The 137,948-nt window shown below is 43.7% G+C and overlaps 1 protein-coding gene and 1 long non-coding RNA gene across 2 annotated transcripts in view; one reads left to right on the top strand and one right to left on the bottom strand.

The window, feature by feature from the left end:
- Positions 1-16,493: 16,493 nt before the first annotated feature.
- DUSP22 (dual specificity phosphatase 22) lies at positions 16,494-95,253 on the top strand. The gene is made up of 7 exons (XM_040431966.1): positions 16,494-16,684; positions 30,802-30,835; positions 36,189-36,271; positions 57,460-57,509; positions 61,054-61,128; positions 79,757-79,928; positions 93,310-95,253. The coding sequence occupies exons 1-7, from the start codon at positions 16,664-16,666 to the stop codon at positions 93,496-93,498; spliced, it is 624 nt and encodes a 207-aa protein (XP_040287900.1). The 5' UTR covers positions 16,494-16,663; the 3' UTR covers positions 93,499-95,253.
- A 35,953-nt stretch (positions 95,254-131,206) lies between these two features.
- LOC121001069 overlaps positions 131,207-137,948 on the bottom strand; it is a 13,572-nt gene continuing 6,830 nt past the window's right edge. The window contains exon 3 of the long non-coding RNA XR_005778965.1: positions 131,207-131,351. This is a non-coding gene — a long non-coding RNA (uncharacterized LOC121001069). The remainder of the gene's footprint in view (positions 131,352-137,948) is intronic.

The following is a 137,948-nucleotide window of genomic DNA, read 5'->3' as shown; positions in this document are numbered from 1 at the left end:
TTAAGAAAAATAAGTAAATAACCAAAACAGATTAAGCAAATCCTTACGTAAAACAAACAGAAATCGGAAGCTCTAAATCACTTTCTATGGTGAAGGCAGGAGCTTCTTCAAAAAATTCAAAAAAAAAAGTTTTTAGTTAAAAAAAAAGCGCCCTTTCCCCTCATCAACTCATTTACAATAAAAAAAGAAATAAATATAAAATAGACATAATAAGTATCACCGTATCCTTAAATCCATCAAAGATGGATTTTTATGCGACTGTCGGGCGACACATGTTTGTCACGACCGCTACCCCAGCAGCAGACGTGTCGCACCAGACGGAGGGGTAGGGGGACCCTTATCTACGGATGGGAATAGTATGGCCACCCCTGACTAACCCTAAGCTGGCACCTGTCTGCCCTGATACCCTAGACGGGGTGTGAACCCGTGCGGCGAGCAGGATGCCTAAACCCTCAGTCACCCTAAAGCCTAGAGTGGGGAAAGGCCGATGGGAGCACTAGTCACCATCACTCATGTCTAGGAGAACAGCAGGGGAAGACAGCAACAAACAAACTTATATCAGAGATAGACTTATCCAGTCACGAGCAGAGAAGGCGATCCCAATCACGACAGTCCACGCCAGACAAGAGCTCCACAGCAACACCATCAAACGATCTCCTTCAAAGGTCAGAATAGAACTGGAAGTAAGGACTATATCTGGCAATGACTGCAAGTGAAAGTGAAACTAATATAGTAGCTGGGAGTGGCAGACAGGACTCACCTGAGAAGGATGCCTACAAACTCCCAGTCAGGACAAAAAGGTTCACAAGGCAAAACCCAGATGACATACCCTGAACTACGGAGCAAACTCACAAGCTATCGCGAGTAGCAAGTCGCTGCGACCTTCTCCTCCCAGACCTGTCTGGATCAGTCACAGTCGTGACAGTACCCCCCCTTTCTACGAGGGGCCCCTGGACCCTCAAGACCAGGCCTCTCCGGATGGGAGCTATGAAAAGCCCGAATGAGTCTGTCCGCTTTTATCTCTGATGCTGGAACCCACATTCTCTCTTCGGAACCATAACCTTTCCATTGCACCAGGTACTGAAGAGAGCGGCAAACATATCGTGAATCAACAATCTTTTCTACCTGACACTCAAGACTGCCATCAACAACCACCGGTGGAGGCGGTAGTGGCAATGGTTCAGGAGGTTCTACATATCTCTTAAGCAGAGATCTGTGGAAGACATTATGGATCCTTAGAGTCTGAGGTAGCTCCAGACGAAAAGCCACCGGGTTAATGATCTTAATTACCCTATAAGGACCAATAAATCTCGGACCTAATTTCCACGAGGGAACCTTCAACTTGATATTTCTGGTAGACAACCACACCAAGTCATTCACCCCAAGGTCCGGAACCTTCAGAGCGCTTCCTATCAGCCGCACGTTTGTATCTACCACCAATTCTCTTCAAACTTTCTTGCACACTCTGCCACACTGAAGAAAGTGAAGACGCAAATCGTTCCTCCTCGGGAATCCCAGACGGCCCCCCCTCACTAAACGTACAAAACTGAGGATGGAAACCATACGCACCAAAAAATGGTGACTTATCGGTGGATTCTTGACGACGATTATTAATGGCAAACTCTGCTAACGGTAAATAAGATGACCATTCCTCCTGATTTTCGGAAACAAAGCATCTCCAATATGTCTCTAGGTTTTGATTGGTACGTTCAGTCTGACCGTTGGACTGTGGATGGAAAGATGAAGAAAACGACAGATGAACCCCTAAACGAGAACAAAAAGCTTTCCAAAACTTAGAAACGAATTGGGTACCACGATCCGAAACAATATCGGAAGGGACCCCGTGAAGCTTCACGATGTGGTCAATAAAAACCTGAGCCAGTGTGCTAGCATTAGGCAATGCGGCAAGAGCAATAAAGTGCACCATTTTACTGAATCTGTCAACAACTACAAGAATAACAGTCTTCCCCGCTGATACTGGTAGATCCGTAATGAAATCCATTGACAGGTGCGTCCAAGGCCTGTTGGGGATGACCAGAGGTAAAAGACGCCCTGCCGGACGAGTATGATCTACCTTAGAACGAGCACAGGTAGCACATGCAGACACAAAATTCAACACCTCCTGGCGCCATTTAGGCCACCAGAACCGACGAGACACTAACTCAGAGGTTGCCCTACTACCTGGGTGTCCTGCCAGTGTGGAGTTATGGTGTTCTTTTAGTATCTCCAGTCGTAAATTTTCTGGCACAAACAGTTTACCCGAGGGGCAGGAGGCCGGGGCGTCCCCCTGAGCTTCCAACACCCTCCCCTCCAAACCTGAGTGTAATGCAGAGACCACCACCCCCTTTTGCAAAATGGGCTCTGGTAACTCAACATCACCCCCTCCAGGAAAACTTCGAGACAATGCATCCGCCTTAGTATTTTTTGCCCCCGGGCGATAGGTTATTACAAAATTAAACCTAGTAAAAAATAACGACCACCGAGCCTGTCTAGGGGTGAGACGTTTAGCAGACTCCAGATATAATAAGTTTTTGTGATCAGTAATCACCGTGACGGGATGAACCGCCCCCTCCAAAAAATTACGCCACTCCTCAAAAGCCAACTTAATAGCCAAAAGTTCCCTGTTGCCAATATCATAGTTCCTTTCTGCAGTAGACAATTTCTTCGAAAAGAAAGCACACGGACGCCATTCACTAGGGGACGGGCCCTGAGATAGTACCGCTCCCACCCCCACCTCTGATGCGTCAACCTCTACAATAAAAGGAAGCGAGACATCTGGCTGTACGAGAATAGGGGCCGAGGTGAATCTCTCCTTCAGAGATGCAAAGGCAGTTTTGGCTGCATGTGACCATTTGGAAAAATCGGATCCCTTTCGGGTCATGGCCGTCAGTGGTTTGACCACCAAGGAATAGTTTTTTATAAACTTTCTATAAAAATTGGCAAACCCCAGGAAGCGTTGCAATGCCTTCAGGTTCTCAGGCAGATCCCAGTCTATAATCGCCCGGACTTTCTCTGGATCCATGCGGAAACCTGAATCTGACAACACATACCCCAGAAATGGCAGTTCTTTTACGGCGAACACACATTTTTCTAACTTAGCAAACAATTTGTTGGCCCTTAATATCTGCAGCACTTCTCTCACATGGATCTTATGTGTATCCAGATCTGGGGAATAGACCAGCATGTCATCAAGATATATCACAACAAATCTCCCGATAAGGTGACTAAAAATATCGTTGACAAAATGTTGGAATACCGCAGGCGCATTAGTAAGACCAAATGGCATGACCAGATTTTCATAATGCACTTCCGGAGTATTAAAAGCCGTCTTCCACTCATCCCCCTCTTTGATGCGAACCAGGTTATAGGCTCCTCTGAGATCCATTTTGGAGAACCATTTAGCACCAGCAACCTGATTAAAGAGGTCGGGAATGAGAGGAAGAGGATAGGGATCTCGGATAGTTATCCGGTTTAATTCCCGGAAATCCAGGCAAGGACGTAGGCCCCCATCTTTCTTCTTAACGAAAAAGAACCCTGCAGCCACAGGTGAAGAAGAGGGTCTGATGTGTCCCTTAGCCAAACTCTCCGAAATATAATCTTTCATAGCCTTCCTCTCCGGGCCGGAAAGATTGTATAACCGGGTTTTAGGTAGTTTGGCCCCAGGTAGTAGATTAATCGGGCAATCATATGGACGATGAGGTGGTAACCCCTGACAACCCTTCTCAGAGAACACATCCATAAAATCTGACAGAAAAGCAGGTAAAGATGTTACAGAGAGTGTAGAGCACCTACTACTCAAGCAGTTGTCCTTACAATGTTCACTCCACTCCACAATCTCCCCGGCCTGCCAATCCACCACTGGATTGGGAGTCACCAGCCAGGGAAGCCCCAATACCATAGGAGCCGGAAGACCGTCCAAGACATAACACGAGATATGCTCTTTATGGAGGTCCCCTACCTGCAGATGGATATTATGAATGATCTGAGTTAACTCTTTCTGAGTAAGAGGGGAGGAGTCGATGGCAAAAACAGGAATAGTTCTGCGTATCGGTTCTGGAGTAAAACCCAGAGCCTGAGCAAACCGTGAATCCACCAAGTTGACCCCCGCCCCACTGTCCAAAAAGACGGAACAGATCTCAGTCTTATTGCCCGCCTCAACGGTAGCGGACAACAAAAACTGAGACATGCGTTTGGAGGAAACGAATACGCCCAGACTGTTATCCTCCGCACAATCTGGGGACTCTAGTTTTCCCGGCGGCTCCTTTGTTTGTGGTCTCTTGGGTTCTGAGGGACAAACCTTTACAAAATGACCCCTCCCCCCACAACGAAAACAAACCTCTGACCTACAGCGGAACTTAGGAGGATTCGTCCGTCTAGTGGCGCCCCCTATTTGCATTGGTTCGACTGGATCATAACAAACCGATCCCTGCCCTATAGAGGCCTCCGTAAAATTTAATAGTCTCTCCCTGAGTCGTCTGTCGATTCTTATGGACAGAGACATAGCAGCCTCCAGAGACCCAGGGACCTCGTATACCGCCAGCGCGTCTTTTAATTTTTCAGACAACCCCTGGCAGAACTGACTCCTAAGGGCCGAGTCGTTCCATAACGTATCAGTAGCCCACCTACGGAATTCGGAACAATATAGTTCAGCAGACCGGTTCTCTTGCCGAAGTCTACGTAGCTTAGACTCAGCCAGTGAGACCCTGTCCGGGTCATCATATACGAGACCCAGGGCTTCAAAAAACTCCTCCACTGATCGTAAGGCCAGAGAGTCTGATGGTAGGGAGAAAGCCCAAGCCTGCGGATCTCCTTGCAGGAGAGAAATTACAATACCCACCCGTTGTTCCTCAACGCCAGAGGATCTAGGGCGTAACCTGAAGAACAATTTGCAAGCTTCTCTGAAGGTTACAAATTAATCTCTCCCTCCTGAGAACCTATCAGGTAAAGCCACTTTTGGCTCAGGAGTACCTTGGTTTCCCGTAGCAACGGTGGAACCCAAGGATGGCTGCTGCTGCTGCTGCACTGTTGTTTTTAATCCTGCTACTTCAAGGGATAATCCCTGTAATTGTTTCGCCAAAACCGTAACCGGATCCATAGTGGAACAGAAAAAATACAAAGCAAAACAGCAAGCAAAAAAAAAAAAAGAAATGTCACTTCTTTTTTTTTTTTTTTTTTTACAAGGCCAGATATACTGTCACAACCGCTACCCCAGCAGCAGTCGTGTCGCTCCAGACGGAGGGGTAGGGGGACCCTTATCTACGGATGGGAATAGTATGGCCACCCCTGACTAACCCTAAGCTGGCACCTGTCTGCCCTGATACCCTAGACGGGGTGTGAACCCGTGCGGCGAGCAGGATGCCTAAACCCTCAGTCACCCTAAAGCCTAGAGTGGGGAAAGGCCAATGGGAGCACTAGTCACCATCACTCATGTCTAGGAGAACAGCAGGGGAAGACAGCAACAAACAAACTTATATCAGAGATAGACTTATCCAGTCATGAGCAGAGAAGGCGATCCCAATCACGACAGTCCACGCCAGACAAGAGCTCCACAGCAACACCATCAAACGATCTCCTTCAAAGGTCATAATAGAACTGGAAGTAAGGACTATATCTGGCAATGACTGCAAGTAAGAGTGAAACTAATATAGTAGCTGGGAGTGGCAGACAGGACTCACCTGAGAAGGATGCCTACAAACTCCCAGTCAGGACAAAAAGGTTCACAAGGCAAAACCCAGATGACATACCCTGAACCACGGAGCAAACTCACAAGCTATCGCGAGTAGCAAGTCGCTGCGACCTTCTCCTCCCAGACCTGTCTGGATCAGTCACAGTCGTGACAATGTTGCAGTGTAGTTGTACACTATTTGTCATGCGATACATGTCGTCGTGTAGCTCTAGCCTAAAACTGAAAAGTAATTTTTTTTTTACATATTTGGTGTCACTGCATCTGTAATAAACTGTTCCATAAAAATATCACATTACCTATCCCATCAGGTGAGTGCTGTAAAAAAAAAACCTGTCAGGACAGCCTTTTTTTGTCACCAAAAAAATCATAATTTCAAGGATCAGTATATACTTAAAAATTGTACCAATCGAAATGGAAACTCATCCCGCAAAAAATAAGCCCTCACAGCTCCATTGAGAAAAAAACCAAAAATGCATCACTGTATGGCCGTCGAAAGAAACATGATGCTCGTAAACCAATACTTCAAAATCTGCACTGCAAAAGACAAAGGGTAGTCTTTCCCTACTGAACTTCCTGCAGCATACCAAACAGCAGTATATGTCCATATTTATGGCATTTCCGTACCTAGTAGAATCCGCCTAACAATTTAAAGGGCGTGGTGTGTCTCAGATGGCGCCATATATATTGGGCACTGAAATGCCTTATCTGTGAAAAACTTGCCATTTTCACTTTGCACAGTCCACTGCGCATTCATTTCTGCAAAATAAACGTGGCATTAAAGTGTTCACTACAGCCCTTAATAAATACCTGAGTTTCCGAAACAGGGTCACTTTTCGAGGGTTACATTTATTATTTCACCCCAGAGCCTGTAAAGTTGTCAGCACAAGTGGAATAAATCACCAAATTCGACCTCAAATGTGCATGGTGCTCTTTTATTCCTGAGCCCTCTCATATGTTTAAGCAAAAGACAAAGGGTACACATTGGGTGTTTAAACCAGGAAGCGCAGCATAATAATTAGAGGGCTAACTTTTCAAACTGGCACACAATGGGCTCAAGATATTGGGCACTGAAATGGCAAATATGTGTAAAAATGGCAATTTTCACATTGCACGATTTGTTTTGCAAAACACTTGTGGGGTCAAAATGCTCTCTAAACCCCTTGCCAAATTCCTTGGAGAGTGTAGCTTCCAAATGGGGTCATGTTTTGGGGGTTTCCACTGTAGGGATACCTCAGGGTATCTTCAAATGCGACAATGCGCCCAAAAACAATTTCCCAGTATCTTGGTCAAATGCCATAAGTATCTTGGTCAAATGCCAACTTTGTATAAAAAAATGGGAAAAGTTGTCTTTTGCCAAGATATTTCTCTCACCCAGCATGGGTATATGTAAAATGACACCCCAAAACACATTGCCCAACTTCTCCTGAGTACGGCAATACCACATATGTGACACTTTTTTGCAGCCTAGGTGGGCAAAGGGGCCCACATTCCAAAGAGCACCTTTAGGATTTCACCGGCCATTTTTTACAGATTTTGATTTCAAACTACTTACCACACATTAGGGCCCCTAGAATGCCAGGGCAGTATAACTACCCCACAAGTGACCTCATTTTGGAAAGAAGACATCCCAAGGTATTTCGTGATGGGCATAGTGAGTTCATGGAAGTTTTTATTTTTTGTCACAAGTTAGTGGAATATGAGACTTTGTAATAAAAAAAATAAAAAAAATAAATCATCATTTTCCGCTAACTTGTGACAAAAAATAAAAAATTCTAGGAACTCGCCATGCCCCTCACGGAATACCTTGGGGTGTCTTCTTTCCAAAATGGGGTCACTTGTGGGGTAGCTATACTGCCCTGGCATTTTAGGGGCCCAGATGCGTGAGAAGTAGTTTGAAATCAAAATCTGTAAAAAATGCCCTGTGAAATCCGAAAGGTGCTCTTTGAAATGTGGGCCCCTTTGTCCACCTAGGCTGCAAAAAAGTGTCACACATGTGGTATCGCCGTACTCAGGAGAAGTTAGGGGATTTGTTTTGGGGTGTCATTTTACATATACCCATGCTGGGTGAGAGAAATATCTCGGCAAAAGACAACTTTTCCCATTTTTTTTTTATACAAAGTTGGCATTTGACCAAGATATTTCTCTCACCCAGCATGGGTATATGTAAAATTACACCCCAAAACACATTCCCCAACTTCTCCTGAGTACGGCGATACCACATGTGTGACACTTTTTCTCAGCCTAGATGCACAAAGGTGCCCAAATTCCTTTTAGGAGGGCATTTTTAGACATTTGGATCCCAGACTTCTTCTCACGCTTCAGGGCCCCTGAAAAGCCAGGGCAGTATAAATACCCCACATGTGACCCCATTTTGGAAAGAAGACACCCCAAGGTATTCAATGAGGGGCATGGAGAGTTCATAGAAAAAAAAAAAATTTTGGCACAAGTTAGCGGAAATTGATTTTTGGGGTTTTTTTTTCTCACAAAGTCTCCCTTTCCGCTAACTTGAGACAAAAATTTCAATCTTTCATGGACTCAATATGCCCCTCAGCGAATACCTTGGGGTGTCTTCTTTCCAAAATTGTGTTATTTGTGGTGTGTTTGTACTGCCCTGGCATTTGAGGGTCTCCGCAATCATTACATGTATGGCCAGCATTAGGAGTTTCTGCTATTCTCCTTATATTGAGCATACGGGTAATGATATTTTTTTTTTTCGTTCAGCCTCTGGGCTGAAAAAAAAAATGAACGGCACAGATTTCTTCATTCGCATCGATCAATGTGGATGAAAAAATCTCTGCCAAAAAAAAAAAAAGGAGGGGAAAGGCGTCTGCCAGGACATAGGAGCTCCGCCCAACATCCATACCCACTTAGCTCGTATGCCCTGGCAAACCCGATTTCTCCATTCACATCAATCGATGTGGATGAATAAATCATTGCCGGGATTTTTTTATTTTTTTTATATATATACAAAGTGTTTGCCAAAGCATATGAACACCGCCGCCTCCTCAGCTCATATGCCTCGGCAAACGTATCTTTTACGGCAGAGGAGAAATCTCGTCTTGCAGCGCCGCATACACCGACTTTTGTGTAATCTGACAGCAGCGCAATACTTCTGTCAGAATGCACATCAGTGCTGCAGCTAGTCGATCGGTTGGTCCACCTGGAAGGTAAAAAAAAAAAAAAGAAAAAACCAGGCCGCAACGCAATAAGTTTTATTAACTTTATAATAACTTTTGAACGGAACATATAAACTTTATTTAACTTTTTGAACTGAACGTTAACTTTTTGCTTACTGGTGTTTTTTTTTGTTTTTTTTACCTTTTATAGGACAAACCTCTCCTTCCCCATGGGACAATGTGCAAAGCGCAAATCGCCCAAAGATGTGGCGAAGTACATTATGCACTTTATCCCAGGTGAAAGGAGAGGTTTGCAGCAGCTGTGAGTGAAAGGGCCCTAATAGCCCTGTGTGCCTGTCCTGTGAGATGCAATCCCTATGCTAAGTGTACCTGTGTGTGGTACTTCCGGAAACACTCTCCAAAGCATAGGGCAGGGTGGTCAGGGCAGTCAGGACTGAAATAGCGGGTGTCACGCCTTATTCCACTCCTGCTACAGACACGACATCTTTTTCGGGGTGACGGTTGGGTTGAGGTACCGGCAACGACACTGGGGAAATGTCGCTCGTGTAGACGGCTAACTACACTGGTGGATGGGGCCACGGAACCTCCTGGATACAGGAGGTTCTCGATGATCTCTTCCTGAAATTTGAGTAAGGATCGTGTTCTCCCAGCCTTACTGTAGAGAACAAAACTATTATATGCAGCCAATTGAATTAAATATACAGACACCTTCTTATACCAGCGTCTAGTGCGTCGGGAAACTAAATACGGAGACAACATCTGGTCATTGAAGTCCACCCCTCCCATGTGAAGGTTATAGTCGTGGACTGAGAGGGGCTTTTCAATGACACTGGTTGCTCGCTCAATTTGTATTGTCGTGTCTGCGTGAATGGAGGAGAGCATGTAAACGTCACGCTTGTCTCTCCATTTCACCGCGAGCAGTTCTTCGTTACACAAGGCAGCCCTCTCCCCCCCTTGCAAGACGGGTGGTAAGGAGCTGTTGGGGAAGCCCACGCGACTAGTTTGCGCGGTGCCACAGCAGCCAATCTGTTCTAGGAACAAATGCCTGAAGAGGGGCACACTTGTGTAGAAATTGTCCACATAAAGATGGTACCCCTTGCCAAATAAGGGTGACGCCAAGGCCTAGTTCACACGACCGTATGGCTTTTATTGTTTTTTGCGGTCCGTTTTTCACGGATCCGTTGTTCCGTTTTTGAGTTCCGTTGTGTTTCCTTTCCGTTTTTCCGTTCCGTTTTTCCGTATGCCATGTACAGTATACTGTAATTACATAGAAAAAATTGGGCTGGCCATAACATTTTCAATAGATGGTTCAGAAAAAACGGAACGGAAACGGAAGACATACGGATGCATTTCCGTATGTGTTCAGTTTTTTTTTTTACGGAACCATTGACTTGAATGGAGCCACGACCCGTGATTTACGGCGAAATATAGGACAAGCTCTATCTTTCAACGGAACGGAAAAACGGAAATACGGAAACGGAATGCATACGGAACACATTCCGTTTTTTTTGCGGAACCATTGAAATGAATGGTTCCGTATATACGGACCGTATACGGAACACAAAAAAACGGCCCGTACACTCGCAAAAAAAATGTTCGTGTGAACTAGGCCCACGTCCCAGACTGTCTTCCCACTGCTCCCCAGGTAGTCAGGGCTACCGACCGGCTCCAGGGTCTGATCTTTTCCCTCATAGATCCGAAATTTGTGGGTATAGCCTGTGGCCCTTTCACAGAGCTTATACAATTTGACCCCAAACTGGTAAAATGTATTAGGGACTCGTCTACGCAGATGTTTTGCTCAGGGGTATACAAATCTGCAAATTTCTGGTTGAAGTGGTCTATGAGGGGCCGAATTTTATGGAGCCGGTCAAAAGCTGGGTGGCCTCTGGGACGGGAGGTGGTGTTGTCGCTAAAGTGCAGGAAACGCAGGATGGCCTCAAATCATGCCCTGGACATAGCAGCAGAGAACATGGGCATGTGATGAATTGGGTTCGTGGACCAATATGACCGCAATTCATGCTTTTTGGTTAGACCCATGTTCAGGAGAAGGCCCAGAAATTTTTTTCATTCGGAAACTTGGACTGGTTTCCACCGGAAAGGCTGGGCATAAAAGCTTCCCGGGTTGGCGGATATAAATTGAGTGGCATACCGATTTCTTTCTGCCACGACTAAGTCCAAGAGCTTTGCAGTCAAGAACAGCTCAAAAAATCCCAGGGCCGAACCGATCTGAGCTGTCTCAACCCGAACTCCAGACTGGGCGGTGAAAGGGGGAACTACAGGTGCGGCTGAAGTTGGGGACTGCCAATCAGGATTTGCCAGCACCTCAGGGACTCTAGGGGGTCTACGGGCCTGTCTGTGCGGTGGCTGCGACGGGGTAACTATTGCACGTGCCACCGTACCAGCTTCAACTGCCCTTCTGGTGCTCGCCACTTCACCATGTTGTACGGCAGTGCTGGTACTAGGTCCAGGGAGGGCTGCGCTGCTGGTGTATGCCTCACCACGTGATCCGACAGCGCCAGCCCCACTCTGCTGCTCTTGAAGCGGATACTGCGCAACCTGTGGTCTAGCGACACGGGGCCGGGTACGCCTGGTGCTATCAGGGACCTCAACCTCCTCGTCCGAACTTTGGGTCAGACTGCCACTGCTTTCTACAGGTTCATATTCTGACCCACTAGATTCGTCAGATGAGGGTTCCCATTCCTCATCCGACTGGGTCAGAAGCCTGTAGGCCTCTTCAGAAGAATACCCCCTGTTTGACATTTGGGCTACTAAATTAAGGGGTATTCCCTGAGACTACCCAAGAAAAAAAGCAAGCCTGTCTTACAAATGGGAGGCTAGCGAAGTACCGGAGGCCGTTGCGATTGATAAAAAATATCAAAACAGATTTTTTTATCGCTGCAGCGCTTGGAAAGTGATTGTGCAGTGATCAAAAAAATATATATTTTTTGTCACTGTGGCGGGGCGGGCGTGGGTGAACGCACGTGTGGGCGACCGATCAGGCCTGATCGGGCAAACACTGCGTTTTGGGTGGAGGGCGAACTAAGGTGACACTAATACAATTATAGATCTGACTGTGATCAGTTTTGATCACTTACAGATACTATAAAAGTACAAATGCTGATTAGCGATACGCTAATCAGCGAATCAGTGACTGCGGTGCGGTGGGCTGGGCGCTAACTGACGCTAAACTACCTAACCAAGGGACCTAAACTATCCTAAAACTATCAGTCAATACCAGTGGAAAAAAAAGTGACAGTTTACACTGATCACTTTTTTCCTTTCACTAGGTGATTGACAGGGGCGATCAAGGGGTGATCAAGGGGTTAATTGGGGTGATGGGGGGTGATCTGGGGCTAAGTGTGGTGTTGGTGGGTACTCACAGTGATGTCTGCTCCTCTGCTGGAACCAACCGACGAAAAGGACCAGCAGAGGATCAGAGAAGCCATTTAACACATCATATTTACTAATATAATGTGTTATCTGGCTTCTAATTTGATTTTTTAAAAATCATCAGCTTGCCAGCGACGATCATTGGCTGGCAAGCTGATGACGTGACCCCCCTCTAACTTTTGCCGACCCGCAATGCGCATACGCGGGCCGGCTTTGAGCGAAATCTCCCGTCTCGCGAGATGACGCATATATGCGTGACTGTGCTCAGAGCTGCCGCCTCCGGAACGCGATCCTGCGTTAGGCGGTCCGGAGGCGGTTAAATTGATGATCTGCTTCCCTTTATTCTGTGATACAGCAGCTACGTCGCCTGTCGATATCCCCATTTGTCCCGGTCCCTGAGCTGTACCCCAGGTACTAAAAAATGTGGCATGAAGGTTTGAGTTGTTGTCCCTATTTGTCCCCCACTTGAAGTTTGTGGCAATTGCAAACATGGAGATGGTAATACAGGTGGTGACTGTCCATCTCCTCCACTGGGTCCTCCACTTTGAGTTGTTGGTACTGGGTTTAGACATTTCGTGTTATCAAATACTCCGTATCTATTTTTCCCCTGTGTCGGATTATATCTACCTTTCCCTCTGCGTTTATAACTTGATCTATATCCTGATTTATTTGTAGGGGGATTGCTCTCAGATTCTGATGCTTCTGACTCTGATATGTCAGTGTATTCACTACGGTTTCTTATATAATTGTTCCGCTGGTTTATTTGATTGTTCTTTGTATACACCTTTCCTGTCTCAAAGTCTTTTTTATCCCTATTATATTTCCGATGTTTCCTCTCTTTGACTTCACTTTGTAGGTATTCAATATTTTTTTGGAGCCTTCCCTCTAAACTAATAAAATCAGTATGGGATTGAAAAGTCTGGATATCATTAATTTCTTTTTCTAACTGTACTGCAATCTTATCAAGTGCCCTCTTCTCATATTCCAGCAAATATGCTTGCATGCGAAGAGAGTTCTCAGTAAGTAGTGTCTCCCACCCCCTCAGGAACTCGGGGTCGTCCTGATGGGAGTTGGGTGTAATGTGTATCCTTATACCTCTGTAGACAATATTCTGTTGCAAATATGTCTCGAGACTTGTCACTTCCCATATAGATCTGATGTATTGTTTATAGGTCTTATTGATCTCTTTAAACGCAAAGTTAATATCCAGCGTGTTTACTGGAAGATTTTCAGTTGAAAACACTTTGCTCGCCTCTAACAGAAATGCTTGTGTGGTAGGTTGATTCGATAGGAAACTTGCCATCCTCTCTCTTTTTTATTTCTTTTATTTGAGATTCTTATTTACTCACAGGTCACTCAATTGGGGTTTACCCCCACTAATTGCACTTTGTCTTTTTTCAACATTAACATATGTTGGGACACAATACTCCAATTATTTACAATAGGTCACTAGGACCAAAATTGTCCCTGGGTTTACATATGTTACTAATAAATTTAGTATAAAATATAACGTTTATTACTTGTCTCTAAAAACTTTCTACCTATAACTGACACTCTAAAATTATCAGCTCCGTCTGCAATATTATTATATATCGCTATTACCAGCTATGGTGCTATTAGCAGGGCTCACACTTATTCCTGCCTAGTATGCTCTTTATTAGTCATGCATTCCACTCGTGCCGTATGATAGCCGCACTGTTATCTCACAGTGCGCTCCTGCTGAGCAGGCTAGGATAGGAGTCCCCTGCTTGCACCTAATCACTCAGTACTGTTCTATAGTGACTATCATGCCGACGGTAGCTGGTTAAAATACACCAAGATCACACGCTGCCCCCCGACATGTTTCGCCAAAGCTGTTGGCGCCTTCAGGGGTTTGGGCAGTTTGCTCGTGAATGTGGCGGGACCAAAGTACTCACTTCACCCTTTGTAAATTTCTAGGTGGTGTAGTTTCAAACATGGGGTCACTTTTTGGGGGGTTTCCACTGTAGGGGTACTTCAGGATATCTTCAAATGCGACATGATGTCAAAAAAACGTTTCAGCAGAATCTGCCCTCCGGCATTACAATGACTGACACAAGACCAATGTTTCCTAAAATTGTGGAAACCTTACAAGAATTCTGACTTTTTTTTCCAATAGGTCAAGACAGTGGTCCCTGTAATGCCAAACCTAACAGAGACTGGTAGGGACACTGGGTGCCACCATCTTGGGCATGTTCACACAGCAATTCACTGCTCATGGATTCCTAAGCCATGTCCACACTTCCAAGAGTGGGAGTTAAGGTCACCATACACCTCAGCCAAACACTGTTGGATTAGTTGGTTTAGGTATTCCTCCTGGGCCTTTCTACACACTCTTGGTTCAGTTGAGCGTCCATGTCTTCTCAGTAGAAAAGGGGAATGCTGGGGGTGGCTGCAGGCTCGGAACGGCCCACAGGGGAACAGGTGAATCCCCTGGTGGGCCACTGAGAAGGGTGGGCTCCTAGTCTCCCACCACTTGCACAAGTGAGCAGACTGACTGCACTAAAGGGGCACTGTAATTGATCATCTTGGATATGTGGCTGTTGCCTGACGCCTTGTGAACAGGTAGTATTTGCACGTAGCTGCCCCCATATAGTGGGCCCCCAGAATGAATTTTACTGGTGGGCACGAAGTCCCCCAGACCGACCCTGTTAAAATTGGCTAGTTCAGCCAACATTAAGGAAGGAATTTTTTCCCCTAAAATAAGGAAAATTGGCTTCCACCTCATGTTTTTTTTTTTTACTTCCTCTGGATAAACTTGCAGGATCAGGTTCGGGCTACACGGCGACTTCTTGTTGCAGAAAAGTCGCGCAACATTTTTATAATGATAGTCAATGGCGTCACACTGTGACATGCAGCGACTGCAACGCAACAGTTGCAAAAAAATCCATCCAAGTTGGATTTCTGTGTGACTATCATGTCGCAGTTGCAGCGTGTGACACCATTGACTATCATTACCAGAAAATGTTGCTCGACATTGGTGCAACATCAATGTCGCCCGACACATGGCGTCGTGTAGCCATAGCCTTACAAAATAAAAGCATGTTTTCTGTTTTTTTATTTCGGTGCTGGTCTTGCGTGGGAGCTTGTTTTCTGCAGAATGTATTGACACATCGCAGTGTAGCTGTACCATTTTTGTCGCATGACTCATTGCTACGCAACACATGTTGCCATGTAGCCCTAGCCTAACAGGCTGAACTGGATGGACAGTTGTCTATTTTCAGCTTTCGGTCTTAATAAGTCCCTGCGCTGGCAATGGATCCAGGTTCAGGCCACTTCATAACTTCGGCGTATCCACCGCCGCATCAGCCACCTGATGAATTTATAATAAGAAACATTTTCAGACCATTTTCTACACCTAAACCAGGCGTAAAAAATTATGAATGATACGGGCCTTCCGGCCCACCCCCTTCCCACACCACGACCACTCTTTTAGACCTGGCGCAAGCGGGGAGAAGTTGCAGATTGGGGTGCAAAGGATTTTTGCGCTGCAATCTGTACAAGAAATACGCCTAATTTAGGTGTATTTCTGTTTAATAAATGATCCTCTATGTAAAGTGTGTGGGTACGTTGCTCCTGCTCTGATAAGGAGACTGTGGCCATCACTGTTCTAGAGAAAGTATAAATCTGGGTATGTTCCAGTGGTATAAATGTACAACGGAAAATTCTGCCTCAGAATCCACACACAGAAACCGGAGGTCGACCCTCACATTTCTGCTTCAGTTTCGCTCCATTCAATGCGGACACCATACCCTTTTGGAGAAATTGTTCCTGGCACTTATAGAGTCACCATGTCAGGCACAATAGGATAATGGCCGTGTTATAGGGGCCACTGCTGTGTGTGGGTTTCTCTGTATGGGGGGTGGGCACTGTGAGGGCCGCTCAAAAAGAACTATGGCGGAGATTTATCAAAAAATGGTGTAAAGGCAAATTGACTTAGTTGCCCATAGCAACCAATCAGATCCCACTTTTCATTTTTCAGAGCTTCTTTGCAAAATGAAAGGTGGCTCCTGATTGGTTGCTATAGGCAACTTTCGTTTTCAGCAGTATTCGTTTGCGGTGGCCTATTTGGAAAATGTTGAAAGGTGTGTGAAACAACCAAAGTGTGACCATGGCCCAATAGTTTTTATTCCCTTCTTCCAAGGATTTTCGGTCATTTTTGTGTCAGGTAGACTCTGTGAATGGCCGCGGGTGAAGGTGCAGCCAGCGACCAGCAGATGTCAGTAACGAGCCTCAGCCAGAGGACTGGGAGTGAGCAGAGGAGGAGGCAGTGCAAGGAAGGCGGGCCCGGCACGAGCTGCTCCAGCTGTTACTGACTGATCACTGACAAGTCCCTGAGCCAGGGAAACCGCAGCAGTCCTGATCCCGGGAGCGCCGGGCACACGTGTTCTAGCCGCGGAAAGGCTGCGTGTAGTGCGCTCCGGTCACAGCCATGGGTAATGGAATGAACAAGGTACAGTACTGCATGGCTTCTATCTGCTTGCTTCTGTCTGTCCTACACAGCGCGTCCATGAGAAGGCGGCCCCACCCTGTGGGAGATGGACTGGCAGCATCTCGGTCATGTAAATAGAAGGGCAGCAGCCATGACGAGCAGAGGTGACTACCTAGCATGCGGGCACTTCCCTGTCGTGGGGTCCTCCCTGCTGGTGACCTCACTCAGGGGTGTGACTTGCATGGCTTCCTGGGACTAGAACTTCTTGGTGTTTCCTGTTGAGATCCAGGCCAGTGGACTGGTTGTCCCCTTACAAGCCTCAATGTCCTCAGTGACAGGTGACCCATGTCTTCATCCTTCCATGGAGCCTGTACTATAAAACATAATGGGAAATTACATGACTAGCAATTCCCCAATGAACACACAGTCCTCTACATTGGTAAATCCTACAGTGTGGACCCCCCCCAGTGATGAACTCCTCACCTACAGGGTATCGGGTTCCACCGGCATGAAATCACCGGGACCATCCCTACAAACTATTAGTCCTCATGGGCATGACTATGGTTTGGGTCAGATGCAGACCCATTCACTTCAATGGGTCGGCACAAGATGCGGACAGCACACGTCCGTTCCGCGGCCCTCCAGAAAACAGAACGTGTCCTTTTCTTGCCCGTATCAATACAAGGATAGGACCGCACTATTGAGGGCTGGACGATCCGTTCTGCAAAATGTGGAACGCACACTGCTGGTATCCGTAATTTGCGGACCATAAAACAACAAAGGTTGTGTGCATGAGCCCTTATACAGATATTACATAAAAAATATTTGGGTGTTAGGCATTGACCCAAGAATGCTACTCCATGGATGAAAATGTCTCCAGTTCTGCACCACATTCACACTTGCAGGCGTTCTTCTAGCTCTTCGGAAGTTCCTGGTAGGTTTTCTTTGGTGAAGTTGTGGTTATGAGGCTACTTTCACATCTGCGTTTTTGCTGGCTTCCGTCATGATAATACAACCGGTTGTATTATCTCTAAAATAGCCATGACGTCACTAAAACTATTGTAAGTCAATTGGGGACAGATCTGACAAGAAAACGACAAAAGCGCATGGGAACGCAATGAAACGGAATACATTCTGGTGCACTCCGTTCCCTTCAGTTCAGTTTTGTCCCCATTGACAATGAATGGGGACAAAACTGAAGTGTTTTCCTCCTCTATTGAGACCCTATGACGGATCTCAATAGCGGAAAGGGAAAGCGCAGATTTGAAAGTAGCCTGACTCTGGCACGCGGCCCCTATAACGGTAAATTCAGATGTGGCGAAACAACACCATGGAACATCCTGCAGATTGCAGTGAATCCGGCGTTCATGTGTGGACTTTCCGGTAGGTTGTGCTGCGGTACAGATTTTCCCCTATACTGCCGTGAACATTGATGACTCTGTGCAGAATTTTTCAGCTACTGTACGTGCAGATGGGGTTATGAAAACTGCACCCACATGTATTGCACGCTAAGGGTCCATTCACACGTCCGCAAATGGGTTTGCATCTGTTCCGCAATATCGGGAACCGGGTGCAGACCTATTCATTCTCTATGGGGCCGGAAGAGATGCGGAGAGCACACCTGAACTTCCGGGCCACGGTTCCGCAAAAAAATAGAACATGTCCTATTCTTGTCCGCAATTGCAGACAAGAATAGGCAGTTCTATGGGGGGTGCCGGCTGGGTGTATTGCGGATCCGCTACGGACGTGTGAATGGACCCTAAGGCCGTGACTCAAAATCCCAAACTGCAACAAAACCGCATGTATAACAAGCGGTTTTTGCTGCAGAAAAGCCAGCAGATTCCCCCTCTCCAATTGCAAGGGAGAAGTCCACTGGATAAATTGACTTGCTGAGGATTTCAAATCCGCAATACCGCAACTTTTCTGCTGCAATTTTTTACTCAGCAGGTGGATGAGAATTTAGAAATGCTCATCTACTTTGCTGGTACTGTACAGCGCCAATCAGTCACGCCCGATCCCAGCCTGAACAAAGCCTCAAATTCCGCCGCACCTTAAAGGGGTTATCCCATGAATAATGTAAGAAATAAAAATCACATACTGTACTGCATGACAATCTCTTTCTAACAAACCTAGTACCAGCCCTGTACCTCACATTGATCCAGAGCTCTCCCCAATAGGTCTTCTAGATTTATTTCAGGCTGGTAGCTCGGAGGGGGGGGGGGGGGTGCTGGTTTGAGAAATGTAGAATATTTTTTTCGTGGGACAATTTTGTTTACACACAGTTGCTAAACTTTTTCCACTAACATCAGAAAAAAAATCTGCCATAATCCGTTGGACACTGTTTGTTAGGCAGCGTGTGTGCCCCGTGCTTGTATTGTGGGCGGAAAACAGCGGGCCCGCAGTATATGGGCATCGGCCGTGTGCACTCCGTACCACGGATGCAGACCCATTGACTTGAATGAGCCTGCAGTCCTCAAGAATACGGTGAAGAGCGGAGGCACGGATCGGAAGCCCATGGCAACACTACGAAGCGCTTCCTCAAGGTTTCTCTCGGTGCCTCCGCACCGCAAAAAAATAGAACATGTTCTATTTTTTGTGAGGTGCAGAACATATCTTGCAGATCGTGGCCCTATTCACGTGAATGGTACCCGTGCATTGCGGACTGCTGTTTGCGGTCTGCAGCATGGACACGGGGCACACATGCTTGTGTGCATGAACCCTTAGGCTGCATTCACACGACCGTGTTTTGGACCGGCAACAATGGGCACCAGCCATGTGCACACCACGGTGCAGATCCATTGACTTCCACGGGTATGCGATCTACAAGAGGCAGTGAAATATGGGCAGGTTCTGTGTTTTGTGGCGCAGAGGCACGGACCTGGAAGCCATTGAAGACAGTGGGTTGACACCATGATGCGGGGTGAGCATGGCCAGTGCCCATGGTTTGTGGTCTTCTACTGGGGTCACTTTTTTCAGCAGTATAGTATCTAGGGCATTGGGGAGCACAATGGGCACAGTATTGGGAGTGACAGCAGGATGGGGAGGTTGACGCGTCTGTGTATCAAACTCTGTAGAGACAAAATGTGGCTGAAAGAATTTGTCATGGTGGTCTGGGTCAAATGGAGGAGAAGAGGAAAGAGAAGGTCTACATGACAGAAGATGTTACTGGATGTAAGAGGTATGTGGTGCTGTATTCTCCTATATGTAGTGCTGACTTTTCAGTTTAGGAGCCAATGGCTCCTGGTTATTTTTTTTAGTCTGGAGCACTATGCCCTATCTTGGTGTACAATCAGCGCTGAATCCCATTGAAATTAATAGGAAGCAGAAAAAAGTCCAGGTGTTTTTGGTACAGATGTGCTTCAAAAACCTCAAGCTGAAAATTCAGCTTTGTATTGAGCCCATTGGTTAAAAAGCATGTAAAAAAAGCACGAAAAACCCTTTTCTTGCACTGAAAAGACATGTGGATTCCACGCTGATTTTTTTAAAGCGTGTTTTTCAAAATCAGTCGTGTGAACTGGCCCTAAGCTCTCTAGTGTTTAAAGATATGCCAACTTTATCAAACGCTGTAAATTTGGTGCAAGGTAAGGCAAGGCAGACTCAAGAAAAACTGACTTAAAAAGTTCCTCATGTGATAAATCCCCTGTCAAGAGCCCTAAAGTACAGAGGATGTAGTCACAGGAAGTGGATTTTAACCCACGGTACCTCAGACTCCCTGTAGACATTGCAGTTACCAAAAATACCTGCACGACTAAGTGGCAAGCAAGTTCCTGATGTATCTATTAGGACAAAAGCTAAAAAACGCTGTTGCTGTGTGTGTAAAAAATGAAAAAAAAAATGTTACACTCAGTCAGTGAACACCTTACCTGGTCTTATGCATGGCACATTGCATGTCGCATATGACATTCCCCCATCTTCCAGACCAGCCTCAAGTCAGTGGACTTTCTTTGCTTTTGAAAGGACAGATGGCCTGTGTCCTCACAGCATTTTAAAGGGAACCTGTCACCGGGATTTTGTTCATAGAGCTGAGGACATGGGTTGCTAGATCGCCGTTAGCACATCCGCAATACCCAGTCCCCATAGCTCTGTGTGCTTTTATTGTGTAAAAAAAAACAATTTGATACAGGACTCATCTCAGGGTAATTTGCATATGTATCAAATAGTTTTTTTTTTACACAATAAAAGCACACAGAGCTATGGGGACTGGGTATGGCGGATGTGCTAGCGGCCATCTAGCAACCCATGTCCTCAGCTCTATACACAAAATCCCGGTGACAGGTTCCCTTTAGAGGGGTTCACTGGGCTTCAGCCCCTGTGGAGGAAAGATTATTTCCTCTGTACTTGCCTTCCGTTGCACCCCTGATGCCGCATGTCCGCTGTGATTGGACTGGCTGCTGACTCTTCCACTTGGGTCCCGACCAGATGTATTCCCGAGTTTTTCTGTTCAGCTGCATCTGGACGGGACCCAAGAGAAGAGCCTACAGCCAGTCTGAGCGAAGCTGCACAGGGGGTGCTACAGAGGCATACGTACATGGAAAATCTTTCCTCCACAGGGTCTGAAGAACACCCCGGGGAACCCTTTAGGCCTCTTTCACACGAGGGTGGCGGATTGGCTCCGGATGCGTTCAGTGACACTCGCACCATTTTGCAAGCAAGTTTAGTCAGTTTTGTCTGCGATTGCGTTCAGTTTTTTCCGCGCGGGCGCAATGCGTTTTGAAGCGTTTTTTACGCACATGATAAAAAAACGGAAGGTTTACAAACAACATCTCCTAGCAACCATCAGTGAAAAATGCATTGCATCCGCATTTGCTTGCGGATGCAATGCGTTTTTCACTGAAGCCCCATTCACTTCTATGGGGCCAGGGCTGCATGAAAAAAAAACGCAGAATATAGAACATGCTGCGTTTTTCTCGCAACGCAGAACAGTTGCGTGAAAAAAAAATGCTCATGTACACAGACCCATTGAAATGAATGGGTCAGGATTCAGTGCGGGTGCTGTGTGTTCCCGTCACGCTTTGCACCCGCGCGGAAAACTCGCTCATGTGAACGGGGCCTTAAGATCTCGCTGCTTTTAATGTTTCAGTGGTCAGAAGTGTAGGTTAAAGCTCCTAGCCAAAATGCCAAATCGTTAACGCCCCCCCCCCCCCCCCCCCCAATATACCATTTAATAACTAACACTGGTGTTTTCTTAATGTGTCAGAAGGTCTTTTGGACCTCCACAGTCCTGGGAGCAACTGCTTCTTCTGCACTCTCTATAGCTAGCCCCTTCTTCGAGTGCATCACGTGCTACAATTGCTTGGTGTCCAGGTAACTTGAGTTAGTAATAATTGGTATCATGGTATTATAAGCATGGCATTAGTGGAGAGTTGGCACATCTCTGCAGCATGTATCATCAACCACTTGTGGTTATCGTATCCTCAACATTGACCTGCATGCTCGACGCAAAGGCAGAGTTGGTGAATGAAGCTTTTCTGCTTGGCATGGGTAAGCTGCTCCAGCTTTGTCTTCCCTAAGGAGTTTGATAGTACATTCCTTTTTCAACAGCTTGATGTCCTTACGCTCACTTGTAGCACCATGTGCTGCTTTAGCTTTTGTTGAAATACAATACTCTGCATACCCGGCCAAGCATGTTGAAAGCTGAGCTGCCCAACAGCTGAAGTACTGCCTGTAAGGGTACTTTCACACCAGCGTATTTGTTTTCCGGTATTGAGTTCCGTCACAGGGGCTCAATACTGGAAAAAAAACTGATGAGTTTTATCCTAATGCATTCTGAATGGAGATCATTTCGTTCAGGATGCATCAGTTCAGTCCCTCTTTTATGTTTTTTGGGCGGAGAAAATACCGCAGCATGCTGCAGTTTTCTCTCCGGCCAAAAATCCCGAACACATGCCGGATTCTGCCCCAAGTGTTCCGGCAAAACGATGTCAGACCCCCACTGATCAGACACTGATGACCTATCCAGGTTGTAAGGCATGCACTTGCCTAATAGAGGTGTTTATGTCTGTAGGGTAGTCCTTGTCATCTCTAGCCAGAGCTATTACAAAGGGAATTTCTGTCTCTAAAGAGCCCACAATGCCCTGGTCACTGCAGCTGGTTACCCTGTGGTCGGCTACATGTTATGGGACCCTTCGAATACATAAAGTGGGCAACACCTTTAAGTGTGTAAAAATAACTGCTTTCACATTGAAAATTATTCTGTACATTGGTTCCTTTAACAGTAAGCATAGTACCTTACCTGACTGTGGTGGCATTAAAACCCTAAGGCCTCTTTCCCACGGGCGCGATTTCTGCGCGGGTGCAATGCATGAGGAGAGGCGTGAGGCCCACTGAATCTGGACCCAATTAATTTCTATGGGGCTGTGCACATGAGCGGTGATATTCACGCATCACTTGTGCGTTGCGGGAAAATTGCAGCATTCTCTATTTTGTGCGTTTTTCACGCAACGCAGGCCCCATAGAAGTCAATGGGGCTGCATGAAAATCGCATCCGGAATGCAAGTGCTGATGCGGTGCGATTTTCACGCATGGTTGCTAGAAGATGATCGGGACCCGATCATTATTATTTTCCCTTATAACATGGTTATAAGGGAAAATAATACCATTCTTAATACAGAATGCATAGTAAAACAGCGCTGGGAGGGGTAAAAAAATAAAAAATAATATAGGTGAGTTAAATTATTATTATAATTTTTTTTTTTTAACCCCTCCAGCCCTATTGTACTATGCATTCTGTATTAAGAATGGTATTATTTTCCCTTTTATAACCATTATAATCTACACAACACCTAACCCAAACCCGAAATTCTGTGAAGAAGTTCGGGTGTGGGTACCAAACATGTTGATTTTTCCAAAAAATCGCCTATTTTCCCGCGACGCACCCGCATCTTATCCGGCCCAAATCCATGACGCCCGTGTGAAAGAGGCCTAACATATTTACTGTGCTTGAAAGACATGTAATACATGTGAAGGAAAGGCTGATCTTGGCACCACTAGGTCTACTCTGGAGCACATGTTAGTGGCACCCCATACAGAATGAAGGATCGTACAGATATGTGTAAACTGACTAGTCTAGAATACACAGATGACAAACTAAGGCCTCATTCACACGTCGGTGTTTCACGGATGTGTGCTGTGCAAGCTCTATTTTGTCCGTGTTCCCGGATCCCCGACGCCCATTATAGTCTATGGGTCCCTGAAAAACACGGATCATTAAGAAGAGATGCTTTTAAAATTATTTTTCAGCTATTCAGTGTCGGTGAAACACGGATGCAACACGGACAGCAAAAAACAGACCCACGGACCCAACACAGATCTGTCACGGGAGAAAACACGGATTAAACATGGTCCGTGTTACCACTGATCCAAAACTGACACTTCCATTATTTTCGTTGTTTTGCTCCTGACAGAACAGAACACCGGAAACCTACAATGGTGGTGTTAACCTAAGAAAGAAAGGGAAAAATATGAAGATTTAAAGCAGTTATTGTTAATACAAGAGAGAAAGGTGTGGAGGTGGGGGGATCGGCGCAATGTACTGTGTTGTAATATGCTCCTGCATTGTTACATAGGGAATGCAAGTAGGTACTAAAAGACAGGCTAGGAGAGGTGACGGGTCCTATTTAAAGAGGGAAATTAGATAGACGTTGGGGCAGATTAATCCATTTATGCCAGTTTCTATGTAGCCCTGCACAGATTTTCTAACACAAATGTACACAGTCGAGTCACATTATTATGACCACTTCATACACCGTCAGTGTGTAGCTCATGAAGGAAGTCGTGTGTGGTGAGCTGGCATGATGGGTATATAAGGTATGGGATAGGTGTCTGCACACACATCCCTTGCTGGTGCCACGGGTAAAAGGGGCGATTTATCAGAGATGGGGGGAAAAAAGGGATGATTATTGGTCTTTGGGCCAAGATTGGCGGTATTTCTTAAACTGCGCAGTTTGTGAACTGTTCACGTGCTGCTGTGGTGCGAAAAATGGCACCATTGTGAAAAAGTGACGTGGAAACTGCGGAACACCATGTGCAATTGACGTGAGAATTGGCTGGAAGAACATGACGTAGACTACCAAGTACTGCCCTGGATCCCTAATTCACCAGACTTGAACCCAGTTGAGCATCTGTGGGACCACCTCAATTGCTGTGTTCCCTCTATGGATCCTCACTCACGCCCCCTCCAGCAGCTGTGGGTTGCTCTGCAGTCAAAGTGGCTCCAGATACCTGTGAAAACCTACCAGGACCTTATTGAGTCACTCCCAGCCCCTCTAGCTGCTGTCTGTGCTGCACATGGCGGTTACTCTGGAAATTAGCTGGTCATTTAATGTGACTTGACTGTATACGTGCCAATTGCATATTTATATTAAAAGTAATATAAACTGAGCATAGGAAGAAGCCTTTTCCTTTTAAAAGATCACTGAGCTTTCCAAAAACTATTGATATGTCATAGCGACATATCAAAGGTTTTGATTAGAGGGGTCTGAGTGTCGAGACCCCCACTGATCGCTAGAACGAGTAGAGCAAAGCACTCATATAGTGCTCTCTCCCACCACTGTAGTAATTGGAATGGAGAAGGGCTTACAGACTTCTACTGACCATGTCCCTTGCCGTGAGGAGATAGAATTTGTTACATAAGCGCTTCTCTCTCCTCGTTCTAGTGGTCGGTGGGGGTCTCGGCGCTCTGACTCCAACTGTCACAACTACAGTTACGCGGTTTTGTAGGTTAGAGTTGACTATTTTTACTAGCGTACATTTTTGTTGTCATACTATAGAGTAAGTGATGAGGACACTTGGGGGCTATTTTTATATTCTGGTAGTCACTTAAAAATAGAACTGAGCTCCACCTTTAGTGCTCCAGTTTTCTCTAAATGTGAAGTGACATTAGGTTAAAACACATTCCTAGCATGGGTCTCTGGAGCAGCTATGTACAGACTGAAAGGAACGCCCCAGTGATTTTATTTTATTATTATTATTATTATTATTTTTTCCTACATAGTGCAACATAAGCTATTATTAAATGGGTTACCCCAATATTTAAAGGGGTTATCTGAGACTGGAAATGCCCCCCCTATGCCCGGGCCCCTCACACTGATTCCACTTACCTGGCTCCCCACTCCCTGCGCCCCTCCTGGTCCCCATGTGGCGGCCACTGCTTCTCCCCGTGCGCAGATGAAAACATCTGGGCAGCCAATGGCGGACAGGGACGAGCCTCCATAGCCTCACCTGCCATTATAGAGAGTCTCTTCCCCATCACCGCCCCCTTTCCCCCCCCCCCCCACATTGAATGTTTTCATCTGTGCACGGGAAGAAGCAGTGGCGGCCGTGCGGGGACCAGGAGCAGTGCTGGGAGCCAGGTAAGTAGAATCGTGTGAGGAGCGTTTGGGGCGGCATTTCCAGCCTTGGATAATCCCTGTAAAGGGGTTATATAAACTATAAAACATGCCCCTCATATAGATTATACTTACACTGGTCCCCACATGGCCGCCGCTGCATCTCCCCATCCGGTGATGAGGGGGGCCCATCAGTACTTCAGTCCCAGAGAACCCCCAGAAATGCGTTTTAATGACTGATCTGTCAGATAAGCTGTCTGGACATTTTTTTTTACGCTGAACATAACAGAGCAGCCAGCAATGTATGTGAAAACATGAAGGTGAAGAATTTTTAATGAAGACCTATTGGGAAAAAAAATGTTTTGACACCAATATATTTACAATGTAAGAGGAAAATGCATTTCAAGGATGTCCATAGCCAATAAAGTCATCACTGCCTGTGTGTCTGGTCTGGAGTGCGGTGAAGCTTGTGACACAGGGTCCACAGACTGTAGTGCAGGACCTTGTAGATGTGTCTCCTCTGACAGTTGTGTGGTGGCGACACACCTTGCTAACACTACACCGACACCCTGTGCATACAGGACAGAAACGTGAGAAATACCTGCTCAGCAAAGTGAGGTGTCGCAGTAAATAGTTAAACCCCATGAGATGATTTCATACTTCTGGTTGATGCTGCCTAGTCACTATGATGTGTAGTTCTGAAAATAGTCTTCTCGGTGTCACCGCGCAGTTAATCACATATGCCGTCTGGCATATTTAAAAGCATTCCTCCCTTGTATGTTGATCTGGTTGTGAGGATACTAAATCGTTGCTACGGCTAGAGGAAGCCTTCGGCCATGGTGGATGCCCATTTATTTATAATCGGAGACACAAAGAAACATTTAGCATTTTTCTCGCAGTGCAGGATTTGCCTGCTACGGCATCACAAGTTTATGCAAAAGAATTTTAAGCTTTTTGGAAAATTATTTCGCATTTTGTGACCAAAGAAAGTACAGTAAAACGACATGAAATGCATCCACTGCTACTGGTAATAAAGGCTTATTTAATATTGGGATAATAAAATGCGTAAGGTCTTCATGCACACGACCGTATTTTGCATCCGAGTCAGAACCGCATTTTTTGCAGATGGCACATGGATCCATTAATTTCTATGGGTCTGCAAAAAAAGGTAATCAGTGTTCTTTCCGCATCCATATGTCCGTTCTGCAAATTATAGAACATGCCCTGTTTACATTGTGGAGGAGAATAGACCTTTCTATTGATGGTAGTGAATGCACATGGAAGGTATCTATATTTTGTGGATCAGTGGTTTTCGGATCAAAATACAGATACGGTTGTGCGCATGAGGCCTCAGAAAGCAACATGTAACACGGTGATGAGGCTTAAGCGAATCGAGCTTCAGATCATAGGTCCAAAGTCGATTTGTTCAAAAACCGTTGTGGTTAACCCCTTCAGGACCCTGCCATTTTTCACCTTAAGGACCAGGCCAGAAAATTTGACGTGTCACTTTATGTGGTAATAACTTTGGAACGCTTTTACTTATCCAAACCATTCTGGGTTTGTGCTCTCGTGACACATTGTACTTCATGATGGTGGTAAATTTCAGTCAAAACGTTAGAAGGCTTAGAAGTTTAGAAGCAAGTCTTGAAATTTTTTAAAAAATTTCCCAAACCCACTTTTTAAGGACCAGTTCAGGTCTGAAGTCACTTTGGGTAGGCTTGCATGATAGAAACCACCCAAAAATGGGTGGTTCCCTATTTTAGAAACTACACCCCTCAAGGTATTCAGGCAGTGCGGGGATCCGATAGGGAAGCGGAGGGCTCCTGTACCCTCCGCAAACCCAGTGCATGCTGCGGTCAGCTTTGAATGCAGCATATAAGGGGTTAATACGCCGGCATCAGTGTTTTTCACCGATGCCGGCATATGCAGCAAGGGTCTGGCTGTCAGTGACTGCCGGACCCCTGCCGCTGATCGGGCTGGCGCAGCACCTGCACCCGCCCGATCTCCCCGCCGTACATGTACGGCACTGGTCCTTAAAACACGTCCACCAGCGCCGTACATGTATGGCGCGGGTCCTTAAGGGGTTTATGCTGTTTCCATACAGCATTAAAATGTATTGGCTCTGTGGAGCCAAACTTCATCTCGCCTGAAGTTTTGTGAAACTTCGGTGAATGACTCCAGTATTCCTTTCTGCGTATTTAAAAACAATTTAAATTAAAAAAAAAGTCTGTCTAGAAAGTGTCACAAATTGGTGCAGCTGTTGGTGTACGGTAGTCTTCAAGTCATGCCACAGATATTCAGCTGGATGGATAGGCTTTAACTGCGGTAAGCTATTACAAGACATTTAACCCTTTCATGACACAGCGATTTTCAGTTTTTGTGTTTTCGTTTTTCGTTCCCTGCCTTCCCAGAGCCATAACTTTTTTTTATTTTATTTTTTTTTATTATTTTTCCTTTCACATAGCTTTATGAGGGCTTGTTTTTTGCTGGACAAGTTGTACTTTCTAATGCCACCATTTAACATTTAATATTGTAGAGGATGTAGTGGGAAGCGGAAAGAAATTTGAAATGTGGTGGAATCGAAAAAAAAAAAAAGCTATTCCGCCATGGTTTTACATATTTTTTTTTTTTTTTTTTTTTTTTTAGGGCGTTCACTATGCAGTAAAACTGACTTGTGCTCTTCATTCTTCAAGTCAGTACGGTTACGACGATACTACATATGTATGGTTTCTTGCGTTTTAAAAAAATATATAAACTGTTGAAAAATTTTATAATTTTTTTTTCATTGCCATATTCTGACCCCCATAACATTTTTATAGTTGTCTTTTTGTGGAACGATCTGTAGTCTTGAAGTAGTTTTGATTAATACCATTTTGGGGTGTGCATGACATTTTGCTCACTTTTTATGCAATTTTCTTGGGAGATAAAGTGATTAAAAAATGGCGAATTGGACATTTTTTTTTTCCCGTTGCACCATTCACCATATGGGATAACTTTTTTATATTTTATTACAGGTGTTTTTGCACATGACGATGCCCATGATGTTATTTTTTTATTGTTTATTTTTATTTTGGAGAAAGGAGGTTGATTTGAATTTGAACTATTTTTGTTAGGTACCCAAGTGGACATCAGATTGCAACTTGTACAGAATAATGGAATTTGCTCCATTACTCTCTAAAGATATCGTTATATCCTAGTTCAGTGCTGCCACCTGCTGGCCTGAACTGGACTATACTAATTATGTAAGCCTAGTACAGACTCTGGCTCATTATTATAACCGGGCGCTTTCCCTGATCTCCGCTGGGGGAAAGTGCGCCTGACCTGGGTTTTAGCCCTCTCAGATGCTGTGATCACATTTAACCACGGCATCTAAGAGGTTAACGTTAGGTGTGGGTGTCTGCTGTATGAGCGCGCGCCATCTTTAAATACACAGCATCCACCGTACATGTACAGTGGATGTCAGGAAGGGGTTAAATCACTCCAGCGTAGTTTTACAGCATGTTTTGGGTCATTGTCCTGCTGGAAGGTGAATCTTCGTCCCAGTCTCAGGTTTCTGGCAGATTGAAGCAGCTTTTCCTGAAGAATTGGCCAGTATTTTCTTCCGTCAATCATTCCTTTCTGTTGTTTTTTTTATTTCATTCCGCTGTAAGGGTACTTTCACACTTGCGTTTTTCCTTTCCGGCACTGAGTCCCGTCAAAGGGGCTCAATGCCGGAAAAGAACTGATCAGTTTCATCCCCATGCATTCTGAATGGAGAGAAATCCATTCAGGATGTCTTTAGTTCAGACACTAAACGCCGTTTTAGACGGAGGAAATACCGCAGCATGCTGCGGTATTATCTCCGTCCAAAATGCCTGATCAGTTGCCAGAATGCCGGATCCGGCATTAATTTACATTGACGTGTATTAGTGCCAGATCCGGCATTAGGAAACGCCTGAAGGACGGATAAATCCTTCCGGTCTGCGCATGTAAAAAAAATACAAGATGGATCCGTTCTTGCAATGCATATGTGAGACGGATCCGTCTCTCAAATGCTTTCAGTCACATCCAGATCGGCAGATCCGGCAGGCAGTTCCGACGACAATTGTGAAAGTAGCCTAACAATGTGGACTTTTTTGTCAGGTCCGTTACATAAAATCTTAAAGAGAATCCATTTCAGTCCCAGGTTGCAATGCAACAAAACAGGAAAAACACCACGGGGTAGAATACTATGGCTACTACTACTACTACTGTCTGACCTTTCCAGACATGCCTTTCTCTTTGTTTCTGTTTTAGATCTTTAAAGTGACTTTCCTGGAGTCATTCTGTTTGTGTGATTTCATATACATGTGAAAGTATTGCCCTGGTTTTCAGGTATCAGACTGGCAGGGAACGGTGACTCGACAAACATAAACCTCTTAATTTTCAGTTTGGTTACTCGCAGACTAGCCCGTACTTGGCTATGCCCACGCAGATATGATTGTGGATTTGAAAGCGCAGAGGGTTAAACTTGTCCCACGATTAAATATCACTCTTTGCTTTGTTAGATCATGGAGAATATAACCGTTTTCTAACTGGAATCCCTTACAACAATGCTCCTGTATATACCGTAGACACGCTATGATGCCCCCTTACCTGCTTTTGGGTCTTCAGATACAGCTTCTTCCCATCTCTACTGAAGATCTGAGGAGGATAGCGTGATCTAACAGAAATATAATATCTAATTGTGGGGTAACCCCTTTATATTCGTGCAGCCTCGTCTTTTATATGTTGCCATGTAGTATTTGCTTTGTATCCTGGATTAATGTGCTTTTTTTTTTTTATTTTTTACAGATTCTTCCTGGGTTATTCATTGGTAATTTTAAAGGTATGTTCACATGTTACTACTTTTATGTATGTAGTGTTTACCAGTTGTTAAATATTGTCGATTCTTTTTTCCAGCCTGTTTATATGTAGCATTATAGACTCTCACACAGTGGGTTGTCTCAGATGGAGTACACCAGGAAAGCCTGTGGCTGCCCACACTTATTCAATAGCTGTCAGTCTAACGATTGTTTGGCCGGCAGCTATCTCACCCTCCTCTCTCCAGACTTCTCCATGTGCATACAGCTCGGCCAAACATGTCTGTGTATGCTATAGGGAGAGTGAAGAAAGCTACTGACAGGCCATTCTGGAGAACAAAAGGATCGTACAAACATATTGATTTTTGCCCAATCCTTGTCTCCCTTGACACTATCTGTCAGGGGAGCTCCCCATACAAATGAGTGTGTCTACCGTTCTCAATGGGTTCGTCCAAGAAAAGTATAATGCGTATGACCAGCCTGTACGGTTTAATGAGAACCAGTTGAGTTATTGACCCAGGAACCCACCGCTGCAAGGCACCAGCGCTAACCACTGAGCTATACTATAGAGTTTTAATTAAACTCTTTGTGTAACCAGTGATATCTTGTTGCATAGAAATGTGGACTAAAACTTTGGCAGACCTACCGTACCTCCACTGACTTCTACATGACCAAAGTGCCCCTCATTAAAGCCTCATTCACACGTCCATGTTTTGGTCAGTGATTGTGAGCCAAAACCAGGATTGGAGCCTCCACAAACATGAAGTATAAGGGAAAGATCTGCACCTGTTCTGTGTTTAGAGCCGTGCCTGGTTTTGGCTCAAAATCACTGATGGAAATCACTAATCAAACATTGTCTGTGTGAATGAGGCTCATTTAACCTTCAAACCAAACTTCAAGTATCCAATTTTTCTTTAAAGGGTGACTGAGCTTTCACAAAACTCTTGATAGGAGCATATCAAAGGTTCCGTTTTTTGGAGCGGGTTTAAGTGCTGAGACCTCCACCAATCACTGGAACAAAGTGAGAGAAACGCTTTTGTAGCGAATGCTCTCTCCTCGCTGCAGGAAAGGAAATGAGACGGACAAAGTAGAAAGTCCATCGGCCTGCCTTGCTTTAATCTCCTGCAGCAAGCAGAGAACATAGAAATGAATAAAGCAGTGGGCCAAGGACCCCCATTCTCAGGATTGCTGGAGGTCCCGGTGGTTGGACCCTCCCCCTCCACTTCTTGTGGTTGAATCACTTTAATTTGAGCACTGCTATTAGTAATGCATTGGTGAAGGAGCAGCAGAGGCCATCAACAATCTATAGACTGCTGTTTTTGGCAGTCTAACTATGGAGCTTACTATTATAAAGTGGTTTGTAGGTTATTGACCTGATACAATAAAGAATCATGGAATTTCCCGTGTCCATTTCTAAAAAATACTGTATATTAGAGAATACTATAATTTGTTAATAATGTCGATCTCTCGATGTATACTTTCAAAGTACCGTAAATATGTGCTGGCCCATGTCTGAATGTTTTTGGTCTGGCATATATTCCTTTTGACTGTTTTGTTTTTTAATACGGTAAATCTAATATATTTCCTTCTTTCTTCCTACCATTCAGAACTGGGCAGCTAGAATAGCTATAAATATCAGACTGCGCCATACGTGAAGACAGCCCAGGATGTAGTAATACTTGGCAAACCTGTTCCTCATGTAGCTCTTACACCAGGCGTGGAGTATAATTTTAGTCATAAATTCAGTCAGTGTTAATTCCACCTATCATCATGAGCCTCAAAAAGCCTGTCCGTGTAACTGGAAGATTCATCTTCCCATATACATTTTGTACTGGCATAAGTCGCATCTCATTAGGTGTTTTGTGAGGCTCCTGGCTCTATAACTAGCCTTTTGTATTCAGCGTATTTTCTTTCAGCCTGCTCTGTGTGCTATTAGAAGCTATGTTGTTAATCTCCCTAATGCATAACATGTACGACCCTGGGCACTGACATTACTGCTCTAAAAATAATAATGCTGGTAGTAGGGCTTTCTCTGCTTGGTTTAGTAAAACATAAGTTACTATTATATATTTAATTACATAGAAATATTATTTGAAATTAAATTTGAAATTATTTGTATGATTGTTTGATCTACAGCTATTTCATCCCGCTCCACCTTGTACATATACTCTCACTTGCTAAGGCGATATGGGAATAAGCTGCTACCGACTAGCATCACTTCTTTTCTTCTGAACAGGGAATTTATAGTGTTAAAATGTAACATTATTATTGCTACATCAGATTACCATATTTTTCACTTTATAAGACACACCTGATTATAAGACGCACCTAGGTTTTAGAGGAGGAAATAAGAAATAAATATTTTTCATCAGGCCCCCAAAATCAGATACCCAATCTTCATTAGACCTCAGTTCAGATCCTGCAATATTCATCAGACCCCCAGTTTTTATCAGACCTCAGATAAGACCCCCCCCCCTTCCCGTCAGAACCCCACTGTTTATTAGACCTCAGATCAGACCTTTAATCTGTCTCAGACCCCCAGTCTGTATCAGACCTCAGGTCAGACCCCCCAATCTTTATTAAACCTCAAATAAGACCCCTTCAATCAGACCCGTAATCTGTATCAGACCACCCCAATCAGACGCCCACTCTTTATTAGACCTCAGATGAGACCAACCATCCACTCAGACCTCCAATCTATATCAGACCTCAGATCAGGCCCCCAGTCTTCATCAGACCTCACATCACATATAAAATAAATGAACTTTCCTCTCCTGCTCTGGATGGAGCGCTCTTCCTGCATTCACTGCTGCCTGTTCTTCTGCCTGCATCATGCCGCACTATGACCTGATATTGCACAGTGTCAGGTCATAGTGCAGACCTAGATGCACTACATCCTGACACTATACGCAGTCAAGACACAGTGCAGCATGGTGCCGGAAAGAAGACCAGGGAGTAGTGAGTACAGCCAGCACTGTGTTAGTCTTATACTCGTGGCTCCCCATACCACCTGCAAATGCAATGCAAAAATATGGTATTGTTCACTCAGTGTAAAGACTACATGTGCCGAATAGAAACGAGCTTTATGCAAACGTTAAGCCAGTGTAGCAGATATACAGTATACTGCAGGCTGGAACTCCAAATTAGTACAAGTAATGCAATGAATGCAGAGTCACACAATTTTTAAGATGGATTAAAGGGGTTTTCCTATTTTTATTTTTTTATTTTTTTTTAAATCGACACTGCTCCCTCCTCTCCCCAGACTGCAGGCAGTGATGTATTATTGTGGCTGCCTAGGACATCCTGTGCACCACTGCAGTTTAAAATAACCCTTCGGTTGAAAAAAAAACATTAACTGGGGAACAAACAGAACTATTACATGGTGCTCTCCTTTCCATCTTTTTAGCTGTAGATTAGGGATGAGCAAATTGATTTGTACAAATAGATTTGTTTATCTTGTGAGGGAGCGTCCCCATATCTGTAGATGCCTAGTCTCCCTCTGCCGGGCAGATTAACATGGCCACACATCTCCTGTGGCCTTGATAATTCCGCACATGCGCTGTTACATGCGAGTATCAGCGCACGCTCAGATGTTATGCCTACGAATTTGCATCAGTGAACTTGCATGCACTAGTAAACGAATTTTAGCAAAGTGCATACAGTCGCTGATTCCTTTGCGTAGACATATCTTCTGCACATGCACGAGATTAAGGCCGTGCAACATGTGTGGCCATGTTAATCTGCTGGCACAGTGAGGAATCGTCTATAGAAGGATAGTCCGTCAGATGGAGAATATGTTCATGTGCGTACAAATCGATTTGATCATGCCTACTGTAGATCCATGAATTCCTGAGCTCTAAAATGGCTGCATCTCTTCTCAGACTGCCTGATGCATACTGTGCAAGATACTTTTGCTGCCCTTGGATTGGCCAGCCCTGCTTATGTGAACAGAGCTGGCTAATCCAAGAGCAGGACTCGACAAGTAGGGAATGTCTTGGGCTACCGATGTACAGTTTGCATCAGGTAGTCAGAAAAGCAGTCCGGCCATCTTGGATGGCAGAAGAGAAGCCTGGGAATTAAAGAGTCTGCAATTAAAAAGATGTAAATGAGGTCAGATTGTATGAGTTCTGTTTGTTCCCCAATTAATGTCATTTTTTTTCTTGAATCAGAGGGATGTTTTATCCAGTAATTGGCTGCATTAGTGTATGGGACAATACCGCTATAGCCTGGGGAGAGGAAGGACGGGCACTGCTGGATCGGAATAGTCTTAAAAAGGTGAGTAGAAGTGCTTTCATTATTTTATCAGGGCCCATGCAGTTTGCATTAATTAAAAAAAATGTGGACTAAACTGATAGAGGGTCTTGGTTATGAGGACAGGCTAAAATAATTAAATTTATTTAGATTTGAGATGAACCTATACAGATATATAAATGGGCCAAAAATAAAATATGGTGAAAAGCTGTTCCATGTAAAATCCACTCAAAAGACAAGGGTAGCACTGGAGATAAAAAAGTTCAGTTTACAGAGGTGACAAGGCTTCTTTACCATAAGAGCTGTGAATCTGAAATAGACTTCCTCAGGACGTGGACACAGTAGGAACAGTGAGTAGTTTTAAAAAGGGCTTAGATTAATTCTTAAAATTAAACAATATTAATGTTTATGAAAATGTAGAAGTATGGGTCTCACTCCCTTTTCCTTAATTCCAATCCCTTGGTTGAACTTGATGGACTTAGCCTTTTTTCAACCATACTAACTATGTAATGACTATCCCGTTAAAGGAAAAACATGTGTTTGGCCGGAATTGGTTAAACAGCTCGACTCACTGGCTAAGGTGGGTCTCAGTGATTGGCTGAGTGGTCACATTTCCTGTGTCAGGAGGGACCAGGAAGTAGAGACTGCTAAAGTAACAGGAGTAGCAGGGAATCGGTGAAAAAGAATTTAAAAATTTTCTTAATTTTTTTTTTATTTTTATCACATCTCACCTTTAACAAAAAAAGTTTGCTCAACAGCACCTTTTAAGAATAATGGTTATGGCTTTGTGATGCAGTGGATAGCACATTGGACTCCTAATTCAAATAACAATGGTTATGTTAATGTATGAATGTTTGCTTCCAATTTTTTCAATATAGGAATGCCATTCACAAAATGACTGTTAGCAAACTTCTCAATTTCCTGTATAATAAATCTAGGTCAGTGTGCTGTCTTATTATTTAATCGTAGGTAACCCTTTTTGCAAAGCTCCACTTGGTTAACTAGGTAACTTCTCTAATCGGAGTTGTAATTTTAAAATATCCTTATTTAATTTTTTTTGTCCCGGAGCGATGATTCAGATTTTTTTTTTTTCTGTTTTACTGAAGCCCCTCTGTCCCTCCTTTTCAGATGCTCGAGATATTGAACAGCTACAGAAGAATAACATTACTCAGATTCTGTCTATACATGACAGTGCCAGACCAATGTTAGAGGTAAGCAGAACTGCCTTTCTTTTTATTATTCTTGTATTATCTTTTCACCCGTCCGTGTCTGTAACTTTGAATTTACCAGCAACATTAGGATACTTAAATGATCACTAACCGGTCTACAAACTTTACACAAATCCATAATAAAGGTGAATTTAAGAAATGTAATCACAAAAAAAATGCTTCTTTCTCCCTCTAGCAGCTAATTTATTTTACTCCTTCCCTTCTCCTTAGACATCTACAGGCAGCTAGAATCTAGTCCTTTAGTGAGCTTGACAGTCTCTTATCTCTCAAGATGGATTAGCAAAGAATAATGGTTTAGGAGGAGGAGATGAAGAGCTGATTTTTTTTTTATAACTCCCAGTGCATCGGGAACTACACAAATAGCATGGTACAGCAAGTTAGGCTACTTCTATAACTCAAGAATTATGAAACAGCATAGCTCCTGTTCACTTCTAAGAGAGTTATGGAAACCGCATTGCACGGCACATTCAACTGTTACTGTAATATGACCCCTCAGAAGGTCACAGTTTTAGGTGCAAATATTTTCTAACTTTTTTTGACTTTTTATGCAGCACTGGATATTTTTAGAAAGTGTGTGTAGAAAATAGTTAGCTGTTTTGATTAGGCGCATTCCAGATTTGTCAACTTCAACTTTTCAAAAAGTTGTAAAAAAAGGGAGCAATGTTACTCCAGTAGACGGGTTGCACACATAAAAACTATGTAACCTCTCTAGACAAAAGTGTTATTTTTAAAGATACGTCAAATTTATAAAACACTGTGCAACATTTGATAAATTGGAGCAAATAACGGCAACGTAGACTCAAAGCAAAACTGAATTCAGAAATTCCCCTCATGATTTATTTCCCCCGTAGAGTGTATATAAAGACATAAATGTATGAAAGCAAGAAACACAAGATGAGTACACAATAAATTATATCTGGATGTAAATCAATGCAATAGTGTATGGCCGATTACTCATTTTTCTGGCCAGCTTAAGAAGTGTATGTTGTGTGAAGTGGGCCTTGTTAAAAATGGCAAATTTGTCATGTATTTGTGTGTAAGATATACTGTATACAGTATTTGTTAGGCCAGTGATTTTTCCTTTTGTGTTAGTTGGAAACCTATTATTTTACTGTCCATGTGAAGTCCTAATTTACTGTATCCATAAAACTTGGTATACCATTTTTGATGATTGCACATGCAATGTGTGTCTTCAGGAAAATAATTTTGCGTTTTTCATCTCTCTAATGCACAAGGTTGGATGTAACGTGATTTTGTTTCTTGGCTGTCCTCCAAAAGGAATGCAAATTCAATGTTCTGATGTAAGGGGAATACAGCATCTGGTTAGTCAGTGGACCACAAAATCTACACGTGTACAGCATTACCAGAAATATCACAGATAAAAAGCACACTGCACAGGCAATTAAAGGGTCACTAGCGCTTCAAAAACTTTTGGCATGTTATAGAGACTTATCAAAAATTTAGATCGGTCAGGGTGTGAACACGGAGACCCCCACAATCTCTAGAACGAAGGGAGCCCTGTCTTATCTAGATAGACTGCACTAAAAATATTTTGCAAACGATTTTCCCTTTTGCAAATAATTACATGGCCTGATGGGAAGAAATTTTTTTGCTGAATAATTCCAACCCTATTTTTTTGGTTCGGCCGTTATATTGATTATTTGGAGGGGTAACGGGAAAAACATTTTTGCTTTCCTCACATATGTCAATTATAATAATATGAATCTGCAATTCACGGGCAATATCAGGAAGAATGATTTCTAACTTTCTAGATATCTAGATTTGTTTTCCCAATATGACAGTATTTCTACTACATCATACAGGAAAACGACTTCACTACTAACTTTTTCCTGTCTTCCTTGTCATGTCATAAATAATATCCCCTATGGGGAAATGACACAACTGCGGAGAAACTGCTTTACTATTGCCTCTTGCTAGGTGAGAAATGTGATATTAACAGGAAGCTAGTAAGGATAATATATTAATATTTGTTGCACAATCATAGCAACCAGTTCCCTAATGTTCGTAGTATTACAGGTTGTGGGGATTCGCTCTGGTAGACAGGACAAGCGGACGCAGTATAGAGGCAAAGACCAGTTTGTAACTCAAAAACCTCAGTGTTTTTTTTTCACACTTATGGCAACAAAACAGTACGACAGTCCATTTGCGATTTTGGTGTTCGTTCACACCTGGACAGTTCATACAGCAAAAACAGTCACCTTTTATTCTGGGTGTTAATCCACACACGGTCGGCATAGCTGAGGACAGAGCAGTCCTCCCGGATTCAGGCCTCAAGCCTGACACAAGGCTCAGATTCCACAGAGATTGGCGGAGCTCCAATGTCTGAGAGAGATCATCACCACCACCTGACACTGCTGGCTGTTTTTTATAGGCCTCTCAAAATCCGGCCTGGAAAGTGGGGAGTAGTCACCCACCTAGCACTTTGGCTACTTCCCAGTAAGAGCCGTCCTGGATCGGCTATTACAGCTATACTAAATAGCAAAGTGTCAAACAGCAACTGCTGCTGACACATGAAAATTGTGACACTCTGTGACACATACCTTCCGTCAAAGACGGTCCCTTCCTACAAGGTATATACAAGTACATTACAGTATTGATGCAAGATGATGTGATGTGATTTGGTCACATCTGGCACTAGAGTGGTGGCCAGATCCACTCTAGCTACTACATTACCTCATTAGTACAGGAGGACCAGGGAGCAGTGAATGCAGCGCTGCCCGAGCTCTGTACTCACCGCTTCCTAGTCTTTTCCTGAGGACGTCAGTGCTCTGTGACATTGGGTCACAGCACAGCGCGGCAGGAGTACCAGGAAGAGTGCTAGATGTCAGGAGTGGCAGCAGCGTTTGGAGCAGAAGAGGTAAGTTGATTTTATTTTTTATTTTTTTGTCTGCTCTGAGCATGGGGGTCTGATTGGGCGGCCTTATTAACATTAGGTGTCTTATTGGGGCACTGAGCTGAGGCCTAATGAAATATATATATTTTTTTATTTTCCTCCTCTAAAACCTAGGTGCATCTTATGGGCAGGTACATCTTATAGGGTGAAAGATACAGTATATTAATTGTGGATCAAAATTTTTATTATTCTGTTTCTAGCTAAAAGTTACTTAATTTGCTTCAGGATCCACGTATGGAGACTATCCAAATTCTCCTCTTTGTATGTAAAATAGTTTTGGATCCGTGCCATGATAGAGTCAAGAGGCTGCTACAAAGACAGAACGCGGAATGCGGTAACACCGTGTCCTTCCTCTCCTCTTCACAGGTACCGCCCAGTATTTCTTAACCCACGGGCGGCTTCATATCTTATATGCCCCACTTTTGGAAGAAAATTAACATGGCATAGATCCACCAAAAACTTTTCACCAAAGCACTTAATTTACTTACTTTAATGCCCAGGGTGGATTTTATGCACAAATAAACAAGAATCTTGTAAGTAAATTAAGTGCTTTGTTGAAAAGTTTTTGGTGGATCTATGCCATGTTAATTTTCTTCCAAAGGTGGGGCATATAAGATCTGAAGCCTCCCATGGGTTAAGAAATGCCAGAGTGGTACCTGTGAAAAAGACAGGAAGGACACTGTATTACTGCATTCCGGGGTATTCTGCGATCTGTATAGCAGCCTCTTCACTGTATCGTGGTGAGGATCCAAAACTATGTATTTCTGTATCTAGCAATATATACACTTTACATGAAATCAATATTACGCGGGGTTTACGTCTGGCCCTCTGTGGAAAAGATTAGGCAAATATTTGACTAATGTTAAAAATAAAAATGTAACTGTTTCTGCAGTGACTAAACACTTTAGACTGGGTGCTGACTCTCCTTGGAGACCAGTCCTGTATGGAGACTTACTGGAAGTACTCAATGGTATGGAGACTTATTGGTAATGCTCCATGGGAAACGAATATACAAACAGGTATCTCCCAAGAAATAGGACCATCTCGCCAGTGCCATCTGTTGACAATGGCTCCGCATGACTTAAGATCCAATTTTAAAACAAGCCATGGGATTTTAAAAGGGAATATAGCCAGGCCAGATATCCATCCGTAGATGTCTGTTTCGGGGTGCTTGACCCTCATTGGTATCTTTTGCATATCAGTTTCCCATGGAGCATTGCCAATAAGTCTCCTTACCATGGAGTACTTCCAGTAAGTCTCCATACAGGCTTGATATCTTTAAGGATATTTAGCACCCTGCCCAAACTGCTTCCAAGGCACCCCACTGGGCCAGTGAGAATTCTATTCTGTACTGATGAGGAGTGAGTACCCTGAAACAGTTGTCTAAGAATGGATATCTAGCCTTCTCAAATCCCAAGGCTTCTTGGAAAGTCGGATCTCGACTCCTAGGGAGCTACTTCCAATAGGTGTGGCTAGTGAGATGGTTCTCTTTCCTAAGGAGGTACCTCTTTGCATAAACACTTTATAGAAATCCATGGGGGAGATGTGTCCTCTTTCTCTGTTATGGAGATAGAATGTGTTCAGACCAGTCTGTGGAGGGGATCACCAAAAAAAAACTTTTTGGAAGAGAATCATATTAGATTTTTGTATTGGACTCCAGACAGCCTTATGAATTATCACCACAACCTTATTCATTGTTATTGATATTATGATTATCTGCTGTAAAACATGAGCAAATAAGTAGTCCAGATTACTAATTTGAATTTTTTTCTACTGCCTTCCGTTCCCCTGCTGCCAAGCATTAAAGGGGTTCTGAAGTCTGTAATATTAATGACCTATAGGCCACCAATATGTGATCGGTGGGAGTCAGACACCCGACACCCCTGCCGATCAGGAGGTTGCACCCATTAAAGGGAGGCTTCCATCTAGCAGTGTTCCTGGTGACGTCTCCGGCACTAGTGGGCGAGCTTTAGCGCTGCCCTATTCGTTGTACTAGAAGTCTCCGCCTAGCAGAGACCCGGTATGTCACCGGATCTAAAGCCCTTGCCCTGCGCCATTCAGTGCATGGCAAAGGAGCGCTTTGTAGCATGAAATGCTCTGATGATCATGTCAGAGGGGCTGCCTGGGTGAAGAAGGGGATATATCCAGGTTCAGCTCTGTACCCGGACAACCCCTTTAATTTAGAAGACACATGGTTCTGATCAGTTCATCTGCTGTTTTATCTTAACACCTTGTTTACTGGCCTATGAACTATACTTTTCTTACACTGTCAGGGCTTATGCTTTGAAAATGTTCATGAGTCATGTTAGCTGCGGCAGGCAGATGCAGAGTTATTATGGCATGATGGACATCCTCCAGACTTTCAGTGTTCCCTCATGCAACCACTGACAGATTTCACGCTGACAACATGTACACCGAAATTAAAATGTCCTTGAAAATGGGCTATTTCGGTCCCCAGTTGCCGGTAAAAGTCAAATAAGGGGCGGCAAATCTGAAAGGACAAGCCAGGTGGCAAATAGTTATTTGCATAAAGCAAAACAAATTAAACTTTCGGGTTAACTCTAGAGATAGATCTATTGTGGCATGTTTTCCTGGAAATCATTTGTGAAAACAGTTTTTTGGCTACGTAATATTTCAAATGAAAAGGATATGTTACATGTTAGAATTGGAGCGTTATAGATAAATAGCCACCTAATAATGATTATGATTTTAAGATCTGAAAACGGGGTCAATACAGTAACAAGCCTTCTCAAGAAAGCAAATGTTTTCTCAGATTCTCCTTTGTACAGAAGAGTAAGATAAATTACAGTATTTTTCTTTTTTTAAAGATTATATAATTTTCAAGTCTACTGTGCAAATATCCTGTGTGTAGTAAAAAAGCTGTTTGAGATTTTAAAATAATTGGCTATGAGCACAAAATGGTATAAAATAAAGAAATAACCGACCTGTTAGGCCTGTTTCTGGTATTAATTGTTTCCGGCAGGGGAACCGCTGTGTGCAGCAGTATTTGTTCAGCCGCCTCTCGGCATATTTGTTGTGCTATAGCCGGATCTCTGCTGGTCCCTATTATAGTGAATGGGGCCGGACGGATTTCTGGCAGCGCACGGCTGCACACAGCAGTTACGGGTCAAGCAGGCTACTCCCCTGCCGGAACCATTAGCACCAATGTGAAACAGGCCTTAATCCCCCTCCCCCGCTGCTCCAGTGCCAACTCAGCAGTATCCATCTGTCCCTACTGTCAATGGTCACATGCTATACTTCCAAGTATGGCTGCTGAGGCCAGTGATTGTCTGCAGAAGTCATGTGAATGATGTACATGACGTCATCTCTGCAGGACCAGCAGGGACCACTGGAGCAGGGGTGGTTTTAATTGCATGTGTATAGTAAACCTCTTTATTTTATATCATTTTCTGCTCTTAGCCAATGTTCCCCAAAACCCCCTTTTTAAAGGGCATGTGTCTGCATATTTGTATCTATGAAACTGGCTGACCTGTTGCATGTGCACTTGGCAGCTGAAGGCATCTTGTTGGTCCTGTTTTCATATGTGCCCCCAATGAATCAATGGGGGTGTTGCCGTTACATCTGGAGGTTTAACTCCCTCTGCAACTGTCGCTTCCTCTCCACTTTGGCAGTTCTAGGTGTGATCATGTCTTCATTGCCTGGCCCTGTCCATCAAAGTGCAGATGGTGCAGCAGTTGCAGAGAGAGCAGAGTCTCTAGGTTTAATGGCAACACCCCCGTTGCTCCTAGAGGCTGATTTGCGAATATTAAATCATCGTTTTTCTGAACAATGTGGGCACATATGAACATGGGATCAACACAGATGCCATTTAATACTACAATTAAAGCAAAGCAAAAAATTTGCTTCTATCAGGGTAAATGTGCTTGTGCTGCAGAATACATATATTACAGGTCCTGAAATAAAAGATTTATTTTCTTGATCCTTGTGTATGATTTAATTTGCGTTCATTTATGTTATTGGTTACCGCACCAACTATGCTTTCACCTTGCAGTGGGTGATCGATGGCACATTTACACCGGTCAGTTATTAGGAACGAGCGTTCATGCAAACCCTTTAACATTTTAGGTTATAACTACTTATGGAGTTAAGTTTGCCCATACACATGAAGTTAATCCAGCTGAACAACATCTGTGATTCCTGTCCCTTGGCTGAGAATGCATGTGTCGTGAATGGGAAAATAAACCAGTTTGCCAACATACATCGAACGCGTTAGGCCAGCTTTAATCCTATTTTTTCTTATGTTTTACTTGACAATGGTCTGATCTAACACTGCACTGTCAGGAATCTTTAAGATAGTTTGGGCCACCCATACGTGTTTTTACTGACGTAAACAAAGGGGGTTTTAGCTAAACGGCTGGCTTTAATCAATCATTACATGTACTTAAAATGGTGTATTAAAAACTATAACTTGTCCTGCAAAAAATAAGACCTCCTACAAGTACATTTATGAAAAAAAAAAAAAAGTTCTAGCTCTTGGAATGCAATTTTTAAAAAATGTGCTTGGTCACTAAGGGGTTCTTATAGGTCAGTGTCTTGTTCTCAATAAGTGTTCCAAAAATGATGCCTTAAAGAGCTTACCTCTCTTCAGCAAAGGGCATTTATCACATACAGAAAGTTAATACAAGGCACTTACTAGTGTATTGCGATTGTCCATATTGCCTCCTTTGCTTTTTCCTATTGTGTGCAAGCAGGACCACCGCGGTTGGATTTCAGGGTTGTTATAACCATGGAAACGAGCAGTGTACAATGTGATGGAAAAAATGAATCCAGCCAAGAAGGGAGGCAATATGGATAATCGCAATGCATTAGTAAGTGCCTTTATGTATTTAAATTAATATATAACTTTTATTTTGTCATATAAAATAAGTGAGACAGTTAGGTGTAGTAGAACCTGCACTATAAAAGATAGGGGCGCACTAGGTCTGTAGTAGCAAATGAAGCCCAGTATCCTAATCTATTGGGGGAATGCTGGGGAGGAGCCTACTAGTCAGGGCCTTAACTCTCCCTAGATGCTCGCCCTACTTGGCCTAATATACTGAATGTGGTTACCTCAGTGGCTGTAGTCGGGGCACTCGTCCTTATAAGGCAGGCCACTGCCACAAGAAGAGAACAGACGCACAGCCACTGCATCCGGTGCTCTGTCAACCAATATCCCTGACGAGCCGAGTCTACACTTGGTGAAACGCGCTGGATAAAGGTACAATCGACATTCATTAGGAAGGTAAGAGCATAGGGCTGTTTAGCACAGGCCCGAGGTTCCTGAGGCTGGGGGTCGTCCTTATAAGGACGAGTGCCCCGACTACAGCCACTGAGGTAACCACATTCAGTAGATTAGGCCAAGTAGGGCGAGCATCTAGGGAGAGTTAAGGCCCTGACTAGTAGACTCCTCCCCAGCATTCCCCCAATAGACTAGGATACTAGGCCTCATTTGCTACTACAGACCTAGTGCGCCCCCTATCTTCTATAGTGCAGGTTCTACTACACCTAACTGTCTCACTTATTTTATATGACAAAATAAAAGTTATATATTAATTTAAATACATAAAGGCATTCTCAGTTCCGTATATATTCTATGTTGAGACCACTGAGATTATAAAATAGGAGGTCCACCAATTTTAGATCCCTATTACAAACATATGATGCATTAGTAAGTGCTTGCTTGTATTAACGATCTCTACATGATCAATGCCATTTGCTGAAGTGACACAACCCCTTTAAGGAATCTAAGACAGAAATACTGTTAGGCAGAATGTTTCAATGCTTTGATGATGAATTTTAGTATAATGTCCTGTAGAACAGATATTTTAATGTGAATACACTGAAACATTTATCACCTGCAGTTTTACCTGCAGAACAAAATATACAGAGCCTATTATGAGTAGAATTTAAAAAAAAATGAATTACCAAATCTCGGAGGATAAAATATGCTTAAACCAACCCAATCAGAGTCTTGCTTCAATATGCTTAAACCAATGAGTATACTGTATACTGACCTATGTGCAGGAATTTCTGCGCGGTTCGGTTTCATGATATTATCATTGTGTGTTTAGCTATGTGTCTGGGACAAAAAGAAAGGACTTCTAAAAGATCTGAATAAAACAATGAATTGGATATTGCTGCGTAAGCAAGAAAATGATGTCAGGTGTTCTCAGGCTTTTCCATTTAATTGTACAGTGTTTTAAGATTAGACCCCAAATGTCTTGAAAGTACTGTTTTTTTAACAGCATTCATTTTTGTGTCTATACCAATAATGAAGAGAATTTTGGCAAATATATTTTGTAAGTGTATATAAACTATCAGTTTGCTCTGTACCATGCTGCTCAGAGGTTGTACAATGTGATAGGTTCCCTTTTAAGCTTTGCTTAGGTACATTTTATGTAGACATTTTCAACTAAACACTAGTTTTGATTGGAATTACTCTTAGGACACCAAGGCTCCCATAATGTACAAAAAATGTTTAAAAGGACAATTACTTCAAAAAATGTTAATCACATATTTGCAACCTATATATGAAAAACGGGGGGATGGTTTTTTGGATATTTTTTTTTATATATATATTTTTTTTAGTCACTTCATGTAATGTACTTCCTCTCCTGGCTCTTTAAAGGGATATTCCCATCATGTACAATGGGGGCATATCGCTAAGATGGTGGGACCCGCACCTACAAGGAGAACGGACCAGGGAGAGCTGTGGCAGGAGGACCCCGGGGTTCGTCCACCACTAAGCGCTGCTCTCCACTGCTCCCATACAAGTGAATGGGAGCGCACTGCGCACACGCGACCCCTGCTCCCATTCATTTCTATGGGGCAGACGGAAATGGCCGAGCCAGCGCTTAGCTATTTTCGGCGGCCCCATTGAAATGAATTGAGGGCGGCTGCGCATGCGCAGTGTGCCGTCCATTAATTTCCCTACTCCGTTCTCGTTGTAGATGCGGGTCCCAGAGGTGTAACCTGCACCTTTCCGACAATAGGGGCATATCCTAACGCTATGCCCCCATTGTATGCAGTGGCGTGCCTAGGGTGTTTGGCACCTGGGGCAGATCCTTTCTCACCCCCCAATACTTAAAAAAAATAAATTGTACCCCCTCAGTATTGCCCTCATTGTAAAACCTTCACAGTAGTTTTGTACAGATGTGTGCCCCCTCACAGTAGTTATACCCACATTGTGCCCCTTTCACAGTTGCAATGCCCTCTTTGTGCCCCCTTCACAGTAATAATTCCGATTGTGCCCCTTCACAGTAATAATGCCCACTTCACAGTAATAATCCCCATTGTGCCCCCTTCATAGTAATAATCCCCATTGTGCCCCCTTTACAGTAATAATGCCCTCTGTGCTCCCTTCATTGTAGTAATGCCCTCTGGCTCTGTGCCCTCTCCATAGTAGAAATGCCTATTGTGCACCCTTCACATTAGTAATGCCCCCTGTGCCCCCTCCATAGTAATAAAGCCCTCTGTGCCCGCTCTGTATAACAACAAAACACAGTAATTATTCACCTTGTCCTGTTCCTGAAGCTCACATACCTCCTTTTCCATGCAGGCACAGATCGCTCTGCAGCACTGTGTGGGCGGAGCTTTGCAGATTTTCGGGCTGCAGGCTCTGCCCACACAGGCTGTCAGCGCGATCTGTGTCTGCAGGCTGAATGGTTGAGCGGGAGAAGTCTTCCTTCTTAACCATTCTGTGCGCTGCCGGCCTGAAGGAGGGGAGGAGCGCTGGGAGCTGAGCAGTGAGTGACGGGACCGCAGCTCCCAGCGCTCCAGGTAGGAATGAGCGCTTCCATCACTCCCCCCCCGCCATATAATAATTCAATATTCTTCTTTATCTTAAGGCATATTAAAAGGTACAAAAACGTAGTCGACAAACATGAGAAAGCGTCAGTGATAGCAAGTCCATAAATGTAGACATTCACTATGGACAAAGATCACAGAGACAGAGTAGCGTGCAGGACGCAGTTGTTTTTCTCATTGTACTCATTTTGAGCTAAAAATACATTATTTTTTTATTTGGTCTTCATTAAAAAATGTCAGCCCCTTTCTCTGTACAGCCTCAAGATTCTCTAGTACCAGGGTCTGTGTTTATACTGTTTCCTGTTAGGCAACTCATCTTATGGCTCCTTAATTTCCTGACCTCATAAAAACTCATTATATTATAGCTCAGTTCTTATCTTGCTGATTATAGAAAAGTGTTTATGAGCTGTTAGTAGTTTAAAGATAAGGGATATGCATAGCTGGCAGATAATGGCTCAAAGTAAAAGTAGGGTGCATTTACATCAACAGATTATCTATCTGACAGATGTTCTGATCAATCATTGGTCCGATAGCTGTTTACACACAGATCTTTTGTTATACACACCAACTATTGGTCGGATTGGACAGAAATTGGTCAGATAATCTGGTGTAAATACACCTTTAGATGCACACAGCAGGGCAAATACTTAACGCTTTATGACAAAAGCTGCAGAAATGTTTTAATAAAGACCAAATGAAAAAAATAAGACCAAAATGAGTGAAATTCTATCCTAAAGAAGGTGTTCATAGCCTTTAACTTCTTTGTTTGGACAGCACAGCAAACGGTCTCGCTTAACTTTTTTCAGTCAGGCCATCACTGTGACCAGAGAGCGACCCATTAAAGCATTACACGTTACACTAAATGATGCACTGGTTATCCTTGGACATCTTTATCTAGGCCTATCAAGAGAACAATAGAGCTGTCTTACTGTCGTTCCAATTGTACATCTACTATTAATATGAGGATTACTCTTCAGATAACGATTCCCTCACAGCAGCAGTAAACTAACCACAGATCACATGCCTATATAGGATGTTTTATCATTTATATTGACTGCTGCAGAAGAACAATATTTAGTATTTATGGTAATTTGCAATGGCTCAGTGCTGCCAAAATGAAAAAGAAATGCAGCCAAAAATTCAACTAGAAATATTGAGTCAAAAAAATGTATCCCGTTCTGATAGAAGTGTCCCACGGGGTATATTTGCTATATCTGCACGCATACATTGTACAGACCTACCAGCCTTGATAGAAAATGAGCAGTGTGTGTATGCAAGGCCACCACTAGAAAGGGCCCATTTTATATCTGTATGTGACCTCATATATTTACTACACATAATAGATACGTGTAAGTGCGATAAATGAAAGGTGCTGATCAATCCAATTCCTAACCACCAAAACTAGATGAAATTGTTGCCTCTCCTGAAACCAAAAATCAGTTAAACCGATACAGTGAGAGCTTGAAACACATAACAAGTTGTAGGATTTCCAGATTGTCAAGACTTGAAACAAGCGAGAGTTAAATGTCTACAACAAAATCAGTTTTCTTCAAAGCATGAAGATGGTGAAGACAAATGGAGGCAGTGAAATAAATTACTTTCCTGTGCTACTATCAGGTGTTTTCACCTCCACTGCAAGTCATATTAAACTTAAGAAATGGGGTTTAGCTGGAGTAGCTGCCTGTGACAACAAGGTCATGAGCACCATGATTATTAACACATTTCTTGATTTGTTTTATTTTGGAAATGTTTAAAATACGATGAGGCAGATTTACTTTTGAAAATGTGCCAAAAACTGGCGTGGATACACTTTTTTTCTAAGCATTTTACGCCTCGTCCGACAAGGAGACTTTGCAGGAAAGAAGCCCGGTATTAAATGCCCCCCCGTGCACCAAAAATGCACCTAAATTTTGGCGCATTTTTGGAGTGAAGCCGTACCTACTGGGTGGCGTAAACTTAGAATAGACTTTTTCATTTTTGCGCATGGACACATTTTTTGGCACACGTTTTTGGACATGGATAGCATTGTAGCATAAATCTGGAGAAGAATTTACACCACTGCAAATTTATAAGGTTCATGTGCCAGAATAGTAAATTTGTCTAATGTTAATTGAGATTCATATTCTTAGACAGTACAAAGTGATACACTGTCAGTAGATCTGTCACATAGTGATTTGTGTAGTGTAATATTCCATGCTGAAATATTAAAGGGGTTGTCTGGGATTTTTAATATTGATGACCTATCCTTAGGATAGGTCATCAATATCAGATCGGCGGAGGTCCGACACACGGCACCCCCGCCGATCAGCCTTATGGGGAGACAGCGCGAGCAGTGCGCATGTGCTGTCTCCCTTCTGTCTTCCTGTTCGCTGCTGTATGTCTATGGCACAGCAGCAGTGGGCAGGAAGAGAGAAGGGAGCTGTCTCCCTGTACAGCTGATTGGCGGGGGTGATATTGATGACCTATCCAAAGGATAGGTCATCAATATTGAAAAGCCCGGTCAACCCCTTTAAATAAAAACTTGGGCAGCAGCTGTACATGTGATAATTACCATTTTACAGTTTACCCTGCTGCCTCCAGTGTCGCACTTCAGTCCTGCTCTGCTAACGTCCTCTTCCTGGCTGCAGCAGTGACATTCTATGCGCACAGGTCACCATACAGCCAGTCACTGGCCTCAGCAGTATATCTGTGATTGGCTGCAGCAGAGACATGGTGTGAGAGGAACATCAGCAGCAGGGAGGACCAGGATGCGACCATCAGAGAGAAGAGGTAAGTATCACTTATTTTTTTATTTTATTACTTTTATTGATATAACCCCGCCAACCCAACTTAAACTGCTGAGTTATAGACTTTTAGATTCCATATTAACAGGTTTATTTGTGTTATATAAACTACAAATAAAGTAACTAGGATATGTATTAACCTTCTGGTAGTTTAAATGCCCTTCACTTGTATTTATAGTCCCTGCCTGTAATTGTTAACCAGCTGCATTACATGTTGATGTACTTGGAACACGTGTAGGTCCTCTATATGTGACTTGGTTAGCACTTAGGGAATGTCCTGGCTGTCACATTGCTTGGTGTCCATTTCTAACATCAATGAAGTAATGGCTCTTGTTTATTCCTGCCTCCCTGTTTATTTGGTTACCATTAACGCAATGAGCTTTATCAGGTCTCCATTATCTTGCTTTATATGTCTTTCATATTGCTTCCTGTTGAAGTCATTCCTGATGACCCTCTATGCAACCTTACAGTTTGCTCTTCATAAAATGTGTTGTTTGCTAAGGTTTGAGTCCTTTTTTTTTTTATATCCATATAAATGTCTGTATGAATTCTCTATGGATTTTAAAATATCAAGTTTCTGTAAGCATGGCCTATGAAATACACACTATTGTACTCCACTTTAAGGGTCCATTCACACGTCCGTTTTTTCTTTCCTGATCTGTTCCGTTTTTTCTGGAACAGATCTGGATCAGATCTGGACCCATTCATTTTCAATGGGTCCTGGAAAAAAACGGACAGCACAATGTGTGCTGTCCGTTTCCGTTGTTCTGTTCCGCATGTCCGTTTAAATATAAAACATGTCCTATTCTTTTCCTGAAAAATCGGATCCTGGTACAATACAAAGTCAATGGATCCGCAAAAAACGGAAGACATACGGATGTCATTCCGTATGTCATCCGTTCTATACGGAATCCGTTCCTGGAAATTACATTTTAATTTTTTTATTATAGAAAAATACTGACGTGTGAATGTAGCCTAATACTATATTAGTATAAAAACATGTAAAAGGAATGAAACAGAACACTGAAAAGTCTTGCTTCTATTTTTTAAAGGAATTGAACAGTTGCCATAACCTAAAGGTATAGAGTTGGGTAGTTGTAAAGTATAAGAAGTCACCAAGGAGTTTCTTTAACATATAAAAACATACGGCTATAGGCCAAGTACATGTATACAGATCTTAAAACTAGGAGGCAATACCATAATTACTTACAATATGCACTTAAGCTTCTGCAGAACCTTATTTTGCAGCAGAGTAGGTTTTTTGTTTTGTCCAAAACTGATTTGATATGAAATAACCCTCATTCCCATTTGATTGTTAACGACTTGCTCGTTGCTTGATCGAATCCATTATCTACTTGTGTAAAGGGGCTTTACGAGCACAAAAAAGGGAACTTCCTGCAAAAGCGATCCATGACATAGATAAGCAGATCCATTCCAGTCTGTACAGTATAATCTTCAGATTCTGACCTCAAAAAGTGGTGATTACAGATTTTATTTACAGTCCAGCCCATGAAATTTTTACTTTGACATCTATGATACAGAAGATATTGAGACCCTTCAGCTTCACTATGGGTTGATTAAAGGGAGTCTGTCACCTCCATATGGCCATATACAGCGCTTACATGGCTCTGTAGCACACCTATACAGGATTGTCACGGTACCTTTGTTCTTTTCTTTCTTCTTGCACAAGCAGGAAAAACAAGGTTTAATTCATATGCAAATGAGCACTCGCAAGTGCCCAGGGGCGGCGTTCAGTGTGTAGGTGCCCAGGCTGCTCTGCCTTCTTTTCACTTTACTCCTCCCCCGTGTCTGCCTTTGCCCGCCCTCCAACCCTCCAAGTCTCATCGATGGGTCCGGCCAAGGGCAAGGGCATGCGCACTCGGTGAAGCGATGCAGTGCCCACAATGGGCATCACCGTGCGCATGCCCCAGCCTGGCGAAGCAGTGCATAGGCGTGGGATCTTGGCCGGACCTAGCGATGACGTAAAGGACTTGGAGGGCGGGCAAAGGAAGAGGCTGGGGAGGAGTACAGGGAAAAGAAGGCAGAGCAGCCTGGGCACCTACATACTGAACGCCGCCCCTGGGCACTTGCGAGTGCTAATTTGCATATGAACTAAACTTAGTTTTTTCATGCTTGTGCAAGTCTAAAGAAAAGAACAAAGGTACCGTTACAATCCTGTATAGGTGTGCTACAGAGCCATGTAAGCACTGTATATGGCCATATGGAGGTGACAGACTCCCTTTAAAGTCCACGGACCCCGATTTTAGTAATTTATTTATATTTTTTACATTCTTTTTCTCTGATGTTGCAGGATTCTGAAATTCTAGTGAATAAAACAAAAGGCTTGAACGATTTCAAATCATCTCTAGCCAATGGCTAACCAAATTAGACCTAACTGATATGTCTGTCCCTGTATGTATTTCTATTACAATGTGCCTAGTGAATGCCGTTGGCTATAAAGTTTAGACTGAGAAGCTGAAGGAAGTTATTTTTTTTTTTTTCTCAGAAGTTTATTTTTGATAGAAAGCGTTAATTTTTTTTTTTTCTAGACATATGAGATCTTAAAATTGAGACTGAGTATGTAAATTTCTCTTGGTTATGTAAATTGCGTGGGTTTCGTTGAAATCTGTAGCAAGCAATTGGCGTGCAATGCAAAATGCACCCTTCAATTTACTTTATCAATACTTTTGTTAATTCTTCAATATGATGTGGATGCAATGTGATACTGACTACTTAGCATTACTTTCTTCTTGACACTTAATGCTTTTCAAAATGCTCCCAGTCTTCCTTTTGCAGCAGCACAACACATGGCAGTGGCATATCTCTGGCTTTTGTGCAAGCAGTTCTTCCACTGGTAACCTCGGATTCTTGGGCCACAACACCTGTTTTTCATGTGAAACAAAAGCTCTCATTATAGCTCAGCATGTTTCACATCGACTACTTTTTCTCCTCTCGACATTTAACTTTCGAGTTTCATATGACACAGCTGCCTTACTTTTAAAGTAGTTTCCTATTTCTAAACTTGATATAAACTGGTTGTATTATACATGAGTTTCAAGGTCATCAAACATTGTTCTTGAAAAGTCACTTTGATGATTCGATTGATTTAAAAATAGAGCAATATTTAATGGCCTGCTCGGTAATGGTACGTTACGGCAGAAAGGTAGTTCTCGTGAGCTGATTCACTGTTACAACACAGTGATGGCACGGGCTCAGTAGCTGTATCTGCACCATCACTAATGGGTGCATGCATTATACAGCTGGCACCCCGCTGTATCCAAGTCCTCTTTCACACGTCCGTGATGAGTAGTGTTGAGCGAAGGGAAATGTCCGAATAGGATTTCGGAAAACTTGGATTCTAAACTCATTCGAATGTCCTCACGGTTCATGGTAACGAGTCTGTTTTTGTAAAATAGCAGCTGCCATGTTAGAAAGTGACAGTAAGTGTAGAGGAGACAAGCCCAGGAACGTGAAATCACACATAATGCCATGCAACCAGCCAATCCGCAGGTAGCCACCCCCCTGTGATGTCACAGCTAGGTAGAACCCTATAAAACCCTGATCCCTCGCGGTCTCCGCCATTTTCCTGTGAGCTGAGTATAGGGAGAGACGTGACAAAACTGTCATGCACTAGGGACAGTGTTGCTCACAGCGAACAAAAACAGACACCAGGACCAAACATGGAGCCTTCATAGACGAACCACTGATCATTTTGTCACAAATTACTAGAGATGAGCAAAGTTTTGAAAAATTTGATTCCGCTGCATCACCGAAGTTTGACATGAAGTTTGATTCGTTACGAATTAATTTATCACTAATCTCTATAAATTAGCTATACCCATGCCAATCGGCCTAAAAGTAAGTGGCCCGTAATACTGATGCACAGTAACTCTACAGCTATGACTCTTGGTGCACTGCACAGTTATGTATACGGCGATAAATTGAAGTTCAGAAGTCTCAGACGCTCTCCCTCCACTCTCCCTCTCCAATATTGTCCTACACTGTCTGTTGAGCGTTTGTGTCATCCGTAATTTACAGACACTGCTAGGCTGAAAATGAATTTCCAGAGCATACTGTATTCTGCAATGATCTGTGAAAACCACAGACCAAACAAAAATGGCATCCGTGTTTCCTCCATGGTTTTCAGACACCTATAATATAATGTGCATGAAGTATCTGTAATCATGGAAAAAAAAGAGGGCATGCTTTCGTCGCCACAGACCCAAGGTCAATGGAAAACCTTTTATGTGTGAATGCGCACATTAAAGTCAATGGGCCAGATTTATCATTTCTCTGACAGCTCACTCCACTTTAACATATGGCTAAAGTCAGTTTTAGCCAAGTCAGATTTATGATCGGCCCTTTAAGACTGTAATAAATGTGGTTTGACGGTAGCAGTTTATCCGTCAGTAAGCAGCTTTACAAAAGTCGCACGTTTTTATGAAAAAGTCGCATGTTCTATTAAAAAGTCTCATAAGATAAGCATGGTCCTCACTGGAGTGAAATTGCGACTTTTTAAATAGTCCCAATAGTAAATCTGTCTAGAGATTAATTTACATAAGAAAACACACCCACTTTCAGAAAACTGGCGAGCATAGTGCAGAGCAGAAAAAAGTCGCAAATTTGTGCGCAGTTTTAGCATTTGGGACTTTTTTTTGGGACTTTTTCACTCCATTATTCTGACCTGAGCTAATGATAAATCTGGCACAATGAGTACATGTTCTGTCCGTGTAGACCAGGAACAGCACGTATCCGTGATTCACTGACTTGTGAAAGAGGCCTCTCTCACCCTATCACTACCCCAAGTGATGCGATTGTGGGTTGCTGAGGAGCCTAAAAATGGCCCTGAGAACTGTTTTATATACAAATGCCTATTAGGATCTGCTAACAGTTTTAATGTAACTGACAGACTGCAGTACTTTTGCATTGCAGCATATGTTATATGGGTGACTGGGTAAAAAGGTACCAAAAGGGAAGGAAATTTATTTTTTGGTGGGGAGGGGGGGTTGAGCGATTTAAAAAAAATTGCCTTTCCTTGCAGCCAAACTTTTTTTTGTTGTTGTTTACAACCCATACAATAAATTTAAATAATTTAAAGAAATTCTAAATTGCTGTATTTTATATATTCCGCCTTCTAAAAAGTGCAATAAAAGGTGATCAAAAAGTCTGAAATACCCCAAAATGGCAGCAATGAAAACTACTTGTCCTCACACAACTCTGTCAAAAAAAATTCAAATTGTTCTTGGTCTTTGAATGTGGCGATACAAAAACAAATTATTTGAAAAATGTTATGATGGTGCAAAAGTGAAAAATACAAACCATATACATTTGGTATTGCCTTAATCAAACTGACAGTGAGTGCCATTAAAGCAAAATCTAAATAGTGGAAGAATTCCTTTTATTTTTTTTTTTTTTTTTATGCGGTCACCCCCCCGATACTCTCCAATTTAAAAATACAACTCATCCTGTAAAATCAAGCCATCATACTGATAAGTCAGTAGAAAAAAAAAAAATGTGTGTGGCATACAAAAACTAGAACAATCCTAGTGAGTGACTATAGAGTAAAACATTCTTTATGCATTGGTGGAATGTGGAAAACAGATTATAGAGAGTACAGGAGAGTATCAGATATGTCTATAATTTCAATACCACTGGTATCTCATGGAAAAAGGTGGATGAAAGGCCATGAAGGAAGTATTATTTTGCTGTAGGAGAGGTGAACACTGTCCACTTGGCGAAACATTGTTTTGTTTTTTTATAATGTTGTATCAGCAAAATTGTTATACTCTTTTGGGCAATGTAGTACATTTTCTCCAGGTAAAGTAAAAAAGTAAATAGACGTGTATTAACTCACCCTTTTGCAGCAGTACCTCTTGGATCGCCACAGTGCTCTAGAGCGGGTTTCTCAACTCCGGACCTCGGGACCCACCTACCGGTCAGGATTTGAGAATATCCCACAGAATGAATACCTGTGGTAAGTCCTGATGCATGGACACTAATTATATCACCTGCTCAATACTAAGGAAATCCTGAAAACATGACTGGTAGGTGGGTCCCGAGGACTGGAGTTGAGAAACCCTGCTCTAAAAGAACCCAGGCTTGGTTGTGTCTGTTCCGTCCACCCTTTTTATACTGTGAATCCTGGACAAATCTTCTGGCATTTGTGGTTAAAAACTCCAAATCTTTATTTGAAGTGCATACAAACATAATCCTGCAAGTGCCAGAAGATTTGTCCAGGATTCACATCATAAAAGTTTATTTTTTCCACCAGTTGAACTCCATCTCAATAATATGCCAATAAATATCCCTCAATAGTGTTGAGGGGTATGGAAATGTTTTATTTCTCTGTTATAACCATTTTTTTCCCCTGTATTGTGAACATTAAAAGCTCACTGTTTCATCTATTACTAGTAAGATTGACACTGTTAATTAAAATTGTTTAAAAATTAAAGGCTGGGTGTTTTGTGTGTTAAATAATATAGAAAAAGATCTCGCTCCCTGTGAAGTTCCTTCTGGTCTAGAGCTGTGGCTTCTGTCCCCACTTTTTCTCGTCCCCAATTGACTGAAAAGGATTCGGTCAGGTATACAAGTGAGACGCTGTTTTGGCATTTGTCACCGCTGAGGGCAAGGATTTACTACTTAAATCACTACAAAAGGTGCACTACAACAATATGCAAATGATAATATATAGCTAAACCCTCACGCTGGTGTTAAAATGAGATTTTAGCCAATATATTTTGGTCAAGAACATATCTGAGCCTGCGCACCCAGTCAAGGTATCTCAGTGTAGCGTGGGACCTAACGCTAACTTACCTGTAGTGTGTAAACACTGTCTTATAGGTGCCAAAGTCTGACTCACAGCCAAAGCTCCCAAAAACCTCCAAAGTAGGATCACAAATACAATGGGAAGAGGCTGCGAGCCCCACCTATAACAGGCTTATGTGACGCAGGCTACCAGGTGCACCAGAATGTTACCAAAGATGAAAACCGGCACATTCCATACATATAACAAAACCAAATCACTGAATAAAGTGGCCTAAATGGGAGAAAGTGCTTTAAAACCCCAAATACTGTAGCATATTTATAACCGGGGGAGCAAATCCTCCTCATGTGGTCTGTTGCGAACGGCAATCCCCATCAGAAATGCATACAATGGAGGATGTCGGCAATGGACCACATGTGCCACAACAGCAAGAATTTACTACTGCAGTCACATGAGTGGGAACAGCACATCGTCACTTCTGGTCTGGTGGGCACCAGAAACAGTAGGGACAGGTGCTACGGAACTGCATTGGCGGGACTTTCATAAGGGGAGTGACCTTTTTCATTTTTTAACTTCTCAAACTATATCCTCCCCCCACCGCCGCCTCTGCTTTGTTTACATTTTTGGTCAGACAATCCACTCAGGGAAATGTATCGAAATTTGGCCACGTTCTATACTTGTTAAAAATATGTACAATTTTCATATGTTTTCAAGTATTAAGGACAGTCATATTTAGGGTAACAGAAGCATATAATAATTTATTCATATTCATGTAAAACTCTGCTAAAATAGTTTATTCTGTAAAATAAAAGCATGCCAATACATTTATCATTGATTGTTGCTGAAGGAGCTCTGGATGTTTATGCAGAATCACTAGAAAGTCTCTGTCTTCTTGTCTCCTCAGGGCATGAAATATCTTTGCATTCCAGCATCTGATTCACCAAATCAAAATTTGTAAGTACTTTGACATTGTTCTGGAAGGATCTTGATTAAGTCACAATTCGAATATATAAAAAATTGTACAGAAGGCAAACAAGTGCTGTCCTGTTTTCTATAGCACTTTAAATTCACAGTTTTCACACATCGCAGATTTTTCAGCAGTGTACGGAGTACACACTCTGCATTGTGGCAATAGGGCAACAGCGTACGGTATACGAGCAAGAGCACACATCGCTGCTCCTGCCTGTGCTCCCTGAGCTTGGCGGAAGGCTGGGATTGCACACGTGTGCCATGCAACAATGGGCTATACCGGGATTAGATGAGCAGAGCAGGCTCCTGCCTGTGCCCGATCCAAGCTGTGATGATGTGGTAGATGAAATGGTGCCAGTAAAAAATACAACTTGTCCCGCAAAAGAAAAAAATTTAAAAGTGACTTCTGGAAGGTAGAAGGAAAATTCTAGGAAACCCCTTTTGAGGTCAAAGTGCTCACTACACACCTTGAAGGATTCCTTGAGGGGTGTAGTTTCCAAAATGGGGTCACTTTTTGGGGGTTTCCACTGTAGGGGCGCCCTCAGGGTGGCTTCATATGCAACACAGCTCCCAATTACCATTCCAGCTAAATCCGCTCTCCAAAAGCCATAGGATTCATTGTTTTATTCTAGGTTACTAAAATGTAGAATATTCCTCAAGATTGTAGCTTTATTCTTTAGCGTATTATTTGACACAGAAGATATCATAGTATCTTAATTATAACTGCAAAAAGAAAAATGCACATAAACTAAGGAAGAATAAAGTGCTTTTTTTAGTAGTGGAATCTACAAAATTATTCAATTAATCCTTGATGACTTTGTTTAGTGTGGGCAGATACTGAAAGTAAGTTTAACATACCTTCAAAAGGAGAAACTTAGAACTTTGAAAAAAAAACAAAAAACGTTAAAGGTAATATAAAGGGGAAGTCCCCGACGGTATGCAAAATGAACCCAACTAGAACTTGGTAATGTGTGACGCTAATCAAGAACATTTGTCCCTAGAGAAGAGGGAAACACGTCCTATTTATATTAGGATGTGCACGTATTTTCCCATATGGGCATGTGGTTTCTGTTGGGGGATGGAAAACCTTGTACTCCTTTGGAAACCAGTGATGTTAAGTGAGAACCCGCTGGACTGTTACAGTTTACCACGAAAATCTTAGTTGGTGTTGAGAATTTTTTCTGAACTTTAAAGGGAATATGTCACAGTGAAATTCACTGTTAAACCAGGCGCAATGCCTTGTATAGTTAGTTCGGATGAATGCAATGATACCTTTACTTAGCGATCTGGAGAAAAAGTACTTTTAATACATATACATGTGAAAGTAGCCTACAGCTCATATCTGTGTTTTCAATTCATGTTTTGAGATCCAGCAGAGGAGCTCAAAAACTGAAGTAAACTGATCAGTTTTAACCCCATTCATTGTCAGTGGGGACAAAAAATGATCAGGATGCATCAGTTCAGTTGTGTTTTGGGGCCGGACACAAGACTGCTGCAAGCAGTTTTATTGGTTTTCCAATGCCGTAAAACTGATCTGTTATGTGTCTACTTTGATTCTCTGGGGAAAAAAATTAAACTTTGGAGAAAATTTTTTTTTTTTCCTTTTTGCATTGCCATATTAAGACCCCCATAACTTTTTTTTCTATTTTTATGTGTACAGAGCTGTGTGAGGGCTCATTTTTTGTGGGACGATCTATAGTTTTCAAGGATACCATTTTGGAGTATGTTTGTTTTGTTTTTGTTTTTGGGTGGGGGGGTTAAGTGACAAAAAATGGCAAAATGACAAGGTTTGATTTTAATTTTTTTTTTTCCCATTACGCTATTCGATATGGGATAAATATTTTAATGGTTTGTTTTTTAATAGCATGGATGTTTTTGTATACAGCAATGCCTATGATGTTTATCTTTTGTAATTATTTATTTTAATTTTGAGAAAAGGGGTTGAGTTTTTTTTTTTTTTTCCTCCCCCACACACATTTTTAATTAGATTGCTTCATTCATAAACTCCAGTGCATTAGCATCGGCGTCTGAGAATCTCACTGTGTTCCTATGGAGCCATGCCACATCCATGGTCTTGCCAGAAACATAGCTGCAGCAGCCTTTGATCATTCAAGAGAACTGAGGCTGTCACACACAACATCTGGCTCCATGATCCCCGCTAGGGGGAGCCGTTGCACAGCCAGGAGCACGTGCACTCCTGGCTTTTGAGCTTCCAGATGCCGTGGGCACATTTGATCACAGCATCTGATGGGTTAAATGTGTGCGACCAACATTAAAACAGCAGGCACCCTGTGGCTATCGCGCCTGCTACGCTTACGAGCAGCACTGTCTTTACATATCTGACTGCTGATGTATATTTGTTAGGCGGTTGGGAACGGGTCAGTGCAAGCTGAACCCGCTGATTTAAATGGAATTGGTTAGCCATCTAACAATACTTTCGCACTTGCAGTAGGCTGCTCCAGCGGGGTAACAGCCTGCTGGATCCGTGCTAAAGCCAGCCCACCGTGCCGCCGGAGGTCCGCTCTGACCACATAAAATCCTAATAAAATATATTTACATTTGTGGGTGTAATGTGGAAAAGTTCAAGCGATGTATATCCTTTTTCGAAGGAACTGTATGAGAATGTGTGTGTATATAATTTTATATATATATATATATATATTGTGTGTGCTCAATGGGACTAGAAAAGATCTATATAGAAGGGTGTATAAAGTCACAATGTTCTAGCAACATAAAATACTGTAGTAATAGTGCAATGTACAATGACACAGAGGAACATGCAACAGCATGGTTGTTGTTAAAGAGGACCTGTCACCACTCCTGACAGGTCTGTTTTAATAACTACATGCATTCCCCATGTAATAACAATTCTGGAACATTTATTCTTATGACTGTATGTTTTGCCATTCCTGTATAATTTCTACTAGAAGTTCTTAATTAATTGGCAGCAGTCTTCAGTAAGGGTACAGAGGGTTGGTAACCAGTTGGAGGTGTGTCCCTGCACAGCCTGGCGATGGCAGCAATGACTGGATAGTTGGAGACTGTGCAAAGACACACCTCCAACTGGTTAGCACCCCTGTGTACCCTTACTGCAGACTGCTAGTAATTCATTAATAACTTCTAGTAGAAATAATAAAGGAATGGAACAACATAGAGCCATAAAAATAGATGCTCCAGAATTATTACATGGGGAATGAAAGTAGCTATTAAAACAGGCATGGCAGCAGATGTGACGGGTCCTCTTTAAGGACCACAGAAGTTAAGCATTGATTAACCATAAAGAAAGCTTTACAATCATACCAAACCTCATTTGGTGCCGTTTGACTCCTTTAAGCTCATTTGTTCCTTTGAAACCCCACTTGAGGAAAGTGTCCTTGTATCGGGCAAGCCTGGAATTCTAGTTTTGGTTTTCAGTGTTCATTTTTGTAAAGCATTAAATAAAAAGCCAAATGTATTAGTTAACATAGTATAACTTTCATGTCTTTGTGTAGCCCCTAGTAACATAAGTTTTTATTTGGATATTTTCTAGAATACAACATTTTAAAGAAAGCACAGCATTTATCCATGAGTGTCGGCTGAAAGGTGAAGGATGCCTTGTCCACTGGTATGTGACTTATCAAACCTTTAGGAACAACTTTAAACATAATGAGGGTCATTTATCAATGTGTTTATGCCACTTTTGTGGTGTTAAAAAGCTGCAAAACCATATTTGCACTATAATTTGCCACTTTTCTAACGTGGAGAGAAAGGGGTCGAGGTTTAGTGGAAGGGCGCAGAGACTATCAAGGCCCGCTGGATTTACTATAGCTTTTAACCACCTCAGCTCCCCTAGCTTAAAGAGGACCTTTCACCTTGAAAAACATTGTGAACTAAGTATGCTGCCATGTAGAGCGGCGCCCAGGGATCTCACTGCACTTACTATTACCCCTGGGCGCCCAGGGGTAATAGTGCTAGTAAGTGCAGTGAGATCCCTGGGCGCCGCTCTCCATGGCAGCATGCTTAGTTCACAATGTTTTTCAAGTGAAAGGTCCTCTTTAACCACTTCAGCCCCCAGTGCTTAAACACCCTGAAAGACCAGGCCACTTTTTACACTTCTGACCTACACTACTTTCACCGTTTATTGCTCGGTCATGCAACTTACCACCCAAATGAATTTTACCTCCTTTTCTTCTCACTAATAGAGCTTTCATTTGGTGGTATTTCATTGCTGCTGACATTTTTACTTTTTTTGTTATTAATCGAAATTTAACGATTTTTTTGCAAAAAAATGACATTTTTCACTTTCAGTTGTAAAATTTTGCAAAAAAAACGACATCCATATAGAAATTTTGCTCTAAATTTATAGTTCTACATGTCTTTGATAAAAAAAAAATGTTTGGGTAAAAAAAAAATGGTTTGGGTAAAAGTTATAGCGTTTACAAACTATGGTACAAAAATGTGAATTTCCGCTTTTTGAAGCAGCTCTGACTTTCTGAGCACCTGTCATGTTTCCTGAGGTTCTACAATGGCCAGACAGTACAAACACCCCACAAATGACCCCATTTCGGAAAGTACACACCCTAAGGTATTCGCTGATGGGCATAGTGAGTTCATAGAACTTTTTAATTTTTGTCACAAGTTAGCGGAAAATGATGATTTTTTTTTTTTTTTCTTACAAAGTCTCATATTCCACTAACTTGTGACAAAAAATAAAAACTTCTATGAACTCACTATGCCCATCACGAAATACCTTGGGGTCTCTTCTTTCCAAAATGGGGTCACTTGTGGGGTAGTTATACTGCCCTGGCATTCTAGGGGCCCAAATGTGTGGTAAGGAGTTTGAAATCAAATTCTGAAAAAAATGACCTGTCAAATCCGAAACGTGCTCTTTGGAATATGGGCCCCTTTGCCCACCTAGGCTGCAAAAAAGTGTCACACATCTGGTATCTCCGTACTCAGGAGAAGGTGGGGAATGTGTTTTGGGGTGTCATTTTATATATACCCATGCTGGGTGAGAGAAATATCTTGGCAAAAGACAACTTTTCCCATTTTTTTATACAAAGTTGGCATTTGACCAAGATATTTATCTCACCCAGCATGGGTATATATAAAATGACACCCCAAAACACATTCCCCACCTTCTCCTGAGTACGGAGATACCAGATGTGTGACACTTTTTTGCAGCCTAGGTGGGCAAAGGGGCCCATATTCCAAAGAGCACCTTTCGGATTTGACAGGTCATTTTTTTCAGAATTTGATTTCAAACTCCTTACCACACATTTGGGACCCTAGAATGCCAGGGCAGTATAACTACCCCACAAGTGACCCCATTTTGGAAAGAAGACACCCCAAGGTATTCCGTGAGGGGCATGGCGAGTTCCTAGAATTTTTTATTTTTTGTCACAAGTTAGTGGAAAATGATGATTTTTATTTTATTTTATTTTTTTCATACAAAGTCTCATATTCCACTAACTTGTGACAAAAAATAAAAACTTCCATGAACTCACTATGCCCATCAGCGAATACCTTGGGGTCTCTTCTTTCCAAAATGGGGTCACTTGTGGGGTAGTTATACTGCCCTGGCATTCTAGGGGCCCAAATGTGTGGTAAGGAGTTTGAAATCAAATTCAGTAAAAAATGACCTATGAAATCCAAAAGGTGCTCTTTGGAATGTGGGCCCCTTTGCCCACCTAGGCTGCAAAAAAGTGTCACACATCTGGTATCCCCGTACTCAGGAGAAGTTGAGGAATGTGTTTTGGGGTGTCTTTTTACATATACCCATGCTGGGTGAGATAAATATCTTGGTCAAATGCCAACTTTGTATAAAAAAATGGGAAAAGTTGTCTTTTGCCAAGATATTTCTCTCACCCAGCATGGGTATATGTAAAATGACACCCCAAAACACATTCCCCACCTTCTCCTGAGTACGGAGATACCAGATGTGTGACACTTTTTTGCAGCCTAGGTGGGCAAAGGGGCCCATATTCCAAAGAGCACCTTTCGGATTTCACTGGTCATTTTTTACAGAATTTGATTTCAAACTCCTTACCACACATTTGGGCCCCTAGAATGCCAGGGCAGTATAACTACCCCACAAGTGACCCCATTTTGGAAAGAAGAGACCCCAAGGTATTCGCTGATGGGCATAGTGAGTTCATGGAAGTTTTTATTTTTTGTCACAAGTTAGTGGAATATGAGACTTTGTATGAAAAAAAAAATAAAAAAAAAAATAATCATTTTCCACTAACTTGTGACAAAAAATAAAAAATTCTAGGAACTTGCCATGCCCCTCACGGAATACCTTGGGGTGTCTTCTTTCCAAAATGGGGTCACTTGTGGGGTAGTTATACTGCCCTGGCATTTTCCAGGGGCCCTAATGTCTGGTAAGTAGGTAAATGACCTGTGAAATCCGAAAGGTGCTCTTTGGAATGTGGGCCCCTTTGCCCACCTAGGCTGCAAAAAAGTGTCACACATCTGGTATCTCCGTACTCAGGAGAAGGTGGAGAATGTGTTTTGGGGTGTCATTTTACATATACCCATGCTGGGTGAGAGAAATATCTTGGCAAAAGACAACTTTTCCCATTTTTTTTATACAAAGTTGGCATTTGACCAAGATATTTATCTCACCCAGCATGGGTATATGTAAAATGACACCCCAAAACATATTCCCCAACTTCTGCTGAATACGGAGATACCACATGTGTGACACTTTTTTGCAGCCTAGGTGGGCAAAGGTGCCCAAATTCCTTTTAGGAGGGCATTTTTAGACATTTGGATACATAGTAACATAGTAACATAGTAACATAGTACATAAGGCCGAAAAAAGACATTTGTCCATCCAGTTCGGCCTGTCATCCTACAAGTTGATCCAGAGGAAGGCAAAAAAAACCCTGTGAGGTAGAAGCCAATTTTCCTCACTTTAGGGGAATAAAAAATTCCTTCCCGACTCCAATCAGGCAATCAGAATAACTCCCTGGATCAACGACCCCTCTCTAGTAGCTATAGCCTGTAATATTATTACACTCCAGAAATACATCCAGGCCCCTCTTGAATTCCTTTATTGTACTCACCATCACCACCTCCTCAGGCAGAGAGTTCCATAGTCTCACTGCTCTTACCGTAAAGAACCCTTTTCTATGTTTGTGTACAAACCTTCTTTCCTCCAAACGCAGAGGATGTCCCCTCGTCACAGTCACAGTCCTGGGGATAAATAGATGATGGGATAGATCTCTGTACTGCCCCCTGATATATTTATACATAGTAATTAGATCTCCCCTCAGTCGTCTTTTTTCTAACGTGAATAACCCTAATTTTGATAATCTTTCAGGGTACTGTAGTTGCCCCATTCCAGTTATTACTTTAGTTGCCCTCCTCTGGACCCTCTCCAGCTCTGCTATGTCTGCCTTGTTTACAGGAGCCCAGAACTGTACACAGTACTCCATGTGTGGTCTGACCAGTGATTTGTAAAGTAGTAGGAATATGTTCTCATCACGGGCATCTATGCCCCTTTTGATGCAACCCATTATCTTATTGGCCTTGGCAGCCGCTGCCTGACACTGTTTTTTGCAGCTTAGTTTGCTGTTTATTAAAATTCCTAGATCCTTTTCCATGTCAGTGTTACCGAGTGTTTTACCATTTAGTATGTACGGGTGACTTGCATTATTCCTTCCCATGTGCATAACTTTACATTTCTCAGTGTTAAACCTCATCTGCCACTTATCTGCCCAAGCCTCCAATCTATCCAGATCCCTCTGTAGTAGTATACTGTCCTCTTCAGTGTTAATTACTTTACACAGTTTAGTGTCATCTGCGAAAATTGATATTTTACTATGCAAGCCTTCTACAAGATCATTAATAAATATATTGAAGAGAATAGGGCCCAATACTGACCCCTGAGGTACTCCACTAGTGACAGTGACCCAATCTGAGTATGTACCATTAATAACCACCCTCTGCTTTCTATCATTGAGCCAGTTACTTACCCACTTACAGACGTTTTCTCCGAGTCCGAGCATTCTCATTTTATATACTAACCTTTTATGAGGTACAGTGTCAAATGCTTTGGAGAAGTCCAGATACACGACATCCATTGATTTGCCGCTGTCAAGTCTAGTACTTACCTCCTCATAGAAACTGATTAAATTAGTTTGACATGACCGATCCCTCACGAAGCCATGCTGATATGGCGTTATTTGCTTATTTCCCATAAGATGCTCTAACATAGCATCTCTCAGAAAACCTTCAAACAGTTTACCCACAACAGATGTTAAACTTACCGGCCTATAGTTTCCAGGCTCTGTTTTTGGACCCTTTTTGAATATTGGCACCACATTTGCCATGCGCCAATCCTGTGGGACATTCCCTGTTAGTACAGAGTCCGCAAATATCAGAAATAAGGGTCTGGCTATGACATTACTTAATTCCCTTAGGATACGGGGGTGTATGCCATCCGGTCCTGGCGATTTGTCTATTTTGATTTTTTTAAGTCGCTGTTGTACTTCTTCCTGGGTCAGACAGGACACTTTTAATGGCGAATTTATTTCAGCATTCAGCATTTCATCTGACAGTTTATTTTCCTCAGTGAATACATTGGAGAAAAAAATATTTAACAGCTTTGCTTTCTCCTCGTCGCTCTCTGCGACTCCCCCCTCATTACTCTTTAAAGGGCCGACACCTTCAGATTTATACTTTTTAACATTTATATAATTGAAGAACATTTTAGGGTTAGTTTTACTCTGTTTGGCAATTAATCTCTCGGTCTCTAGTTTGGCCGCTTTTATTTGTTTTTTACATGTTCTGTTTTTTTCCTTATAGTTTTTCAGTGCTTCCGTGCTACCCTCCTGTTTTAGGGTTTTATATGCTTTCTTTTTGTCATTTATTGCTTTCTTTACAGTTCTGTTTATCCACATTGGTTTCTTTTTGTTCCTTAACCTTTTATTCCCATACGGTATGTACCTCTCACAATGAGATTTTAGGATGTTTTTAAAGATATCCCATTTTTTGGCTGTATTTTTATTTTTGAGGACTTTGTCCCAGTTAGTTAGGCCTATGGCCTCTCTTAGTTGGCTAAATTTAGCTTTTTTGAAGTTTGGTATTTTTGTTTCTCCCTGTAGAAACGCTCTTTTGAATGATAATTGGAAGGTTATTACTTTATGGTCACTATTTCCCAGGTGTCCCCCAACCTGCACGTCTGTTGTTCTGTCAGGTCTATTGGTTAATATTAAGTCCAGTATGGCCGTCCCTCTAGTCGGGTCCTGAACCAGTTGGGAGAGATAATGGTCTTTGGTTATTGCCAAGAATCTGTTTCCTTTATGAGATATACAAGTTTCAGTTTCCCAGTCTATATCTGGGTAGTTGAAGTCCCCCATAATAACCACCTCATTATGATTTGCCGCCTTGTCTATCTCGTTTAGTAGTAGATTTTCTGTGGACTCTGGTATATTAGGTGGTTTATAGTACCAGATACCAGACTTCTTCTCACGCTTTGGGGCCCCTAAAATGCCAGGGCAGTATAAATACCCCACATGTGACCCCATTTTGGAAAGAAGACACCCCAAGGTATTCAATGAGGGGCATGGCGAGTTCATTGAAAAAAAAAATTTTGGCACAAGTTAGCGGAAATAGATTTTTTGGATTTTGTTCTCACAAAGTCTCCCTTTCCGCTAACTTGGGACAAAAATTTCAATCTTTCATGGACTCAATATGCCCCTCAGCGAATACCTTGGGGTGTCTTCTTTCCAAAATGGTGTTATTTGTGGGGTGTTTGTACTGCCCTGGCATTTGAGGGTCTCCGCAATCATTACATGTATGGCCAGCATTAGGAGTTTCTGCTATTCTCCTTATATTGAGCATACGGGTAATGAGATTTTTTTTTTCCGTTCAGCCTCTGGGCTGAAAGAAAAAAATGAACGGCACAGATTTCTTCATTCGCATCGATCAATGTGGATGAAAAAATCTCTGCCAAAAAAAGAAAAAGGAGGGGAAAGGCGTCTGCCAGGACATAGGAGCTCCGCCCAACATCCATACCCACTTCAGCTCGTATGCCCTGGCAAACCAGATTTCTCCATTCACATCAATCGATGTGGATAAATAAATCATTGCCGGGATTTTTTTTTTTTATATATATACAAAGTGTTTGCCAAAGTATATGAACACCGCCACCTCCTCAGCTCATATGCCTCGGCAAACGTATCTTTTACTGCAGAGGAGAAATCTCGTCTTGCAGCGCCGCATACACCGACTTGCGTGTAATCTGACAGCAGCGCAATGCTTCTGTCCGAATGCACATCAGTGCTGCAGCTAGTCGATCGGTTGGTCCACCTGAAAGGTAAAAAAAACAAAACAAAAAAGAAAAAACCAGGCCGCAAAGCAATAACTTTATTAACTGTTCAACAGAACATAGAAACTTTTTTTAAACTTTTTTAACTGAACATTTAACTTTTTTACTTACCGGTATTTTTTTTTTTGTTTATTTTTTTTTACCTTTTATAGAACAAACCTCTCCTTCCCCATGGGACAATGTGCAAAGCGCAAATCGCCCAAAGATGTGGCGAAGTACGTTATGCACTTTATCCCAGGTGAAAGGAGAGGTTTGCAGCAGCTGTGAGTGAATGGGCCCTAATAGCCCTGTGTGCCTGTCCTGGTGAGATGTGATCCCTATGCTAGGTGTACCTGTGTGTGGTACTTCCGGAAACACTCTCCATAGCATAGGGCAGGGTGGTCAGCACAGTCAGGACAGAAATAGCGGGTGTCACGCCTTATTCCACTCCTGCTACAGACACGACATCTTTTTCGGGGTGACGGTTGGGTTGAGGTACCAGGAACGACACTGGGGAAATGTCGCTCGTGTAGACGGCTAACTACACTGGTGGATGGGGCCACGGAACCTCCTGGGTAAAGGAGGTTCTCGATGATCTCTTCCTGGAATTTGAGGAAGGATCCTGTTTTCCCAGCCTTACTGTAGAGAACAAAACTATTGTAGAGCGCCAATTGAATTAAATATACAGACACCTTCTTATACCAGCGTCTGGTTCTGCGGGAAACTAAATACGGAGACAACATCTGGTCATTGAAGTCCACCCCTCCCATGAGCGCATTATAGTCGTGGACACAGAGGGGCTTTTCAATGACACGGGTTGCTCGCTCAATTTGGATTGTCGTGTCTGCGTGAATGGAGGAGAGCATGTAAACGTCACGCTTGTCTCTCCATTTCACCGCGAGCAGTTCTTCGTTACACAAGGCAGCCCTCTGCCCCCTTGCAAGACGGGTGGTTACAAGCCGTTGGGGGAAGCCCACTCGACTAGTTCGCGCGGTGCCACAGGCGCAAATCCGTTCTAGAAACAAATGCCTAAAGAGGGCCACACTTGTGTAGAAATTGTCCACATAAAGATGGTACCCCTTGCCGAATAAGGGTGACAGCAAGTCCCAGACTGTCTTCCCACTGCTCCCCAGGTAGTCAGGGCAACCGACCGGCTCCAGGGTCTGATCTTTTCCCTCATAGATCCGAAATTTGTGGGTATAGCCTGTGGCCCTTTCACAGAGCTTATACAATTTGACCCCATACCGGGCACGCTTGCTTGGGATGTATTGTTTGAAGCCAAGGCGCCCGGTAAAATGTATTAGGGACTCGTCTACGCAGATGTTTTGCTCAGGGGTATACAAATCTGCAAATTTCAGGTTGAAATGGTCTATGAGGGGCCGAATTTTGTGGAGCCGGTCAAAAGCAGGGTGGCCTCTGGGACGGGAGGTGGTATTGTCGCTAAAATGCAGAAAACGTAGGATGGTCTCAAATCGTGTCCTGGACATAGCAGCAGAGAACATGGGCATGTGATGAATTGGGTGCGTTGACCAATATGACCGCAATTCATGCTTTTTTGTCAGGCCCATGTTGAGGAGAAGGCCCAAAAAAATTTTAAGTTCGGAAACTTGGACTGGTTTCCACCGGAAAGGCTGGGCATAATAGCTTCCCGGGTTAGCGGTTATAAATTGTGTGGCATACTGGTTGGTCTCTGCCACGACTAAGTCCAAGAGCTCTGCAGTCAAGAACAGCTCAAAAAATCCCAGGGCCGAACCGATTTGAGCCGTCTCAACCCGAACTCCAGACTGGGCGGTGAAAGGGGGAACTACAGGTGCGGCTGAAGTTGGTGACTGCCAATCAGGATTTGCCAGCACCTCAGGGACTCTAGGGGCTCTACGGGCCTGTCTTTGCGGTGGCTGCGACGGGGTAACTATTGCACGTGCCACCGTACCAGCTTCAACTGCCCTTCTGGTGCTCGCTACTTCACCATGTTGTACGGCAGTGCTGGTACTAGGTCCAGGAAGGGCTGCGCTGCTGGTGTATGCCTCACCACGTGATCCGGCAGCGACAGCCCCACTCTGCTGCTCTTGAAGCGGATCCTGCGTAACCTGTGGTCTAGCGACATGGGGCCGGGTACGCCTGGTGCTGCCAGGGACCTCCACCTCCTCGTCCGAACTTTGGGTCAGAGAGCCACTGCTTTCCACAGGTTCATATTCTGACCCGCTAGATTCATCAGATGAGGGTTCCCACTCCTCATCCGACTGGGTCAGAATCCTGTAGGCCTCTTCAGAAGAATACCCCCTGTTTGACATTTTGGACTACTAAATTTAGGGGTATTCCCTGAGACTACCCAAGAAAAAAAGCAAACCTGTCTTACAAAGGGGAGGCTAGCGAAGTACCGGAGGCCGCTGCGGTTGATAAAAAATATCAAAACTGATTTTTTTATCGCCGCAGTGCGTGTAAAATGAATGTGCAGTGATCAAAAAATATATATTTTTTGTCACTGCGGTGGGGCGGGCGTGGGTGAACGCACGTGTGGGCGACCGATCAGGCCTGATCGGGCAAACACTGCGTTTTGGGTGGAGGGCGAGCTAAGGTGACACTAATACTATTATAGATCTGACCGTGATCAGTTTTGATCACTTACAGATACTATAAAAGTACAAATGCTGATTAGCGATACGCTAAACAGCGAATAAAAGTGACTGCGGTGCGGTGGGGTGGGCGCTAACTGACGCTAACTACCTAACCAAGGGGCCTAAACTATCCCTAAAACCTAACAGCCAATACCAGTGAAAAAAAAAAAGTGACAGTTTACACTGATCACTTTTTTTCCTTTCACTAGTGATTGACAGGGGCGATCAAAGGGGTGATCAAAGGGTTAATTGGGGTGCAGGTGGGTGATCTGGGGCTAAGGTGTAGTGTTGGTGTACTCACAGTTCAGTCTGCTCCTGTGCTGGATCCAACCGACGAAAAGGACCAGCACAGGAGCAGACAAGCCATATAACAGATCATATTTACTAATATGATCTGTTATATGACTTTGGATTGGATTTTTTGAAAATCGCCAGCCTGCCAGCCAATGATCGTTGCTGGCAGGCTGGTGACGAAATACTTCTTTTAATTTTGCCGGCCCGCGATGCGCATGCGCGGGCCGGCTTTGAGCGAAATCTCGCGTCTCGCGAGATGACGCGTATATGCGTGACTCTGCGCAGCGCTGCCACCTCCGGAACGCAATCCTGCGTTAGGCGGTCCGGAGGTGGTTAAACACCCTTAATGACCAGACCACTTTTTACAATTCTGCACTACACTACTTTCACGGTTTATTGCTCGGTCATACAACTTACCACCCAAATGAATTTTACCTCCTTTTCTTCTCAATAATAGAGCTTTCATTTGGTGGTATTTCATTGCTGCTGACATTTTTACTTTTTTTTTATATTAATCGAAATTGACCGAAATTTTTGCAAAAAAAATGACATTTTTCACTTTCTGTTGTAAAATTTTTCAAATATAACTACATTTCTATATACATTTTTCTCTAAATTTATTGTTCTACATGTCTTTGATAAAAAAAAAAAATACACCCCAAAACACATTTCCCTACTTCTCCTGAGTACGGCGATACCACATGTGTGACACTTTTTTGCAGCCTAGGTGCGCTAAGGGGCCCAAATTCCAATGAGTACCTTTTAGGAGGGCATTTTTAGGCATTTGGATTAGACATTTGTCCATCCAGTTCGCCCTTGCATCCTGCAAGTTGATCCAGAGGAAGGCAAAAAAAAAACTGTGAGGTAGAAGCCAATTTTCCTCACTTCAGGGGAATAAAAAATTCCTTCCCGACTCCAATCAGGCAATCAGAATAACTCCCTGGATCAACGACCCCTCTCTAGTAGCTATAGCCTGTAATATCATTACACTCCAGAAATACATCCAGGCCCCTCTTGAATTCCTTTATTGTACTCACCATCACCACCTCCTCAGGCAGAGAGTTCCATAGTCTCACTGGTCTTAGCGTAAAGAATCCTTTTCTATGTTTGTGTACAAACCTTCTTTCCTCCAGACGCAGAGGATGTCCCCTCGTCACAGTTACAGTCCTGGGGATAAATAGATGATGGGATAGATCTCTGTACTGACCCCTGATATACAGGTGAAACTCGAAAAATTCGAATATTGTGCAAAAGTCATTTTATTTCACTATCGTAAATTAAAAGGAATTGCATTAATGCAGCTTAAAATTAGAATTTTGTGAAAAGGTTCAATATTCTAGGCTCAAAGTGTCACACTGAGCAAAGGGTACCTCAAAATTGTGACTTTGGGGTTTCATAAGCTGTAAGCCGTAATCATCCAAATTATAACAAATAAAGGCTTGAAATATCTTGCTTTGCATGTAATGAGTCTCTCATATGTTAGTTTCACCTTTTAAGTTGCATTACTGAAATAAATGAAATTTGCACAATATTCAAATTTTTCGAGTTTCACCTGTATTTATACATAGTAATTATATCTCCCCTCAGTCTTTTTTTCTAACGTGAATAACCCTAATTTTGATAATCTTTCAGGGTACTGTAGTTGCCCCATTCCAGTTATTACTTTAGTTGCCCTCCTCTGGACCCTCTCCAGCTCTGCTATGTCTGCCTTGTTCACTGGAGCCCAGAACTGTACACAGTACTCCATGTGTGGTCTGACTAATGATTTGTAAAGTAGTAGGAATATGTTCTCATCACGGGCATCTATGCCCCTTTTTGATGCAACCCATTATCTTATTGGCCTTGGCAGCAGCTGCCTGACACTGTTTTTCCAGACTTCTTCTCACGCTTTAGGGCCCCTAAAATGCCAGGGCAGTATAAATACACAACATGTGACCCCATTTGGAAAGAAGACACCCCAAGGTATTCCGTGAGGGGCATGGCGAGTTCATAGAAGTTTTTTTTTTTTGGCACAAGTTAGCAGAAATTGTTTTTTGTTTTTTTCTCAAAGTCTCCCTTTCCGCTAACTTGTGACAAAAAGTTTAATCTTTCATGGACTCAATATGCCCCTCAGCGAATACCTTGGGGTGTCTACTTTCCGAAATGGGGTCATTTGTGGGGTATGTTTACTGTTCTGTCATTTTGGGCGGGGCTAAATTGTGAGCAACCCTGTAAAGCCTAAAGGTACTCGTTGGACTTTCGGCCCCTTTACGCACCTAGGCCGCAAAAAAGTGTCACACGTAGTATCACCGTACTCAGGAGAAGTAGGGCAATGTATTTTGGGGTGTATTTTTACATATACCCATGCTGGGTGAGAGAAATATCTCTGTAAATTGACAACTTTGTATAAAAAAAATGGGAAAAAATTTCTGTCACTGCGGTGGGGCGGACTGAACGCAAGTGTGCGCACAAGATCAGGCCTGATCGGGCGAACACTGCGTTTTTTGTAGAGCCTATAGAACATGTCCTATTCTTGTCCGCAATTGCGGACAAGAAAAGGCATTTTCTATATAGTTCTGGCAATGTGCGAATCTGCAAAAAGCGGAAAGCACATTGCCGGTGTCCGTGTTTTGCGGATCCGCGGTGTCCGTGTTTTGCGGATCTGCAAGACACATACGGACGTCTGAATGGAGCCTTACAGGGGGGTGATCAATGACAGGGGGGTGATCAGGGGTTAATAAGTGACGGGGGGGGGGGGGTGTAGTGTAGTGGTGTTTGGTGCTACTTACAGAGCTGCCTGTGTCCTCTGGTGGTCGATCCAAGCAAAAGGGACCACCAGAGGACCAGGTAGCAGGTATATCAGACGCTGTTAGCAAAACAGCGTCTAAAATACCTTTCAGGGGTTAAAAAAAATTGCATCTACAGCCTGCCAGCGAATGATCGCTGCTGGTGGGCTGTAGATCAGCTCGTTTTCCTTCCGATCCTGTGAACGCGCGCTCCTGTGTGCGCGTGTTCACAGGAAATCTTGCGTCTCGCGAGATGATGCGCCAATGCGTCCAAGAGGAACAAACCGACCGCCCACAGGACGCATCCCTGCGTTAGGCGGTCGGGAGGAGGTTAATATAGTATGTACTATAGCATAGTAGATATAGTATAGATTTGAATTTCTAGTGCGCAGAGGGTGAGATGTCTTAATAAATAACAGTATTTTTCGCCCTACAGGTGAAACTCGAGAATATTGTGCAAAAGTCATTTCATTTCAGTATCCTAAATTAAAAGGAATTGCATTAATGCAGCTTAAAATTAGAATTTTGTGAAAAGGTTCAATATTCTAGGCTCAAAGTGTCACACTTTAGTCAGCTAATTAATCCATATCCCCTGGGCAAAGGGTACCTGAGATTGTGAATTTGGGGTTTTCATAAGCTGTAAGCCATTATCATCCAAATTATAACAAATAAAGGCTTGAAATATCTCGCTTTGCATGTAATGAGTCTATCTCATATGTTAGTTTCACCTTTTAAGTTGCATTACTGAAATAAATGAAATTTGCACAATATTCTAATTTTTCGAGTTTCACCTGTATAAGACACACTAGCCCATAAGATGCACTTAGGTTCTAGAGGAGGACAATAAAAAATTTTTTTTTTCATAAGACCTCAGATCAGACCTCAGCTCAGACCACAATCTGAATGACAACCAATCAGACCTCAGATAAGAGCCCCATACCACTCATATCAGCATCCATTGCCTCATATCAGCGTCCATTGCCTCATATCAGCCCCTCCGATCAGCCCCCATTGTCTCAGATCAGCCCTCAGATCAGTTCCCATGACCTCAGATCAGCCCCCATTGCCTCATGCTTAAAAAAAATTAATAAAACACTTAGCTCTCCTTCTCCGGATGCCGCCGCTCCTTTCCTCCAGCGCGATCCTCTTCATTCTGCCGCTGGCTGTGCTGTGAACCTGAGCGCCCTCATGCTGTGCGCAGCCTCTACACAGACGACAGCTGAGGACCATAAAGCGGTGAGTATAGAGCCTTCACCGCTTCCCGGTCCTCCGGTACTAATGAGTGCTTCCATAGTGGGGAAAAAATGCATCTTATGGGGCGAAAAATGCAGTAAACACATCCTACTCCAGTGCACAGGGGATCAAGACTGGTGTATGGGAACGCTAGTCTTGATAAATTTCCACCAATATTAATTTTATTATATTACTCTAATAGAAGTCAACACACAATGTTTATTAATCCAACGTGTGCATAATGTACAAATAGAATCAAAGTTCAGGCTAATATTAAAAACCCTTTTTTAAGCGGCAGAGATATATGGCCAAAGGTTTTGAGAATGACACAAATTTTAGTGTTTTTTTTTTCCGATCTTTTTGCCAGCTGTTTCTATGATATACTGAAGTACAGTAATAAGCATTTCATAATTTTTTTTTATTATATTTTTTTTATTGACAAATACATCAAATTTATGCAAAAGTCTCAGTATTTCCAGTGTTGACCCATCTTTTTCAAGACTTATGCAATTCCCCCTGGCATGTTGGGTATCAGCTCCTGGGCCAAATCTTGACACATGTCAACCAGTTCTTGCATAATTATTGCTTGGAGTTTTATAATAATTTCTGTGTTTTGTTAGTTCACCTGCATTTTAAGGATTGGCTACAGGTTCTGAATCCCACATTCTGGGATTCAGACCTGGGGAGTTTCCTGGCCATGGACCCAAAATTTCAATGTTTTGTTCACGTAGCCACTCACTTTTTGCCTTGTGACCTAATGCTCCATCGTACTGGAAAAAGGATTTTTCATCACCAAATTGCTTCTGGATCGTTGCTCTTGGAGGATGTTTTAATATCATTCTTCATTCATGGCTGTTTTCTTAGGCAAAATTGAGATCACTCTATTGCATGAGAGGCAACCCCACACATGAATGGTCTCGGGATGCTTTTCTATCGGCATAACACATGACTTGTGGTGGCACTCACCTTTTCTTCTCTGGACAATAATTTTTCCACATGTCCCAAATTGTCTGAAGGGGGCATTATCAGAGAAAATAACTTTACCCCAGTCCTCTGCAGTCCAATCCCTGTACTTCCTGTAGAATGACAGTCTGTCCTTGATGTTTTTCTTGGAGAAGAGTGGCTTCTTTGGCCCTCTTCTTAACACCAGGCCATCCTCCGGAAGATTTTGTGAAAATCGCAGCATGTTCTATATTCTGCATTTTTCACGCATTCCTGGCCCCATAGAAGTAAATGGATCTGCGTGAAAAACGCATTGCATCCGCAAGCAAGTGCGGGTGCGATGCGTTTTTCACTGATGGTTGCTAGGAGATGATGTTTGTAAGCATTCAGTTTTTTATCACGCGCGTGAAAAACACATCAAAACGCTTTGCACCCGCGTGGAAAAAAATGAACGCAGTCGCAGACAAAACTGACTGAACTTGCTTGCAAAATGGTGTGAGTTTCCCTGAGCGCATCCGGACCTAATCCGTCACTCTCGTGTGAAAGGGGCCTTATAGTAACCAGTCTGCTCTTCTAATTCTGTCATCTTGACAGAGTGATATCAGCTGCCTTGTCCTCGTTAACACTTTCTCCTAAGGTGACAAGAAGATTATTGAAATTATGCTAGTACAGTAGGTCATTTTGTGGCAGGACAGAAATGCAGTGGAAATGTTTTTTTGTAAGTTTTGTAAGTTTCTTTTTGTTACAAGGAATGACTTTGCAAATAATTGCAATTAATCTGAACTGTCTTAATAACAATGTAAAGTTATTGCAAATTGCCATTATAAAAACTGAAGGTGCAACCTTTGTGAAAACCAGAATTTGTGATGGCCTAAGTCTAGTTTCACATCTCCATTTACCTGATCTGGCATGCTGTTTCAGCAGAGGAACCTTCTAGAGTTCACAGTCTCTGGCATAGCCAGATACTGCCTTTCACCAGCATCCCCATTGACTATAATGGGATCTGCTTGGGATCGGGCCAGGTTCCGGCATGAGTGCTGGATTTCGGCTTGACAAAAACCAGTGCATGCAGAGGTTTTTGTCTAGCCGAAACCTGGCACTTGTACCAGAAACTGTCAGGATCCCATTATAAGGGTAGGGTTTGGAGGTGAACATCAGTATCCAACTATGGCGGATACAGTGAGGTAAACAGAAACGTGAAACTAGCCTCACATGGTATACATAAATTGCTATGGAAAGTAAATATAACATGATACACAGAGAAAAAAGTACAAATACACTGGAATGTTGTCAGCCATATAAAGGCTATACACAATAATAAACCAGTGCTAAAATGGGCTGGTAGCACCAGTACAGTCAATACAGGATTAAAATAGCAGCATATAATGGTATTCACATATTGTACTGTCATCACATAATATATGCAAGAAAGACACGTTTCTACAGGAGACCCCTATCCCCCAGTAAAGTACAAATGTCGGTCATTACAAGAAAGCAAGCTGTAGCCTCATTGTCACATAGGAGATCACATATATTTAGACACGACATTTATAGAGGTGAAAAAGAGAGAACATCCTGTCTACAGTGGTATTAGGGAGGTTAAAACAGAATATAGAGCCCAGATGGATATGTCAGGCGAGCAGGTTGTCCGTGTACTGATATGCAGATCCTATCCCCATAAAGACTAATCAAACCAAGCTACAGTACATCGGCGAGACGGCACCAGTCGTAGACACTAGCAGTGTGTCTATGACCTCCTACCTAGACCATATGCATATGGAGTGCAAGTCAGGGGGTGTAGGAAGCATAAATAGGCAGGACTTACTGTTACGCAGCCTATGAGGCGGACTGTCACAATGAACTGCTTTGGATATTGCATGCCAGTCAGTGGTGCCACCAATCGCAGAGATGCAGCAAGCGTTCTCATAATTTCTGTAGTGTCCAGCCCATCTACTGTGGAGGGCAGTACATGCGCATTAGTGGCTGAAACATAAAAAAACTGGTTCTCAGACTTGAGACACCCAAAAAAAACTAAAATAATTTAAAAAAATTATACAAATTAGGTATCGCTGCGTCGGTAATAATCTCCTCTATAAAAATACCCCATGACCTAACCCCCCAGATTAACACGGTCAAAAAAAAAGGTGCAAAAAAAGAACTTTTTTTTGTCACCTTACATAACAAAAATTTTAATAGCAAGCGATCAAAAAGTCATATAGCCCCCAAAATAGTGCTAACAAAACAGTCCTCTCACCCCTGCAAAAAATTAGCCCCTTCATAAGATAATCGTCTAAAAAAAAAATGACTCTTAGACTTTAGATACAAAAACATTTTTTTTGTATCAAAAAGGATAATATAGTCTAAAACCTAAATAATTGTAAAAAAGTAGACTTATTAGGTATCGCCGCGTCCGTAAGAATCTCCTCTATAAAAATACCCCATGACCTAACCCCACAGATTAGCACGGTCAAAAAAAAACTGTGCCAAAACAGCTATTTTTGGCACTTTTCCATTTCAATCCGTTTTTTCCGGTAACAAAGCAAGGGTTAACAACCAAACAAAACTTAATATTTATTACCCTGATACTGCAGTTTACAGAAACGCCACATTTGTGGTCGTAAACTGCTGTATCACTAAAAGGCAGGGCGCAAAAGGAAAGGACCGACATGGTTTCTGGAAGGCCGATTTTGATGGCCTTTTTTATTGACACCATGTCCCTTTTGAAGCCCCCCTGATGCCCCCCTAGAGTAAAAACTCCCCATCTAAGAAACTACACCCCTCAAGGTATTCAAAACTGATTTTACAAACTTTATTAACCCTTTAGGTGTTCCTCAACAGTTAATGGCAAATGGAGATGAAATTTCAGAATTTCAATTTTTGGTAACCTTGCCTCACAAAAATGTAATATAGAGCAACCAAAAATCATATGTACCCTAAAAATAATCCCAACAAAACCGCCACCTTATCCCGTAGTTTCCAAAATGGGGTCACTTTTAGGGAGTTTCTACTCCAGGGGTGCATCAGGGGGGTTGAAACAGGACACGGTGTAAATAAACCGGTCCATAAAAATCAGCCCTCCAAAAACCAAAAGGCGCACCTTTCCCTCTACGCCCCGCTGTGTGGCCGTACAGTAGTGTACGGCCACATATGGGGTGTTTCTGTAAACGGCAATAAAGATAGTCTTGTTTGGCTGTTAACCCTTGCTTTGTTAGTGGAAAAAAATGGGTTACAATGGAAAATGTGGCAAAAAAAAGAAATTTTCAAATTTCATCCCCATTTGCCAATAACTCTTGTGCAACACCTAAAGGGTTAACAAAGTTTGTAAAATCAGTTTTGAATACCTTGAGGGGTATAGTTTCTAGAAAGGGGTTATTTTTGGGTGGTTTCTATTATATAAGACTCACAAAGTGACTTCAGACCTGAACTGGTCCCTAAAAATTGGTTTTTTGAAAATCTCTGAAAAATTTTAAGATTTGCTTCCAAACTTCTAAGCCTTGTAACATTCCCAAAATATAAAATATCATTCCCAAAATGATCCAAACATGAAGTAGACATATGGGGAATGTAAAGTAATAACTATGTTTGGAGGTATTACTATGTATTATAGAAGTAGAGAAATTGAAACTTGGAAATTAGAATTTTTTTTCAAATTTTTGGTAAATTTGGTATTTTTTTTATAAATAAAAATGAATATTTTTTACTTCATTTTACCAGTGTCATGAAGTACAATATGTGACGAAAAAACAATCTCAGAATGGCCTGGATAAGTCAAAGCGTTTTAAAGTTATCAGCACTTAAAGTGACACTGGTCAGATTTGCAAAAAATGGCCTGGTCCTTAAGGTGAAATAAGTCTGTGTCCTTAAGGAGTTGAACAGATTTTTTTTTAGTTCTAGTTTATATTTGGAAATTTTTAGAAACCGTTAACACTATATTAACATCTGTTAACATCAAGATCAGTTAACACTATATTAACATCAAGATCAGTAATTGCAAATAGATACCAGACTGAAATTCACTGTCCTTTAATCTCTGTGACAGCAATTTTTTTTTTTCACTCCCATGATTTTTTTTATTTTTTTTTCAAGTTTGGCAGGTGTGTCCAGAAGTGTTACTTTGGTAGTAGCCTATGTTATGACAATCACAGATTTGGGTTGGGAAGATGCGTTGGCTGCTGTTAGGGGAGCAAGAACGTGTGCCAACCCCAACATGGGTTTTCAGAAGCAACTTGAAGACTTTGGAAAACATGATGTCCATCACGTAAGTAAACGTAGCATGTACTTTATTAGTAAGACGTGCTTAGCACAAAGTGTAAATAACTTGAGAGAACACCTTTTTACCTTTTTTAATGCTTTTTGACATGCAAGATTAAATTATGTATTGTACAGGAAAGGCAAAATGCAAAAGAAGTCTGCAGGCAACTTCAGTAGTCAACTGTGGAAATCTATGTTTAAATGCTGACTCATTTCCATTAGGCACAAAAAATCCACTTTAGGACAAAAATAATTTGCTTCCCCTCCCTCACCATTAAATTCTGTCTAACTAAAGTATGTGTTTCTGTTAAGAATCAAGGGTTTAAGAAGGGCAGAATAATGAATAACTGTCTTCACTTATCCTGCATTACATTGTGTGTTCTAGTCCATTGTCACTAATCTGCAGTTTACTTTTTTCTTGACTGCTGTCTCTCAGATATCATTGGTAGTTCAGTCCGTCTTATCCTTTCTTTATTTCCACTAATGCTACATTACAAGTTGTGACTTAAAACCATTACAGGATAGTAAGTAATCTTTTTTGAAGATTAAACCTTATTCTTAAACCCATGGTTACTTACTATTACAGTATAGTTATTTTGTAGTATGCTTCTTGGAACACAACAATGCCTTCTTAAAACATGAGCGCTTTCATCACAAAAGCACTTGGTACTATCAGATTGTCCTAAAGGAATAGTTTGGTTTAAAAAAAATCACCTTTCTTTTGATTAGTCCCCTGATGACTGACTGATTGTGGGAGGTCCCAATGAATGTAGTCCTGCACTTGTGCTGCAGGTTAAAGGGCTCTCCAGAAAGGATTTGCAATGGCTGCCAGCAACCTGTCCTAGAATGCGAGTAGGACTGGTTGCCTCCACCTGCAGAGCAGGTGAAAAGGCGTGGCCTCATTATACAGGGTGGCCCATAAAAAAGTAGCCCGCCTCCAGCGATAGTATGACAAGATTTTTAATTTTTTTTCTTAATTACCCAAAAGTCACAAAAGATGCTGAAAGTTATCCCCATATAAGTCTATGCATCTTTGGGCACATCAGATTATCTTGGCTGATACTGCTTGCAGCTCATCAACAGTGATGAGCAGAAGAAAAAATGTCCTGCCTTTTCCAACAAGATGGGGAAACATGCCACACTGCAGGGAACTAATTGGCATGGGTTCATGAACTGGTTACGGAAGAGCGAACTGTGAGCAAGGGGTTGTGGCCCCCACCTTCCCCAAACTTGTACACATGCGATTTATATCTGTGCGAAAATTTAAAACAAAGTGTACACTAACAATCCACATCCCATGGATTAAGGATGGCCAAACAGCGGCTCTCCAGCTGTTGCAAAACTACAACTCCCAACATGTTCACACTGCCTACAGCTATCAGCCTACAGCAGGGCATGGTGGGAATTGTAGTTTTACAACAGCTGGAGAGCCGCAGATTTGCCATTCCTGCCCTGGATGAACTCAAGGTAGACATCACAAACACTATCTGCAGCATCGCTGCTGAAGAGCTGCAAGCCATATCAGCCAACATAATCCAACATGCCCAAAGATACACGAACGGGGACTGCTTTTGGCATCTTTTGTGACTTGCGGGTAATTTAAAAAAAACAATCCACTTGCTCATTTATCTTGTCATACTACTACTTTTTCATTGGCCGCCCTGTATATACTACTAGTAAGTCTGCTCTACAATAGAAGGTAATGATGCCATCCTACCTATGATATACCATAATGGCTGAGCATTCTTACAGGAGTGCTCACCAATGTGTAGTGATTACAAGTGCTGGAATTTAGTGTGTTGTGAGGTAATCAGTTCTGCTAGGACAGAGTGCTTACAGTCATTTAAAATCATTTCTGGAGAACGTCTTTAACACTTCTAGAACCACACACACACACACACACACACACACACACACACACACACACTGAACATCTTGAATAATGTAAGAGCAGATAGGACAGAATAATACTGTTTTGAATGAACACTGTTTAGGGCTGTGTGGCCGCAGAAAGTGTGTGTGTGTGGGGGGGGGGGTCAATTATGAGGACTATATCTTAAACTGTCATCAGGCTATAGTCATGATTTTAGTCTTGTTTTAAAACTGACAAGATCACAGCATTAGCCATAATACATGGCAGGTTAGAGCCATTAGAAATGGGTCCCATTGGAGCTGCAATACCTGAAGGTTTCACTATGGACCTGATTTGTATGTAGTTCAGCACTACTTGTATTGTTTAAAAGCTTAGATTGTCAGCTTTCCAACAAGATCAGGATCATACCTCTAGCTGATACACATCCTGAGATATGAAGGGCTAAAGCAGCCCTTCCCCCTTCAATTGCATGAGATGTCAGCTAGTCTGAAGTAGGAGATGGGGGACAGCTGCACACGAGTAACTTAGGATGTTTCTCCTGTATTACTGTACATATCCTCTGGAGGAGGGTTGCATGGACTTCTGTGCATGTTATCTCTCCCCTTCTCTATCTCCCAAAAGACAGCATACTTGCTTGATGTATGGTGTCTTTTTTCCTCGAAAATGAATGAAAAGATGAGTTCTTGCTCGTCTAATTACTCATTTGTGCCTAACTGAGCTATTCATTAATGCCATGACTCAGACCTTTACTAGTGTGAGGATCACATTGTCAAGTCACAATGAACATTTGAACCCCCAACCCCCCTCCCACACACACACACACACACACACACACACACACACACACACATCAATAAAGTTGCCATTTTACACTGTTCCCATTCTGTCCATACTGGATGTTCAGCCTAAAACATGCAAACTGCTTCTCTGATGCACACTGCTGTAATAGCGATAATGACTAGCACTAGCGGTGAATATCTAATATATTTCTGACACTCACCATAAACTATCATTTTCAATTTGTTTTACAAAATAAACAAGTACGACACACTGAACTCCTGCATATGGCAGCAAGGTTCAGAGGCAGTATTGATATAGGTGTAGGGTATTTTTTCTACCGCTATCCCCACCCCCCTTTTGTCTAGCAATAATCAAGGTCTCACACAGCTAAATTAAATAAAAAATAAAAAAAAGTTATGACGAATGGAATACAGGGGGGAAAATGGGTCTTTAGATGGTCACTTTTCTCACCATTTTGTAAAGAACAAAATAAGCGACAATAACAAACTCTGTAATATATCTTATCAGAAATTTCTAGATCCTATGTTATTAGCCGTTTACCATTTCCCACCCTCCTTCCCCTTGCTAAATGCTTTTCTCTTTGAAAGATGCTTTAAACCCAACCACAAGGTGTGCAGCTCACAGAAGGATCAGGTTACACATGTCAGTACAAGTCTGTGGAGAGGGGAGGGATGAGGAGGGAGCAGGAGCTGGGTGAAACACACACAGACAAACAGACTCTTGCATTTGAAGTTTATATCTGAGCCCAAGTGCTGTATTCACATCCACAAAGGTCAACACTTCCCTACAATGTCCTCCATGACGTTGGGACTGTTTATGACTAAGAGAAGGTTAGGAATCTGAATCTCCTCTGATTTCTGTCTGGTGGATGGCATCTAATCTCCACCCAACAAATCTGGGAGAACTGCAAACTAGATATTCAGCATTCAGAGGGGAAAACTGTCAAAAAATACCAAATACAAGTGATTTAACGGCCAGAAATAGTATTATTTCTCATGTCCCACAATGTACTATTGATTAATATAAAGCTTGTTGAAAGGTTAAGTACACTTTAAAGAGGACCGTCGCCTCTCCTGATGTCTCTGTTTTAGTGACTACTTGCATCGCTCATGTAATAGCAATTCTGGGGCATCTATTCTTAGGACTCTGTTATGCCATTCTTCTATGATTCCTGCTAACAGTTTATGGCTAAAAGTACAGCTGAGGATAACTGGCTGGGGGTCTGTCCCTGCACAGTCTGAAACTGGCCTATGGCACAGCCTAATAGGCAGTGGCTGACAACAGCCCTGTGTGCATAGGAACCGCCGCTGAGTAACAAAGCTCACTCACTTTGTTTTTGTTATCATGATCCCCTAATTTGGGTTTTCCAGGTTCAGGGTCGATTCTTGGTTATAAGCTGCTTTTTATTTATAGACTACTTATGAATGGAAAATAGGAGCATTGCCTTGCTCCAGTTCTCCTCTTTGTCACGCTGCATTGCACAGCGCAAGGATCTGTTTGTTTTGTGCTGGTGACGTACCGAGCTTCTCATCACTATGCTAAGCGGAGACTTCCGCCTAACAGTGAGCCCAATGACGTCACTGGCACAGATGGGTTGTCTCTAGCGCTGCCGGAGGCTGTTTTGGAGGCGGGTACTATGCAAAATTGTATATTTGTACCTATGATACTGGCTGACCTGTTGCATGTGTGCGTGACAGCTGAAGGCATCTGTGTTGGTCCCATGTTCTTATGTGCCCACATTGCACCCCTGAGGCACTCTTATTGGAACCATAAGGTTTCCTGGACCTTACCTGGTAGCCCATGTTGTAGAGAAAAACCCTAAACATAACCGCACTTTCAAGACCCTAAATACAAACTCTATTATGAAACCACATTTTATATAATACAAATTAGGTTCTTGGCAAATATATTTTGATCAAAAAATATCTGTGCCCACCCACTATGCCAAAATTACCTCAATGCAGACTGGAACCTACTTAATTTAATATCTATCTCTGTCATTGGGCATCTAAGTTCAGGAGAACAGACCTACTCTGTGTGCTGTTAGGTATCCAATGAGAGGAAGAACAAACTCAAATACTTGTATCACACTAATTAAAAGCACTTGTGGACTGGATGGGATTTATAGAAGTGCATTCAGACTTGGAGATCCACACCTCACACGAACATTTTTTTTTTTTTTGTACACACTTGGGCGTGCGGCAGTGCTAAAATTCAGCAAAAAGTGTGTGGGGGGGGGGGGAAGCAAATAAATATACATACAGTGGGGGAAATAATTATTTGACCCCTCACTGATTTTGTAAGTTTGTCCAATGACAAAGAAATGAAAAGTCTCAGAACAGTATCATTTCAATGGTAGGTTTATTGTAACAGTGGCAGATAGCACATCAAAAGGAAAATCGAAAAAATAACTTTAAATAAAAGATAGCAACTGATTTGCATTTCATTGAGTGAAATAAGTATTTGAACCCCTACCAACCATTAAGAGTTCTGGCTCCCACAGAGTGGTTAGACACTTCTACTCAATTAGTCACCCTCATTAAGGACACCTGTCTTAACTAGTCACCTGTATAAAAGACACCTGTCCACAGAATCAATCAATCAAGCAGACTCCAAACTCTCCAACATGGGAAAGACCAAAGAGCTGTCCAAGGATGTCAGAGACAAAATTGTAGACCTGCACAAGGCTGGAATGGGCTACAAAACCATTAGCAAGAAGCTGGGAGAGAAGGTGACAACTGTTGGTGCGATTGTTCGAAAATGGAAGGAGCACAAAATGAACATCAATCGACCTCGCTCTGGGGCTCCACGCAAGATCTCACCTTGTGGGGTGTCAATGGTTCTGAGAAAGGTGAAAAAGCATCCTAGAACTACACGGGAGGAGTTAGTTAATGACCTCAAATTAGCAGGGACCACAGTCACCAAGAAAACCATTGGAAACACATTACACCGCAATGGATTAAAATCCTGCAGGGCTCGCAAGGTCCCCCTGCTCAGGAAGGCACATGTGCAGGCCCGTCTGAAGTTTGCCAATGAACACCTGAATGATTCAGAGAGTGACTGGGAGAAGGTGCTGTGGTCTGATGAGACCAAAATAGAGCTCTTTGGCATTAACTCAACTCGCTGTGTTTGGAGGAAGAAAAATGCTGCCTATGACCCCCAAAACACCGTCCCCACCGTCAAGCATGGGGGTGGAAACATTTTGCTTTGGGGGTGTTTTTCTGCTAAGGGCACAGGACAACTTATTCGCATAAACGGGAAAATGGACGGAGCCATGTATCGTGAAATCCTGAGCGACAACCTCCTTCCCTCTGCCAGGAAACTGAAAATGGGTCGTGGATGGGTGTTCCAGCACGACAATGACCCAAAAGATACAGCAAAGGCAACAAAGGAGTGGCTCAAGAAGAAGCACATTAAGGTCATGGAGTGGCCTAGTCAGTCTCCGGACCTTAATCCAATCGAAAACCTATGGAGGGAGCTCAAGCTCAGAGTTGCACAGAGACAGCCTCGAAACCTTAGGGATTTAGAGATGATCTGCAAAGAGGAGTGGACCAACATTCCTCCTAAAATGTGCGCAAACTTGGTCATCAATTACAAGAAACGTTTGACCTCTGTGCTTACAAACAAGGGTTTTTCCACCAAGTATTAAGTCTTTTTTTGTTAGAGGGTTCAAATACTTATTTCACTCAATGAAATGCAAATCAGTTGCTATCTTTTATTTAAAGTTATTTTTTCGATTTTCCTTTTGATGTGCTATCTGCCACTGTTACAATAAACCTACCATTGAAATGATACTGTTCTGAGACTTTTCATTTCTTTGTCATTGGACAAACTTACAAAATCAGTGAGGGGTCAAATAATTATTTCCCCCACTGTATTTGGTATCATTGTAATCATACTGTCCCATAGAATAAAGTAAGTAATGTATTTTTCACCTTATAAGATGCATGTGCCGATAAGACGCATCAAGGTTTTAGAAGAGGAAAATGAGAAAAAAAAATGTTTCATCAGACATCAACTGAGATCCCTAATGTCAATCGGACCTCAGATCAGACCCCCAATGTTAATTAGAACTAGGATCCGACCCCCAGTGTTAATTAGACCTTAGCTCAGAGCCCCAATCAGATCTCAGATCACACTGCAGCTGCTGACAACAGCTGATCAGCGACAATTGCAGGATGTTGGACCCCCGAGCGATCTGATGTTCATTACTTAACCTAAGGATAGGTCATCAATATTTGAACCTGGACAACTGCTTTGACCTATTAAGGACACAGGGCGGTGATCGGAACAGAGTGCCTGCTGAAATCATTAAGCAGGCACTCTTTGACAATGCCGAGGGGGGTCCTGTTACCCCCCCCCTCCTTCCCGTATCGGCGATCGCAGCAAACCGCAGGTCAATTCAGTCAATGCTGCGTTTTTGGGTCTCCGGTGACCCGATAACCCGGAATAGGATGGTGATCGGTGGTGTGATAAAACACCACCAATCACCATCCTTAGATCCTGAGAGGTGGCGGTAACCTCACCTCTCAGGATTGCATCCTATTGGCTGGACAGGCGGGCGGGGGTTTACTTCCCCTAGCTCTGCTCTCCTCCTCCACACTGCTTCCGTGGAGGCAGGAGAGAGGAGCCCTCTGAGCCCAGCACCCCCACGTGAGCCACTATAGTGCCATCTGACACTCAAAGGTTCACAGGGACAGGTTTAGGGAAAGGTTAGATTAGGCAGGGAGACTGAGGGATAGTTTCTAGTGGGGGGAATTTTTTTTTTTTTTGGGCTTCACCCTCATCTGGTGTCTGGGGTCCACAGCACATTCAGCTGTGCGACCCTAGACCCCCCAGGGGTGCTGCAGCCTGCCCCCCCCCCCCCCCCCCCTACACACACACACACACATTTTTTGGGGCGCAAACCTTTTTATTTATTTTTTGTGTGCGTGCGCTGACTGTGGCCGGCACTCTTAGCGTCCGGCAACTGTTAGCGCATCGCCCACCCCACCGCTGATCAGAGAGTTTGAATAATTTTATTTTTAAAATTTTTGGGGCTTTCATTTTTTATTTTTTATTTTTTTTAGGTTTATAAGTGAACGTGAACACCTGTCCCCCCACACACACGCACACTAAATAAAGTTTTCCACACACGCACACACACACTCCCCTATGGCCCGCCAGACGTTCTCGGCCAAGGAGGCATACGCCCTGCTTGTCTCCGACTCCGAGAGCCCCAGTGAGGACTAGGATGTCCCCACTTTCCTCTTGTCATCCGCGTCCTCCTCATCTAGTGATGATGAGCCCCCAAGGCAGCGGAGACGCCGCCAGGTGGAGCCAGGGGACCCCCATGCCAGGGACCCTGTGACCCTTACTAGTATGAGCAGCCCTGGAGCTCGTACTAGTTTTCCGGCCCACCAGATAAGTCCACCTGAGCCCCCTACCGATGAACTTGTCTGGTGTACCCCAGAGGATTTTGAGCCAGTGATTCCTGAATTTGTTGGCCAACCAGAAATCCAGATTTACACAGTGGGCTTTACTGAATATGATTTTATTTTATTTTTTTCAGTGACCACTTTGTGAATCTGATAATGGAGCAAACAAACTTGTTCGCCCAACAGTTCATTGCTCAACACTCGGGCTCCTTTTTGGCTAGGTCCGGTGGCTGGACTCCGGTCAGTGCAGCTGTGATGAGGACGTTTTGGGGCCTCGTGCTGCACATGGGCCTAGTCAAAAAAAAACAGTGTCGGGCAGTACTGGAGTGGGGGACGTCCTCTACCAGACCCCACTACCGGGCGAGGTATGGCGTGAAGCTGTACAAACTTTGTGAGAGTACCTCAGGGTACACTTACAAGTTTTGTGTGTACGAGGGGCGATACTCCCGTATTCAACCCCCAGAATGTCCCCCCCCCCACTCTGGGTGTTAGCGGGAAACTTGTGTGGGACCTTATGCACCCACTGCTAGATAAGGGTTACCACCTGTACGTGGATAACTTTTATACTAGTTATCCCAGTCCCTCGCCGCCAGATCCACGTCCGCTTGTGGGACCGTGCGGAGAAATCAACGCGGCCTCCCTACCCACCCCCTCCAGGTACCTATCCCCAGGGGTAAGACCCGTGCCCTTACCAATGGAAACCTGTTGCTGGTCAGATATAAGGACAAGATGGATGTCCTTGTACTATCCACAATTCACGGTAACTGCATCACCCCGGTCTCTGTGCAAGGTATTGCGGCAACGGTCCTCAAGCCCGATTGTATCGTGGACTACAATCGGTATATGGGAGGAGTTGATCTCAATGATCAAGTCCTCAAGCCATATAACGCCATGCGCAAAACCCGGGCATGGTACAAAAAAGTTGTGGTCTGCTTGGTACAGGTTGCCTTGTACAACTCTTTTGTGCTGTCCCGGAGCGCTGGCAACACAGGGAAATTCCTGCAGTTCTATGAGGCAGTACTCAAGGCCCTGATCTTTTCTGACCTGGAAAGAGCAGGCCAGAGTACCTCGGGAGTCCCCCATACTGGAGAGAAGGGATGGTCCCAAAAAAAGTGCAGAGTGTGACACAGGAGGAGGATACAGAAGGACACCACCACTCATTGTGACACGTGCCCCGATCATCCGGGCCTCTGCATTGACGGTTGCTTCAGGGAGTACCACACTTCCATGGAGTACTAAATTTATAATCCCCTTCCGCAATTTTTATTCTATTTGGCCATAGACAATCGCCAAGAAAAAAAAAAAACTAATAAACTATGACTTTGGAGACACTAAAACAATTATTATATATATATTTTTTTTTTAAATATTATTTTGTAAAACTAAAATACATAAAAAAGTATACATATTAGGTATTGCCGCATCCGTAAGAACCTGAACTATAAAAATACCACATGACCTAACCCCTCAGATGAACACAGTTAAAAAAAAATATATATATTTAAAACGGTGTAAAAAAAGCAATTTTTTTGTCACCTTACATCACAAAAAGTGTAATAGCAAGCAATCAAAAAGTAATATGCACCCCAAAATAGTGCCAATAAAACCGTCCACTCACCCCGCAAAAAATGAGCCCCTACGTAAGACAATCGGCTAAAAACAGAAAAATTGAAATTCTGAAATGTCATCTGCATTTGCCAATAACTCTTGTGGAACACCTAAAGGGTTAACAAAGTTTGTAAAGTCAGTTTTGAATACCTTGAGAGGTGTAGTTTCTAAAATGGGGTAATTTTTGGGTGGTTTATATTATGTAAGCCTCACAAAGTGACTTCAGACCTGAACTGGTCCTTAAAAATTGGGTTTTGGAAAATTTCTGAAAAATTTCAAGATTTGCTTCTAAACTTCTAGGGCCCCTTTCACACGAGCGTGACGGATTAGGTCCGGGTGCGTTCAGTGAAACTCGCACTACTTTGCAAGCAAGTTTAGTCAGTTATGTCTGCGATTGCGTTCAGTTGTTCAGTTTTTTCCACGCGGGTGCAATGCGTTTTGATGCGTTTTTCACGCGTGTGATAAAAAACTGAAGGTTTACAAACAACATCTCTTAGCAACCATCAGTGAAAAACGCATTGCACCCGCACTTGCTTGCGGATGCAATGCGTTTTTCACGCAGCCCTATTCACTTCTATGGGGCCAGGGCTGCGTGAAAAACGCAGAATATAGAACATGCTGCGATTTTCACGCAACGCAGAACTGATGCGTGAAAAACAACGCTCATGTACACAGACCCATTGAAATGAATGGGTCAGGATTCAGTGCGGGTGCTATGCGTTAACGTCACGCATTGCACCCGCGCGGAAAACTCGCTCGTGTGAAAGGGGCCTTAGCCTTGTAACGTCCCCAAAAAATAAAATGGCATTCCCAAAATTATCCAAACATGAAGTAGACATATGGGGAATGTAAAGTAATAACTATTTTTGGAGGTATTACTATGTATTCTAGTAGTAGAGAAATTGAAACTTGGAAATTTGCAAATTTTTCCAAATTTTTGGTAAATTTAGTATTTTTTATTTTTTTTTTAATAAAAAAGATTTTTTTTTACTCCATTTTAACAGTGTCATGAAATACAATATGTGCCGAAAAAAGCGTTTTAAAGTTATTCACACATAAAGTGTCACTGGTCAGATTTGCAAAAAATGGCCTGGTCCTTAAGGTGAAAATGAGCCTGGTCCTTAAGGGGTTAAATATGTATTGCATTTAGTATAACCATGTTTTTATTAAAGATATTTTTAAGGATTACTTTACTGGTATCCCAGAAAGTCTCTTTAAAGGGCATATGTCGGCAGATTTGTACCTATGAAACTGGCTGACCTGTTGCATGTGCGCTTGGCAGCTGAAGGTATCTGTGTTGTTCCCACGTTCAGATGTGCCCACATTGCTGATAAAAATTTAGTTTTAATATATACAAATGGGCCTCTAGGAGCAAACGGGGGGCAGGCATTACTCATAAGAGCTCTGCATCTTCTGTGCTCTCTGCACTTTGATTGACAGGGTCTGGTCCTTCTAGGTCAGGAATACGCAACCTGCGGCCCTCCAGTTGTTGCAAAACTACAATTTCCTGCATGCTTGCATAGCCTACAGCTATTAGGGCATGCTGGAAGTTGTAGTTTTGCAACAGCTGGAGGGCCGCAGGTTGAGCATACCTGTTCTAGGTGTAATGTCAACATCCCTATTGCTCCTAGAGGGTCATTTACGTATATTAAAACTTAATTTTTCTTAGCAATGGGGGCACATATGAACATGGGACCAACACAGATGCCTTCAGCTGCCAAAGTGCACATGCAAAAGGTTAGCCTCTTTCATAGGCACAAATCTGCTGACAGATGCCTTTTAAGGGCTCATTCAGTTGACTTTATCCGTTTTTGCGGATCTGCAAAACACAGATACCAGTCGTGTGCATTCCGCATTTTTGTGGAATGGCGTGGCCAGCTGTCACGACTGGGAGTGGGGGAATCCCCTCCCATCGCGCAATGTCCTTTGCTACCAGGCCGTAATGCAAGGAAAAGGGAGCTGGTCACCTCCTAAAACTTCCCTCAACAGGCCCTAGTCTCCTAGCTGTATGAGCCCCCTTCAAAGGTAAGGGGACTCATACCCACGTGCCTAGAAGTCTAAGTATCCCTGCATTGCCCTACAGCTGGTGACAGGGCAGAGAACACCTGTTCATCCAAGACACGGATGACAGGCGTCTCTAGAGGCTCAGTAGCTGGCAGGGTGCAAGACCATAAACAGTACGCCAGGTAAATAGCACAGCAACACCACAAATGCTATCAACTCTTACCTGCCGCAGCCGAGATGGAAGGACGGCACCAACAACAACCCAGACCTCCCTGCGGTTACAAGAAGCATGGAGGTTCCAGGCTGGGAAGCACACAGTCTTGCATATTGCTTAAACCCCTCCAGTGCAACATACACACACCAAAAGTGACACGTCAAGCAGCCATGCTGGTAACAACACCACAAATACCAGACATGGCACACCACACTAGACGTACAACAAAACCAAAGAGGAAGGGTACAGGAAACAGACACAAATAATAACAATGACCACTAAGGGTGGCTCACACAGCATGACACATTCAGCCAGGGAGCAGAGCTCCAACACAGACTGACAACAAGCAAACTCAAACTGACCTCAGACTCCACCTCACCAACATATAAGGAGGCCTGAGGTCACACCCACCACACGCCAACAAGTTTAACCCCGTGCACACCAAAGCAGGGAAAACACCATTAAACGTTGCCGCAGGCAACTATATGAAGCCATGACCTTAACACAAGGTCGTGACACCAGCCCTATGATAGAAATGCCTATTCTAGGACATGTTCTTTTTTGGGGGGCCGCGGAATGGAAGTACGGATGTGGACACACCGTGTGCTGTCTGCATCCTTTGTGGCCCTATTGAAATGAATTGTGGAATGAATGCAGACCCAAATATACAGGGTGGGCCATTTATATGGATACACCCTAATAAAATGGAAATGGTTGGTGATATTAACTTCCTGTTTGTGGCACATTAGTATATGTGAGGGGGGAAACTTTTCAAGATGGGTGCCAGCTTCAGTGCATAAAGAGGGAAACACATCATCATGTAGCAATTTCGCATATCCAGTGACCCCCTTAGACTTTTATCTTTGGGGTCATCTGAAGGCAATTGTCTATGCTGTGAAGATACGAGATGTGCAGCAACTGAAACTACGGATACTGGAAGCCTGTGCTAGCATTTCTCCTGCGGTGTTGCTATCAGTGTGTGAAGAGTGGGAGAAGAGGGTTGCATTGACAATCCAACACAATGGGCAGCACATTGAACACATTTTATAAGTGGTCAGAAACTTGTAAATATCTCATGAAAGAATAAAGTTACGTTAAAACCAAGCACACCATTGTTGTTCTTGTGAAATTCCCAATAAGTTTGATGTGTCACATGACCCTCTTCCTATTGAAAAAACAAAACTTGGATTCAAAATGGCCGACTTCAAAATGGCCGCCACTCATCTTGAAAAGTTCCCCCCCCCCACATATACTAATGTGCCACAAACAGGAAGTTAATATCACCAACCATTCCCATTTTATTAAGGTGTATCCATATAAATGGCCCACCCTGTACAATCGTGTGAAATATAAAAAGCATTTAATTTTAATCATAATCTGTCTTCTTCTTTACTAAAAGACACAATTGGGACAGTGGTAATGCCTTGTTTAATTAAAATTTTTATTTTATTTTTTTACTTTAATTCTTTAGCTAAAAACTTGGTTGAAGGAGACGTATGGTGAAAGCCCTTTTCTTGATGCAGAAGAAGCCAAACAACTTGTTGCCAAACATAGGCAACAAGAAGAAGAATCGAGTGCTGGAAGTTCAGGAAGACAATGGAGCAGTCACTTGACCTCTCTCTCATCCATGGCATACAGCAATTACACTACAGAGACATAACTTTCTATCACAACACTTATATCTACTTTCTAATGTACTTCAACAGTCACTACAAATATATAAGCAAGCACCACATAGGTGCTTGCTATCCAAGCAAGAGCTTAGAGTTAAGAGGTCTTAAGATGTATGTTTCTGTCTGCAGTCTTGCAGAGATGAGCGGTGCATTACAAATTAAAGTGCAGACCTTGAATGAAGTTCTAGTTTGACACAGGAAAAGGTCTAATTCCACTATTGTGTTTTGTCATCTTGGCACTTTATTATATGTACAGCAAATCTTAAACGCAAGTCTCCTGAAAGCTTTGTTATAGGTAACAACTGTGTCATCACTTTTACTGTGCTTCTGGTTTAAATGTATATTTTAACATTTTCTACCTCAAGATAACAATTATTTGAAGGAAAACAAACACCCCTACTAGCCCTCCCCAACAAAATAAGTAACAGACTGTATTTCTCAGGTAGGGAATAACATAAGAAAGGGTTGAACCATTCAGTTCCAACACAAATATGTTGTGAACTCTGTGCCGAAAGAGACGCAGGTAACGGAAAAAAAACATTGCCTGCATAAAATATAAAATTATTTTTTAGCTTAAAGCTAAGTAATTTCTCAGAATAAATGTGAATACAATCCTGGTATTTTGCTGGATGCAAAAAGGCTTGTCATACTGTAATATGCAAAGTACATTTATTCCCACTTTTATATATACAGTGGTCCATTTGGTACCCGTTTGCAATATGGCAAAAGGATGATACAGATATAATTGTTGAAAACATTGATATATTGTGTCGCTCAAATTGATGAAGTATTCAGTTATACCTAAAATGAGTGATTAAAAGGACAGGAAGACTTTGCACTATGAATTAGGAAGACAAAGACACATTTGTAGACTTTACTATAGAACTCAATGTATTGAGGTTGAAAGTGGCAAGTATCTGTACATCAGCACTCTTCTCCTGGAAGTGGACATCAAACAATGTCTTCTTGTATGCGGTTAAAATAAAAAAAATAAAAAAATATATATACCGACATTTATCACGTCAATATAGTTTTAGTTTGGATGTGAGTCCCACGGTTATGCATTTAAAGAACTCCATGTGGGCCATGGTCAGTATGGGACTTGCTTAAGCAAAGTATTTTGTATACTGTGGTGCCATTAAAATGGACCAACATATTAATATTAACGTGTTCTGTTCCATACACTATTGTAATGTGGGCAAGACTTCCTTTCATGCAAAGTCATATCATCAAACTTGATGCCATTAAAAACTGCTTTTTAAATATATCAGATTATTCATGAAAGGCCTAGAATGCATTTTTAAAGCTAGACTTGGCAGAAGACTATCATACCTCTGCCGGGTTACTTACCATAGATTTTCCAATTCTACACAGGTTTGCCTATATCTTACTCCCTGATACATTGTAGTGTCAAGTGGCAAACTCACGGACCTCTTTTTTGGTAGGACTAGCGCTCTAGGATTCTTAAGGAACTGTCTCTTCTAATCTAAGTATAATGTTGAAGAACAAATGTTTGGAAATGAAAGCAAAAGGAACAACCGACAGAGATGCAACATTTAGGGGAGCATAGTGGATTATGAGGGTTACAAACTATGATTTGAGAAGGTAAATCCTTGACTATTGTGGACATTTTAATAATTCCTGTTGGGTTATCGGACAAAACCACTGTATTTACTGTATGATTATATATAAATTTTCCAATCCCTGTGTGTAAATATAAATTGAAATTTTGTTGTACTGTTTTTGGGGTGTTGATTTTTTTTTTTTAAATCAGTCAGAACCATATGGTGCAATGTATTTAATTGACTACAAATATTTTTTGAGCACATTTGCTAGTGAGTACTGTAAATGAACTGGAAAATATGGACATCCACCAACCCTGTGCATCCTTCCTTTCCAGGCTGTTGAACATATGCACTGCCTCTCCATTGTAAAAACTTGTAAAAGGAGTGTGTCTAGCCCTGAAAAAATATTGACAGCTCTCTACACATGCCACAAAGTTGGCAGGTATGATTGAGAACAGAGATTTCATGTAATTCAAGCTTAAAAGGGTTAGGTCATTAGTATCTTATTGGTGGGGGTCCAACACCTGAAACCAACCCCTCCTACCACTCCGATCAGCTGTTTGAGAAGGCACCAGTGCTCCTGGCCTTCTCCCTGCACCAAGCACAGCGCCATACATAGTTCTTGGTATCACAGCTCAGCCCCATTGACATCTATGAGGCTGAGCTGCGCCTAGGCCATGTGACCATGTCGTCACTTGGCCTAGGTGAAGTTGAGAGAAGGCCACGGAGCTACTGCAAGCTCCGCTGCCTCCTTAAACAGCTGTTCGGCAGGGGTTCCGGTTGTCAGACCCCCATCTATTAGATACTGATAATAGGTCATTAGCATTTAAGTCTCGGAAAACCTCTTTAAAGGAATTTCCAATAATTTTTATTTTATTTCCACCCAGACTGGAATATCTGTGGAAAAATCCATACTTATCTGTTCATTCTGGCTCCCTGGCAAGGAGCTGGAACGGAAATGTGGGGAGAAGGTGATAATGCATTTCTTCATAGATATTTCAGCTTGGTGTGACATTAAAAAGCTCAAAAAACCCTTCAACTCCATAATGACTGACCACTGTCTTTTGACTGTTGGCTGTGCAGGGCTTCAGTCTGCAGCAACATCTTTTGGCATTGTTGCAGTAGATGGTGCTAAACTGTAGTTAGGTCACTTTGTTTCCCAGTGACCCAGTCGTAGACTGGAAGAGTCTTCTGCAGTCAGCCCTGAGGAACTATAAAGGACCCAGGGTAGTCCATTCTATAGTGTTGCCCTAACAGCAGCCTGTGTTAAACTGCCACATAGCATACTGTATTAGATTAGCACATAGGAGTATGCTAGTAGCACCCCACCCCAAAAAAAAAAAAATTAGAAAAATGCATTTAATTATGCACACTTAAATGAAAATAAAATAACACATAATAGATATCCACACAACCATAATAACCAGATACTGTAATTATCCGGGTTATTTAGTGTGAAACATGATGGGAAAATATAATGACAAAAATTGCGTTTCTATATTTCTGTAGCAAAAAATATACGAATTACTCTGCATTTTATATTTACTCTGATGCAACATAAAAAAATCCTGCATGAAACAAGGCTTTAGATAGCTACATCAATGAAAAATAAAAAAGTTATGTTCCAAATGAAAGGGAAAAAACGTGTATCATACATCCACAGGTTATGCATTGATCTGTGGCTTCTCTGCAGAATTTACGTTACGTCTCAGCATAATTACTAGTATACAGCGCAATAATCCACCAACTGTACACAAGGCCATTTGTATACATTTAGATCAAAGTGCATAAGCCCATTCACCAAGTCAAGGTTGCCTCTTTCGATTGGGTCCTACTCTGGTTTGCCGCAGCACCATGTGGCAACCACTGCCGCCAAAACACAGCACCCACAGGCAGTGAGACCCAACAGCACCCCTGCTGTCAGATTGAGCCCCCTTGGCACTGCACCCCAACAACCCATAAGCACAGTACCAAAACTATAGCAGCAACTACGCAGTACTGCACCTTCTGAACTGATGTCTAGAACACACCTGTCCATGTGGTCTCAGACATAGGATATACCCCATTTATGAGTTTTGAATAAAAGTGGTTTATAATCTACAAAAGCTTTGGTTATTTAGACCTTTGATTGAGTGGTTTAATGGATGTTTGGAGCTAAATCCTTTAGATTTCTATATTGGGCTTCTCATTTTTATGTCCTTGAAGACAGTATATGGAGCATTTGTTATTGTAGTCATGAGCTAAGTTTTCTATTTTTCTCATGTAACAATTCGATTCATGCAAGGGTTCTCTTTCCTAAAGAGACTGGTTCTCCTCTGTATAAATACAACCAACAGCCCATGTTTGTCATTCTTACTTCATGAGAAAATAACTTCCACCAGTAGTTTTGGCCAACAGCCACTATGTTGAGTGCAATGAATAGTGTGTTCATTTGATAAGCTAAATTTACACTTGTTTTTGTAGCACAATTCAGAACCTAATAAGGATAGACATACCCTACATGCCATTCTGACAAACACATTTTTAGAGGAATGTGATGTCAATTGTAATAAGTGGTGCATGTCACAAAGAATCTTGTTATGAGTATGTAACCATGCTAGACCTCTCTTAAACTTCTATGAGCATGGACAGGTCATTCTGAAAGCCACTGAATCAACAGTCAGATATTTAGGAAATATAAGTGACTCTCATGCCTCAACTAACAAATGATTGTGAATTGAGAGCGTAGGTTTTTCTGTTGGAGTGATCTGGGAAATTGACATAATAGCCACAAAAGTGACTTACTAGTAGTTATATCATTGTCATTACTAAGAACTAAAGATGTCCAAATACCATCAATATGTGTCGGCCAAGCACACATTTGGCTGACAGCTATCTGTCTCTACTCTCCCATACACCTTTATACCCGGTACAGCCCAGCATGTTTGTTTTGTCAATGGTGAGAGAGGAGAAAACCATTGCTAGCCCCCTCTGGCAGTGGCTTATCCCCTGGGACAACTGAATTCTTTGTTCGCCCAATCGGGAGCTCCCCATACACACTAGGTTGTTACCCAAATCCTGCCGTTCTTGGTTGGGTAGGTCGACAATACACTATGGTGTATGTGGACCTTAAAGTGAATCTGTCAGCACCAATTTCACCTTTTAAATGGTGAACAATGCCTGGTAGGGCTGCTTTCCAATATTGTGCCCAAATTAGCTCCCAGATCCGATCATGTAATCTTGAGAAAAATGTCCTTTAATCCATCTACAAATTAGCTCTTTGCTGAGGGTTGGTTGGTGCTGCTCACTGCACCATAGCTCAGCCCTAGAGATGAGGGAATCGAAGTTGACGAAGTGGAATTCGATCCGAATTTCTGGAAAAATTTGTCCGGAAGTCTAATTTCCTCACGCTTCGTGGTAACGAATCATATTTTTCTTAAAATGGTTGCTGCATGTTAAAAAGGGGAAGTAAGAAGCCCAGGTGTTATGCAAGTGGGTGTGGACCCACTGTGTCACTGACTGGCTAGACTTTGGCCGTTAGGGTAGTTGCCAGGTGCCACTCCAGAGCAGTCCCCTAGTCAGTGGCAGCAGACCAGGGGGGTCAGGGATATCAGTGCAAGCACTGAGGAGAAGGATGTGGACAGAAATTCTGAAGTCGGCAGGCAGCGATTAAGCAATGTCTGTAAAGGAAGTCCAAGGTCAGAGGCAGGCGGCAAGCAAGCAAAATCTGTTAAATCCAAAAGCAGGGTTCTGTACAAAGAAAAGCAGAAACCCCCAAAACACCTTCACACTAGGAACCAGACAAGCTAGTGACCAAGATTGCTCAGGCGCCTTCCTGGGGCAGGAAGCGCCTTCAAATACTTCCTGCAATCCAGCCATAGGCTGGGGAGATAGAGGGTGTGTATTTGCTACCTCACAAGGGAGGAGAGGCAAGCCCTAACAAACAGTACAGGACTCGAACAGGAAGTAAGCTCTGGCATGGAGCACATATACAGCAGTTAAGCTACCTGCTGCCCGCGCTTGTCAGCACAGTGCATGGCAGCAGGAAGGAAAGAGGGAGCCCGGCGCCCGTGGGTAGAGGCAGCAGCATCAGCATGGACCGCTGAGCTAACAAGTAAACCCTCCACCACCCCTTTCAACCCCACTCCTCAGGCCTGGCCCTAGACAATAAATATTTCAAAAGAATAGGGGCATTGCTGTTCTCCCTTGGATTCCCTTGATTCCCTCTTTCCTCTGGGCCAAACCCCTTCCAATCCACAAGAAACTGAGTTTTATCTCTACTCTTCTTCATGCTCAGAATAGCTTTTACCTCATATACGTTTTCATCACCGACCGCAACAGGAGCTGAGACAGGTTTTTTGACAAAACCATTCAGGATGGCGGGTTTCAGCAGGGAGACGTGGAAGGAATTTGGTACCCGGAGAGAGGCCAGCAGCTTAAGCTTGTAAGAAACATCATTAATTGGCTCAAGGATCTCAAATAGACTGATGAAGCATGGACCCAATTTGTAAGAGGGTATTCCCTTACGTCCTCAACAGCAGCACAGATGGGGTTAACTGCCCCTGTGGACTGGTAGGACCGGCGGAATTTTAATGAGCCCAAGAACCAATAAACGATCTTCAGCTCCCAGAAAGGGAGGAGATCAGCCCACCGTGTGTTTTTTTCTGTCCTCTGGACAGGTGGACTGGCGTGTCACTCCCTCTCTGGGAGCTGAAGATTGCTTAGGGGTTCTTTTCCCCTCCTTAAGCTTAGCTCGCTTTATATGGATCTCAGTGCCTTTATTTTAGGCCTGATCATGGCGATTTCGGTCTGGGGTACCGTCGGGGAGGGGGGCGTCCCCTCCCCTCTTCTCTCATCATCTGTAGACGGTGCTCCGTCCCTCCGTTATCGCATGTGTGCGGCGCTATGGGCGCCGCCATTTTCCGGAAGTGACGTGCCCTAGGTGCGCTACGTCACTTCCGGTTTTCCGAAGCGTTGCGGTGATGTATAAAACTCACCTTTCTTTTAAACTGGCTCCCTAGAAGGACATCCTGGAATTAGGATTAGTCTGGGGAGACAATTTTCGTATAGGTAGAGCCAGTATAGGCTCTGGTTTTTCTACAAGAGAAAAAAAAAAAAAAGGGAGTGGTGCTGATCTCGTTTCAGGAACCCGCCCATTGGGCGGGGCTTCCTCCTTTTAAGCGCCCAGAGCCCATCAGTCAGTGCTCTGGTTGCGTTGCTTTCACAAGTTAGCTCCAGAGCTCTCCTGTGCTTTGTGATATTCCTGCAGTATTGCTTTGCTTGGGTTTTGTACTTCCTCTTCTTTCAGCTCTATTTCTTCTAGTGGTGGTGGGCCCCCTTAAGGTCTGGTTTTCTCCACCTCCTGATATTGTAGGTGTTATGACCTGTTTTGTTTCTTCCATTACAGACTATGGCTTCCCCTAAGGAGCAGGATCAGCGGAAGGCTGGGGCCAAGAGGAAGCATTTGGCATGTTACGAATGTAACACACCCCTAGATGACAGCTGTCCTTACTCCAGATGTGAGAGTTGTCGCACGGCATCCACGGAACCCACGATGCAGGAGATGTTCCAATGGACCAAGACATACGTGGATGATTCCATCAAGGGAGTAGTTCAGCTGCTTAATGAGAGGCTACCAGGTCCCTCTCAGACTCCCATGGAGGTGGTCGCACCGGTCAAAAGACCTACCCCCTGTTCAGTGGGGTCTTCTTCTTCTGAGGAAGAAGAATCTATGGCCCTAGTTTCAGCTGCCCGCAGACCACTCTGGCTGAAACCGTGGATCGCGGATAACGCATCCAAGTTTAACCTTTGTGGGCTCCCCTTCGAACCAGATAGGTTATTCGGGTCCGAATTGGACAAAATAATGGAGGGGCTCTCCGATAAAAAAAGGGAAGAGCCTCCCCCAGCAGCTCTTTCGGGGACGCCCCAGACAGGAAAAGAAGGGCGGAGGTCGTCCTGGGCAGCAGTCTAGGCGCAGAGATTGGGGGGGGCCGTCTCGTAAATATCCGAGACGCCCCCGCAAACCCACCAGGGAGGCAAAACCCTCCTGACTATGGGCCTCCTCGAGGCTCTTGGATAAGCCCTGCTTCCCCTGCAGTGTCTCCTCTAGATTTTCCCGTACCCCTCCCCCAGATTCCCGTGGGGGGCCGTCTTACCCATTTCAAAGACTCTTGGAGCCGGTTGATTGCAGACCCCTGGGTCCAGGACATAGTTTCCGCCGGGTACCGGGTAAATCTTATCTCTCTCCCCCCAGAGAGATTCATCGCCACACGAAACTTCGGGTCTGCCAAACAGGTGGTCCTAGAATCTTACATTCAGGACTATATTTCCAAGGGAGCCCTAGAGGAGGTACCGGCAGGGGAGAGGGGCCTAGGGATTTATTCACCAGTGTTCCCAAGAAGACAGGAGATCTCCGGATGATCATCGATTTGAGATTCCTCAATCGATTTATAAGGAAAACAAGGTTTCGCATGGAAACCATAAGGTCAGTCAGCCATATCCTCAATCCTGGGGACGTCATGGCTACTCTGGACCTCAAGGATGTGTACCTTCACATTCCGATCCATTCCGCTTCCCCGAAACTCCTCAGGATCGCGGTCCAGATTTCAGGGGTTTGCAGGCACTTTCAGTTCGCCGTGCTTCCCTTCGGAATCTCTTCTGCCCCCCTTATCTTCACCAAGGTGGTGGTTTCGGTGGTGGCAGCTTTGAGACTCCAAGGACTGACTATTTTTCCTTATCTGGGCGATTGGCTTTTCATAGCCTCTTCAGTTCCGATCCTCACCCACCATCTTCAGGTCGCAATCTCTTTTCTCTTCCGCCTAGGCTGGATTATCAACTGGCAGAAGTCGAATGTGAGCCCATCGACTTCAATCCATTACTTAGGATTCGTGGTCGACTCTGTGGAGATGTCCCTCCGGTTGACTCCAGAAAGGAGAGCGCGATTCAGGACCCGGCAAAGGTCCTTTATGTCCCTCGTCGAGTCTCTATCCGGACTCTCATGAAGATGCTGGGGCTCATGTCAGCGGCTGCGGATGCGGTCCCTTGGGCGCTATGGCACCTCCGTCCTCTTCAGTCGGAGGTCTTACACCTATGGAACGGCAGCCCTGCGGGGCTAGATTCCCTGTGCTCCCTGTCCGGTCAAACCCGAAATTCCCTCAGATGGTGGTTTCAGCTACCAGCAGGGAAGTCTATGACCCAACCAGCTTGGGTCATATTGACTACAGACGCGTCCCTTGTAGGCTGGGGCGCTCACCTGGACGGATCCCCAATTCAGGGATCTTGGTCTCCTCTGGAGCGGCATCTTTCCTCCAATCTTCGCGAGATGCAAGCTATCCGGCTAGCCCTCCTTCACTTTGCGCCTCAGATCCGGGGCAAAGCAGTGAAAGTCCAGTCAGACAATATGACTGCAGTTCTCTATATAAACAAACAGGGAGGCACAAGATCATTGCCCCTTCTGTCAGAGATCGGGGTAATTCTTCGGTGGGCAGAGCTGAACCTTTCCCATCTATCTGCCGTTCATATTCGAGGCTCCCTCAATATGATAGCGGACCGCTTAAGTCGAGGATTACCGACCATGGAGTGGTCTCTGCATCCGGAGATCTTCAGGCAGCTAGTTCACAGATGGGGTATGCCAGAAGTGGATCTCATGGCAACCAGGTTCAACGCCAAGGTGATTAGGTTCTGTTCCCTCTACAGGGAAGACAACCTCCTGGCGATAGATGCTCTGTCAATACCGTGGAGGTTCAGGCTGGCTTACATCTTCCCTCCCTTTTCCATGATACCGAGGGTATTGATGAAAATCCGTCAGGATCAGGCCTCGGTAATAGCCATCATACCATTTTGGCCCAGAAGATCCTGGTTTACCCAGCTCATTCAGATGAGTCGGGGACAATACTGGAGACTCCCCCCGGAGCAGACCCTGGTGTCGTGGGACACTCACCTCTGCCTAGATCTGCACAGGTTCAACCTGACAGCCTGGAGGTTGATCAGTCCCTTCCCAACATAGAAGGGCTTTCCGAGTCGGTCCTGAGAACTTTGTCGCATTCCCGAGCAGAGTCTACAAAGAAGGCCTACTCCAGGATCATGAGAATCTTCGAGGCTTGGTGTGATTCCAGACAGGTGGCGTCTGCAGATCCGCCCCTTCCTGCGATACTTCAATTTCTTCAGGATGGATTAGATAGAGGCCTATCTCCAGCTACCTTGAAGGTACAGGTTTATGCCATCTCGGCCTGTCTCAACAGGCCACATTCTCGGGACCCACTCATCAAACGCTTCCTGAAGGGAGCTGAAAGACTAAAGCCTACTATACTGAAACCTATCCCCCAGTGGGATCTTTCAGTAGTGCTCAGGGGGCTAGCATCTCCCCCCTTCGAGCCCTTGGAGGAGGTAAATTTTAAATTTTTGACTTTAAAGATGGTCTTTCTTCTGGCTATAGCTTCAGCCAAAAGAATTTCTGAATTGCAGGCTTTCTCCGCAATTCACCCGTACATTATTTTTCTACAGGATAGAGTACTCCTGAAGTTTTTACCTTACTTCAGGCCTAAGGTACCTACTTTCCAGAACATCAATCAGGTAATATCTTTACCAGTTTTGTTTACAGCCTCCTCCTCTGATACTCCAGCTAGAGACCCGCTGGATATTTCAAGATGCCTCCAGATCTATGTGGATAGATCTAGTGAGTTCAGGATAGATGAGAATCTTCTTATCCTGTTTGCCGGTAAGTCTAAAGGCCGTAAAGCGTCTAAAGCCACCATTAGTCGCTGGATCAAGGAGGCCATTATGGAAGCTTTCGTCTCCCAATCCTTAGATCCTCCTGAGTTTGTGAGGGCCCATTCTACTAGGGCGGTCTCCACCTCTGTTGCGGAGAGAAGACTCCTCCCCTTAGAGTTGATCTGTAAGGCGGCCTCCTGGAGCTCTGAGTCAACCTTCATCTCCCATTATAGGATAGATGCTAGGATGGCAGAGTTTTCGGCTTTTGGGCAGACTGTTCTTAGTTCTGCCAGGCATGAGGACCCTCCCTATGGGATTCTTCTTGCTATCTCCCCATCTGTGCTGCTGTTGAGGACGTAAGGGAATCGTTAATTTCTAACGATAATTTGTTTTCCCTTAGTCCTAACAGCAGCACACAAATATCCCACCCTAAATACATTATGCTTGTTAAAAACACGGTGGGCTGGGGGGTGATCTCCTCCCTTTCTGGGAGCTGAAGATCGTTTATTGGTTCTTGGGCTCAATAAAATTCCGCCGGTCCTACCAGTCCACAGGGGCAGTTAACCCCATCTGTGCTGCTGTTAGGACTAAGGGAAAACAAATTATCGTTAGAAATTAACGATTTTGAGCCTGATGTATTTGGAGGCAAGCCACACTTTATCACTAGGACAGAACTTAGGAGAATCTCTACGTCGTTTATCAGCAGCCTCCTTCAAGTGCACAGAAGCCTCTTTGAGAGCTCCCCTGGTCTCCTCCCAGATTTTAGAGAAATTCGCATCCGCAGCAGGGAAACCAGAAGTAGGAGACACCGGGAGTGGGATGTTAGGTTGTTGACCATAAACAACAGAAAAAATTGTGATTTCTTGGAAGACCCGCTGACATGATTATTGTATGAAAATTCAGCCCAGGGTAAAAGTTCAACCCAGTTATTTTGATGAATATTAGTGAAGTGGCACAAAAAGTTGGTAAGAATTTGGTTGACACGCTCCACTTGATCGTTGGACTACGGATGATACGCCGAAGAGAAGTCCAGGGATACATTCAGTAGCTTGCAGAGAGCTCTCCAGAATTTTGATGTGAACTGTACGCCTCAGACACAATACGGAGAGGGAATCCATGGAGGCGGAAAATGTGCTCGATAAATTTCTTGGCCAATTGGGGAGCAGAACGGACTCCAGGCAGAGGAACGAAATGCACCATTTTAGAGAAACGGTCTACCACTACCCAAATCACAGAAAAGCCAGAGGAAGTGGGCAGATCCATAATAAAGTCCATGGCCTTTTTGTTGCCAGGGAACAACAGGAAGAGGAAGCAGAAGGTCTGCTGGACATTGTTTGGAATTCTTATTTTGCGGACAAGCGGAGACAAATTCTTGGATGTCTTGTCGCATGGACGGCCACCAGTACCGCTGTGCGTTGAATCTGAAGGTCTTTCACTGACCGGCATGACCTACCACTTTAGATGAATGGCCCCATAGTAATGGCCCCACTGCTTTCTGAGAAACTCTGCAACAAAAGTCTTTCCAAATGGAATCTCGTAGAGCTTGACAGGGCAGACAGAGATTTTAGCGGGATCAATGGTATGTTAGGGCTCCTCCTCCTGGTCGGTAGAATCAAAGGATCTTGAAAGAGCATCTGCTTTGATATTCTTGTCTGCAGCATGAAAGTAAAGAACTAAATCCAAAACTGGCAAAGAACTGGGACCATCTAGCTTATAGAGGATTACGTCTTTGCACAGACTGCAAATAGGTGAGGTTCTTGTGGTCGGTATAGATTACCGCAGTTTGACCGTCTCCCTCCAGAAGGTACCGCCATTCCTCCAATGCCATCTTGATGGCCAACAACTCTCTGTCCCCAATCGAGTAGTTGCGCTCAGGAGTGGAGAAGGCCCTGGAGAAGTATCCACAGGTTGTCATCTTGCCCAAGGAAGACTTTTGTGAAAGCACTGCTCCAGCTCTAATAGACGATGCATTCACCTCCAGAAAAAATTGCTTACTGGCATCAGGATGATGGAGTACTGGAGCCATAGAAAAGGCCTGCTTCAAGGCTTAAAAGGCTGATTCATCCTCAGCTATCCAACTCTTGGGATTCGCCCCTTTGCGGGTCAAGGCTGAGGTGGGAGCTGTCAAAGAGGAGAAGTGTGGCACAAACTGGTGGTAGTAGTTGGCAAACCCCAGAAAACATTGAATTGCCTTTAGACCAGATGAGGCCACTTCAAAATCACGGACAGCTTCTTAGGATCCATCTGCAGGCCAGTATCCGATATTATGTACCCCAGAAATGGAAGTGAGGATTGTTAAAAAATACATTTTTCAAATTTGGCGTACAGATTATTCTTCCGAAGTATTTTTAGGACAAGGAGGACCAGTTTCCGGTGGGAGACCAAATCTGACCAGAACATATGAATAGAGTAAGTCTGTGAAGATATATTTAACAAATTCTTGAAATACTGCTGGGGCATTGCTTAGCCCGAAGGGCATCACCAGATACTCATAGTGACCATCATGGGTGTTGAAGGCGGTCTTCCAATCATCCCCTTGACAAATTCGGATCAACTTGTAGGCCCCACGCAGATCTAATTTGGAGAAGATCTTAGCTCCCCTGAAGTGGTCAAACAACTCGGGAATAAGGTGAGAGAGGGTATTTGTTCTTGACTGTGATTTTATTGAGACCCCTATAATCAAATCATGGCCGAAGAGAACAATCTTTTTTTCTTCACAAAGACGCCAGTGCCAGCCAGAGAAGATGATGTCTGGATAAAACCTTTATCAAGATTTTCTTTTAATATATTCATACATGGCTTGTGTCTCTGCTGGCGACGGGATAAATACGACCACGGGGAGGCGAGGAACCAGGTCAATAGGACAATCATAAGGCCTGTGTGAGGGTAACATCTCAGCATCCTTCTTATCGAAGACGTCCGCATAGGCGTGACATGCTGCAGGCATCTTGAAGATTTGGTGGTACTCAGGGTAACCAAGCAGGCTAAACAGGAGAAAAAAAAAAAAAAACTCAGGACTCTTCCCAGCTAATCACCTCTCTGGACAAGTTCATGGATAAGGAGCCATGGTAGTCGCAAAATGAGAGGATGAGACAGATTTGGAAGAATTAAGAACTAAATCTCTTCAGTATGGAGAGAGCTCCCACCTGCAGTTTCACAGGTTCAGTAGTAAATTGTATGGACTCTGATAGAGCCCTTCCATCGACAGATGACACCATCAATGGTCTCTGCAGGCGCCGAACTGGAATACAATATCAATCCACTATAGCTTGCTGCAGGAAGTTTCTTGCATGAAATCAGAATAGCCGTCTCGTGAATCAATTACTGTATCTCCAAAAGACAAAGGTGCCAGCAGTCAAGGGTAGAGAGGAATTATCTTCACCTAGGACAGGAACAGAGAAGATGTCCAGCACTGCCACAATAGAAGCAAAGCCCCCTTGTACGACGGTGATTACGTTCTTCCTCAGTCAGCCCGACTCGGTCACCCTGCATGGGTTCTGGTGCAGCAGCAGATGTGGAAGGCTAAGGCAATGAAGACCTCAGAAAATAAGACACTGGGCGATATGGTCTACTGGCACGTGTTACCTTCTTAGCACATTCCTGGAAGGGCAGATCAATCTGGCTGGCCAGGGAAATAAGGTCGTCCAGGGTGGAGAGGAAATCCCGACCGGCCAATTCATCCTTAATTTTCCTGGAAAGACCCTGCCAGAAGGTGGCCACTAAAGCCTCATTATTCCAGCCCATTCAGAGGCAAGGGTCTGGAATTGGACTGCATACTGGCCCACGGAATGACTACCTTGACGCAACCGCAGTATAGAAGACGCAGCTTGGCTTGGTCAGAAGCAAACTGATGCAGCAACAGTTCCAAGTGCAGAGTGCACTGATTAATGAACCCACTGCACTGTTTAGGGTCTCCGTCAAAGCGTTGCAGAGCTGACAGATGGGGGCTAGATCCTGGCACATAGGGAGTCGACGGAGCAGGTACCAGGTTAGTCATAGCAGTAGGAGCTGGTGGTGCAGGGTTGGTGGGCGTCAGGTCATTAAGACGCATGTTAACATTGCGCAGATAGGACAGAATCTGATCCTGACGTTCCCATTGCTGAGCCATCTCCCAGTACAATTCGCTGAGGCTCGGTTGTTTCTGATCAGTGGGGTCCGCAATCAAGTGAAGTCCAAGGTCAGAGGCAGGCGGCAAACTAGCAAAATCTGTTTAAATCCAAAAGCAGGGTCTGGTACACAGAAAAGCAGAAACAAAAACACCTTCACACTAGGAACTAGACAAGCTAGTGACCAAGATTGCTCAGGTGCCTTTAAATACTTCCTACAATCCAGCCATAGGCTGGTGAGATAGAGGGCATGTATTTGCTGCCTCACAAGGGAGGAGAGACATGACCATGCAAGCCCTAACAAACATCACAGGACTCAAGCAGGAAGTAAGCTCTGGCATGGAGCACAGATACGTCAGTTAAGCTACCTGCTGCCCGCGATTGTCAGAACGACGCATGGCAGCAGGAGGGAAAGAGAAGCCCGTGCCCGTGGGTAGGGGCAGCAGCGCCGACACTGACTGCTGGGCTAACACCAGAAACGAGGAAGCACCCATAATGCCATGCAGACAGCCAATCAGCAGATAGCCAGCTCCTGTGACGTCACAGCCCTATAAAAAGTTTTAGGGTCTTCTCGTTCTTTTATATATAATTAAATCTGTTAATCCTTGATTCTCAAATTGAGGTGAAATTGCTTCTTGATACTACAGATTTTGGGGTAATCACGTTTTATTATTCAGAATTGGGGTGCAATTGTGGCTTGCTACTACCGATTTTAGGGTACTCACATTTTGTTTGAAATTCCGGTCTAACACTACTGCTCTTTTGCCCTTACAGTTACAGTATATTATGCCCAACAGACAGGTGACAGGCCCTTCTAAGGGAATGGACAGTGGGCAAAATGTTGCTGGAGCTGGCAGAAGTAGCAGCAGAAGAAGAGGGGGGGGGATGGTAGCAGCAGTCGCAGCGACAGGCCAGAGCTGCCAGTGTAATCCAGCGGTCCTGTTTTGACCAGCAAGCCAGCTGTCATTGAATGGTTGACTCGGTTTTCTACCGCATCTCAAGTGACATCAGACCCCCCCCCCTTTTCCCCCCAATCAGTGCTTGTGTCAGACACCACACTTAGTTGGCATGTACCGGGAAAAGCTATTTGCCCCCACCTGTCTTGAACCTGCCTTTTTTTTTTATTGCTAGAGAAGTAATGTATGCCTACAGCTTGGCTCCACTTTTCAGCGAGCATGGGCTTCTACAGGACAAAAAAAAGGGGTTAGTCAGCACCTCCCAGTGCGCAGGTGCACGCCGCCATGGCAAAGACCTAGAGGAAAAAAAGGAGACAGTGCAGCAGCACTCTGCAAATCAGACAAAGTACAACAATGCTTACAAAAATTATGGTGCTAATACTACGCTTATTTATAAAAGCGAGATGCTTGGTCAATGCATTTTGTACAAAACCATCTAAGCCCGTATGCCAAACGTCAAGGCGATCTCTGTTACACGGGTCCTAACACTAAATACTACCTGTTATGCGCCATAATGACCGCCATAAAATTCAGGGAGTGTTGGACCCACATGCATGTTGGATCCACTCTGCCTTTTTCCATTTTTTGTGCCAAAATGGCCTCCATTATAAGGGATGCAGGTACCAACATGCATGCTGAGCCCACTCTATACCCTTCCTGGTGCTAGACAGCTTCCAATGAATGTAGTGAGAGCAGGCTACAGCTTTATACTGAAAGTAATTAAAATCAGCCTATGGGGCAGACAGGCTAATCAGGAGTGCACGACTCGCTGGAGTTCCACATCTCCAGCATTGTAAATCTGCAAAAAAAAGGGGTTAGTCAGCACCTCCCAGTGCGCAGGTGCACGCCGCCATGGCAAAGACCTAGAGGAAAAAAAGGAGACAGTGCAGCAGCACTCTGCAAATCAGACAAAGTACAACAATGCTTACAAAAATTATGGTGCTAATACTACGCTTATTTATAAAAGCGAGATGCTTGGTCAATGCATTTTGTACAAAACCATCTAAGCCCGTATGCCAAACGTCAAGGCGATCTCTGTTACACGGGTCCTAACACTAAATACTACCTGTTATGCGCCATAATGACCGCCATAAAATTCAGGGAGTGTTGGACCCACATGCATGTTGGATCCACTCTGCCTTTTTCCATTTTTTGTGCCTAAATGGCCTCCATTACAAGGGATGCAGGTACCAACATGCATGCTGAGCCCACTCTATACAAAAATTATGGTGCTAATACTACGCTTATTTATAAAAGCGAGATGCTTGGTCAGGTGCTGACTAACCCCTTTTTTTTTGCAGATTTACAATGCTGGAGATGTGGCACTCCAGCGAGTCGTGCACTCCTGATTAGCCTGTCTGCCCCATAGGCTGATTTTAATTACTTTCAGTATAAAGCTGTAGCCTGCTCTCACTACATTCATTGGAAGCTGTCTAGCACCAGGAAGGGTATAGAGTGGGCTCAGCATGCATGTTGGTACCTGCATCCCTTGTAATGGAGGCCCTTTTGGCACAAAAAATGGAAAAAGGCAGAGTGGATCCAACATGCATGTGGGTCCAACACTCCCTGAATTTTATGGCGGTCATTATGGCGCATAACAGGTAGTATTTAGTGTTAGGACCCGTGTAACAGAGATCGCCTTGACGTTTGGCATACGGGCTTAGATGGTTTTGTACAAAATGCATTGACCAAGCATCTCGCTTTTATAAATAAGCGTAGTATTAGCACCATAATTTTTGTAAGCATTGTTGTACTTTGTCTGATTTGCAGAGTGCTGCTGCACTGTCTCCTTTTTTTCCTCTTCTACAGGACAGTCAGCAGCTACTGCCAAGCCAAGATCTGAAGGAGAGATCCGCTGCTTCCTCCGGTACGTGGGCAAATAGCGACGATGAGAGGGAGCTGGTGTTGCGAGCAGTCAGGCACGTGGCCCTGAAACTGGTGACGGTCAGGCACGTGGAATTCGGGTGAAGAAGGGGCTTAATCATCATCAGGAGAAGAGGGTGGCAGCTTGCGTGTGAGGCAGCAGTTGAGCCAGGAGGGTGGTAGCATGGCCGTGAGTCAGCAGGGTGAGGTCTGGAGACAAACGTGCCCAGTGTAGACCGTCTGCTACGCAGGAGCCTACCTTTCCGGAAAGAACTAGCAGTGAACGGGGCCGCGGAGGCAGCAGGCAGTCAGCATGGAGTGGTGGGGGGAAAATGCCCTACTTAGTGGTGTGGGAATTTTTCATCAAGCCACCGGTGGACGTCAGCGTGGCCATTTGTAGAATCTGTGGTCAGAAGTTGAAGCGTGGCCATGGCCCAGTGTCAACACATGCAGTATCACCATAAAGTGGCCTCATGTAGTGGTATAGCCTGACGCAGAAACCACTACATCACCCAGTGGCCTGCACACCTTCCTTCTCCTGCAGTCAAGGCTCCACCACCTCAGCAGAAGGGAGCTGTGTTTCCTTCCCATCATTTACTGGTCCTGATGCTCCTCCTACTCCTCGTCACTCGTTTAATCAGCAATCGATCACAGAGTCGATTGCAAAAAGACAACAGTATGTGTGTACTCCTCCAACGGTGCAGAAGCCAAACGTGCTCCTGGCTAAGTTGCTGGTACTGCAGTCCCTCCATTTCCATGTGGTAGACTCTGCACCTATCAGAGAACTGATAGCTTGTGCCAAGCCAAGGTGGAGAGTCCCAAGCCGTCATTGCTTCTCCAAAAAGGTTGTACCAGCCCTGCATACGTATATTGAAAAGAAGGTGGGCTAGTCCTTGAGCCTGTTGGTGTCTGCTAAAGTTCACAGCAGTGCCAATGTGTGGAGCTATAGCTACGATTAAGGACAATATATGTCCTTTACAGACCACTGGGTAAATGTGGTTCCTGCCCAGCCACACCAGTCACTTGGCCAGGTGATGGCACTGCCGCCTTCGTATTCTCAAGCTGGGAATCCTGTGCCAATGTCCTTCTCTGCCTCCTCACCCTCCACCTTGTCCTCAGCCTCCACTGTGTAACTTTGACGTTAGCCAGTGGCAGCTCATGCGTGACACCTGCCATTTGCTCAGGACCTTTGAGGAGGCCACTTCATCTGTCAATTTCTAGGACGATGGGATGAATGACATCATTCTACTCCTTCAAGTCCTGGAGCAGATGCTGATAAATCTGGCTGGCCAGGGGACAGGAGATGTTGCGCCTACAGTCGTGGCCAAAAGTTTTGAGAATGACAAAAATATTAGTTTTCACAAAGTTTGCTGCTAAACTGCTTTTAGATCTTTGCTTCAGTTGTTTCTGTGATGTAGTGAAATATAATTACACGCACTTCATACGTTTCAAAGGCTTTTATCGACAATTACATGACATTTATGCAAAGAGTCAGTATTTGCAGTGTTGGCCCTTCTTTTACAGGACCTCTGCAATTCGACTGGGCATGCTCTCAATCAACTTCTGGGCCAATTCCTGACTGATAGCAACCCATTCTTTCATCACTTTTGGAGTTTGTCAGAATTAGTGGGTTTTTGTTTGTCCACCCGCCTCTTGAGGATTGACCACAAGTTCTCAATGGGATTAAGATCTGGGGAGTTTCCAGGCCATGGACCCAAAATGTCAACGTTTTGGTCCCCGAGCCACTTAGTTATCACTTTTGCCTTATGGCACGGTGCTCCATCGTGCTGGAAAATGCATTGTACTTCACCAAACTGTTGTTGAATTGTTGGAAGAAGTTGCTGTTGGAGGGTGTTTTGGTACCATTCTTTATTCGTGGCTGTGTTTTTGGGCAAAATTGTGAGTGAGCCCACTCCCTTGGATGAGAAGCAACCCCACACATGAATGATCTTAGGATGCTTTACTGTTGGCATGAGACAGGTCTGATGGTAGCGCTCACCTTTTCTTCTCCGGACAAGCCTTTTTCCAGATGCCCCAAACAATTGGAAAGAGGCTTCATCGGAGAATATGACTTTGCCCCAGTCCTCAGCAGTCCATTCACCATACTTTCTGCAGAAGATCAATCTGTCCCTGATGGGTTTTTTTGGAGAGAAGTGGCTTCTTTGCTGCCCTTCTTGACACCAGGCCATCTTCCAAAAGTCTTCGCCTCACTGTGCGTGCAGATGCGCTCACACCTGCCTGCTGCCATTCCTGAGCAAGCTCTGCACTGGTGGCACTCCGATCCCACAGCTAAATCCTCTTTAGGAGACGATCCTGGCGCTTGCTGGACTTTCTTGGACGCCCTGAAGCCTTCTTAACAAGAATTAAACCTCTTTCCTTGAAGTTCTTGATGATCCTATAAATTGTTGATTGAGGTGCAATCTTAGTAGCCACAATATCCTTGCCTGTGAAGCCATTTTTATGCAACGCAATGATGGCTGCACACGTTTCTTTGCAGGTCACCATGGTTAACAATAGAAGAACAATGATTTCAAGCATCACCCTCCTTTTAACATGTCAAGTCTGCCATTTTAACCCAATCAGCCTGACATAATGATCTCCAGCCTTGTGCTCGTCAAAATTCTTACCTGAGTTAACAAGACGATTACTGAAATGATCTCAGCAGGTCCTTTAATGACAGCAATGAAATGCAGTGGAAAGTTTTTTTTGGGATTAAGTTAATTTTCATGGCAAAGAAGGACTATGCAATTCATCTGATCACTCTTCATAACATTCTGGAGTATATGCAAATTGCTATTATACAAACTTAAGCAGCAACTTTTCCAATTTCCAATATTTATGTAATTCTCAAAACTTTTGGCCACGACTGTACATCTCATGCCCACCTGAGCCCTGTGGGGGCTGAAATGGAGGAGGAGGAAGACATTCACGCACAAGCAATGCATACGGAAATGGGTGTTTTTTCTGCAGAAGTGACAGAGGAGCAGGAGGTGGTAGAGGGCGATGAGGAAGACCAAGCAGATGACCCTAATACACCGTTGTAGTATGCAGTGGAGATGGAGGCAGGGAGTCCTTCTGAGTCCCTTGTGCAAATGGTCAGATGCATGCTGAGTTACTTAAGTAGAGACAGACATATTTTTCCATTCACCCATGACAGCACTGTAGAGAGAGTTGGATCTGCCCCCAAAGTTGGACAGGAAGCCTCTGAGCAATTAAAAAGGGAACACCCACTCCCTCCTTCAGTGTGGTTTCCTGTCCTCTGGACAGAGGAGCTGGAGGCATGCAGCCTCTGAGCTGTAAAACAAGGAACACCTTATGATGGATTGAACTTTGGTTATACGTTTGAATCTTTAATGGAGGGCTGCATCATGGTGTCAAGGCCTGGATGGCTGCCTCATGGCTTCAAGGCCTAGATGGCTGCCTCATTGCTTCAAGGCCTAGATGGCTGCCTCATGGCTTCAAGGCCTAGATGGCTGCCTCATGGCTTCAAGGCCTAGATGGCTGCCTCATGGCTTCAAGGCCTAGATGGCTGCCTCATGGCTTCAAGGCCTAGATGGCTGCCTCATGGCTTCAAGGCCTAGATGGCTGCCTCATGGCTTTAGGAATGACTTTAGGTCTTTTTGGATGAACATTTGCATCTATGGCCCTCTTGGCTGAATGCCTTTGCGTCTGGCTGGCTGACTGCCTTTTGAGTCCATGCCTGGCTGGTTAACTGCCTTTGTGTCCATGACTAACTGGCTGCTGTTTGGTCTATGCCTATCTGGCTGGCTGACTGACATTGAGTCCATGTCTGGCTGGCTAGCTGACTGCCTTTGAGCCTTTGCCTTGCTAAATGCCTATGAGCCGGGACCTGTCTGTCTGGCTGCCTTTGAGTCTGTGCCTTGCTGGCTGCCTGTGATCCAGGGCCTGTCTGGCTGGCTGCCTTTGAGCCTGGGTGGCCTGGGGGTAAAAACTGTCAGGCTTTGTGGTGGCATGACTAATGTAGCTGATTGCAACCATTGTTATGCTTGCTGGAATGACTTCTACTGTAGTTATGCATTGTAGCTGTCTGCTTCTTCTGCTGGGCTTGTGTGGCGCAGTTGTGTTTGGATGGCTGCCTACTTGTGCAGCCGTATCTGGATGGCTGGCGCCTTGTGCAGCCGTGTTTGTGTGGCGATAACTGTGTTGGGATGACTGTACTTGGGCTTTCAGTGGGTGTCTACATTATTTGCCGTGTCTGAGGTCTGGATGACGGTCTACTTTGGTGATTATACATACATGATGAACTAATTCTGTGGCTATGCCTGGTTTACCATTTAAAGTTTTTTTGTCTACAAAAAGCAGAGCGACCTACAAAACCCTATAGTGCTCCGGGTGGGGAGTGAGAAGATGGGCTGGACGATATTGTCTGGAAGGCCCACAGGAAGTATGGCATACCAGAAATGCACTAGAAGCCTCCTGGTTGGGACTGAAAATATGGGCCGGACTATATTGTTTGGTTGACCTACAAGAGGTATGGTGCACCAACAAAGCCCTATAAGGCTCCTGGTTGGGAGTAAGAACATGGGCTGGACTATATAGTCTGGATGGCCTACACGAGGTATGGCGCTCCAGCTAAACCCTATTAATACTTGCCGCCGATCTGGGCATCCCGGGAGGGTCGGCGGTTGTCTGCTGGAGTCCTTCGCGCAGTAGCCGTTTCCGGCGTTGTGGACCCTAGAAGGTCTGAAGGGTCCAGGGGGCTCTTTAGACCTCTTGCAGCAGATTCTTGGGCACCTCTGGAGGCAGGGCCGGACTAGGGATAAAAACCAGCCCTGGAAAAAGTTGCATACCAGCCCCACAGCATTGTGTCCTTATTTACTTGTTTATAAAAGGCGAAAGCATTCATTTTAAAACACGTGTGTAAACATGAATATGAATTTTGCCCCACAATAGCTCTTTTGTAGAAGCCCCATTGTTTATATTATGACAGTAGACCAGCTTTTCCCAAACGGGATGCGATAACGAAATGCGATGCAATATTTTAAGGGAATTGTGCTAGAGGTCTATTTGCAGTGTTATGGGGGATCTGTGGATGGCACTGTTATGGAGGGGATCTGTGGATGACACAGTTATGGAGGGGATCTGTGGATGACACAGTTATGGAGGGGATCTGTGGATGACACTGTTATGGAGGGGATCTGTGGATGACACTGTTATGGAGGGGATCTGTGGATGATGCACTGTTATGGAGGGGATCTGTGGATGATGCACTGTTATAGGGGATGTGTGCTATGACACATAGGGCCATGAGGGGGGCCTGCATAAGATGCTATATGTGTGAATGATACACATATAGCATATTATGCTGCCCCCCCCCCCCCACTCATGGCCCTATGTGTCACAGCATTACTTTATTAATGTACCCTCATGTGTCCTAAACCACACACATAACTGTCTTTGTATGCAAAGTCTTTCTTTACTGCTGAAACAATCGCTCTCCTATTGAAACTCCTATTGATATTGAAAATCACCAGCCTCTCTGTACTCAGCTTCCTACCTGACACACAGCCCTGAACAGCCGGATGACAGCTCTGCACAAGCAGCAGCTAGCAGGCTAAAGTACCTTCCGTGATGTCATGATCATGTGATCAGTCACATGTGTAGGAGGAGTCAGGCTTCAGGAAATGTCCGTGCTGGAGCCTGCTGTTGGGGGCGGGGCCGGGGGATGGGCTCCTCTCTCTGTCAGTCACTCTGTCTCTGTGTAATATACTGCACCAGCCAAGGAGCCTCCTCGCTGTCGGCACAGCCGGCCGTGCGGCAGTCAAGGCTACCGGCCTAACGGGAATTTTCCCGGTATCCCGGTAGGCCAGTCCGGCCCTGTCTGGAGGGATGGATGCCACTGTAGGGTTCTATCATAAAGTCTAATGTCCAGTTTTAAAAGTTCGAGGTTTAAAAGGTTTTGGGATGTTTCTTGATCCAACTTTTTTAGTTCGGACCTCTTGTTAGCCTTCAGTTCCCTCTACTTACTTTGGGGACTTCTTAGCATAGCATACAATGGGGTGTTTTTTTTTTTATTCTTCTGCTATTCGGTCTCTCTACGGTGCTGTCGTGGGTGAAAGGAAAAATGATAATTACACTTACCAGTAAGCAAGTGTACCCTCTAATTCCCTCCCAGGCACTTATGGTTGTTTATAATTGTTTCTGTCTTTCATAAAAAAAAAATGGAAGAGAAGAATTTTTAAGAATTGCATTTGTAGAGCTACTACTGATCTACTCTGGAATCAACACTGAAGGAGGAAATTGGTGTTCCCTTTGTAATTGCTCTCAGGCTTCCTGTCCAACTATGGGAGCGGATCCATCTCTCTCTATGGTGCTGTCATGAGTTCTGGAAAATCAAATTACCGGTGGTAAGTGTAATTACCATAGTTACCCAAAACGTGGAGAGACTGACCTTTTGTGAAGATGAATCAGGTGTGGCTCAGACAGGATTTCCACACGCCCATTGCCTGATGCATCAGACTAGATTCTGGGTGTCACACCAAAACTTTGTGAAAAGAGACCCATTTCTTCTGGCCACCTGCTTCACCCACTATTCTGATGCTGCCACCCACCTAATTCCACACACCTGCTGCCATGTTCTCCTACTGCCACCCACACAAAGGATCCTGACTTTGGAGCAGTCGTAAGGCCTGTATCACACTGTCCCTATTTTGCGTCAGGATATGCTCATGATTTGGAAGCCAAAAGCCTAAAAGGAATGAGTACAAAACACAGAAGACATGCAAACTTTCCAATCACGTGTCATCTCTGTTTTTGATTCACTCCTGGGTTGTTGTTTTTTGGTCTTTAGCAATACTGATGGATTACTGACCAAATTCTAACCGTGTGAAGGCGGATGCTCAAATGACAGGCTCCGTTTTTTTGTTCTTATGACGGATGAGAAGAAGGGCAATATAAACAGTGACGTCAACACAAACTGCTGACACCATCTCCACTCTGTCATGCGGCCACTACTTGTATCAGCGTGTAACAGAACAGGTTCCTTAGAAATCTATGTGGAATCAGCTGATGACACTGTAAAAAGAGTGCGCTCTTTCACTCTATAGTAGAATCTTTGGCCACTGCACGGTTCTTTATACCTGACGCTAACATTGACCTAATAGGTTAAAGAGGACCTTTCACTAGAATAGAAAATCTAAACTAAGTATACAGACATGGAGAGCGGCGCCCAGGGATCTCCCTGCACTTACTGTTATACCTGGGCGCAGCTCCGTTCTCCCGGTATAGCCTCCGGTATCTTCATATGTTCGGCTCTCCCATGCTGTAGCGCTGGCCAATCGCAGCGCTCAGCTCATAGCCTGAGAGAAAAAAAAACCCTCTCAGGCTATGAGCTTAGCGCTGCGATTGGCCAGCGCTACAGCCTGTGAGAAGGAGACACCGGCAGGCTCAACTGGGTGGAGCCGAACATATGAATATACCGGAGGCTATACCGGGAGAACGGAGCGGCGCCCAGGGATAATAGTAAATGCAGGGAGATCCCTGGGCGCCGCTCTCCATGTCTGTATACTTAGTTTAGATTTTCTATTCTAGTGAAAGGTCCTCTTTAAGTTCACACTTGAGTTATTTGGTCAGTTTTGGCCCCGTAACTGACTAAGTGAAGTATGAAGCGATTCTAAGAGTGACGTCTGTCAACTGCCTGTCATACAGACGCAAAGTAACTTTTTTCACTACCACAGCGGACTTCCTATGCATGTTTCTACAATACACAGTCTTCTACACCAATATACAGACTGTCTGCAGACGGGAAATACAATAGCTATTTTCTTTATGTGATTCGTCACAAATAAATTCGTATCGAACTGAATCTTTTTGGAAAATTCGGCGAACTATCCAAATTGAATTTTTTAAAAGTTCGCTCAGGCTACTTTCACACTTGCGTTCGGGGTTCCGCTTGTGAGTTCCGTTTGAAGGCTCTCACAAGCGGCCGCGAACGGATCCGTACAGCCCCAATGCATTCTGAGTGGATGCGGATCCGCTCAGAATGCATCAGTTTGGCACCTTTTGGCCTCCGTTCCGCTCAGCAGGCGGAAACCCTAACGCAGCTTGCAGCGTTTTCGTGTCCGCCTGGCCGTGCGGAGCCAAACGGATCCATCCAGACTTACAATGCAAGTCAATGGGGACGGATCCGTTTGACGTTGACACAATATGGTGCAATTTCAAACTGATCCGTCCCCCCTTGACTTTCAATGTAAAGTCAGGAGTCTCTATTAAAATACCATCGGATCAGAGTTTTCTCCAATCCGATGGTATATTTTAACTTGAAGCGTCCCCATCACCATGGGAACGCCTCTATGTTAGAATATACCATCGGATTTGAGTTAGATCGTGAAACTCAGATCCGACAGTATATTCTAACACAGAGGCGTTTCCATGGTGATGGGGACGCTTCAGGTTAGAATATACTAAAAGAACTGTGTACATGACTGCCCCCTGCTGCCTGGCAGATGGCCACCAATGATGGGGGATTCGGAACGTGATTTTAACTAGGGGGGGGAGATGTGAGGCCGCACTGGCCACCAATGATGGGGGATTCGGAACGTGATTTTAACTAGGGGGGGGGAGATGTGAGGCCGCACTGGCCACCAATGATGGGGTATTCGGAACGTGATTTTAACTAGGGGGGGGGGAGAGGTGAGGCCGCACTGGCCACCAATGAGTTAAAAACAGGGGGGGGAGGGAGGGTCTGCCCCCTGCTGCCTAGCAGCATCTGCCAGGCAGCAGGGGGCAGTCATGTACACAGTTCTTTTAGTATATTCTAACTTGAAGCGTCCCCATCACCATGGGAACGCCTCTGTGTTAGAATATACTGTCGGATGTGAGTTTTAACGAAGTGAAAAATCAGATCTGAAAAAAACGTATGCAAACGGATCCGTTCTGAACGGATGCAAGCGTTTGCATTATAGGAGCGGATCTGTCTGTACAGACACCAGACGGATCCGCTCCGAACGCAAGTGTGAAAGTAGCCTCATCTCTACTCAGCCATTTCCCTTCCCGGCGCCTCCCTCCCTTGCCTGATTGACTTTCGCCTGCATCATAAACCCTGGCAAATATACAAAAACTTTATGCTATGGTAAAATGCATTACTCACATAACAATATATACCTTAAAGGGGTTCTCTAGGCTTTTAATATTGATGACCTATCCTCTATTCTGCTATGTCTATGGCAAAGCAGCAGTGTTTAGGAAGAGAGACGGAAGACTGCACGTGCACACTGCGCACTCCTTCTTTTCATACAGCTGATCGGTGGGGGTTCCGGGTGTCGGACCCCCGCCGATCGGATATTGATGACCTATCCTGAGGATAGGTAATCAATATTAAAAGCCCGAAAAACCCCTTTAACCCTTAAGGCCTCTTTCAGACGGGCGTTGCGGGAAAATGTGCGGGTGCGTTACGGGAACACCCGTGATTTTTCCACGCGAGAGCAAAACATTGTAATGCGTTTTGCACATGTTTGGTACCCAAACCCGAACTTCTTCACAGAAGTTCGGGCTTGGGATCGGTGTTCTGTAGATTGAATTATTTTCCCTTATAACATGGTTATAAGGGAAAATAATAGCATTCTGAATACAGAATGCATAGTAAAACATCGCTGGAGGGGTTAAAAAAATAATAATAATAATTTAACTCACCTTAGTCCACTTGCGTAGCCCGGCATCTCCTTCTGTCTTCATCTGATCTCTGTGCAGCAACAGGACCTGTGGTGACGTCATTCCGGTCATCACATGATCCATCACCATGGTAAAAGATCAAGTGATGGATCATGTGATGACCGAAGTGACGTCACCACAGGTCCTATTGCTGCACAGAGATCAGATGAAGACAGAAGGAGATGCCGGGCTACGCGATCAAGTGGACTAAGGTTAATTTTTTAAATATTTTTTTTAACCCCTCCAGCGATGTTTTACTATGCATTCTGTATTCAGAATGCTATTATTTTCCCTTTATAACCATGTTATAAGGGAAAATAATAATGATCGGGTCTCCATCCCGATCGTCTCCTAGCAACCGTGCGTGAAAATCGCACCGCATCCGCACTTGCTTGCGGATGCTTGCGATTTTCACGCAACCCCATTCACTTCTATGGGGCCTGCGTTGTGTGAAAAACGCAGAATATAGAACATGCTGCGATTTTCACGCAACGCACAAGTGATGCGTGAAAATCACCGCTCATGTGAACAGCCCCATAGAAATGAATGGGTTGGTATTCAGTGCGGGTGCAATGCGTTCAACTCACGCATCGCATCCACGCGGAATACCCGCCCGTGTGAAAGGGGCCTTAATAAATCAGACCATAGAGATAGTGCCCTCCTCAATGTGCATTTCGGCTGGATAGCCTTGGTCTCAGGGCTATCCAGACAGGGACGGCCTTTGGGGTGTGCGAGCTGTGCGGCCGCCCAGGGCGCCATGGCAACAGGGGCGCCCGGCGGCCGACACAGCTCGCAGTCGGTCTCTTACAGAAGGTCAGCCCAAGATTGTGTGAGGCGGGCCTGGCGAGCTGAGCTGATGCAGCTGCCAGGTCAGGTTCCGGAGCGTGGAGGAGGAGCTTAGGGGCGCAGTCGCAGCGTCCAAGTACTGCGCCTTCACAGAGAGCCACGAAAGGATCCGCTCAATGTGTGACGGCGGGTGCTGGTGCTCTGCAGACAGGGAGGGAGCAGAAGACTTCAAATAGTGAGTACCTGTACTTATTATTATTTATTTATTTTACCAAATATCTTTCATTAAATGGGGGCAGGGGATTGGATAAGGGTGACACTGGGTATGATTAAGCGGCAGGGGACTGGCTTTGGTTGACACTGGCTATGATTAAGGAGGGCAGGGTCTAATTGAGGGGGCAGGGGACTGGGTAAGGGTGACACTGGGTATGATTAAGAAGGGCAGGGGACTGGATAAGGGTGACACTGGGCATGATTAAGGGGCAGGGGACTGGCTTACCCATAGCCAGTCTCCTGCCCCCCTTAATCATACCCAGTGTCACCTTTACCCAGTCCCCTGCCCCCCTTAATCATACCCAGTGTCACCTTTACCCAGTCCCCTACCCAGGGACTGGCTATGGGTGACACTGTGTATGATTAAGGGGGGCAGGGTCTAATTGAGGGGGCAGCGGACTGGGTAAGGGTGACACTGGGTATGATTAACCACCTCAGCTCCCCTAGCTTAAACCCCCTTAATGACCATACCACTTTTTACAATTCTGCACTACACTACTTGCACGGTTTATTGCTCGGTCATACAACTTACCACCCAAATAAATTTTACCTCCTTTTCTTCTCACTAATAGAGCTTTCTTTTGGTGGTATTTTATTGCTGCTGACATTTTTACTTTTTTTGTTATTAATCGAAATTGACCGAATTTTTTGCAAAAAAATGACTTTTACTTTCAGTTGTACAATTTTTCAAATAAAATAATATTTCTATATAAATTTTTCTCTAAATTTATTGTTCTACATGTCTTTGATAAAAAAAATGCAATAAGTGTATATTTATTGGTTTGCGCAAAAGTTATAGCGTTTACAAACTATGGTACAAAAATGTGAATTTCCGCATTTTGAAGCAGCTCTGACTTTCTGAGCACCTGTCATGTTTCCTGAGGTTCTACAATGTCCAGACAGTAGAAACACCCCACAAATGACCCCATTTCGGAAAGTAGACACCCTAAGGTATTCGCTGATGGGCATAGTGAGTTCATAGAAGTTTTTAAGTTTTTATTTTTTGTCACAAGTTAGCGGAAAATGATTTTTTTTTTTTCTTACAAAGTTTCATATTCCACTAACTTGTGACAAAAAATAAAAACTTCCATGAACTCACTATGCCCATCATGAAATACCTTGGGGTGTCTTCTTTCCAAAATGGGGTCACTTGTGGGGTATTTTTACTGCCCTGACATTTTAGGGGACCTAAAGCGTGAGTCTGGAATCCAAATGCCTAAAAAATGCCCTGTGAAATCCTAAATGTGCTCTTTAGAATTTGGGCCCCTTTGGGCACCTAGGCTGCAAAAAAGTGTCACACATGTCGTATCGCAGTACTGAGAAGAAGTTGGGCAATGTGTTTTGGGGTGTATTTTTACATATACCCATGCTGGGTGAGAGAAATATCTCTCTAAAAGTCAACTTTTCCCATTTTTTTTATACAAAGTTGTCATTTTAGAGAGATATTTCTCTCCCCCAGCATGGGTATATGTAAAAAGATACTCCAAAACACATTGCCCAACTTCTCCTGAGTACGGCGATACCACATGTGTGACACTTTTTTGCAGCCTAGTTGCGCAAAGGGGCCCAAATTCCAATGAGAATCTTTTAGGAGGGCATTTGGATTCCAGACTTCTTCTCACGCTTTAGGGCCCCTAAAATGCCAGGGCAGTATAAATACCCCACATGTGACCCCATTTTGGAAAGAAGACACCCCAAGGTAATCCGTGAGGGGCATGGCGAGTTCATCAAATATATATTTTTTGGCACAAGTTAGCGGAAATAGATTTTTTGTTTTTGTTTTTTCTCACAAAGTCTCCCTTTCCGCTAACTTGTGACAAAAAGTTCAATCTTTCATGGACTCAATATGCCCCTCAGCGAATACCTTGGGGTGTCTACTTTCCAAAATCGGGTCATTTGTGGGGTGTGTTTACTGTTCTGGCATTTTGGGTGGGGCTAAATTATGAGCAACCCTGTAAAGCCTAAAGGTACTCATTGGACTTTCGGCCCCTTTGTGCACCTAGGCTGCAAAAAAGTGTCACACATGTGGTATCGCCGTACTCAGGAGAAGTAGGGCAATGTGTTTTGGGGTGTATTTTTACATATACCCATGCTGGGTGAGAGAAATATCTCTGTAAAATGACAACTTTGTATAAAAAAATGGGAAAAGTTGTCTTTTACAGAGATATTTATCTCACACAGTATGGGTATATATATAAAAAAATACACCCCAAAACACATTGCCGTACGGCGATACCACATGTGTGACACTTTTTTGCAGCCTAGGTGCGCAAAGGGGCCCAAATTCCAATGAGAATCTATACGATTTCACAGGGCATTTTTTATGCATTTGGATTCCAAACTTCTTCTCACGCTTTAGGGCCCCTAAAATGCAAGAGCAGTATAAATACCCCACAAGTGACCCCATTTTGTAAAGAAGACACCCCAAGGTATTCCGTGAGGGGCATGGCGAGTTCCTAGAATTATTATTTTTTTTGGCACAAGTTAGCGGAAAATGATTTATTTTATTTATTTTTTATTTATTTTTTCTCTTACAAAGTCTCATATTCCACTAACTTGTGACAAAAAATAAAATTTTACATGAACTCGCCATGCCCCTCACAAAATACCTTGGGGTGTCTTCTTTCCAAAATGGGGTCACATGTGGGGTATTTATACTGCCCTGGCATTTTAGGGGCCCTAAAGCGTGAGAAGAAGTCTGGAATATAAATGTCTAAAAAATTTTACGCATTTGGATTCCGTGAGGGGTATGGTGAGTTCATGTGAGATTTTATTTTTTGTCACAAGTTATTGGAATATGAGACTTTGTAAGAAAAAAATTAAAACAAAAATAAATTTCCGCTAACTTGTGACAAAAAAAAATAAAAATCTTGAACTCGCCATGCCCCTCAAAAGTGATCTTTTTATAGCGCCGCAGCGATTTTACGGTGTTTTTGCAGTGATCAGAAAAAAAAAAATTCTGTCACTGCGGTGGGGCGGCCTGATCGGGCGAACACTGCATTTTTTGTAGAGCCTATAGAACATGTCCTATTCTTGTCCTCATTTTCTATATAGTTCTGGCAATGTGCGGATCCACAAAACACATACGGACGTCTGAATGGAGCCTTACAGGGGGGTGATCAATGACAGGGGGGTGATCAGGGAGTCTATATGGGGTGATCAGGGAGTCTATATGGGGTGATCAGGGGTTAATAAGGGGTTAATAAGTGACAGGGGGGTGGGGTGTAGTGTAGTTTGGTGCTACTTACAGAGCTGCCTGTGTCCTCTGGTGGTCGATCCAAGCCAAAGGGACCACCAGAGGACCAGGTAGCAGGTAATATTAGACACTGTTAACAAAACAGTGTCTAATATACCTTTTTGGGGTTAAAAAAATCGCATCTACAGCCTGCCAGCGAATGATCGCCGCTGGCAGGCTGTAGATCCACTAGTTTACCTCCGGTTCCTGTGAACGCGCACTCCTGTGTGCGCGCGTTCACAGTAAATCTCGCGTCTCGCGAGAGGACGCATCGGCGCGTCCAGGAGGAATAACAGGGCCGCCGCCAGGACGCAATCCTGCGTTCGGCGGTCCTGAGGTGGTTAAGAAGGGCAGGGGACTGGGCAAAGGTGACAGGGTATGATTAAGGGGGGCAGGAGACTGGCTATAAGTGACACTGGGTATGATTGTACTTGTTTGCACTTGCACTTAAATTATCTGTAATTAAAAAAAAAAGGTTTGTTGCAAAGATTGTTTTCCTCTTTGTGTATGTTTAGGTGAACTGGGGGAGGGGGAGGGTGCCACAAGATTAGCTCGCACAGGGCGCCTGAACACCTAAGGCCTGCCCTGTATCCAGACGAAATGTGTCAGGGCAGACACTGCAGCCATTTGCTGAAGTTGAACCTTGCAAACTTTATGTTCTGTTCACCCCCTGCATACACTCTTCACATAATACTGGTAATACTGAGAGGTCTCTTCTCCATTTTAGCCTTAGAACAGAAAATAGGGAGAATTACCATATCTGCTAAGAAGCAAACCTCTCTATTAACAGTATTTTATGTGCTGAATGTATACAGGGGATGGTCAGAACAGGAAGTGTGTAAGGTGCAGCTTCAGCCAGTACCTGTACTGCAGCAAGTGACAGCCATTTTTCTATTTCTTGTGAAATAATTAACAGCCTTGATATATTAAATGTCCAGAATAGATTTCTTCTTTCTAAAGGTACTTTCACACTTGAGGCAGAGGATTCCGTCAGGCAATCCGGAAGCAAACTGATGGCATTTGTCAGACGGATCCGGATCCGTCTGACAAATGCATTGAAATACCGGATCAGTCTCTCCAGTGTCATCCGGAAAAACGGATCCGGTATAATTATTATTTTTTTCATTTTTAAAGGTCTGCGCATGTGCAGACCGGAAAGCCGTCTCCGTTTTGCCGGAACACTTAGTGCCGGATCCGGCATTAATACACTTCAATGTAAATTAATGCCGGCAAGTGTTCAGCATGTTTGGCCAAAGAGAAAACTGCAGCATGCTCCGGTATTTTCTCTGTCCAAAAAACGTAAGAGGGACTGAACTGATGCATCCTGGACGGAATGCTCTCCATTCAGAATGCATTAGGATAAGACAGAACTCAATACCGGAAAACAAGAACGCTGGTGTGAAAGTACCCTTAATTTGAGCTTTTTTTTTTGGTGTGGGGGGGGGGGGGGAGGTTAATCAAGACCATTCTGCCATGCAGTTCTTGCATTTTCTTAAAATATTGTTTTAAATCATGTATTTCAGGCCTAGGATTCGAAATCTAATAGAGAAGAAAAACCCTTTGTGACTGTTGATGTATTTATATCCATCAACCAACGTGGCTACATTCTTGTCCTTACATGACTGCACGTACTGGATTACATCCTTTTGACAGATATGCAAATTTAATTGCTAAGTGAGTACATCATGCTGTCCTTGTGACACAGCAAATTTCCCATTTAATTTACAGATCGTTATGAACGATCAGTTTATCATAGATTTTTTTAAGAGTTAAAGTACAAATGCATTGAATTACTGAATGTAAGTGATGTGTAAAACCACATGTGCACAAATCGCATTAGCATCGATTAAAACATTGAAGACCAGATACTTTTTGTTTTTTCATCTTGTGCAAAAACAGAGTAATAGGAGGAAGACCTTTAACCCCTTAAGGACACAGCCTTTTTACACCTTAGGACCAGGCCATTTTTTGAAAATCTGACCAGAGTCCCTTTAAGTGCTGATAACTTTAAAACGCTTTGACTTATCCAGGCTGTTCTGAGATTGTTTTTTCGTCACATATTGTACTTCATGACACTGGTAAAATGAAGCCAAAAAAATTATTTTTTTTGCACCAAAAAATACCTAATTTAACAAAAAATTTGGAAAAATTTGCAAATTTCAAAGTTTCAGTTTCTCTACTTCTGTAATACATAGTAATACCCCAAAAAATTGTGATGACTTTACATTTCCCATATGTCTACTTCTTGTTAGAATTGATTTGGGAATGATATTTTATTTTTTGGGGATGTTATAAGGCTTAGAAGTTTAGAAGCAAATCTTGAAATTTTTCAGAAATTTACAAAAACTCAATTTTTAGGGACCAGTTCAGGTCTCAAGTCACTTTGCGAGGCTTACATTATAGAAACCACCCAAATGACCCCATCTAAGAAACTACACCCCTCAAGGTATTCAAAACTGATTTTGCATACGTTGTTAACCCTTTAGGTGTTGCACAAGAGTTATTGGCAAATGGGGAGGAAATTTGAGAATTTCATTTTTTTGTCTAATTTTTCATTTTAACCCATTTTTTCCACTAACAAATCAAGGGTTAACAGCCAAACAAGACTGTATCTTTATTGCCCTGACTCTGCCGTTTACAGAAACACCCAATATGTGGCCGTAAACTACTGTACGGCCACACAGCGGGGCGTAGAGTGAAAGGTGCGCCGTATGGTTTTTGGAGGGCTGATTTTTATGGACTGGTTTATTTACACCATGTCCCATTTGAAGCCCCCTGATGCACCCCTAGAGGAGAAACTCCCTAAAAGTGACCCCATCTAAGAAACTACACCCCTCAAGCTATTCAAAACTGATTTTACATACATCGTTAACCCTTTAGGTGTTGCACAGGAGTTATTGGCAAATGGCGATGAAATTTGAGAATTTCATATTGTTCTGTACTGTATTTTACTTACACTGAACAGATCTATGCTTTTAGCACAGATCTGTTCAGCACCATGGACAGCAGGACGCCTGAGAGGCGTCCTGTTGCCATGGGAACCTTCCCCGTCTGCTCAGAACTGCGCAGACGGGGAAGGGTAAGCACAGGGCTGAGGGGGGCTCTCTGGGGGCTCTCTCCCTCCCCATCGGGGGGCTGCAAAGGCACAGAAGCCCCCCGATGGGAGAGGGAGGGAGCTCCCTGCGCTGTTAACCTTTTCCATACAGCGGTCCGTACGGACCGCTGTATGGAAAGGGTTAACGGCTGACATCGCATCGCAGATGTCAGCCGTTTATACCAGGGTGCCAGCAATGTGCTGGCACCCTGGTATCCCCACTAGAAACCAACGATTATACAAGGGGAGGCGGGCGGGGGATCGCGATCCCGCCTGCCGCACCGCCCGCCTCCCGCACCGCCCACACTGCCCGCAACCCTCCCCCTGCACCTCCCACCGGGCTAAAATCACTCGGGGGGTGCAGGGGGAGGGATACAGATCTATTTTAGGAATACTAAAGTTTCTGATCCCCGCGGTCAGGGACCGCAGGGATCAGAAACTGCAGAAATCGCAGCAAACCGCAGGTCTGAATTGACCTGCGGTTTGCCGCGATCGCCGACATGGGGGGGTCACGGGACCCCCCCGCGCATTTAGCCTAGGTGCCTGCTCGATGATTTGAGCAGGCACCGGGTTCCGATCACTGCCGGCCGGGCGGCAGTGATCGGAACAACACATGACGTACCGGTACGTCATGTGTCCTTAAGTACCAGGACATCATGACGTACCGGTACGTCATGTGTCCTTAAGAGGTTAAAGAACATGTAGTAATCCATTGTTGTCCCAGAAAAAAGTGTGTGTGTGTACGTGTATATATATATATATATATATATATATATATATATATACAGTACAGACCAAAAGTTTGGACACACCTTCTCATTCAAAGAGTTTTCTTTATTTTCATGACTATGAAGGCATCAAAACTATGAATTAACACATGTGGAATTATAAACATAACAAACAAGTGTGAAACAACTGAAAATATGTCATATTCTAGGTTCTACAAAGTAGCCACCTTTTGCTTTGATTACTGCTTTGCACACTCTTGGCATTCTCTTGATGAGCTTCAAGAGGTAGTCCCCTGAAATGGTCTTCCAACAGTCTTGAAGGAGTTCCCAGAGATGCTTAGCACTTGTTGGCCCTTTTGCCTTCACTCTGGGGTCCAGCTCACCCCAAACCATCTCGATTGGGTTCAGGTCCAGTGACTGTGGAGGCCAGGTCATCTGGCGCAGCACCCCATCACTCTCCTTCATGGTCAAATAGCCCTTACTTTCGAAGTTTTCCCAATTTTTCGGCTGACTGACTGACCTTCACTTCTTAAAGTAATGATGGCCACTCGTTTTTCTTTACTTAGCTGCTTTTTTCTTGCCATAATACAAATTGTAGCAGTCTATTTAGTAGGACTATCAGCTGTGTATCCACCTGACTTCTCCTCAACGCAACTGATGGTCCCAACCCCATTTATAAGGCAAGAAATCCCACTTATTAAACCTGACAGGGCACACCTGTGAAGTGAAAACCATTTCAGGGGACTACCTCTTGAAGCTCATCAAGAGAATGCCAAGAGTGTGCAAAGCAGTAATCAAAGCAAAAGGTGGCTACTTTGAAGAACCTAGAATATGACATATTTTCAGTTGTTTCACACTTGTTTGTTATGTATATAATTCCACATGTGTTAATTCATAGTTTTGATGCCTTGAGTGTGAATCTACAATTTTCATTGTCATGAAAATAAAGAAAACTCTTTGAATGAGAAGGTGTGTCCAAACTTTTGGTCTGTACTGTATATATATAGTACACTACGAGTACAATTAAAGGGGTTATGCAAATTTTAAAAGATCCCCTCCTTGCATGGATTATACTTATCTGCTCCCCTGCACCCGCGTAGCTCCGGATCCCTGCACGGCCGCCGCAGAATCCCCCCGTTGCGAGGATCAAAACATCTGGTGATGGGGGAAGCAACCAATAGCAGGCCACAACGGCAATGAGCCCTTGAGGCTGGTAAAGTTAAAAAAGTAAGTAATTGGCAATAGGCGAGGGCTGAGAGCGTGCCAGTGCATCCATAGACCTCTTACCTCGGCTCTGTAGGACATGGCGTAACAGGGATTGATGATCCATGTAACCCTAGAAGGAATTATTTAGTCATACAGGCCAGAAAATGATTATGAAATAATGACAGAATAGGGCTATGAAAAGCAAATGATTTAAAGAGTCATTATCCCAGAAGCCCTGAAAATGTGGAGACTGTCTCAAGTGTGTGGAATGTACTTGGTGATGTAGCCATAGAAAATGGAGGATGTTCTAATTGATTATATACAGTATTATAAATTTAGAGGTGATGCCAACATTGTAGATTTATAACAGTAGGCAAAGCCAGGTATGCCCATGCTTCTTAATCAGACTGGACAGTGAGCCCCTCCAAATAAAGTCCCTAGACCTCAAGGTCGAGAACACCAGCAGTGTCTGCAATAGCCCAGGGGCCTAGGCAGGTTGTCCATTTTAGGGCACTGATTCATCTAAAGCAAGACAACAGGGTTTGTATTTGTACAAGATGCTCTCCTTGGTATTAGCATTCATTGCAAATACACCAAATGATTTGGGGGTATTTCCACCTTTCCTCTTTGTACATTTGCAGTTCACAAGAGATTTTTCTAGTTGGAAGAAATGAAATATGCATTGGGCTAATACCTAGGCAAGGATGAACATGAAATGGTTGAAGATCGCATGAAGTTGGTAGTCCATCTAATGTCTATGTCCCCTAAATGTTTTAATAGGACAATCAAGAGATTATGATCTTTCTCTTGGGGGATTTTTAAATAGAGTATTAACATCAAGATTGGAATAGTAGCATATCTCATCACAAGTCATTTGACATGGCAGATATATTACAAATATAGTACAAGGTATAATGAAATAGCAATTAGGAATGCGCAATTATCAACCTACTATTGTTTTTTGTTTTTTTTAATTAAGTAATTTTTTATTAGCATTTTTTAATAATAATACAAACATAAGGCCCCAACCCCCACATACCCTCCCCCCACAAACCATCATTGCGATGCCCTCCATCTTCCATAGCTTCAACATTCGGTTACACCAGTACATCCGCATAAAAAATTTTCACAGGCACAAGCCCCATCCCTACAACAATCCCACAAAATCTTGAGAGAAAATTTGTGATCTTATAATCAGAGTTGGAACATACATTTGTTATCGGCCATAACCTCCCCACATTACATTACATATCGTAGAAGCATTCCATGTCTTCTATGAGGAATCGCCAATCACCAAGCCATATATGTACAATGAGCCATAGTACCCTCACACTAATCCCAGACGGTATCTCTGAAGTTCCCTGGACGCCAGCCCGGGGGCATCAATCCAAGGAGTCCAGAGCTTTTCAAATTTGGCCATGGCACCCCTCTTCCCATAGACCCCTCGTTCCAGATTAAGTAACCAATTAATCTTGGCTATATATTCGGTTTTACTAGGACTACCCTCATCCAACCAGTGTTGAGCAATCAGCTTACGAGCCATATACAACATTCTGGCCACTGCTATCTTCCTGGGCTCAGTGATTGGCAAGTCCTCCACATACCCCAATACACAGACAAATGGCGTCACATCCAGCGTAACTTCATACAGAGAATTAATAAGATGCAGCACTGCGCGCCAAAAACCTTCCAGTGCCGAGCACGACCACAGCATGTGCAGCATACCCGCATCCTCCCCACATCGCGGGCATTTGGAGTCCAACCGAAGTCCAATATTAAACAGAAACTGAGGAGTTCTATAAACCCTATGAATTAGATATAAGTGCGACAGCCTATGGGCCTCGCTGAGAGAGAGCTGCGGAATCCTCTCCAATATCTCCTGCCACTGGGTTTCCTCTAACGGCCCCATCTCCGCTTCCCATTTTGTCCTACTATTAATCGGGTGGTCTTGCAGAAATAGATCCAGCAAGGACTGATAGAGCAAAGAAATAACTCCAGAGGAGGAATCCCTCTTCTCTATAAACGCAATAATCTTGTTTTGGAGTACAGTGCTCAACATATCGTCGTCCTGGTCAGCCCGGAAGGCATGGCGCAGCTGCAAGTACCTATAGAAATCAGAGGATGGCAATACTATTGATTTATTTTAATGGTAAAATATACAATGATTTGAAAAAATTACACCCAGTTTTTGTTTTTTGTTAACTCCTCAATGTAATGGCTCAGCCCACTCCTTATGCAGTGGGTGCTGGCTGTTTAGCCATCAAGACCCTGGGATTTTTCATTTTTGTTTTTCACTCCCTGTCTTCCCAGATCCATGACTTTTTTCAATTTTCCGTTCACATATTCGTATGATATTGCTGGACAAACTGTACTTTCTAATGGCACCATTTAATGTCACATACGATGTAGCGTGAAGCTGGAAAAAAAAATTGTAAATGGGATGGAATTGGGAAAAAGAAAAAAAACGATTCCCCCATAATTTAATAGGTTTCGTTTTTACGATGTTCCCCATGTGGTAAAACTGACCTGTTACCTTCATTGTCCGGGAAATTTCAGCGATACTACATTTTATCTAATGTATCTTGCTGGAAAAAAAAACTTCATTCTTTCTGTGCATTACCATATTCTTAACTTTTTTACAGTTACATCTATGGGGCTATGTGTTATTTTTTGCGATTGGGGGGTGTCTGTAGTTTTTATTAATACCAGAGTTTGTTTTTTCTATCACTTTTTATGGGGTTTTCTTGGGAGGTGAAGTGACAAATGTGACGGACTGAACCGTCACTGGGGCTGCTGGAGAAGCCTGAGGGCCAGCCTCCTTCCTACAGACTATGGAGACCCCCTAAGACCTTTTGGGGTTACAAGGAACTATGAACCCTGATTTATGTGTGTAATTTATATGCCACATATTTCCTATTGCCCATTAAAAAGGCATGGTGTGGATTCAGCAACACAAAAAGGGTTAACTCTGCACTGAGACTCCCACTGATTATGTTAGTGATGGGATTAAGATAGTTGATTATAATAGCAGCCGACTCCTAGATGAGTAGATCACCCTATGATACACTCAGGAGATAATCCCATCACATGTGTCTCCTCTCTACCTATTCATTCATTATGCAGGGGGTGAAGATGTCTTTTTGCATGTTGTTCATCGTTGATTGCGTCAGAGACAATGCCATTGTGTTTGTTAATTGCGTCACAGACAATGCCATTGTGTTTGTTGAATAGGGTTAGTTTTTGTGTTTAAACTGTAAAGGATTGGCTGCTATGTCATGTCCTCAGTTACCAACCAGGTCCACGGGGGTGGTACCCTTGTTAGAAAATGTGTATATAAGTCAATGGTTGTGTGTTCAATGAAGAGTTCCTGTTTTACCCTTCATCATGTTGAGGCTGGTGTTTGGGTAACTGATCGACACTGGGGATTGCTATACACTGAAGATTTGCTATACTCCCCTGTCTATAACTACTAGCTCTTCTAAGAGCTGTTCCTTTGGAAGGGGGGGCGACAACGGTTCCATACCTGATGGGAATTTTAAATCAGTTTGGCCAAATTTCTGGCTTCAGGGTGAACTGGATGAAATCGGTGCTGCTCCCAATCGGCGTTGAAACTGGGAGAACGGAAATTAATGTAAAAATACTAAAACCCACAGAATCGTTGGAATATCTTGGAATAAAAATGAGTGCGAGGATCCAGGAGTATATAGAACTCAATATCTCCCCTTTGCTCAAAAGGGTTAAAAATAAAATAAGTACTTGGCAAAAATTACTGATAAGACAGGCAGATCGAATTGCCATTATCAAGATGATTTTGTTGCCGCAGATCCTTTATGTTACATCCTCCTGCCCTGTGTGCCTTTAATTTTGCCTTTATACATGTATGACACGAGAAAAGAAATAGGATAGGGATAGATTCCTGATATTTAATGATAATTGCGTAACAAATGCATGTGTATATTTAGGAAATACCATTGCCTATGTTCGTTTTGATTATTGTCTATTTTCATGTTTTCTTGAATTTTTATATGCTGAAAGGAAAAAATAAAAATATTCTAACACTGGAGCCTGGAGCCTTGTCGTAGGTCCAGGGTGGGTAGAAGACGGTGAGACCTCAGCCAAGTTTCGTCGGTTCGTGGGGTCTGCAGTGCTTACGGTGTCAAGTGGAGTGCTTGGAGTCCTCGGGAAGCGCTAGGAGCATCCATCGACGGAGGTACCCGGTCAGGGTGCCAGGAGATCCGTTACAACAAACAATCAGCTAATCTGCCATTTTGATATTTTTTCAGTTACGGCATTCACCGTATGGGATAAATAAATGTATAGTTTATTAATTTGGTCATTTTAGGACATGGCAATGCTAATGATCATTATTTTTTATTGTTTGTTTATTTTTTATTATAGGGAAATTGTGGTGATTAGAATTTTTCTATATTTTTTATTTATTTTGTACTGTTAAAAATGTTGTTACTTTTTACACTTACATTAAGTCCCCTCAGAAGACTTGCGATCGTTAAATCTCTTGTCCCATAGACCACAATAAATTACCTTTGTAACATATGGGAGTTAAATTAAGTTCTTGTGGGGCCCAGAGAGACCAAGGGTACCATAAATGAATGGCTTCCTCAATCTCAGTGCTGGAAAGCCATTCGGGCCCTGGAAAAGCAATGCTCCCGAGGAAAGCCCTCTCAGCCCCCGTGGTCGCAATTAGTTAAATGTCTATGATCAGCATTTTTGCCTATTACAGACATTAGCCCCAGGTGGTTATGCCACCCTCAGCAATGCGGAGCGGGCACCATCTTTAAAGACAGATATGGTGGAGGTCGGGAAGGGGTTACCCACCTGCAGTGGCTGGAATCAGATATACACTACAGATGTAAAGGGAGAATATTAATCACCAATATTTATGCAAATATCGATAATTAACATTCATAAATGGGAGGAGCCGTCTATTGATGACTCCGCCCATTTATGCCTTTATATAATAATAATACTTTACCTTCGCTATGCTTTACACTGATCGCTACACTAGCTGCATGCGCCTTACTAGACTAACTATCGCCAATATAACTACATGCCACACAGATAGTTATAAACCAAACACAGTATTTATTAATACTAAACAATACACTATGCACACAGCGCACTAACAATACAGCACTAAATATACAATCCTAAACTACACTACACATTCCCAATTCCACCCATCAACTAACTATACAGTTCACACATACAATATTAACAGCCCACTCATCTAGTTCTATACTATCCCTATGGGGTACGCCAAGGGTTAATGGTGGCCTTACAGGGGTGTAAGCCGACCACAAACACAAAGGGCTAACAATGGGGATAATATCAGAACTGTACAGCAATGCAGGGGCTAAATACCCTGCAAGTGTACAGTGAGGGGGGGGGGGGGGGGGTGTGGCAGGGTTTAAGCAGGGGTTACCACCAGGGGTTAATCAGGGTAGGGAAAGGGTATATCAGGGGTTTCAGGGGCAAGGGTAGCCAGGGTGCACAGTAGGCAGGGACCAGGGTCCATCAGGGGTTCACAGGGACCAGGGTAACTACCAGGGGTAATGCCTGGCAGGGAAAGGGTTAATCGTTGGTGGGATAGGGGTTGAATCAGGGCCCAAGGTGTAAATCAGGGAAATAAAGAAGTTACAGGACCAGGGGTGATATGTGAGGGGTAGGTAGGGGCTACACAGGTATACTTAGGCCTTTTCCAGGTGGTCATCATGGAGCTGCTCTCTCCCATGCGTCTCTGATTCTAGTCTGGTTGCAAGAGGCCGCACCTCTGCTCTGTTTGGGGCTTTATAGCCCAAAACCAGCCCCCCTCCTCCTTCCTCAGGGATGTGACATCATAGTGTCACTGTGACGTATGCCTGCCTACAATCCCCAGAGTCCTCCCCCCCCCTAGTCCCAAAAATGCTGGGAGTAGGGGCATGGAGTTTTAGCCATGGGCAGAGGTGTGGAAAAACAGGTTCTTGATGTCTCTGGTTAGAAAGTCCCCTCACAAACGGTGCCAAAGAGTCTGATTGCTTTGGGCCTGAACAAAAGGGGACTAGATGCTAATCAGCTGTTATCCTACAGGCTATCAGCACAAGTTTTTCTCTAAACAACTCTGTGGATAAGAGTTGGAATTGGATATATCACATCTATAAACACATACACATACAAAACTGGGGGTATGAATGGGCAGCAATAAGCCAACATACATACTGTCATGCTGACATAAGTGTATATACATAGACTCGTGTGCAAATACATACACACATATCTATATATACACACACCCTCGCATATATCTGGGGCATCACATACAGGGGACATGCATATGTCCCCACTTGCCATACAGGGCCAATATATACACGGTCATACAGGAAATATATACTAACTATAAGGGGACACATATAAGGGGGCACATATATATACTAATATAAGGGGGATTATAAGGGGGCACAGCTTCCAGGGACCACATATTTCCCACAGGGGCCACCATGAGCCCCTGGGGATCACCATGGGCAGACGTGCGCAGATGCTGGGCACATCTGCGCACATCACCCCATGATGCGGTGGTTAATATATGCATATATATACCATACATGCCCGCACGTGTTTGCAGGCATGCATGGATATATATGCATACGTCTCAACCCTTCCTCAACAATCCCCCTGTTGTCGGACTATATAATACGACAATATATTGGGGGAACGGGTTGAGATATATTTGCCCCCCCTTCAACCCCATCCTTGGTGGAAGTTCAGGAAGAACTGTAGTGCACACTGATCTTTAGGTACTTAAACATCCCTCATCCAGCTTCCTCCGACCTGCCCTTCACGGTAACCTACTCCTCCGTCCACAGGATACACCGTACCACACACCCACAGTCTCTCGGTTATTCTGCCGATCTTCAAGTATCTTCGGCCCCCCCAATTCTGGAGTGGGTTCACCCTTACAGTCTTTAACTGGCCTTTCTTTAACAGTCTCTTGGTGTCGGCCACCCCCACTTTGGAGTGACCACACCCCCACAGTCTCTCGGTAATTCTGCCGATCTTCAGGTATCTTCGTCCCCCCCAATTCTGGAGCGGGTTCACCCTTACAGTCTTTAACTGGCCTTTCTTTAACAGTCTCTTGGTGTCGGCCACCCCCACTTTGGAGTGGCCACACCCCCACAGTCTCTCGGTAGTTCTGCCGATCTTCAGGTATGGCCCGCCTCCAAGGCATCTGGAGCGGGTTCACCCTCACAGTCTCAGTCCCAACTTTCTTCTATCCAACGTCTGTTTCCATCTTGATGGGTGCGGTTCTCCCGTGGACAGATTAATAGGTCTTTACAAGGCAGGTCAGACTCTTAAGCGGTGATGTCATAGTACCTAAATTCTACTGCGGAACACCTCCGCCACACTACACATCCAGCCCTTCCCTTAAGAACTTCACCGTTCCAGGGTTCAAGGTGGCAAATGAATGATGCCTGTCCCTATCGGGACCTAACCTTATCCCCATTCACACAAAACACATGTCACATCTCTCCCAACACCACCAAAATCATTATATGTATGTATACCCATAGAGACTCATGCAACCTGGCATATCTCTACACCTCCAAAGACACAGGTAGGTCGCAGACCCCTGTGTCAATGGGAAACGACTATAGGATGCAAATGTGTACAGCCAAATATAGGCTGTCACACATTTGCACCTAGAGTGTCCATGGGTACACAATCAACCGACAAACAAAATCTATAAATACAATGCGCTATGGGATTTCAGGGTAGTACAAGTTATACGTCCCGAACCCTCATAGGAAACAAAGTGTGTCCATACGATATTTGGCTACAGGAACATTGTTTGAGTTATGTCCTGAGCCTCCTCCTCCGGATAGTTCTGTAAAGTTCTGTCTGGTTCTGGTGTATTTGGTCAATAAGTCCCTTGACCCTCCGCTTACGATGACCAGAACCAGAAGAAGTTTCACTGGGTGAAACAAGTGATAATAAGTTCTTCCACCCGAACGTCTCCCAAGTCTTCCTCCAGAGCCTTAAATAATGCTCCCGCTGGATTGTGGCAGTCTTCCATCTCTAGAACACCTCTAGGCAGAGATCGCTTAGTTGCCAAAATCCAGTGGGATCCTCTGGAGCTTCACAACAGTGTCAGGGGGAATAGCTGGCCTCTTCTGTGGCATCTCCTGGGTTTTTCTTCCGCTCCATATAAAATCACACCTATGGCAGAAGAAAACACCAGGCGCTCCCAGGAGAATTTCTCCCCTAACAGTGCAA

This window comes from Bufo bufo, chromosome 5 (assembly GCF_905171765.1).
Source record: "Bufo bufo chromosome 5, aBufBuf1.1, whole genome shotgun sequence".
Classification (NCBI taxonomy): domain Eukaryota; kingdom Metazoa; phylum Chordata; class Amphibia; order Anura; family Bufonidae; genus Bufo; species Bufo bufo.
The sequence above is the reverse complement of the archived record's forward strand: the minus strand, read 5'-3'. Positions and strand labels throughout refer to the sequence as shown.

Coding starts and splice junctions, on each gene's coding strand:
- DUSP22 (XM_040431966.1), top strand. CDS start 16,664: ATGGGTAATGGAATGAACAAG. Junction 16,685..30,801: donor TGGGTAATGGAATGAACAAG/GTACAGTACTGC, acceptor TATTTTTTACAG/ATTCTTCCTGGGTTATTCAT. Junction 61,129..79,756: donor GAAGGATGCCTTGTCCACTG/GTATGTGACTTA, acceptor TTTTTTTTCAAG/TTTGGCAGGTGTGTCCAGAA.